A 144,179-nucleotide genomic window follows, 5' to 3' on the forward strand; every position below is an offset into this window, starting at 1 on the left:
CTTATATCATGCTGATTGTCTCCCAGTAAATAAGACATACAGGGAAGTTGCGATACCACTTAAAGTGACTATAATTGTATTCTGTTAGGTGCAAAGCCCTAGTAGCACGTTACAGATGTGCTCTGTGAATTCTCAATAGCTCATGCCCACAGACTGAGGAATAGCTGGTGCTTAAGCCATTCAGTTAATATAAGGAAAAACAGTAAGCACGAAAATCACTATCATGTCAAGTCTCATCAGGCTTACAAGTTTTGCCTTTTCCTTTCATTTCCTTGCTGACACTATTTGCTGACTCATTCCTCAATATCATAGCTCCATAACTTCAGTCTTCACCAACCAGAGAAGAAAGAAGACTAATTTAGCATCATAGCCTCTTCTACTGGAGGACAGTCCTGTGGCACAGCTAGGGACTTTTTGCCACTCATCATGAAGCCCTGTTCCCCCCTGCCCCCCCGAAACATTAACTACAGTTATACCTAGCAGACAACTGGAAGATGGAGAAGACTTTGAAACATGATCTTGAAATTATAGCATAATCTGTTTAATGGAATCTCTTTACAGGTATAACAGCAGAGCTACAAATGTTTGTGTTTTTCTTCACAAAGTACAAATAGATTCATGGGATAGTTTCTTGCTCAAGGTACCTTTCACAGCAATCTCTTGTAGTAGAATTCCATTTAATATAAAGTTAAAAAGCAAACAGCACTGTACACCCATTATTGTGTCTCCGGCTCTAAGCAATAATGATTCATGCTAAGCAGTCTTTCCTTAGAACAGGAAAATACAGTACTGAATCCAAACTCTTCTTATATCACTACTCAGATGCAAAGAAGTCAAGCAATCTTCTACCCACTTAAAAAATAAAGGACAGGATTATCTGACAGGAGTGCCTAGTTAGCATACCTTATAACAAGGAAAAATCCTAAACATTTTATAGATGAAGTCCATGTATTATCATTACTACTATAAGTCTCCACTAAAAGCTTTTTTCCTTTAGGGTGACAGATTACTCTGCTAAGCAGAGTTACTGATGCTACTTGTGACTGATTTACCCCACAACCAAGGGAGGCAATTTGACATTGCAGAGCTACAACCCTCCAGTGAAATCCATCCACAGCTTACAGGTTTTCTGACAGTTGCCACTACAAAATATATTTATTCCCAGATGCTTCAAAAAAAAAAAAAGTTACTGATATTAAGGTCCCTGCAACACTTTATTCACCTTAAAACTTTTTTAAAAAGCATATAATAATGAATGATTTGCAGTTGACATTACATCTGCTGCTACCTTTCCCTTTCTACACCAAAACAAATGCTTCCCATTGCAAAGTGGCTAGACAAACTTCAGGCATGTTAGCTGAGAAGACTAGGTCAGATGCCAGTCACACAGAGATCAAAACTACTAGACTCTAGAGCAGCAGAATTGAGCAACACACTAAAGTTGATTAAGAGACAAAGATGCAGCTGTACGTGGTTAGTTGACCCTTTCATCAGTAGACAGCGTATTTTGTAGTGTCCTTACTTGAAAGTCGGGGCAGACTGAATTTGCATAGGCTATTTAACTGAAAATTCATAAAACTAAACAGTTCTGTTTAGTCTTTTAACCTCTGTCAAAAAAGAGTGTATTCACCTACAGAGAGGAGAGAAAAAGGCTTCTGTGCATTATGTTAAATGAGCAGTACATTCAGCACATCAGTAATGTGATCTAAAAGCGATACCTACCTCTGCCAGTCATGTTTTCCTTCCTAATAAGCACTGCCCCAGATGATGCTTGCCCATGCGGTTGTGGTTCTGTACTGCGGTCTAATGAAACATTTCAGCTTTTAATATTCTGTACAGCGCACACTAAGACTAGGAGTCTGCCATCTGACAAAGCTCCTGAGAGCATATGCTGTGTTGCTGAGCAAGCTTCAGGAATGACTTGAGAAATGTTTTTCTTACCAAGTCTATGTTTCCCAGGATTGCAACTCCTCTGACAAAGGAAGTCGGAAGGCTGTGGCATAGTGCTGCAGATCACCACACTGCAGTGGAAATACAGCTACAAGGTAAAAATATTTGTAGTGTGTACAGGGAGTCTTATTTGGCAAATATTGGATACATGTACTGATTCCAAATGAGATGAAATGAATGATGAGTCACTAGTCTCTATTTATTACTCCTATAGTGTTAAGTCTTAAAGGAGGTGGCTAATAGCCTCCAGCAGCACCTGGCCAGCTAAGATCTTCTACAGTATTTGCTGCATGCACTACTCCAGGCTCATACATTGAGATCACTGCACAGGAAGCCAGAGATATCTCACCTGCTTTTGTAATTGAGTGGTGCCTTCTATAAAGGTGAACATTGTCACTTCAAATCTCTTCAGGTGCTGAGGAAATTTTACTCTGGTGCTGTAATTAACTTTGTGGAAGACTGTTCTGTGAGAGTCTTTGCTGTTTCCACACCTTTTTGGGAAAATTAAAAGAAAGTGTATTTAATCTAAATCTTTATCACTTTGACAAGGTCCTTCTGGAAGGAAGGAGGTGAAATGCTGAACTTTCCTTTTTTTGCTGAAGCCATGGTGGTAGATGATAGAGCCTCTCCCAGTAACAGTCCCTGTCTTTTCCCATGGTATTTAGTTGTAGTAATAGTTACTTTTAATTCTCTTATGAATATTAGCTAGAAGCTAGTATTTCTGCCAACCCCCGGTGACCTTCTAACACCAGAAGGCATAGCTAGTGTGCAGGCACCCTTGTGCCCTTCACAGCTTAATAACAAAAACAGATTCAGGACCAAAAATCCTTCCCAATTGACTTCTGTTCTTACTCTTTCCTTCCAACTAAAGCTAGAGGCTTTGTGCTCAGCAGTTACCAGACACAGGAGAAAAGCTCTCCTTACCCATTTATGAGGATTGGCCACTGTGGAAGACTATCCTGACTTTTTGAGTTTGTAGCCCAGCAGTCTTCCAGGTTTAGTTCCAGTCTTGGATCTGCAGGCTGCAGCAGTTCTACTTCAAAATATAGTGTTTCCTTCAGGTATTTTACCACAGGATATTCCAATTCTTGATAGAGGTCAGAATAAGACTCATCTAGAAGAAAACATTGATGGCAAAGTTTCCTTTTTACAGAGTAGGTATTGACCAGCTTTGAGTCACTCTGCTTTCCACCCCTATTTGCTCTATCACAGTGGCACAAAAAAATAGAGATGTCAACAAATAAGGCTATGATGGTAGAAAAATAAGAACTAGTAAGGAAAGCAAAGACTTGAACTGTATTTTTTGGCTCTGAAGATCTAGAGGGGAGAAACTTCCTTCTGTAAAACCTGCTAAGTCAGACTCATTCAAAACTGCTTTTAAAAAGATAAAGCAAAAGCATCAGGTCCACTCCAATCAGGGTGATGGTTTTGTTTAGACTTCAGTTAGAACTTTTTGCCAGCAGTGTTACCATTTTACAGCAGTAATGCATGTAGCTTTCTTCTGGCAGAAGTTATGGTTATTGTGGTTCGTGGTAATTTCTCCACTTGCCACACTTCAAGCACTGCCATCACTACACAGAAGTTGATGTGCTCATACCAAGCAGAAAAACCATGAGACTTGGTTGCACTTGGAATGATCCACTGTAGATACTCAACCATTTGTGTTGCATTCTGGAGGTACCACCTCTCTCAGAGGCCTTGAAGAGATTTTTCAGTACACACTGGTGATATTCAAAAGTTGCCTGGACATAGTCCTGGGCAACTTGCTCTAGGTCACCCTGTTTGTGCAGGGTAGTTGGACAAAATAACCTCCAGAGGTCCTTTTCAACGCCATCTATTCCAAAAATTCTGATCATGAAGTTACCTTTAAAAAGCTTCAATGAGAGGTCAAGAGAGCCAAACCCTGGCTTAATACTGGATGATGGGTTGTTCTTGGTTTCATAACGGACATCAACAGTCTGCTTGATTGTGTATAAGCATACAAACTTTAATCTGAGGGAAGAGGTTTAACATTAGATTTTAGAAACTGAAACAATTTGGACAGCCTCCCTCTAGGAAATGTCACTTACTTGTATACTGGTGAATCATTTCCAGGCCTGAAGTAGATTGCCTCATTCTCATATGTTATTGATGTGCTATTAAACTGAAGGATACATACTGTTACAAACAGGACAGTTACTTTAGAAGTGACTTAGGTTTTTAAAAAACATCCACATCCCTTCATTTGACTGGCAGATGGCTCTGAGCAGAGTACGCTTGGAAGTAGTGAGAAGTTACTGTCCTGCACCTACTGAACCAAAGCAAGCTACAGCTAACAGAGTCATTATCAAGAAGTAACTTATCAAGTAACAATATCTTGAATGATATAGCACCACAGAAAGAAGTGCACTGGACCACAAAAAAAGGAGTTCTGTTGATTATGTTAGCAGAATCATTGCCTAGCATTCAGAGAAGCAAGCTGCTTTTGGTGTGACTAGAATTTGAAAGTGATTTGATCTATTATTTTTCCCCCCCCTCCTATCTCAAGCCTCTCTATTTAAACAGTATGTGGCAGGAAGAGGAAACTCACTCTAATGCTGGTTTAAGTATTCACTAGTGATACAGAACCAGCTTCTATAATACATATGAGTATGCACTGACAACAAAAAAAATCATATTCCAGACTTACTAAACAATTCAGAAAATGTTAGACTACATGCTGGTTTCAGAAAACAAGCACATCTGTTTCTGAAAATTTCTTTCACTAATTAGGAAGGTGAAGTTTCAAAATTCAGCCCAGCAGAATTTGGTATCCTCAGAAAAGGACCTTAGGTCTGCCTCATATTGAAAATGACTACTTATGAGTTGTGACCTTTTGCAGCTTCTACTCAGCTCTGAGCTTCTGGCAGTCCTAGTACTAAACCTATCCCAATAAAGAGTAAACTTCATATCATTAAGTGCTCACCTTTCTTCTTGTTCCACATGTATTCACATTGAATTTGAAAGTTGCAGTCTTCTCTGTTACTAGGCTGGGCTTGCAGTTTCTGTCACTTAACACAAGGAGGCTGGTATCCAGGTCTGCAAGTCTTACCAGTTTTACTGCAGTAATAACCACAGTGCCATTGGGAAAACACTCTAAAAGAGAAAAAAAAACATTTTTCAGTACAAATCAGTTCTTCAGACTCCAGTTGTTCTGTTCTGTAGCTTAGTACAACTAAGGTGACAATTTAACTCACCTTTCTCCTCCTAGAATATTTCACTCTCTCCCAAAGATTTTTCTATGTCTGTTCTTATTTTGTCTATGACAAAGTGACATGCTTGGTGGATGAGGGAAAGGCTGTGGATGTGGTCTACCTTGACTTCAGTAAGGCTTTTGACACTGTTTCCCACAACATTCTCCTCAAGAAACTGGCTGCTCTTGGCTTGGACTGGTGTACACTTTATTGGGTTAGAAACTGGCTGGATAGCCGGGCCCAAAGAGTTGTGGTGAATGGAGTCAAATCCAGTTGGGGGCCAGTCACTAATGGCATCCCCCAGGGCTTGGTACTAGGACCAGTCCTCTTTAATATCTTCATCGATGATCTGGATGAGGGGATCAAGCACACCCTCAGTAAGTTTGCAGATGACACCAAGTTAGGTGCGTGTGTCGATCTGCTCAAGGGCAGGAAGGCTCTGCAGGAGGATCTGGATAGGCTGCACTGATGGGCTGAGGTCAACTGCATGAAGTTCAACAAGGCCAAGTGCCAGGTCCTGCACCTGGGGCGCAATAACCCCAAGCAGAGCTACATGCTGGGAGATGAGTGGTTGGAGAGCTGCCTGGAAGAGAAGGACTTGGAAGTATTGGTTGATAGTCGGCTGAATATGAGCCAGCAGTGTGCTCAGGTGGCCAAGAAGGCCAACAGCATCCTGGCTTGTCTAAGAAGCAGTGTGGCCATCAGGGCTAGGGAAGTGATTGTCCCCCTGTACTCAGCTCTGGTGAGGCCACACCTCGAGTACTGTGCTCAGTTCTGGGCCCCTCGCTACAAGAAGGACATCGAGGTGCTTGAGTGAGTCCAGAGAAGGGCGACGAAGCTGGTGAGGGGTCTGGAGAGCAAGTCTTATGAGGAGCGGCTGAGGGAGCTGCGCTTGTTCAGCCTGGAGAAGAGGAGGCTCAGGGGGGACCTTATTGCTCTCTACAGGTACCTTAAAGGAGGCTGTAGTGAGGTGGGGGTTGGTCTATTCTCCCACGTGCCTGGTGACAGGACGAGGGGGAATGGGCTTAAGTTGCGCCAGGGGAGTTTTAGGTTGGATATCAGGAAAAACTTCTTTACTGAGAGGGTTGTTAGACATTGGAATGGGCTGCCAAGGAAGTGGTGGAGTCACCATCCCTGGAGGTCTTTAAAAGACGTTTAGATGTTGAACTTAGCAATATGGTTTAGTGGAGGACTTGTTCGTGTTAGGTCAGAGGTTGGACTAGGTGATCTTGAGGTCTCTTCCAACCTAGACAATTCTGTGATTTCTAGCCAAGATATTCTGTACTTTCAATCCAGATGAGTAGGTTTTCAATGATTTATGACAACTGACACCCTATATGCCCATCTTCCCACCAAAGAAACAAGAAGCACTCAGGAAAACACCCTAAACAACCCAAAACCCCTTTCACGAAGTTTTATGCTTTTGGAAGTGTGAGGGAAGTATATTTTCTCTCCTCCTTCCCAAGCCTTGTACTAGAAAGGATTTTTCCCTACAGACCTTAAGTTGAGTTGTCTTGTAGCATATTACCCGGCAGAAAAATTGACAGGCAGATAGGGTATCACATTAGTGTAAGCTCTAGAAACATTTCAGACAGTGTGGGCTTATGTGACTTACACAACCCAAAGAGCATTAAAAGCTAAATATATCAGTGGCAGTGTACTTACGTATTAGCTCTGAGGGGGAAAATCTGCAGGAAACTGAGAAGTTCTTATTAGCCAAGGTGACTCCATCTTTCAAGGTTAAATGGAGTGAAGCCAATACTCCAGAAGTATGAATTTCCTAGAGAGGATTATCACAGGTTAAATGAAGACCCACTACTCTTATAGAAAAACTAAAGAACTAGGAGGAGGTTATCACAAGCCAGAGGTAATTGTCTTTGACCAAAACTAAACCCACAAGAGATTTTTCCTCTTAACCTAGAAACAGATGCAGAACTTCTTCAGTAGATTCACAATACAACACAAGTGTGATTGCCTGTGCAATTACCATTAATTGGTTCTTCAGCCTTTAAGTACTGCCAACATTAGCCAAGGGAAATAAGTGTTCTTTCAAGGAAAAAAAAGTCCTTCTTTAATCCTTTTAAATCTATCCAAAGGGAAACTATTTTGAAAGCTTCATTTTATCTACAAGGTCGTAGTATATCATGTTCATCTCATAGCTAGCACGTCTTTTAGTTGATACAGACTGGCATCCTTACCTCATAGTCCAGGAGGGAAGAAAGGAAAGGGACAGAGATGGCCAAGTGAGTACCATTATCACTCAGGCTGTAGTTGTACTTCTCTGCAGCCCCTGGTGTCAGGTGTCGGCCTGAGATGAAGGGCATCCAGTTCTGGTCCACATTCCCATGAGTGATGTGGAGATGGAGGCTGTTCTCATCACAAAACCCCCTTGCACTGGGCAGTACTGTAATACAGCTAAGGGTCAGACAACATGCTAGGTGCTGTCAGAGTTTAATAGCACTATTTAGTACTGACAGCATCGCTGGCTGAACTTCACCCAGTTAGCAGCTGAGTTCACAGCCAGGTAAATTGCAGCCAGATAAATACAGTTTTGCATAGATTTCACTAGCTTACCAGCATCTTTAACAGCAGACAGTGTAACGATGGGGACAGAGAAGGTCTCGCTTGTTGGATGAATGATGAACTCCAGTGTGACATTCAGTGTGTATGTTCTTATGTCATCTCTCAAATACTGAAATAAAACATTTTTAGAAATAAAAATTTACCGAGTGATATCATTTCTACACCATGGTATGCTGCACTTTCTTAGTACACACCTCTTTCTTAATGCTTTGGGCATCAAATGACACATGTATTACATAGGCTTTGCTTTGATTAGCATATTTAATCTCATATGTTTGATACCCATGCTGAACAGCCTCAGGTACTGTGACAGTTGCCCCCTCAACGGTCAAGTTCACAAGCTCCACATCCAGGAGGAACGTTCCCACTGTCACATTCATTATCCTTGCACTCAGATTTGAATCTGAAAAGGAACATACTAGCATCAATATCCTGTCAGTACCAAAACCTTCAGTAAACTCAGTGTTAGGATACTTACTGTTGGTTACAGTGAGTTCTACTAGTTCAAATGGTGTTTCTATTTCCTTGATGATGGTATGTTTGGTTAGTCCCCATTTGTTATCCTCCCACTGGTGTTCCAAGAACAGGTTGATGCAGTATCTTGTCCCATGCTGTCCACTGTTCACAGAAGTCTGGAATTTTATAACCAGCATCCTTTAACATAACATGATAAAGTATAAAGTAAAAACTGTCTCACAGCATTACAGGGTCAGATAGAGCTACAGTTCCAAACAATTGTCCTCCTCATCTCTGTGGCTCTGCTTTTATGCTGGGAAGGAAGTCTGAGAAAACAGCACCGGTGAGGAATCATGCACTCGTGTCATACTTACTGTATCACTATAATAGGCTCTATTTTTTAAGAGTTTATATTATCTCAGGATACTCAAGAGACTACCTTTTGAAGGTTGCCCCCCACCTCCTAGTTTCAAAACAACAGGGATTTTTTTTTTTTTTTTAAATCAGTGAAATGACTCCTTCTGCATTCTCCTTTTGAAGTTCAGCTATGATGTTTGCCTAGGACTGAGTTCATTCCAAGGGACTCAGTTTGAGGCATAGTCTCAAAGCATCCTGATATGTGGTCTTGAGGACAAATGGCATACATTCTCAATCTTAAACATTTTGTGGAAAATATGACAATCTATGCATGTGTTATAGTCCAGCTAAGACTGTCTTCAAGGAAGATGACATCAGGATTGAAAGGTAAACAAATCTGTGTTAATCTGAGCGAAGATAGAAATCATAGTTCTTTATGGGATTCTGTCCATCTCCATTTATCAGAAAAAAGTTTTCACAAAGTGATGTTTAAAAGAGCCCTTTGGTCAGGATTTTGGGATGTTTGATATACATTTTCTTCCCCTTCTCCCTCCCTTTCCCTTCTCTCCTCCTCCCCAACCTTTTCCCCTCCTTTGTAATGACCAGAATGAAAAATTATTTCTCCCCAGGAAAACAACACACACCACCACCACCCAGTTACAACAGAAAATAATTTACCTGCCATCCAATATAACCAACTAACCTTGTAATAGCCACCTTCTGCACCTATTGGTACCTTCATTGTAATCACATCAAAATCATTAGATAACACGTATTTTCTGGAAGCCATTTCTTCAACAGAGAGTTTGTGTAGATTCACACCAGCTTCAACAAGAATATCCTTAAAGCTAGTTGCTCCAGTACAGAGTGCTTGAATGTATTTTGGAACTGTCCAGATGATCATTTTGTTAGTATAATCCACACCATCTTAGGGACCAGATAGGAAAACTGTCAGCTCATTACAGTAGTTACCAGACATTCCCTACATTTAAACATTGGGGTGAGGTACCATATTCCTTACCTACAGGACATGCCACAGCAGTATCCACCATCAGGATCATCCACTGCTCTTTGTAAAATGTACTTGATCTCACTGCAGAAAAAGTAATTCCCTGAGCCTGCAGGAAGAGATCTGTTTAGACCTATATAATCTGACAACTTGTTGGGTTAGACTGAGTGTACCAACCTTTACCAGCTGAGTTTGTGCAGTATTATACGGTACTCGCAGCAGAATCCTGGTATCTGTGGTGTTGAGTCCATAGCCAGCACTCCAAGCATCACTCACAAGCAGAGCCCTTTTCTCTTCTGGTTGATGAAACACTGTTTGCCATATTGAGGCTTCTCCTGACTTAGCCTGCCCATAGAAATTCATTAACAGTTTAAACAAGCTGTTCAAAGTGACTTACTATGTTGGATGATTTATGTATTGAACTACACAGAAATTTTGTTTATTTATTGCAAATACTACTGTGATACTTCTCAAGCTTTGCCCTGCTCAGCCTCTCACACAGAGGAAGCTTTCCATATTGAAAGCAAACAGATATTGAACTAAAAAAAAAAAAATACACCCCTTTCTGTATTGAGATAAGTTATGGGGAAAGAGATTAACTGCAATGCTACACTAAAAATATGGGGCCCAAGAAAAAAAAAAAAAGGCATTCTGAAGTTCATTCTTAGGCCATGGGTTCTTAGAATTTTTGTTGTTTACCCTTTTGCCTGGGGAAGGCCTGATTTTGAGGTTGTCTGAGAAATACATCTCCACTTCTTCCTTGGAGATAAGGCTTACAGGCTGCCTGTATTTCTAATATATATTAAAACCTCTATTCTAAAACCACTTTGTAAAGAAGTTCTGCTCTTCCTACTTAAATGTAGTTTTTGAAAGGACAATTCATACTGTGTGGACATAGGATGGTTGTGTTGGAAGTAGCACTAGTTCTTATTAGGAAGAAAATCTGTAATTTTACCTCTGGAAAGGCAAGAGTCCAGTCTTCAGGCTCTTCTTGAATTAAGTCCTTTACAGTCTGTGGAACATCCCTCCTGACAGAAACCTGAACAAAAAAGCCACTTTTTCTTAGTGTTACCATCAACCCCCTTGTCTTGAACATCTCACAAGGTTTTTTTTTTTTTTTTTTTTTAAGTACTTTCAGGAAAGTAGGAGATTAAGAATGGAGACTGGCATCTCCCTAAGGGAAATCTTTCATTTCTCTCTTCAAGTCAAGAACTCATATTTTATGCCATAATAGTGTATTATCCATAGTCAACTTCATTGCAGTCTTTTTTTTAAAGCATTCTCTAGCTTCAGCATTTTCACTTCCAGTTAGTGTCAGGGCTTCATTCTTACACCCATGTCTGCTTCAAAGAGGAATTGTTCTTTTTCTCTCTACAGTTCTTCCCAGAAAGTTTAGTAGGTGTGCTTTCTGAAGGAAGCTTTATTTGTTATCTCAACGTTTGTTGAGATGCCATTCAACCTTAATCTTTTGAATATTATTTCACAACTCCACTGGCTATTAACACTATTCAGATATCTATAAAAAAACATAAATATATCACTAAGCTCAAGACGCTGCTGTAGCTTCACCAATAAGTCTTTCATAGTGTGATATTCAAACTCTGTTCCAATTCCCATTCCTAGCATTTAATCTGATTACAAAGATGAAGTCTTCTAGTGCTTACCTCCATGTAATTAGTTTCACATAGTAACTCTCTCAGACTCCATGGGCCATAATGACAACTTGCACTTTTTAGGTGAATTGAAGCATTTTTCATATCAGGGGTATGAGATGCTTTGACTTGTATAGTTACTGTGAATGTGTCTTTCTGCATGGACATGGGAAACATTTGTTAGACAGATTTTTCCTAGTAGGACATCAGCTATCCTTGTGACCTAACTTAAGAAATCCACCCATCAGTCTTTGGGCAGAGAAGCACCTCCATACTGAAATGTTATTGTTTTTTCCTTGCTTAACTAGCCTGTAAGAATCTATCTACATCACACACAAATGTTTCTTATTCTTATTCTGTAGAAGGCACTTGCACTTCTAGGACGCATATGTAATATGCTTCTTCATATGCTCATCTGTCCTATTCTGTAGGGCATTGAAGTGTCAATACCATGGTGTATTCTCAGATATCCGGAAACATTTGAAGAGAACTAAACATTCTGCTAGTAGATGTTCAAGATATTATGACCCCTCAGTTAATACCTGTCAATAATTTTTTAATCTTTTGTGTAAAGGTCATACACAGCATCAGTACTGTAAAACAAACAAACAAACAAAAAAACCTATATTAATTACACTTACCTCCAAGCGAGAATGGCAGCTTAGTGCAGAAGCACGAAACTCAATGTTATTCCAGCTGCTGTAAGTTACTGTATAGCCACACTGTGATGCCAGGGCCTCATCTAGCTCCCAAGCTATGCCAGATTGATCTATAGGAAATTAGTTAAGATTGGTATTAATAAGTATGACTCCTGCTCTGCAAACTCCCCCAGCAGTCTTCCCTTGTCTCTAGAGTTCAGCTGGCCCAGGTTCTTTTATGGCCCAGCTATATACCTTGAGGTCAAACTTGAGATAAAATTGCAAAGAGATAAAGCTATGCATCAAAATAAATAGAAAGATAAAGGTAAAGCTACAAACAGACTGGGACAGGAAACATAACAACGGAAAGGCTGAGATGATAAATGACCAATATGGGAAGATGTGAAATCCTGAAGGACTGGGGAGGAAGCCCCAGTAAGGACAGACCAGACACAGATCAGTGTCAAAGCTGTCATGGGTGATTAATGATAACAACTCACAACACAGGGGCTTTAGTTCTGGGACTGGCATAAACTCATGTTTCTCTTTAATGCCTGGCTGGCCAATGGAGACCCTTCAGGAGTCTTATCAGGATGATAAGCACACTAAAGCTTAGCTTGAATTTAAGCTACAAAATTATCATTGATTTTAAGCCCAAAATAATTGCTTTATACTTTCAAGCCATACATATCTCAATTGCAGAGTCTATTGATGTATGGGTGAAGGTTCTCAAACAGAAACATATATTAAGAAGGGTAAGACAAGTTTAATGTTCTAGGAAGATAGGTGCAGTACAACAAATCATATCTAGTCAGACAACCAACATCAAGAGTTAGTTCAAAACTGAGTTTGCATTTTTATATCTTTATATCTGATTATGTTTATTGAGCAAAGTTAACTCATTTCACCCTTCAAGGGCGCTCTGTGGTGTTTTTTCACTCAAACACACCACTCATTGATTATTAAGTCTGCAGTCAGAGGCCACAGATAATTTAACAATCCACTAGGCCCCTTAGTTATAAGCAAAAAAGTGGGAAATCATCTATGCAAAACCAGTAATGTAGCATCAGCTTCAGCTTTTGTGCTTTCCAAATAATATGTGTGGTTACTGGGGCATATTTTTACCAGGAGGGAAATCCACCAACATGTCTAACAACTACCATATCTTCCTACGTTGTGCATTTTAGTTTGAGTGCAAAGACAACCATGATTAGACTTGATAAAGCTAAGTTATAACTTAATAAAGCTAAATAATAGGTTAAACAGAAAAAGACATTTTTAAAGATAATAATAATAACGAGGTGCAACATACTTCCAACAGCTCTATACATGTCATGAGATCCAGGGAATTCTAGCATAGAAAGACCTCAAAAGATTTTCAAGACATCACCTTGTGCAATTTTGTCTCCAAGATCTTCTGTATCTACTTACCAACAGCAGAAAAAGATAAGTATTTGTCCTCAAAGTATTCCACCCTCAGTGTTATACGCAAAAAGTTCTCCAGGCACTCTGAACTCATGGGTCCTGTGTCAAAAAATCAGTAAGTAAAGAATTAACAGTAACATAAAGAGAAACCTGCAAATTCATATTCTGCCTTGTAAATAACAATGCCATAATATTTATACTTCAGAATCTCTTGTCAAGGGATGTTAGAGGGTGCAAATACATAATATAAACAAACAAAAAAAATCAAGAAGCACTTCCAAGAGAAAATGTAGTAGTGTAATGATTGTAACCATGCCTGGCCAGCCAACATTACTACCTGTAGCAACAGAAGCAGGATCGTGAAAGAGGTTCAAGAAGCCACTAAATTGGCTGGCCCAAGCTGAACATCTGTATTGGAATAGAGCAAAACAAGAAGAGCAAGAAAAAAAAAAAAAAGAAAGAAATCCTCCTCTAAACTATTGAAAGGAAATGGAAAAATGATAATAACAACAATAATAATAATGAAGAAAAAAGTTTGTGTGAAGACAGTTCACAGCAGCTTTACCTGGTCTCCCATGGGTCCATGTTTCAGAAATAAATATTCCTGTCACCAAGAACCTGTATGAGAAAACACGGATTAACAGTAACTCCTACTGTAACAACAGCTTGCTAACTGATTTTTTACACTAGAAGTTCTAGTCCAGATGTTTCAGCTACAGATCTAGATTTGGAAACTGAAAAATGAGAATTCCTTGGTTACCACCAGAATGTTAGGCACAGTAAAATAGAGGAGTTAACATATCTGATGCCTCTAGAAAGATAACAGCATTAATCACCATGAAATTCTCACCTCAGCACCAGACCCAGCTCCATTATGTATTTATTTGCCTGCACTGCTTTTCCCCTTAGAGCTACATAGAAACGCAAGCTTCCTTCATGAAGTTTCTATAAAAAACTAAAGCCTTTCTATCTTCTCAAAAATTTGGGTTATGGGGAAAGGCTGTCACCTTTATAGTGATGAAACCCATTTTCAGCTGTTTACCCTCCTAGCTACAAACTGATAATTCATGTCACCTGCTCATTTGTTTTACTGATTAAATCTGCACCTATCCACATACCATCAGCTCCTGACCAGCAGGTGGCTGTTGTGTAAAGGCAGTAGGATAAATGGTGCTGTTCTGGTAAAGCATGTGGCAGTTCATTGTTTCTGAGTTATCTCTGTTTCTCCATGTAGAGAAGTGTCTATGGTCTTCTCTGGAGAGCTGAAGTGTTTCACAGGCAGATGTGTGATCTGCAGCTTTAGAGCAAGTGGTGTAATAAGAAAGGAAGAAACCGTTGACATTTGAGGTAATTGATTACAACTAATGTTGAAGGTGATACATGCTGCAGACTGCTGGACATCTCAAACCAAGTGAAGAAGTGTCTGATTGGGTGGCCTGTGGGACTCTAGACCAGAAATGATCCTTATTGGTCATGGCCAGCCAATTTCATAGAATCATTAAAGTTGGAAAAGACCTTCAAGATCATCTTGTCTAATAATCACCCTACTACCAGTGTCACCCACTAAACATTTCAGGAAAACTTTCTCAAAAACTGTGGAAAAGTAAGAGATCTGCCCTGAATACAAGCAGATCAGAGATAAAGACCCTGCTTTTGCTGCTTGTTGAATGTAGAGAGGTTACTCTGTGGCCCTAGGTCCAGATCAGTGATGGATTCCCACCGTTATTAATATGGGTTAATACAATATACATTATTAACATGGGTTATGCAACCATGTGTGATGCATGTGACCATCATACTCATGGAGCTGATGAGCTGAGATGCTCATGGCTAGACTGTAGTCAGGTCACTTAGTGAGTGAAGGTGTTGGTGTGAGGTCTGTTTGCTTTTTCTGTAAATATTGAGCTGAGCATTGTTTGTATGTAGCTGTAGAAAAATTAATAGCACAAACAATAATAGATTCAATATTTTTTATTACTGTATATAACAAAGCATGCAAAAATTCAGTATTCCTTGTCTTGATCATCATTTAGTGCAATTGTCAGTTATTCTGTGCCAATAGATCCTTAACACCAGAGACAGAGTTCCACCTTGGCAATTCTCATTTCTTCCCTTTCATGGCCAAAACATTGTTTTGGTTTCCCTGTTTCTTTGAGCAATATTTCCACATTTTCTTTCTGTGTTTTCTAACAACTTTACCAGGAATAATGAATTTTCACTTTGTGTGTATTGGTGCATGTCATCACTGAGTGGTCAGATATTCAAGTCTCTCTGTTATATATTTCATGTTTAGACTCTTTATATTGGGGATCTTTTTTGGTCTAGGTTTATGTCTGTGACAATCTGGCTTTGCTCCTTCCTCTGCACACTCGAAGGCATATGAGAGTAGAGCTGAAGGAATTGTAGTTAACAACAATGTCCTGGAGAGGGAGCCTGACACCCTCCTATCGGGATGCTCTTGCCTGCTCTGCCAGCCAGCTGCACCTTTTCAACTTTTATTCAGTGTTTGTTCTTAAATCTAACAAATGTTACACCAAGGTCGTTTTAGGCAAACATATGCATTAATGATGAAGTTATTTATTACAGCTAACCTTACTGCGTCACTCTGGCATCTTTAAAAAATAATATATATATATATATATATATACACAAATACAAAAAGTAAAAACAAAGTTTACTATGTTCATAGATCCATTTTTTTTTTTTTTAACCAAGAAGCAAGTTTTATCCTCAGCTAGCTTGTTTTCCCATTATTTCCTTTTGAAATACCTTTATCTGTTAAATTTTCAACTTTACATTTTGTTGTTGTTGTTTCTGAAAAGCACCGTTATTTATATAGAATCCACTATTGATTGTAATAATAAATAGAACGATGGTCAGGAAGTCAGAGCTTCTGTATTGCATAGCACAGTGTATTTATTATTTCTGGATAGATGGCCATTAAAATTATGCCTACTTTCTCTGTGCAGTTATTATTCACATTACTACAACAAGGTTATTACACTTTTCCAGAACTTGATTTTAAGTACCTCTAGGGAAGCACCTGAGATTTCCTCTAGATTTGCATGGGCTCTACCTGACATTTAAACTAGATCTACGCTGTTGGCAAACCCATCACCTCAATTCTGTTAGGTATCCAGATTGCTTATGCTTTTCTACCCTAAATAGTCTCTGCCCATATTTCTCTTCAGCCTACCAATACTTACATGCATGTTGAGGTTATGGGGCAAAGCAGCATCCTGGTGGTGACTTGTTCAGTTTTTGCAGTTTGAGCAGGGTCATGGCAACTAACAACTACGTGCTGAAGAGGAAGGAGAATTACAGTGGTCCTGCTAAAACTCAGCCTTATCACAGCAGTACTGAAAGCATTACCCATTTAGTTTACCTGCATGGACACTGTCTGCATGTTTTCTTATTTTTCCACTTTTTACCAGGCAATTGTAGATTAATTCCTAGATACCTTAACTTTTCTGGCTTGTTTGTTTCTTTGTTTGAATTTCTTTTGTTATGTAGCATGTCTTGGACCATAATTATGACTCTGGGCAATAAAATAACACAAATTAATCCAAGGTTTATATAATTTATATATATTTATGTGCAAGAAGGACATCGAGGTGCTCGAGTGAGTCCAGAAAAGGGTGATGAAGCTGGTGAGGGGTCTGGAGAACAAGTTTGACGAAGAGCGGCTGAGGGAGCTGGGTTTGTTCAGCCTGGAGAAGAGGAGGCTCAGGGGTGACCTTATTGCTCTTTACAGATACCTTAAAGGAGGCTGTAGCGAGGTGGGGGTTGGTCTGTTCTCCCACGTGCCTGGTGACAGGATGAGGGGGAATGGACTAAAGTTGTGCCAGGGGAGTTTTAGGTTGGATATTAGGAAGAACTTCTTTACCAAAAAGGTTGTTAGGCATTGGAATGGGCTGCCCAGGGAAGTGGTTGAGTCACCATCCCTGGAGGTCTTTAAAAGACGTTTAGATGTTGAACTTAGCAATATGGTTTAGTGGAGGACTTGTTAGTTTTAGGTCAGAGGTTGGACTCAATGATCGTGAGGTCTCTTCCAACCTAGATGATTCTGTGATTCTGTGATTTATAGTCAAACCAAAGTTATCAACTGACTTAAGTAAAAAGCAAGAAGTTGTTTGTCTGTTACAGTTCTAATTTCTAAAGAATTTTGAAATCAATAAGACTTTACTCAAACTCTATGGCCAAAAATGCCAAGGATGACAAAATTTTCCTTCTGGACTTTTTATTTGCATTAGGGTAAGAAGAGGAAGAAATGATGTAGTATTTGACACACTTCCATGGCTAACAGTTGTGTGGATGTATGTGCTCTTTAATTTACTAGGATCATCATGTGTTCATATTTCCGTTTTTTTGTCTGGTAACTGATAGTTCTCCCACAACAAGTAGTAACTGAGTGGTAGGGTCAGATCATGTAGTGTCGTGACCATTGTATTAGGAAAAAAAGGAAGTCTGCACAATCTAGTACGGCTATATCTAAACATTAAAAACTATTTAGCATATTTTGAAGGCAAAACTGCATGAGAAATGAAATTCAAGTCACAGTGCTTCTCAGATTAAGTGATAGATAACTCATTGCTAATAGGAAGAATAAAACTGAGAGAGATTTTGCAGTCGCACCCTTGTAAAGTGACCCTTGTAAAATGCCCACTGGAAAATTAATTATTCATTTTCTTCACAGGGTTGCAATGCAGAATAATAGTTATTAAATGAACTATCCTATCTGTCTCACTCTATATCCTCCTTCTCCCGTGAATCTGTTCCTAGACAGTATGTTTATATGCTCAACTAATTCAAATATTTTCCATGAAAAATAAATAAATAAATAAATGGGAAGACAGAAAACACACACTTTATCTGTAAGCAATATCTACAAGAACAGACACATTAGGTAGAATGAAGCCATTAACTAGAACTCAGCAACTTAGTCTGGGCTGTCTCTGCTGCAAGATATGACTCCTCTGGGGATAAAAATGATTTCCTAAATAATCACTGACTTGATTTTCAGCTAGGTACAGTCCTGCTCTCGGAGTACAGTACAGCTAAGATCCCTGGAGAGTCAGAAAGCCATCTGTCTCAGAGATGGGTGGCATGGGTGGCTTCCCTGGGGCTCTCCCATATTTAAGGGCAGTAATTATTTTCATTTTAACTCACAGATAAAATTGCAACTCACAGATAAAATTGGGGACCAACAGGTTTAAGAGGACAAATGTCCTGAGCTAAAGTTTTTTTTAAGTCATGCTATGACAATTCTTTCTTCTCTGAATAGGGTACAGAAGGACACTTGAAGCAAGCCTCCCCACAAGGAGTGTCAACCATGAGCATACTGAGTTGTGAAGTACGTGGTGGTTTGCACACAGAGCACACACAAGGCCATGCTTCCACCCCACCTTCTTTCTGCTTGTGCTTTCTGTGTTATCTCCTTCAACGTGGTGTTTCAAGGGCAGTGGAAGCCCTCTTATGAACCAGGACCATAACCTATGGAGTTAGTTATGAGATTTCCTATAATTAGGAGTACCATTTTGAAAGTTTGGCTGCATCAACTTGGCTCAATAAAACTAAGACAAACTAAGACAAAGAGTTACACCAGGAAGTAATCTGGCCCTTAAAGTCCAGTTAGAATTTCAGAGTAGGAATTTATATGCAGTGGAGAACAATCTGTGGAAATATCTGGAACCAAATGCAAAGCAATTTAGATTACTGTGATAGTACAAAAGCGCTTTGTGTAGACAATTTAAGACATCTGCCCATGGTCCAGACATCTGTGTGCAATGAATACCATTTTTGAGCTAGCTCTTTATTTGTCATCCCATAATGTCCATTAATAATTGCTGCCCCTGTACAACCCTGTCTTTGTCTATATGTTGTTATATATGGGTACTTGATGTCTGTAATAAACAAGGAAAGAATTACTTGTTCTTAAATTGAAAATACAATCTGTGATCTAGTTCTGTTTCAAATATAAACAAGAGATTTTAGTCTTCAATCCCATTCTTTCCCTTTGTCTGTATTTGAAGTTGCTATTGTACATTTATATCCCTCAAAGTAATGGACACATAAAGTAGATACTGCCATGCAGATAGGTCACACAGATATAATCTTCTTGTATTTTTAGCTCATCTTTAGTTTCAGTGATGTTTCCTGTGATCCTGAAGAACCTGACCAGGCCTATGGTCAGAATCCATGCTTCTTCTCTTCCTACAGGCATACAGACCACTTTTCTTTGGCCACTTCAAACAGTTCTCTGGTTTTATAGTCACTACTTTACTCATTTGTAATCCTATATGTTCTGTTATTTATGTAAAGTGTACAATATCCTACAACATGTTTTATTTATCTGAAAGTAAGTCTTCAGTGTTATAAGGAAGAAGAAATTTTCTTTGGTGCAAGTCCATGCACCAGTCCAAATTAGAATATGTAGCAACAGAAATAGCAAGTGAAAATGTCATGTTATCTCCAGCAAATAAACAGATTTTTTCTGTCTGTTAAGTAATTCCATATTCCAATAGTCTTATTAGCAGTCCAAATGAAGTGATATAGAACCAAGAGAAGAATGATCTTTGCAGGCATCCTTATAACTAATTTGTAAATCTAATTGTAATTTATTTAAATACGGTTCTATACTTGTTTATTGACATCTCAATATTTTTGTGCTGTAGTCTTGAATGGATAATAACTTTTTTGTATTTGATTTCAGTGACCTATGGAGAAGGTTCTCCAAGCGTGGAGGAGGAAGTTCTCTGTGTTCCCAGCACATTGTAAACATTGAAGCTTATTTTTTTATTGTTATTGATTGGTTTATTTAGAAATTTGGAAATGTATTCAATTGCATCAGTGTTTATCTATTTTGCTCTGCAGGTAGAACTTCTTATTGCCTCTGGGGAAGAAGATAATTCAAATTCAGATGACACATCTCTATCCAGAACTGGCAGGCATCCAATGTTAAGTTAAAGGTCTCACAGCACTTTTCATAATGGTTTGGGGACAGCCCTGTTTTTTTGCCAGAAATAATGTCTTCTGTGGAAACAGATTCTAACCATAAAGAGTCCAGTGATCTTTACTTAGGACTATGAAAGATATGCAGATGGTCACCTGGTATATCCCCATTTTGTGTGATTAATTGTGAATAAATACCAATCAGTCTCTCATAGATTAGGAATGTCTACTTCAAATTTTCAAATGTTTTTGGAAGTCTCATAAAACATATGCATCTGTGTCTTCCATTCATAAAACAGGGTTAATAATGCTTCATAGAAGTGTTAGGCAAGATACAAAAAAAATTTTTAATTGCTCATACACTACAGAAGGTGGAAGATCATGGAAGATCACTTGTGCTTTACTGTAGCTGCATTATTTTAAATATAATCAGTCTGTATTTATATAGCCTTTGGTAACTGCAGGGAGAATTGGCCCTAGATTAAGTATTTTACAAAGAAGACAAACTTATGGCATAAGTAGATACTGCTAACATCTTTTTGGTGTTTCAGGACAAGATTAGTATCACATGTCCAATTGTCTTTGTATATGTTCTACTTGTAATTTCGTTCATTAGATTGTAGAATGTATGCAAAATCAGAAGTTCTTGTAGAGTTCAGGGGTTCTTTTAGTGTAGCTTAGTTAGAAAAGTTTTTTAACAGCTTTCAGATTAGGCTATGGTTTGACTATGTGTTGCTCACAGGGGCAACATTGCCTCTATGTCTTCCCAGCTTGGCTCTCATGCTCTGGGTGAACTTTAGTGTCTTCATGCTGCAAGGTGCTGCCTCCACAGGAGCATCATTTCAACTATTTATGGGATAATGTTATGGAATGAATAACTGCACCACCATTAGAAAGAAACATATATTTTTACAGTTCTTAATTAGTGCTGGCACAACCATACACAAGGAGAGGAAGTGGGCTGTTTTGACATGGGGGAGGGATCATGTATGGAGAAGACATATTGTTACTTTCAGCAGATTGTCAGACAATGCATTTCAGCACAATAGATGTTTTGACCACTTACTTCAGTTACTTCCAATTACTGCAGAGAGGCAGGTTCTGGCAGCCTTGAAGAGTAAAGAGTGTGGTTTACACCTTTCTCAAACTTAGGCAACGTGGGTGCAGTCAGAACGCTTATGTGAGATACTTATAAATTGTGATTTGAGCATGGCATGCAACTGTGAGAGGGGCCTGAAAATTATGGTTTAGATTTTTCATATCCTTGCATGTTCATAAAATAGCTATGTTACTGTGCCGAAATTGCAGGTCCATTTGCAAACCTAACTTTCTGATATTACCCAGCACAAGCAAGACTACCAAGAGAGTCCTGAGTTCTGACTCTTACAGCAGGTGAAAAGCGAGTGGAAGAGTTGTCAAATAGTGGCTTGACTTTTTTTTTGTTTGTTTGTTTGTTTTGTTACAGTGCAATTGCCATAACATAAGCAACATATGCTATTCCAGAATTTAGACATATTATAGACAGGACTACTATGGCTTGAGAATAAAACTGTGGTAAACTTAGTAATAAGTTTTTATTTTACGTAAGTTGAAGGGATTGTTATGTTCCAATGTTATTTTTAAATTAAAGAGCAGCACTCTAACATAGAAGCACTGTATAGAAGTACAGATGAAGCTCTTAAAACTATTTGTCAGCCTGATAATGCTACAGCTTAGTCCACAGGATGTCCCAGGACTGCTTTTAGAGCTCCTCCATGTAGTGAGTGAATCCTGTAAAGCAGTTTGCTTTAAAGTCCTTTGCAGTCTCTTTAAAGCACAGGACTGGAAATCAACAGTGATGTTAAGTTGATTTTCTTTTGAGAAAGCACTATGAGCTTTGAATGTCTTCGGCTCCTTAAGACAATGACTGTTGTTTTTTCCTCTTGCAAGGCAAAGAACAGTGGCTGGTGTTCAAGGAAGTATTAATAAAGTAATGGTTTCTGCTGCAACTACTTTAACTCATATATCTGGAAAAATCTGAGTGTTATAAGGATCATCCAGCAAATATACCTTTAGGGGTCAAAGATATCAGGTTTTGGTACTGTGTTAGAAATTTCACAATTCATCCAGATATGTATTTTACCAGGTCCTGTACATTTATTTCATTTGTACAAAGAGATGTTACAGTGCCATTAAACCTAAACTCACTGTGGATTTCATATATCTTTCCATTAAGCAATCAGGTTGCTCCACAGCTGATTTATAATTGGCCCATCTGTTTTTACTTTGGTAATCCCAGCTTCATCAGATGCACTGCTTGCATCTGTGTTCATCTAGTATTTCTACATTCAAACTGGACATATAAATAGATGTTTGTCTCTAAAGGAAGCAGGTCTTAAAGCATCAGACTCTAATCACTGTCAGAAAATAGAGATAGTATTAAAAGTTTTGATCAGGATAACTATTCACAGCTTCCTTTATGCAAATATTAAATGTTACTATTTTGATTTAGTTGATTTCCACATTTGCTTGCAGCAGTGTCCTGAAAATCTCAGGTCTGGGAAGAAGTTTATGAGTCCATAAATCCATGTACTTTCTCTCCCACTATAACAGGCAATCCTCTATACGATCATTTTCATGAAGTGATTAAAACCTACTCCAAAACAATCCCATTTTTGCTCATCAGACTCCCCAGTGAGAGAATGTTCCAGATCTTTATTTCTTATATGTTTGGGGATGTTCTAATTTTTATCCAGATTGTGTTCTTGAGCAGTTTATATTGATTTGTTCTTGTACCAGTACAGCTCTTGAACCTAAATTATTCCTATTTGTTGATTTTATTCCTCATTTTTAAAGAGAGAAAGCACTCTCACTGTTACTCTTCATTTTATAGAGTGAAGTATCTGAGTCTTTCTCATGCCATCTATTAGGCTTGACTTTCCACTCCTGTGAACATTCAAGTAACATCTATTCCAGTTTAACGTATTTTTATGTAATATGGGTTATCAGAGCTGAATACAGATGAGGTTTCACTGGAATATATATGGTGATACAAGTGCTTCTCTATTTCTACTGAAAATATTGTGGTTATTTTTTTATGACCATGTTCTGCTGATGGCTCATCATCATGCTGTGACCAATTATTATGATGATCTCTCTCTATTCTTACTACTGATAACTATGAGCAGGTGGATTCAACAAAAGACTTATCTCCTTGGTGCATCTGAATTGTTGGATGTGAAATGGCTCCCAACTTTAAGCAGCATAAAACTTTATCATGTTATGCCCTGTTAATACAACTATATGAAATAGAGTTTGCTTGCATCCAAAAAACTTCAGGAAAAGGCAGAAAAGCTCCACAAAAAGGTACATTCAGTGTGAAAAGTAAGCCAGTTACGTACTTTTAACCATCACCACAGCCTATGTCCTACTTAATAATTTATCTTGGTCATTGGACCTGAGATTAGTTCTAAGATGGGTTTTCAAAGATGTTAATGTTTTGGACTCAGACAGATTTTGGGGTAGAGATTCCCAAGTATAATAATGCAACAGAGAATATTGCTCTTTGACAAATAAAATAAAATTACAGAACAAACAAAAAAGTCTATGGCAAAGCTATGATTTACAGTTAACAGCAAAACAGGGTAAAATATTCTATTTCATCCACTCTCTTAATTCAGGGTCTACATTTTTATTAGTTTATAGATGTATTAATGAGGATGGTCATAAATTATTTCAAAAGCACAACAAACATCCTTTTCCAACATCGATGTTTCTTTTTGGTTGCATCATCACTGGAATGGGTTAGTGTCTCACCTTCAATAGACTGTGCCATTATTTTAGTCATGTCATTTTGGTCAGTACGTCCTCAATAACTGTTAAATCATAGAACAACAACAACAACAAAAACAATAAAATATCACGTAAATATCCCGTCTTAACCAAAGAGAGATTTTCATATACTTTAATAACACATTAAAACAATTTTAGCTTTTTAGCCTGCTAGGCTGAAGTTTTTCCTGCAGTCAATCAGATGAGACAAGCCTCCCTGAAAAGCAATTCCTCTGATCAAACATGTGTTTAAGATGCTTGGAATAAATCACTTGTCACTGACAAGAGAAGGTCCTAACTAATTAATTTGGACTGAAGACCTAAACTTTGGAGGCACGAACATGGATGAGCTTCATATCATTTTACTAAAATGCAGTATCTCCAGCATTGAAAGACTTGTGCATTGAACTTCTTTGGAATTTATACAATAACTGTGTCAATAGTCTGCATCTATAAATCCTTTAGATTAGAAACTTTCCAAATTGAGACAAAATTCTAAGCTTTTAGTGCTCTTTTTTTTTTTTTTTATTTTTTTATTTTTCCCAAACACATTAAATAAACACAGGATAGTAATGAAGAAGTAGTAGTTGTTGTAGTTGTTTCATACAATCCAAAGATTTTATTTGGCTGACCCAGACCCACAATAATTATACAGCTGCTTTCATTATTCATTAGAAGAACATGGTGGAATGCTTTCAGATGTAAATACCCTTACATCTCAATAATCTGAGCTATATGCCTATATAGCAATATTGATTCCTGGCCTTAAGTGTTGAAGAAAATCTTTGCAATTCTATCTTTCACCCACACAGCTGGTGACTGATGGCCAGACAGAGAAATGGACGTTTAAAGGACTTCAGAAGTGATCAGAAATGTGAAATAAGGACAAATCCCCAAAAGGTAAGAAAAGAAAGTTGAAATAGAAGAGAAAAACTATTATAGATTTGAAAAGAAATAGAAGAAAAAGTTTAAAATATCAGATAAGGAAACTGAAACACCACTATAACTTTCATATTGTTCCATTCATTTTAGTATTACCTCAGCTTCCAAACTCTGATTTTCAGTTTCTTCTCTCTATAGACCTGTCTGTATTATCCAATCTTTAGGAATTTTTTCCTTTGTACTTGATTGTATCACATCTACCAAAATGAAGTTATGTGCCTAGACTGAGACTCCTAAGGGACTGCCTGAGTAACACTGAATAACAATACAGTTGAAAACCAAGAAAGACAGCAAAGGAGAAATAAAGAAGGAAAGAGAAGAGAAAGAATATTGAAGAGAAAAGACCCCAATGTTCTTTTATTAATATAGAATCATAAAATAATTAAGGTTGGAAAAGATCTCCAAGATCATCTGGTCCAATTGTCCCTCTACAACCAATGTCACCCACTAAACCATGTCCCTATGCACCACTTTCAAACGTTCCTTAAACACCCCGAGAGACGAAGCTCATCACTTCCCTGGGTAACCTGGTTTGTTTCATCTTCCTAAGGAAAGACAAACAAACAAACAAACAAACAAAATCAATCAGAAACAGCAATTAAAAACAAAAACAAAAACAAAAAAAAAACAGAAACAACAATAAAATCCCAACCCCAAAAACAGCAACAAAAACAAACAGAAAATACCATCGCCACTGCCCAAATAAAACAACAACCCCCAAACCCTCTATAAACCTGTAGGAGAAATAAAAGATTGCATATGGTCCTTCACCATTCTTAACATGTGTTTCTCTTACTGGTAGATCCCATCTTCTTTTATCTCTATAGCTATTCTTTCACACTATTCCTTTAAGAAAGAAAAAATATTGTAAAGCCCAGTGAATTTCTTGTTAAGCAAAAAATCAGTTATGACAGGCAAGCCAGATTATATATCCAGTGTGTAATTTCTGTATTAGTAGCCTGTGTAATGATAGCTGCTGCATTCGACATTTCCACGTGAGTTGTCATTTATATATTGTACTGTCATGGTCCTACTTTTGACCTATTCTACTGGATGTCACGTTGTAATTTCAGATTAGGTTGAGTTAGGAACAGTACCAGCGACTTCCTATCTATCTCAGTGAATTCAGTAATTTGCAGTTCATCACCTTTTATTAAACAAGCTTCTGCATTAATATGTTTTCAGAATAAATGGAAGACATACTTTCTACAAATGCAAGATGCTCCATGCACACATACCTTTGACTTGTCTACCTAAGAAATGTGCCAAAACCCCAGTAACCAGTGAATAACTTGCATAGATGAATTTCTGCTTGATTGAAGGTCTGGGATTCTTCACATATTCCTAGAAACAATTACAGATGCTTTTAAATTCAAATACTAGCAGTGTTCTCCTCTGAGTTTACTAGCAAACTCAGCACTAAACAAACAAGCAAACAAACAAAAACTCACAAAAAAAAAAAAAAAAAAAAAAAAAAAAAAAAACAGTAAAAACTCTTGAGCTCCAAATTCTGCTTCTGCAGGAGATGTAACTTTTCATCCAGTCACAGTTTAACAAACCCTTTAAAATATCTTTTTGGAAATACTTTCTCATCTTGGAAATATGCAATTTAGTGGTTTGAAAGTTCTGTGTTGTACTGTATGAAGATACTTTCTCAAACTAAATAGGGAGGAACTCCACACATTTATGAAGAAAGTTTGTCTGCCTGAACTCAATAGCAAACATAATAAATACATACCAATTTACTTAATTCAAAGGATCATAGTCCCCAGACTGAAGCCACAAACACAAGTATAGAAATGCTCTTTTCCTAATCTACCTCTCACTTGTGACAATGTAAAAACATGATCTTATAGAAGTAGTTCCTCTGATTTTTGTGGGTGGGAGGACAAAAACTATGTGGAGTGGTGCAAACCACAAGTAAAACTGAACTGAAGGAAACAATTTGCATCCAGCCAGAAACCTGAAATCCTGCACTCAAAAACGTGTAAGTCAATGGGAAAGTGAAAAATTGTGATTCATAGGGGTTCTTCTGCCGCAAGTGACAATTTCCTGTGCTGACTGGTGTGGTGGCTGTGGCAAGTGCTGCAGGGTGTGGAAGAAACATCACAGTCCCTGTGATGTCCCCTTGGAGGCTGGAGCAGAGTGGGTGGGATTGTAGTGAGCAGAACAGATCAGATTCAGCTCTTGCTGACAGAGGAATTGCCATTGTAATTTATTTTTTTTTTCTCCCCAAGAAAGTACCTAAGGCAGAGTGACTCCTACTTTGTCCCACAGCTGTGCAGTTTAAATTATGAGCATTTGTGAAGGAAGAACATTGAGCCCATTTGCCTTTAATAGGGTCCCACTGGTGTAAGTGTTGACAGAATTTGGTTGAATGAAGGCAATTCAGGGAAGAAAACAAATAGGGGAAAAAATGGCCAGCCCCTAGGGATGGCAGAATTACATAAACACCACAAACCCCTGCACAACAGTGCTCAAGGCATTGCTGTTTCCAGTTCAGATTAGCCAGTGGCAGCCTGACTGTGAACGGGATCACTGCATGCTTTAGAGAGCCATAAAAAGGATGTAAGCCATTTTACAGGGGTCACAATTGCTTCCAGTGTGCAACCATATGTTTGCTAGTGCAAACTTTTCACTCCATTCCCCCTACTGGTGAAAGTCTTCTCATCTTAATAGGGATTTAAAACAACAGTTAACTTATTACCAGTACTTATTAAGTTAACTTAATAGTTAATAAGTTAAGTTAACTTATTACCAGTAGCTTTGAAGGAGTTAAAACTTGTAAAAACTAGCCTGGGCACTTTAGAATGATATGTTTCAGAATACAAATCTTTCTGTTTGACCTTTGGCTAGATTACAAGATAATGTGGGCCAGCTTTATATATGCCACTTATCCTAGCAGTCTTCATCGTACAATCCTTTTAAGCCAGAAAGCAACAATTAACCCCATTTTCCAATATTATAAACCTCTGCAGAGCAACAACGATGACAGTGTTAACAGCCTAGATTTCCCTCCGTCTCTTTTCCTCATTGCTAGCAGTTGAGTTCATGCCCACCACCACCATCAGCTGCCAATAAATTTAACTGCATCAGGAAACTAGAAATGACCTCTCTCCTTTTCCAGATGAGCAAGACAAACAAATTCCAGGGCATGTTTTCAAATGAAGATGTAGAAACCTGCCAAAAACCTCAAATCAGCCCTCTATGTAACAGCATGATCAGAGTTTAGGGGAGTTGTGGTTTAGTGGAAGCACATGAAAAAAATGCTCTGTAAGGGAAGATGCTCCTTCAGACAGATCAGTGCTCAAGCACTGTTTATGTGGAAATAAGCCATGATGCATCAAATACAAAAATAAATGTGATTCCTTAGTCTTGTGATGCTTCTTGATGCAGATGAAGAAGAGAAGACGTCTGGATCTGCAAAACACTGGGAGGAGAGAATTGACATTTCTAGATGTGCTGCCCCCAGGGGCTGGGCCTGTCATCCAGAAAAGAGCAGTGCAAGATCATGCTGATGTAAGGAGCTGCAACTTATGGCAATGCAGGTTCAGGCTTGGCAGGCTGGGTGAGATGCCAAGGCAGCACATTTCTGCCCTCTGTGGTGGGCAGACCAAAACCATGAGAGGTATCCAGTGGCTACAATGTTGGCTAAGGGCAGGGATCACCAGGACTGTAGACTTGAACAATGAGCCCACCACATCCCCCTTTACTATCACAGATCTCAGCAGGTGTTAGATGCCCCTGCAGCCCAGAGAGCAGCTGCTCCCCTTCCTGGGCAGTTTCCAGCATCTCACCTGTGATGACTCAGGTTTTGTAACCATCTGATGGGCTGCTGTGCTGCAGTATCATTTCCAAAGTCAGTGACAGTACTTCTGCACAATCTTTCAAATTTTATGCTAAGATCTCTAAATGATCCACTGAGATGACCTCATTTGCCTTCGAGAAGAATTCCATTCATATTCTTGTATTTGGATAGTTCTGAGAAAGTCACTCTGCACTCAGCCCCTTAATTTCTTGCAAACTTTCTGTAACTAAATGTCATTCTGTGCAGGTCATTGCTTTTGATCTTAATATACTGCTGGTGAATTAGGCTTTTCAAAAAAAAAAACAACAAAAAAACAACAACATATAGCAGAAATGCAGATTGCTGTGCATAGCACTGACGGGTTCATATAATTTCTGGGCAAGCCATATTCTGCTGTGATTAAAGCTTCTCTGATTAATGGAACAGGAAGATGATAAACAAGTTTTTATTAATGCAAATATATACCATGACATGGAAGAAAAAGAACCCTTTCTGCACAGCAATAGCAACTTAAGAGAACACCAGAAAACACAACCAGAGAAAAATACATTGTCTTAGGATCACCACTCTCCTCAGTTTTCACTGCTCAGTGCACTTGTAAGACTTCAAAATTATCACCAGGAACACAGTAACATGGTGAGTATTTATGTTCACTTGACAGCAAGAGGTTATTCTTGAACAACCTTGTTAAATTGAATTCTTTGGCTTAAAACATGTAATGAATTCTACAAAAAAAAGAAAAAAAAAAAAAAGGAAAAAAGAATGTTTGCCATAATCACATTATTTTGTGACTTTTCTTTTTTTTTTTTTTTTTAATTTTAAAGAGGGACTAATTTAAAAAAAAAAAAAAAAAAAACATATGGAGTTTTTTGTTTGTTTGTTTGTTTGTTTTTGTTTTCCCCCAAAAATCCTGAAATAGGTTATGGTAATGTTGATGTCTTCAAGGTTCTTTTTGATGAAAAGTTTGGAAAAGTTTATGAAAAGTACAGAAAGCGAAGGCACAATCTCCTCAATCCAAGGAACAATGGTGGGGTTGCCCAAATATTCTGTTGTGTATGGTCCGAGCAGGCCTGACTTCTTGTTACACTTTGGCTTTCACTAAGGCAGAAATGAGACCGAACACAGATTTGGGGATAGGACACCAAGAGAAACCCCTGCAGAACCTTGAGGCGAAGCCACCCATTCTCCCCTTGAGCACATTGGTGGCAGCAAATCGATAGCAGATCGATGCCGTTTGTGCTGTCGGGGTGCTGTCACCACCAGCGGTGCCCAAAAGCAGGAAGGTGGGAGCCCGCAGCCCATACTGGAGGGACTCCAGAGGCAGCCTCGGCGTTGTCCCCTTTGCCGTACTGGCTGCCCCTCTCCCCGCTCCTGGGCTGTGGGAGCGGGGGGCACTGCTCGGTGGGTGGCACGGGCAGGTCCCCACGCGTGCCTCAGGGACGGGACCCCACGGGTGCGGTGTGGCACACGGGGAAAAAGCAGGAGCTCTCTGGGAGAGGAGCAGGACCTCCACAGTGGTTTTCCGTGAGCACTCATGAGGGACCCCTGAGTGCAAAGCAGGACCCCCCGATCTCAGTGCGGGATCTCCCAGTCTCAATGCGGGACCCCTGGGGCGCTGTGCAGGACCCCCTGGTCTCAGTGTAGACCACCCAGCGTCAGTTCAGGACCCCCCGGCCTCAATTTATGTCCCCCGCTCTCAGTGCTGCCCCCCCCCACCCCGGGACCCCCGTAACCGGCAGCAGCGCGGCTCCAGCTGCCCCGCCGGGAAGGTGCCGGTCCCTTTGCGGCTCCGGGACGGGAACCGGGCTCCGGAGGGGGGGGGCTGGGGGGTTCCTGGGGCCGGGGTGGGGACTCGCCTGATCCCGCCCGCTGCCGCCTCCCTTCCCCTCCCACCGCCCGCTGCGCGGAGCCCGGCGGAGCCCGGCGGGGCAAGCAGAGGAGCCGGGCAGCTCCAGGTAGGCAGCATGGCACGGCTCCGCACTGCTCCGCACGGCACGGCACGGCACGGCACGGCACAGCATAGCATAGCATGGCATGGCATGGCATGGCTCAGATCAGTGCCGGAGGTGCGACGGGTTCTCCTTGTGCTTTGCGGGGCAAACAGCCGGGGGAGGAGAAGGAGGAGGAGGATGAGGAGGATGAGGAGGAGGGATGCTGCAGCTTGGTACTGGGGAGCCCCGGCTCCTCCGAAGTCGCTCGCGGAGCAATCCGTCCCCCCCAAAAGAAGCAGCCCCGGAGGTGGGGACCACTCTGGAGCCGCGGAGGGGACGAGGCGATGCCGGGGCGGCCGCGTGTTTCCTCGCCGACTTCTCCGCGGGTGCTTCCTAATGGCTTGCGAGGGAGCGGATCAATAGAGATGGCTCTGCGTCCCTTTCGCATTGCAGAGCTCTGCCTTGCCTTTTAAAAACACATTTAGATAAAAAAGTAAACTCGCTTGGAGAAGCCCTAAATCACTGCGGTAGCCACTGTGGGTACAGAAAGGCGAGAGAAGTGGCTTCTCACTGCGTGGCTGGTTTAAAGCAGACTTAGTAAGTTGGAGATAGTTTCCCTGGTTTTAGATCCAATGGAATTTTGAAGGGCCTTTCTCTTATAATAAAGACTTTTCTTACATGCTTCTGTAAGACAGTGAAAATCCTCACTGCTCATTTTCTGGCTTTTCTTGGCAGTGTGTGCTAGCCCTATGCCAATGCCATCTCTTTTTTTTTTTTTTTTTTGCCTGAACCAGACCACAACTGCTGGTTTTTCTGGGAGCTGGGCTCTGAAGCAGCACATCTGCTGGAGAAGGTAGACCTCAAGATCTGAGCAGCGGCAGTGTATTGATTCCATTAGCAGAATTTACAGATCTACTGTCAGATCCCTTTTAACACAGTCACTTTCCCAGAATTAAAGTTCTCCTCAGAGCATCTGTCGCAGGTCTAGGCCAATAGATGGCATAAGTTATTCAGACTAACATCCTAGGAGGATCAAGGAGGCAGGAGTACACTTTGTGCAGGAGCCAGGGTTTTTAGGGGGTGTATGCGAGTCGAATCCTGGGAGTCTATGATATCTTGAGAAGGTCTCATTTTCAGAGGCATGTCCTGAGTCATGCTTTCTTACTTTCCTCAGTTAGCATTTTCCAAAATCTTTCTCTGCTCAAAGCAGTTAGGGTTAAATCAGCCCCAGTTTTGGCAGGACTTGATTAATGTTGATGTCCTAGGTTTAAAGGGTAGCAGAAGTGGGCTATATACTGTGGGCTGTATTTGTTATTAGCTTAAACTTTGTGGGCTATATTTGTTATTCACTACTAGGTGGAAGTTGCCAATTGCAGTGATGTTGAGATCTGTAATCATTTGTGATGAGAATGTTTGTTGTTTGTTTGTTTGTTTTTTAAAAATAGAGAACTTCATCCCCTTCTTGTTGCCCTCTACTTTTCTAAATTCCACTAATAGAAGTAGTACTTGGGGCAATGGGAGACAATTGGTTAACGATGAAAAAACTTTGTGTATTCTGTATCCAAACTTTTGCTGAGACAGCACTGTGGATAGGCAAAGAGGATTTTATATTCTGAAATTGGGTAAATGATTTATATATAAGTAGGTAGCTAAATGATGATAAAAAAGCTTTAACTGACAATATTCATACCTAGCTTCTGTGTGGTGCTTGTTATCTGTCAATTTCAAAACACTTATTTTTTATAAAGAAACACTAACATTTTTTCCATTTTTTTTTTTTTTCAATTGCAGGAATTGAAAAAATCGGAAAGGTACAGAAATAATATCTAAATTTCCTGGTTCCTAACTTTTTCTGTTAGGCATTCTTTATACAGGCTGAAATGATTTGTTTATATTGATCTTAAAATAAGCAAAACCTATATGTTTTTATAGCAGAAGACATCAATGCTATTTTTGAAGAGACTTTACTCCTTGAACACAATATCTAAAGATCTGTGTCTTACCAGGCTTAGCACTAAGACAACCCACAAAAATGGCAGGAGCCCTTCAGCTCCCCATTTGTAAAAGCAAAAGGCAAAAGCACAAATAGAGGTTTTCAGTTGCACTGATGCAAACTCTGGTGTTATCCTTAGAGTTATTCCAAAGGCTGGTGGGGTTGGATATTTTCTTAAAACATCTTGTCCTTTGAACAAACAGAGAGGTTCTAAGTAAAGTATTTCTTTGCTCATCCTCTCTAGGACTTAGCAAATTCCCCAGGGCAAGAAGAATATAAGCACCTCAAACCTGAACAGATGATAAATCAGTATTAAGGCACTGATATCACCTTAGTTCTGGAACTACAGCTACAGGCAAAGTAAAACCTGCCATTAACTGTTAGTGCCAGGACTATGGGGCAGGCTCAGCCTTAATGCAAAGTGAAGTTCAGCAGCGACTGAACCAAGCTGTGGAGGCACCTTATACCCATATGGGGAATGGAGATGGCTGGGCTTTCCCCATTCAGCCTTGATGCATGTGCCAGGGGTGAGCACTTTTTTCTGGCGGAGCCCCCAGCGAAGCTGGTGTTGGACACGGTGCCTGCCTCTGTGCTGGGACAGCTGCCAAACACCGCTGCCACCGTTCCTGGGCTGCGCACTGCAAGCATCCTCCGTGCCAGCTGGGCATGCTGAGCTCTGCACACTCCAGGTAAAATAAATGCCAGTTAGCCAGGAGCATGCATGAAAGACAGATGCTCTGACACAAGCTAGGGTCAGAGTGAGCAGCAGAGTACAGCCTGTTGGGCAATGTCTTTCCCAACAGCCTGTCTGTCCTCTTTGTTACTCATGAACAGGTTGTGGCCAGGCTTGCTTATTGCCTTTTCTCCCGAAATCCCTCTCTGGCTGTGGCTAAGTCCATTTGTTTACAGTGCGCCTCCTGTCAAAAGGCTCTTGATTTAAAGAACTTGTTTACTTGCTACTGGGGCGCGTATATTAAAAAGACCTGCCCAAGGCTAATGACTAGAAACGAGGCTCAAGTCTCTAAACTCGCATCATTCTCTGCCTTGCAAATTTTCAGTTATGGGATGTCTGCCAAGGACACATAATAAAACAGTGCTCATGAATAAATGAAATGTATTCCACTAACCTGTGGATATTTGCTTCTTATCTTTCTTTTGCCCCATCTCTTTGTTCTTCTTTCTTGTTCTCCTTCCATTCTTTTCTGTTTAGTTTCTTTCTCCTTGTCTAGACTTTGCTTTCTCCTTTGTCATTTGTGGAATCATCCTTATTCTCTTCCTGTGTCGCCTCTTTATTTCCTGAGGGTGGAACACCCCCAGAAGGCCAGGCCTGTTTGATTGCCTCTGTCTGGTTCACTGCAGAGGGCCAAACCCTCAGCTGAGAGCAGCAGTCCTTGACCTGTTACAGTCAATGGTTCTGCACCAGATGATGCCAGGTGTTCAGCTGCTCCAAGCCATGACCCCAATTTGCTTCTCCACCATTTGTTCTTTTCCATCATTTCCCTCTGGGCTCTTTTATTTTTTCCATATTTTAATAACACTTCTGCCCTTTATACTCTATTTCCCATTTTATTTGAATCTGTTCTATTCTGTCTTGTCTTCCTATCATTCATAATATATCTAGAGTCCTAACAATAGTGTGTTAAACTGCTGTCATCTCTTATTTGTGGATAACTTGCTCTTTTTTTTTTTTCTGTATCTGATGCTTGAATTTATTATATTATATTTATTTTTATTTATTATTCTGCTCTACAAGGGATGCCTTTAAAATATGTATCTTGCTTGGAAAGGAAGATGGTGTTGACTGTGTTGGTCCTTAGTTTCTGAGAGAGCTCATTCTACACTCATCCTATTTTCAAAATAGATTTGTCTTCTGGAAAGATTAGCTTTTTACCTTAAATCCAATGTGGCCAATGTTCTTGTTCTGGAGCTTTCTTTGCTCTGGAATCAGGTCATTTGCAGTGTTACAGATAAAGCCTGAGACCTTGAACTTCATGCACTGCTCTGCAAGGAGCCAGGATAAATCTGAAGCAAGCATGATCATCTAAAGTGGGTAAGTTCTTAGTAACATTGGTGTAGAGGACTGGAAGTGGAAGGCTTCATTCAGTTTAATTTCTCTAAATTGTTTCCCTCACTGATATCTGTTCTGCCACATATTTCTGATTCAGCAGCAGCAAGAAATGAAATGTAGTTGTCCCCTCTTGCCCAGCAGATTGTGCTGGCAAGGTGTGTGTGCTCTGAAGATGCATCTACTTTGTTGGAGTCACATGTGCTCTGAAGAAGGTTGTCTTGGAGTAAAGACTAATAGATGACCCTTTTTTTTTTTTTATTTTTTTCCAGGTGGGGGATGGGGAGGGAACCAACTAACTGCACATGGAGAGAACAACGTGTGGCGGGTTTAAGGAGGACAGGTTACTTATCATCTGAGTTAGAAAGAATTTTGCTTCCCTATTCTTTCCTCCACTTTTGCACATTTTTGTCATTTGTTCATCAGTGTGGACAAGCAATTTAGATGCCAGCTGATATCTTAAGAACTGGTTAATTCTTCAATGTGCTTATTCATTCCAGCCCAGTGCTGTTCTAATGACAGGCTTGGGGCTCAACCTGTGCAGAGGGTTGCTGGTCTCTCTCCTCTTTCAGTTCTCATAAAAAGCAAAGCAAAGAGACTTTATAGATTTGGAGATGTTGAAGTAGAACATGTTGGCCTGCTGTGTGATGTTGAACGGGTCACCCCTCAAGTCTCAGGTTCTGCTTCCAAAGCACGGAGCTGAAGGCATCTGCCTCACAGCAGTTTAAAGTTAATAAAATGATACAAGATTTATGGACAAAAAAGTGTCTTCTATGTAACAGTGTTGTACAACTTTATATTAGCAATTTGCTGCCCCATATAGGGGGCATTTTATATTCCTCTGCATTTTATTTTTCTCTGAGCCTAACAAATTGATTGCTGATGTTGATGTAACTACAAGCAAGTTACCTGTGGGAGGCAGATAACCAACTCAGGAAAAATCTATGAACAGTTTTGATTTGCATGGAGGAGTTAAGACACAGCCTGGATAGTTTGCCAAAAATTGGAGGTGCTTCTGATAGCTTCATGCTGCTCCTTGCTTCTCTTCTACCTCCTCCCCTTGCGCTGAGAAGAGCTGAGGCTGTTTCCAGTGGTGTTAACTGCCATGCAGACTTCTGCACAGACATCTCCCTGATATAGGGGCAAAAAGTGCTGCAAAGGGAAAGAGGATTCTCACTTCTTACTTTAGTGGGAAAAGAATCAACCTCGTAGTTTGTGAGATGATAAATGTACAATATAAATTTAGTGTATGATTGCTGTCAGTCAGTATATCAGTATGTTTAAAGGGTAGTGGTGGGGAGGATGTCCCAAAGAAGACTTTTATTACAGTACTTTTTTTTTTTTTTAATTAAAATTCTTCACTTATCTGAATCCCTGTAAGTGCTGATTTAACTGGATTACAATTCCAAAGCTCCTTTGTAATTTTATGAACTCGGTTTATTGCCAATTGAAAGAAGAACAAATAGAGCCATAAGTTAGATTTTGATTTTGACAATAACCAACTCACTACTGCAGCCCAAATTTAAGTTAGTCCTTGGTGTTTTAGCCTTAGCTTGTGACAAGCATTGAATGATGGTTTCAGCATGACATTTTAGTAGCACCTTTTCCCTGAATAAACTGCAGAAAAGGATGCTGCCTTGTATATTCTTCTGAAGCTAAGAAACACTGTGTGCCTGCCTGTCCAGTGCAATGTTTGCACTGAAAAGGACAGCCAGTGTGGATCAATACTGCTCTTTTAATTCATCCGTGAAACCGGTAAAAGCTTGTGCTGTGGAAAAAGGATAACAAGGGTCCTCACTGGTATTTTGGCTCAATGCCTTTAGTCTGGAAACAGTAATGGCGTTTACGGTCTCATTGTTTGTAAGTTGTTCTTCTTAGGGACTTGCGCTTTTTTGTCTTACTGTTTTCTGTCTGTTATACCAGGCAATGAACAGTTTCCCCCCCTTACTTTTATTAATTTGTTAGAATGAGAAAAAGGTGCATAACTAAGGACGATCCAGTCCTTTGTGTCTCAGTAGTACATCTAATGCTCACGAGAAGTTTGTGGGATACATGGAAAACTGTGAATCTCATAAATGAGAAAAGCCTAATGTACAAGCACATGAGTCTCTGCTGGCTTCTCCAGCAGTTCCTGGCCCTAAACCTGTGACTTGGATCTCAGAGGCATTCAGACATTTTTCCCTCAGTGATAAATCCTAGTGATTACAGCTGATAGCAAGTGTTTTTGCATTCGCGTACAAAGTCTGAACGTTTAAGGGCTTCCCAGAGGCCTCTGGGGAACTGCTTGTCCTGATTTCAGCTGAAATAGAGTTAATTTTCTTCATAGTGTCTGCTGTGGTGTTATGTTTTGGATTTAGGAGAAAATTAATGTTGATAACATGCCACTGTTTTGGTTGTGGCTGAGCAATGCTCACATTAAGTCAAGGACTTTTCAGCTTCTCATACCACCCTGCGAGCAAATAGCCTGTGGGTGCACAAGAAGCTGGGAGGGGACACAAAGAGGCCAAAGGGATATTTCATGCCATAGGACATCATGATGAAAAATAAAACAGGGAGCTGAATTAAACTGTCTTTACTTCAGCCCGTGCATTTTTTTTTTTTTTTTTTTTTGATTCTCTCCCCCATCCCACTGTGGGGAAGTGAGTGAAGAGCTGTGTGGTGCTGAGCTGCCTGCCGGGTTACACCACAACACTGCTGCACAAATGAAGCAAGAGGCAAGAGTCTTCGCACCTCTTCATTCCCTGCAGAATGAGTTGTCCTTCGTCATCCTGCTGTGATGCACTGTTCAATGCTGGCTCTTTTCACTGAAACTTGTAGCCTTTCCCTCCTTGTATCATCATTCTGTTTCTCTCCAAGACTTTATTGAGCACATACTGAGGTACTTCATTTATTCCAGTGAATTGTAGATTAGCTCTGCTGCTAAGGTCAAATTTTTTTTTTTTTTTTTTCTTAAAGTGGTGTTTAGTGATACTTTGCTTTAAGCAGCAGCTTATAAAGGGATACTACCAACTGACAACAAATATGTACTGTACTTAAATTAGTTTATTCTGATGTACTGAATATGCTTAATTAAATCTAATTCCTGCTCTGAAGTTATTCCCTACTTCAAGGCTAAGGAAAGTCTCTGAAACATAACTTCTTTCAGCTCAGAATGAGACTTGCAAAGTTCTTAGCCCATGAAGCCTTGTGGCCATTGGTACTCATGATTGTGGGTAGTGAAGCAGGAACATAACAGTGCTCAATTTAACACCAAAAATTGCAGAAAAGAAAACACTGTCAGATTTATCTCCTTTTTGGTGGATAAGTAGTCAGGTTCTCAGGTGTCTCTCTGGACCCATTGGCAGCAGACTGCCTCCCTACTGTGTCTCTTTTGAAATACTTGGGGCTCTTTGTGGGAGTTTCTGAATCTGTCTAGCTGAAATTTACCCCAGGAAAAGCCTAAGAAATCCATTGCCCTGTTAATATGTACAGCAAAACCTTTGCTTTCCCTTTATGGGATTAAAATTTTACCTAGCCAACTGTCCTTATTTTTCCTCTCTGGACATTCATCTTAGGCATTACAAGACCATGTTTGTAGAGGTAGATTGGGAGAAGGATGGAGGGAAAGAGCTGTTTCCACCTTCTGAAATTCCTTCTAATTTGGTTTATTTTGATACTCCATTATCAAACTTTCTGTCATTGAAAGGCAATGGTAAAAATTACCCCTAAGTAACTTTAGAGGGCTTGACTTTGAGTCCTGGATTGAGTAAATGGCTGTCTTGTTATGGACTGTGCAAACACACTTATTAGTTTTGCCAGAATACGGTCCACTCATGTAACACCTCAGCCACCTCACAAGTTATGCCAATGTGAAGTATTATTTTGCCTCTGTAAATCCAGGTGTTAGCAGCTACTCAACACTTCCTGAAAAAAAGGGATGGTTAATAATACTGAACGGTGCTGAGATGAATTGCACTCATAGGTTAATGCTTATTCAGTGAAAAACTTATTTGCTGGCCGTTCTATTTTGCATAGAAGGACAATGCCTCAGCTATTTCTGTGAACATTCAATTGAACACTTGTGCAGTGAAGATACCTGCTTCACACCTTTTCTGGCAAATGTCCTTTCTTGCTAAATGCTTTGTGAGAACAGCCAAGTTGAAGTAATTGGGGAGGTTAGTGAGGCTGAGATGGCTAATACTACATTGGTATGCTGAAGGGATGCTGCTAAAAGGGATTTCAATGTCCTGGGAAAATTCCACCCAGGCTGCAACAACCCCATCCAACAGTACGGGCTATGGGACTGACTGAATGGAAAGCTGCTCTGAAGAGAAGAATGTGAGTGTCCTGCTAGACAACAAGACTCAGCAGTGTGCTCTTGCAGTGAAAGGATAGGATTTAAAAACAAGGCCGTAGCCAGCAGTTACATGTATTTCCCTCTGCTTGGCACTGTGAGAAAGTATCAGAAGTATCTGACTGTATCTGGACTATGTCTGGCCTTGGGCTCCCCATTACAAGAAGGATATTGACATACTGGAGTGAGTCCCACAGAGGGCCATCAAAATGGTCAGGGGATGGAGTACACAGCATACAGGGGGAGACTGACAGAGATGTGCTTGCTTATTCAACCTGGAGAAGAGAAGACTTGAGGCAACTTTACTGTGGCCAATATTTACCTGATGGGTGAGTACATAGGAGACAAAGATAAACTTTTCTCAGAGGTGTGCAGCAATGGGATGAGAGCCAGTGTACTCAAGTTGGAATGTAAGAGCTTCTGATTAGACATTAGGAAAATATTTTCATTATAAGAGGGGTCATACACTGGCCAGTTGCCCAGAGGGTTTGAGAATTCTCCATCCCTGCAAACATTCAAAATTCAATTGGCCCTGTGCAGCCTGCTGTAACTGGACCTGCTCTGATCATTGCATTGGACAAGATAGCCTCCAGAAGACCATTTAACCAGAAGACCAAACATATTAGTTTGCGATGCTACCTGGAAAGTCAAGGAGAGGAGTGGAACAAAGTGATGTCCAGTATCTGAGTGATGGGCATGTACCCAAAAGTCTGTGCACTGCAAGAAAATGAAGCCTAAGTATGGGTAAAATTTACAGACTGTTTCTGAATGGTATGTCCGCAGAGCTTGGTCTGTACCTAATGCTTATGTAACACCAAGCTACCCTCCTTCTGCCACTCTGAGATGGCACCCGATGGTTACAGCCAGCTGGCTTGGTCTGTAGTGTGCTACTCCCAGTGCAGGCTGGAAGTCTGGGCCCAAATCATTTGTTGCATCCAGAGGTTTCTATACTCAAAAAATATCTCTCTTGAAGGTATTGTCTCTGGCTGTCTCAACATACCTCCCCTTAGCATGTGGCCTCATGTCATGCATACGCACACATTCACACATTGTAAAAGTTACTTGAATGATTTGAAAACAATTGTCAGATCCAAGCAGACAGCAGAACTTACATCAGTGAGATCTGGAGCTTTGCTTCAGAGTTGTCTTGGGTCAAGAGATTTTATTTTATTTTATTTTATTTTATTTTATTTTATTTTATTTTATTTTATTTTATTTTATTTTATTTTCTGGACAACACAGTGACTCCTTTAGTGAAATACCTCAAACACAAAGGTTTTTACAGTTTTTCAGCTGCAGATTTCACCCAGAATTTCCACAATAACAATTGCTTGTGTTCCTGTTGCCTAAGAGACTGCAAGTATGTTGGAGAATTTCCCCTGGGTAAAGAAAACCTTTCTTTATCACTAAGATTAATAGATCTTCCTCAAAACATACAAAAATATAGATATATAAAAAAAAATGTCACTTTAGCTACTCAGGCTGCCAAGTAAAATTAGATATGTAGCAAAGGAAGAAAATGAATCATTAAGAAGATTTTGGAGATACCCTGTTTCTACTGTCTGTCCTCAGTGACTCCATTCCATTCCAAATCTACTCTGTTTACATATCCATGGGCTTGAACTGCAGCACAGGATGGTTAGTAGAAGTTAGGAAAACAACTTTGAGGGGACAAGGACATTCAAGCACTGGACTAGATCCCACAACCTCTCTGGGCAGTCTTTATCATGAGAGATTAAATAAACATCTGTCAAAATTTGTTTAGGAATAACTGATCCTGCCTTGAAGAAAGGGAGGGTTTGAATTAGCTAACTCTTCAGGATTCATTCCCAACTTAATTTCTGCGGTCACTGGTATATTACTAACACAACCATTTTATTTATAAATAATAATAAAAAAAAGTTAAGTGATTGAGATGCACCCATAATAATATTGTAGAGAGAGGATTTTTAAAGCAGTTTATCCCAAAGCTAGAGATTTACAGAATAAAACTAGCATGGATTCAAAAGATATGGGTAGCCAATTCAGTGGTTTAACACTGTGCCATCCATGGCTGAATTGTCCTTTTAGATATTTTGGTTCCATGTCCAAGTGCAAGTGAAGGTGTGATTATTAGCACAGGCAGGACTGATTTCAGATGTCTCATAAAAAGTTTTTCTGCTGTGATGTTCTACAGCAGAGTCCTGCATTTTATGTTCATAGGTGTCTCCTCCCAGCATAAGGTGGGAGAAACTTGCTTTTTGTGTGTACTGATTTGTCCTTGTTCAGAACAACCATTTCATCCAATCAAACTGAGTTTTGCGATTTGACTTTGTGTGCTTTAGAAATATTATCTTGCTTCTAAAAAAATAAATACTACTACTGCTAATACTACTGCTACTACTGAAAAAAAGAAAAAAAAAGAAAAAAAAAAAAGAAGAGCAAACAACCAATTATGAGGGGGAGAAAAAGAGAATCTTGGAGCAGAAAAGATCAGCAGTCCTGCAGCATCAGGAGTCTTCTGTGATATGAAGTGGAAGACAATTCCTCACACTCCAAAGTGAGGAAAAAAATAAATAATTTTCCTTTACAATTACAAAATCTAGGATGAACTAATGAATGGAAATTTTTGAATATCAGGTCAATCATCCTGGTAGTGAGTTAAATCTTATTTTTAACTCTGTTCCCTTTCCACAGGAGGTAAAAATGTTATGAATTTCACCAAACTCTTACTTCCTTTCCTTAACATGGAAAAGTTATAATGGTTAATTGTGGGTATAACTAGCCTCTGTGTGGAGGCTTGTGAACTATTCACACTCAGCTTGAAAACTCAGGAGAGTCGTAAGTAGTACATTGGCTTCTGTACTACAGAAAAAAAAGTATTATATCTAATAGTTTATCCCTGTTAGGCCTGGAGAGGTTATAGTGGCTGGATAGATTGTACAGTTTCTTATCTCTGTCAACATACCCTGCCAATGTATCTGCTGACTCCTGAAATTACACTGCACTATAAGTACAGGACTAATATTTAGATTTTCTTCTCCCCCTCTCCTTCTCTCCTTTTTTTTTTTTTTTTTTTTTTTTTTTTTATGAAGAAATATTTAAATACAACATACTTCAGGAAAAACGAATGCCCTGCTATCAGACTGCATTTGACTATGGGTTTTAGGCCCAGGTACGCAATCCTGTGTTTCCACTCCTTAGTTTGGTGTATGGCAACTATGGAGGAGATTGTGAAGTGAACACTGGAGTGAGGTGACTTGGGCTGCTGTTATTCATGTACAGCTGATCTGCTGTGTGACTTCAGGCATGCTGTTTTCCCTACCTGGGTATCTGCATCATCTTAGTTGCTTAGGCAATTAACCTTTATCTCATAACCTTAACCATATGTTTATGAGTAAAATAGAGTTTCACCTCTAAATAGACAATGATCAAATTGAGAATGAGGAATTATTTTTAAGAAATAGATGAATGTACCATTATTCTGTGCCATTTTTCCTTTGTGGAAAAGTGTCTGATACTGGGATCAAGTATCAGATGCTTTTGACTTCTAGTGGTAACACAAACTACCAGAACAAGTGTAGCAATAGGATCTATGTTCATTGTGCTTGTTGGAGAAATACAAGAACGGTAACAATGTAGGACTTGGTACAAAATAAAGTACAGAATATTGTTTTAAGGAAGAGAATCTATAGAAACTGTCCTTGTTGTAGAGGTCCTTTGACCTGCAAGTTAAACGTTCACTTCAAAAATTTTTTTTTTGAAATTGTACTTTTGATGGAAGCAGGGTGTCATTAAGTTGACTTGTCAAAGAAGATTATTGTCAAAAAGTTAACCTGGAGAGAAAGAATTTCTTTTACCATCAAACTATAACAGTGTTGACCTGGTTGTAATAATGCCTTGGGGATCTTTGTATCTTTTTTTTCTGTGAATTTCAGCAATTGGGACAATATGTCTCAAGGAAATGCTTAATGACTTCTGCTGTCTTGAAAACTGACAGGTGTCATAATGACAGCATTGCAACTGTGCTTGATTGCTGGGGTTTTACAGGTAGATTGTCAAGCAAATGTATGTCAATCTGTCAATTCCACTTAGTTAAAGTGGATAATGATCGTTTAATTTTATCTGAACAGACTATAAATTGCAGAGCCATTGGGAATGTTGCAAGGTGCCAGACTTGTTACCTGTCAAAATGTGTATTATTGCAAGGAACATTTCAGGTTCCCTCCCTCCCTCCCTCCCTTCCTTCCTTCCTTCCTTCCTTCCTTCCTTCCTTCCTTCCTTCCTTCCTTCCTTCCTTCCTTCCTTCCTTCCTTCCTTCCTTCCTTCCTTCCTTCCTTCCTTCCTTCCTCTCTTTCTCTCTTTCTCTCTTTCTCTCTTTCTCTCTTTCTCTCTTTCTCTCTTTCTCTCTTTCTCTCTTTCTCTCTTTCTATCATAAGATGACATTCTGATAACTGGGTGGTATTAGATTTTGCTCCCTATCTTTTATGTATATGAGAAAGCAATTCAGACCACAGACCATGGTCCCAAAGAAGCTTTTGTGATGTAGATGCTACAGCTGGTAGTTTTTCTTTGCCCCTTTCTTATTCCCACCCTTTGGCATATACTCTGTTCTTGCCAGCATCCTCATAGCAGAATTCCACTTTCTGAAAGGATTCATTTTACCTAATATTAACCATATGCAAGTTAGGGACCTTATGGGATGTGTCATGTAGGCTGCTTATCTAGTTAATTTAGAGAAGGACTTCTCTAACAGGTGATTCACCCCACCTGGAAATATGTGCCCAAGAAAAGTGGTATGAGCCATGTGCCTGAGGGGCTTACTCCTCTTACTTCTTGATTGTGTCCTTTCACTCTGAGTTATAATAGTTCTATTTCTTCCTTCATCAATGCAGTCTTTTGGGGCATGTGATATTTTAAAGAAAATGCATTTTGCTTTGAAGACTGATCTTCCACAAGTACAGATGTTTAAATAATTTTATATTTTATTGCCAGCAGTGTTTCTAACAGCTGATGTTGTTTCCAAATGACTATCATTTCTTTCAATTTTCCATATTATTGAAAAGATGTACAAGCATTTGGTGCTAGTTTAATTTCTGAAAGTCTGTTGACATCAACAGTATTGTACCAGGGATGATTTTGACCAAATAGGTTTATGTGGAGGTGACATCAGAACAAAATTTGACCTTGGAGGCTGAATCAATTTCAAGAGAAGTGTAGTTGCATGATTCTTTTATTCTCATAGCATTTTACTATATTATTCTGGATAAAGGATGTCACTGCTAATACAGCATTTAAAGTAAATAACAACTGAGCGAATAATTTAGCTAATGAACTTATCATCTTTGCCTCACAGGATATCCATAACCACAGAACAGTTTCAGATGGTCTTGCTATTTGTTCTAGATGACCTTTTTTTTTTTTTTCTTTTAGGTTAGCCTGTGCCACCACAGACTGCAAATGGTTTTGGAGTGAATTTGACAGCGTCAAATATTACAAAATAGGGCTGGTTACAGCTAGTATCATAATAAGAGAAGTTGCAACAAATAATATTACCTTGCATATTTTCAGGCTAATCATGTGCGCTCAGGTAGTAACAACTGCCTAGATGACAGGTAGTAACTTCAGTCATACTGACTGGATTTCTGTCCAAATCATTAAATGTGATTGATTAAGTAAATTATATATGCATTTAGCTGTTTGACTATGCTCAGTGAGCCAGAAAGCGTACACAATACTCTTAGGTGGTGCATTAGACAAGTATTTGCCCTATTTTGTGTGGTTCCAAATCCAAACACTTTCAAAACTGGTTAAAGTTTTGATTCTGAACTGAAGTAGTTAGGGTCATTCCATAGTTTTTAAAAGTAGCTAGATGTCTAAAGCTCCACATATGTAGCTAGGGTGGTTTCTCAGGAAATGAGCAGAAGTTAGAACTAATGTGGTCATTTGCATCATGAGGAGGAAAAATCTGATGCCTGGTGATAGCTGGGTGCCCAAACAAGACACCTGAGAGTGAATTTGCTTAATACACAGATTTTTGAACTGGGGAACTTTAAATGGAAATTATTATATTCTTTGGGGAAAAAAAAATAATACAAATCCTTGAGATCTTGAAGAATTTTCAGTTATAAAGATTTCCCTGTCCTTCCAAGCTCAGGTCAGTATTGTAACACTTTTGATTTCAGTGTGAACAGGACTAAGGACTTTTATATTTATAACCTTTCTACTTACAGAAAAACATCATGAAATGTAAGTGTTTCTTAATCTTGAGAGGCTTATGAAGTGCTGCGGTGTAACAAGCAGAAGGTGAGGCTATAGACAATTTAGCCATGAAATAAACTAGTAGAAAATCTGTAGGGACATGCTGTCTTCAAATATTTTAAGTAGCAAAGCACAGCATAGTCTATCCAACCATAAATCAGTTCAGCTTCCTTTCCATTGTGCCTGGATAATCACAGACAGATTTATGCTAACAAAAGCTGAAGCTGTCCCAATTTGGAACCAGTAGTTGAGGCGCTACCATAGTTAAATGTGCAACAAAAAGATGTCAAAAAAGATGTACTGTAGCTTGTGATGTAGGACCTCACTGAGTAGGGGGACTTTATATAGAGAATATGGGAGTGATAATTGAAAAAGAAAAACTTTCTCAACATATAACTTTTTGGTGTGGAGTTCATATCCTCACTAAAAATCTTTTAGAGGGATGTTCCAGAAGAGGATGGAAACCTCTTTTTGCCACGTTATACATCCATCGTGAAGGTCTCTCAAAGGGACTATATATACAAACTCTGTCTCTGTGGCTCTCCTTTTGTGAGCTTTAGGGATTTCACAGTATGCTAAAAGCCCAGAAATTTGCTATCTCCTTTCCAAGCCAGACAATGGGTCTGTGGCCTCACCAACAATGTACGACTGCAGAAGTGCTGGCTAAAACCCATCTCCAATTTGGACTGGGAAGAGTTGGATCCTGTTGTTTTGATTTTTATTCTAATGTTTATATCCTTTTCACACAGCTTTCCTTGTGACTGGCTTTTATTTGGCCCTCAAGCTTAACATTTGGAACTTCTATTGAATGTTTTTTTTGGCATCTCAGAAAATAATGTTGATTCTTGCAGTAAACATCTTTCTTTTGTGTTTTGTTTCATTTTCTATTCTATTCTATATGAGCTCTTATCCAGTAGCTCATCAAACAAACTGAATCAATTAAAGCAACCAAGTAACTAACATCTGCTATGTGTTTGCCGCCATTCTTATATTCTCTCCAGGGCAAGAAGTGTGTGCTTTGGAATAGTTAGCAGTCTATTATGGTATATGTGAATACTTGTTGTTTACAGAAGGCAAGATCAAAGAAGCTGATGGTACTTTAAGTTGAGAGTTGCAAAGTTTATGGAAGCTCTGTGTTAGGATGTTCATGATGCAGGCTTTGACACTCCAGGAAAGCATCATTTCAAGCTGAGCACAGTTTTACCGTTGAATAAAACAGTCCACTGTGTAAGTAAAGGGCTCCCTTGTGCTGAAGGAGAAGTTGTCATCTGTGGTCTTTGCCCAGGGGTTGGAGCCACTCGTTTAAATGCCACAAATTGTTCTGGTGGTGCCTGGCTCAATATCACGGAAATATTAGAATGAGTCCAGAGGAGAGCCACAAGGATGGTCAAAGGGCTGGAGCATCTCTCCTATGAGGACAGGCTTAGGGAGTTGGGGTTATTAATCCTGGAGAAGAGAAGACTCCAGGGAACATTACATCAGCCTTTCTGTACCTAAAGGGGGCCTACAGGAAAGCTGTGGAGGGACTCCTTTTCAGGGAGTGTAGAATAGGACAAAGCGTAATGGCTTTAAACTGAAAGAGGGTAGGTTTAGATTAGATACAAGGAGGAAATTCTTAACTCTGAAGGTGTTGAGGCACTGGAACAGATTGCTCAGAGAATCTGTGGATGCCCCATCCCTTGAAGTGTTCCTGATTTAGGCTGGACAGGGCTTTGAGCAACCCCATCTGGTGGGAGGTGTCTCCACCCATGGTAGGGGGGTTGGAATTAGATGATTTTTAGGGTCCCTTCCCACTCAAACCATTCCATGATTCTATGAATATCCTGGTCTATGTCTCAGGGATCAAGGTCACTGAAAGTAAAACAAGAAATTCTTCAGATCCTGAAGCTTCTCTTGACCTAGTTTTCTTGAAACTCTCCTGTGCATTCCTGGCTCTATCTAAAAGTCACTTAACAGTAGGATTATAGCAGGTTCCAGATGATGGCCTTCCTAAGCAGGATCCATTTCCTCTTTGTATCTTGCACAAATTATGAATACAGTGCCCTCAAAATAAAGCAGTAAATTGTTGCTCACCAAATTTATTATACAGTGTAATTACATGGATACCATTATGAGTATCATCTGCATAACCAATATGGGTTTATATTGCTGTCTCAACAATAAGTCTGTCTAGTGTTCAAAGGAATGCTGTGCACTAAAGTTCTTGTTTTGCTATTTCTAAGTAAAACATTTTCTTTTTGTCATAGTTTCCACCCACTCCCAATAATCTTAGATCTTGCCTGTTTTTTATAACATTAGCTTACATTTCTAGTGAATTGTTCATCTTAATGAGTTGTTGAAAATGAAGTAGAGTTTTACTCACTGAAATTAATCAATAAACAGAGTTAGTTTGATTTTGAATATACTTTGACCTCCAGTTGCTCCAGACTCCGAGAAGCGTTAGGCGGAATTTATGCTGTTGTAAAATCATGGCTTGCCTCTTGATCCTGAGTGAAGTGCATTACTGTTTATCGGCTGAGTCCTGCTGCCCTTCATCTGTGAGCAGAGATCAGTGCTTTTATTTTATGTCTTAATCATTTGTAAAAGCTGAGCCTTGGGAAATACTTTGAGCAATGGTGTTTTACAGTCATTCTGTTAGCTAGTAAATACCTGTCTTCTAACTACATCTTAAGGTGTAAAATCACCTCTATATACTCAGTTTATCATCCTGTAAAAAATGACCATTCTCTGTCATTCTTGTTTAGAAAGCAGTATTTCTCATACAGTTCCCTGCCCCTCCCCCCCCCCCCCCGCCCCCCCCCGCTCCCTTTTGTGTTTTAACAGAATGAGAACTTATCTTGATTGTATGGTAGTCTATGCACACAGTAAGATTAATGTTTCCAACTGGTTTGGATTTAAGATAAGTTGTTTAAAGGAGTTTGTAGTACTCTTTTCCATTTTCAAAAATAACATTTCTTTGACTACATAAATAAATCTCACTCTGGATACAAATATGTTTTTTCAAAATTAATTACCAGAGAATATATTTATCTGCACCATCTTCAGGGCCTAGTTGTTGAAGTCTTATAGATGTCAGTAATTACACACAAGAAGATAACTGAGATGTCCAGTAGCTTTGGTTTGAAAGAGTCTTCTGAACAAAAATTTGTAAATACATGCTTGTAGCATTACACTCTGTGTTCCTACTTGCACGAGGAACTACAGAAAAACAGAGCAAGGGATATACTGAAAAGAGAACAGTACTGAATAGATCTGTATTGATGTTTGTGGCTATCTTAAAACAAACAAATAAAAAAAGTAACAACAACAAAAAACACAACACCAAAGAAACAACTATAGAAAAACAACAACAAAATTGCATGTAGGGAGGTTAAAGGTAAAGAGAATGAGAAGTTCATGGCTCAGAATGTCCTTTGTAATGTTCCCCTAAACAGAGAAGTGGATCTGCAGTTAAACCCTGGGTGTCTTAACTTATTCACTAAAACACTGAGCTCCTGGTGGTCTATTTTCTCTGTTCTCTCTCTGGCTGGAATGCACCGGAGTGGCAAAAAGACAAGAGTAGTTCTTTCCTTCATGGCAGTTGCAGGGAGTTACTGTTCTAAATAACAGGTGTTCTGCACCACAGAGCAAATATATAATTGCATCTCACAGATACTACAGAATAGTCTTGGAGGGATTCAGCTTCTCGCTGATAGACTTTTCAAAGCAGTTTGGTGCTTTGCCTCCGAGCATGGATCTGTATCTCAATTTCCTTCTCCTCTCCTTGGCATTTAATAAGTTTGAACCCAGTTTTGTAGAGTTTTTCCCATTTCTGTCTTTTGCTACAGTCAACAAGTGACCAGGACAGCACTGTGCATGAAGGTTGACCCTACAGTGGAGCAGGATGGGACCTCCATTTAGGTCCCACTGCAGTAAAATGGTATTGGGAGTTCTGCAGTGGAGTGGATCCCTCCCTCTGAAGCAAGCAGCCTTGCAGGGGTATCACCCACTTGGGGTGATAGACTTGAAAATGAGCTGCAAAATGTCTCCATCTCCACAATGCATCCAGTTTAAAGTCAATCTGTTTTAAAAATATGAGGTCTGTTCTGCATTAGACAGATGTGCCGAAGAATTGTATGACAAGTTACCTGGGGTGATTGATGAAGCTGTAGCTGGCAGTAACCGAGATGCAGGCTTATCTCTGTTCACGTTATTCACAGTTGTTTCGTACCAAGAGGTCAGTTAGTTCATTTCAGTCAAGTCTTCCCTTCTCCACAAGACTCTGTGGATCTCATCTTTTATTTGGAGATACAGCAAGAAAACACTTGATATCTTTATGGATTGATGGAGTGGGGCTAGATGGCTCTGAGGAACTGGCCTATTAATACAAATGCCCAAGGCAGAATGAAAGCTGAATTCTTTTAGTTGACAATGAATAAAGATTGCAGATTTTTATTATTATTATTATTTATTTATTTTTTGCTTCTTACTTGTTCTGGTGCTGTGATGCAGGACTCACTCTTCAGGGCTGGTGTTCCAGCCATCTACAGTGACTCCTGTTTGAGAAAGTGTCTAGGTTTCTTCTACATAAATAAGTGCTGATGCTCCTGTCTCATGTTAATGTACAGCAGGGGCGTAACCATGTTGCACACACTGTGAACAGGGAAATAGATAGAACTCTAGTGACCTTCATTAACTGAGCCAGGAGACCTTGAGGTGCAGCAGAAAATATTCAAACTCTAACAGATCCAGACTCTGAATCAGCGTTGGTACTACCATAGGAGGCACTGAAAAATAGACAGGTATAGAAAATATTGTGTGTTCCTTGAGTAACTTGCCCATGCCATTAAAGAGCACTAGAACTATATACTTGTATATGTGAATCCACCCAGTAGCACTGGAGGATTACAATGCTCTCTTGCCACAATTAAAATTAATTAACTTCCCTATTAAATTGAAATCAATTAGCTTAGTATACATCAATTAATGTTTTAGTGTCAGAGATCAAAAAATTTTGCTCTCTGTATGATCAGAAGTGATATAATTTCATGAAAAGTGTAAGAACTGCCACTTTAGGCTTGAAGACAATGGTTTCTTAGAAGGAAAGCAAGAGCTAAATTATCCTGAAAAAAAAGAAATTAACTTATTGTCTGGTAACTGTATCTGCCTTTTTGAATTCAGTTGCAGCTGAATAATTTACAGAAAAATGTGGAAGCATTTAAATGTCCTTCTGTCTATCTGCAGGTATCCACAGTTACGTGCTAAGGCAAAATTTTTCTGGAAGTTCCATCTCTGGAAGCTTCTGTTTCCAGAAATGACAATTGAACACCAGCTTCTCAGCATTACCATAGTGATTGTATCCATGCTGTGGCAAAATAGGAAGAGCTTCTGGAACTGACCAAGGTCGTGAGAGGGTTGAGACACTCCAGGTGAGTAGGAAACCAGTGAGCCAAGTACCTTGAGGAGGGAGTGTAGATGTCCAAATATGGACTGGGCAAAATTCTAAAGTCAGGAACTGGAAAGCTTCAAATGCACATTTGATGTTTTCAAGAATACAGAACACTTTTCTGTAGATGACTCCAGAAAGAAATGAATTGGTATTACAATGGAAGTAATTGCAGTTCGCACTCATGCAGATAATGCCGAAAGTAGTGGATTATAAATTGCCAGTTCATATAAATCAATACAGCTCTCCGACACCATAATTGAGATACTTGCTCTTAAGCTTTGTCCTAAATGTTTTGATGGATTATCAAATTTTCTCTCTTTAAACCAAAGATTTCCAGCTTCATTGCAGTATCTATTAAGTATTAATTTCAATGTGATAGTAATACAGAGACTGATTTATCGATAAATTAGGCATTCTTCCTGCACACTAGAAAAATTAAGGGGAGCTAAAACAGAGTCTATAGTTCTCAAATTTTAGTAAAGCTGAGTTAAACTGTCAAATTAATTTAAACCTACTTCTGTGGACTTCTAAATAATGATAATCTTTTTTTTTTTTTTTTTTTTTTTTGTTACAACATTACACAGTAACTGGAGAAAAAAGAATGTGTCAGAAGAGCAAAACAGAATTAAGTGCTCTAATAATATTTTATGTTCTTTTTAGGTTCAATGTAATCTCATTGGGCACTAGCAGTGGAACTGTTCTGTTCAAAATGGTTTATGGTGAATTTTTCCGCAGACCCGGCAAAGATGCAGAACTTATCAATTTGAATGTTGGTGGCTTTAAGCAATCAGTGGATCAAAGCACTTTGCTCCGGTTTCCTCATACCAGACTTGGGAAACTTCTCAAATGCCATTCAGAAGAGGCTATTCTGGAACTATGTGATGATTATAGTGTTGCAGATAAGGAATATTACTTTGACAGGAACCCTTCCTTGTTCCGATATGTTCTGAATTTTTACTACACTGGGAAACTTCATGTCATGGAGGAGCTTTGTGTCTTTTCCTTCTGTCAGGAAATAGAATACTGGGGGATAAATGAGCTGTTTATTGATTCCTGCTGCAGCAATCGGTACCAGGAAAGGAAAGAAGAAGGTCCCGAGAAAGACTGGGATCAGAAAAGCAATGACAGAAGCATTGACTCCTCTAACGAAGAATCATCCATATTTGATAAGGAGTTGGAAAAGTTTGATAATCTGTGCTTTGGTGAAATAAGAAAGAAGATATGGGTCAGGATGGAAAATCCTGCATACTGCTTGTCTGCCAAGTTAATTGCGGTGTCCTCCCTAAGTGTTGTCCTGGCGTCAATTGTGGCAATGTGTATTCACAGCATGCCTGAGTTTCAAAGGCTGGATGCCAATGACAGGGAGATTGAAGACCCTGTGCTGGAAGCTGTGGAGATTGCGTGCATTATTTGGTTCACTGCTGAGCTAGTGATCAGGCTCATCACTGCCCCAAGTCAAAAGAAGTTCTGGAAGAAACCACTGAATATCATTGATTTTGTCTCTATTATCCCATTTTATGCCACCTTGGCTGTGGATACGAAGGAAGAAGAAAGTGAAGATATTGAAAACATGGGGAAAGTGGTTCAGATCCTGCGGTTAATGAGGATATTTCGCATCCTGAAACTGGCCAGGCATTCTGTAGGACTGAGGTCTTTAGGCGCTACTTTGAAACATAGCTACCAGGAAGTTGGACTTCTCCTTTTGTTTTTGTCTGTTGGGATTTCTATTTTTTCAGTTCTTGTCTACTCAGTGGAGAAGGATGACGACTCATCAGAACTGCACAGCATCCCCGTTTGCTGGTGGTGGGCAACCATCAGCATGACCACTGTTGGTTATGGGGACACTTACCCAGTCACGCTTGCTGGAAAGCTGCTTGGCACCCTATGCATTATCTGTGGGATATTAGTGGTAGCACTTCCAATCACCATTATTTTCAATAAGTTTTCTAAGTACTATCAAAAGCAAAAAGATATTGATCCAGACCAATGCAACAATGATCGCAAAGAGAAATGTAATGACCTACCTTATTTTAACATTAGGGATATTTATGCAAAAAAGATGCACTCATTCATTTCTAGCCTTTCTTCAGTAGGAATTGTAGTCAGTGACCAAGATTCAACAGATGCCTCCAGCATTCAAGATATGGAGGATGTTTATAACACAACATCTTTAGATAATGGTACAGGAAAATGAGTTGAATTATTTCTCCTTCCTTTATTTCTCTCTTCTGATCCTTGGTAAATGTGGACTTAGAAACTTCAGTGAATTTATTAAGAGCAGTTAATTCTCAGGGTACTTAACTCTCAGCCATATTTGGACATTCTTTGCTCTGAGGATGCCATACAGGCTTCATTGTTTATATGAGGCTTTAAAATATGCCTCATATGGTGGTTTAGCTTTTACACAACTAGCGATATGCATTTTGGGGAGAAAAAAAGAAAGGCAGGAAAACAGATTTAAACGTGAGATTGGAGTTTATTTTATTTTATTTTTTTATTTTTTCCTGTAGAAATCTGATAGCTTATATGTTCAGGCAGACATATATTGCAAACATATAAAAACTATGGCACATCAGTAAAGTCTTTACCTGCAAATACATCAGAAGAAAGAAGGAATTATGTACATGTAAAACTGTAAAACATTTATCTAATACTGGAGTTGGGAAGCAGCTTCCTAAGCTGGGACAGAAAATGTATTGGTACATACTGTTTTTACTCCATGGAAGCATAATATTTATGAATTTCTTTCCAAAAGCACAATACATTTTTAGTTTGTTAAAATAAATTAATCCCATTGTGCCTGTATTTTTCCCAGTGTTCCACATCCAGTATGGCCAAGCTCTGGCAGGTCCCAAAGGGTCTAAATCATGAGTCCTAGGATGAAGCATGTGGCCTAGGGCTGGAAAGGAGAGTATTGTACCTTTTTACCACCTTTTCTGTCATTGCAAACCTGAGCAATTCTGGTGCCTGGAGAGGATCCTGCTGTTATTAAGACCACCCTAGTGGCTTCCCCAGAGGCTTTGTTTTATGGGTACTGAAGCAAACATCTCTGGTGGTCTTTAGAAGTTATTGCTCCCTGCTGTCAGCTCTGCTTCCTTGCTGGAGGTTAGAAGAAAATGTGAGCAGCATCTCAACTGCACTGGTTCTCAGTCCAGGACTGTAATGCCAAGGAATGGAGATGCATGGACGTGCTCTCTTCTACCATATATTGACCATCTGAGAGGTAGAGTGTGCAATGCATGTGGGCATAAGTAAAACTGTTGCAGCTCATTTTTCTAAAGATTTTCTGTTGATGACAGCAGCCTTCCTGGCTTGTGCTATGGACTGGAGCAGCTCTCATTGCCTGACAGAGTGCTGCAGCACTGTGCATCCCTCTCTTCTCCAGGGTTTTCTTATGCAGCTAGCTAATCCTGCTCTGGTTCAAACTGTATCTTCTAGAGCTATTTAAAAGGGAAGCTGGCCCTTGAGCCTAGCAAGAAGAAGTGCTGGAGAAACTTGAGGGCATTATAGTAGTTAATAATATTTGTGAACATAGGGGTTTTTTAGGTTTTTGTTTTGATTATTTTTCTGGTGACTAAATTAGATGCTGGGCAATGGAGAATCCAAGCTACTGTGATATTGATATTTTGCTTAAAGAGAGGATTTTTTTTTTTTTTTTTTTTTTTGTAATTCCTATTGGGCTGAATCAGTTTCTACTCAGGCAGATCAAACTCAATAGGAGTTGACTTCAAGACTGAGTAAACCCAGATGGGAATCAATTACTCTGCAGAATAACCCAGAAGGCTGATTTTTCATGTGTGTGCCAGAATTTCTACTGCAAAGTACACTGAGTGAATAGCTGAAGTGCACTTGTACTTGCTGAGGCACAGAGCTCCAACCTCTTCCCAGGAGAATGAGAAAAAAAGAATGGGGTGGATCAACCTGTACCTTGGAGAGAGGTGTCCCTCAGGACTGTTGTGCACCAACATAGTATTGTGGGAATACTCTGAGCTTTGGAGAAACTTCAGAATTTGGTTTATTAGTTGCTGAGTATCATAAGTGTATGTGATGCTTCACAGATAATTTAGGTTAATTCTTCCCATTGTTAATGCAGGAAAACCAAAGGGAAAGTTAGCCTAGATGTGTTTTGTTCTTAGTGAACAATTAGTATTACAAAGATGCAATGATATAAAATGCTAAATATGTATGTGCATGTGAATGTAATAAGAACCAGCAGAATAACAGCATAAAAATTGCTCTGTCCAAAGTAACTCTCTTGGCAGTTTCCACATAAAGATAAATCACATTGCTGTTGAAGTTCAAAAGGAATGAAAAATATTGTAATGCAAGAAAAACGGCAAGAAATTTCTATTAAATCATTGAAAAAACACACGCTATTGAAAATCTCATTTTGTATATTAAACATTACCCAAAGATCACAGAAAAATTGTACTAAATGGTAATTTATCATAAAATTCATAAGTTCTTGATCGATCACATTAATCAATCTTAAAAATTTGACACTAAGTTACTCTTTTTTTTTTTTTTTTTTTTTAATGTGTAGATAAATCTTGCAACACAGTGAGGTATATCTTTTGGACCATATCAGAAGGTAGAGTACGTGTCCATGTGTTATGCCATGTGTTATTCTGGGATGAGACCAGAACTCTGTTCATATCAGTTGCATCTTTTTTTTTTTTTAAAAATTTTTTTTTTTTTTTTTTAAAAAAAAAGGCTTTGTTGTTATCTGTTTCCTTTGCTGGAATAAATCCAGCTCCTCAATTTGACATGACATGGAGCAGGATGTGAGCCCTGTTTCATGCCAAAAGTTCTGCCCTCAAAGCAGAACTTTGATCCTTTAACATGCAGCGGTACGGAAAAGTGACACAAGTCTTGAGTGCCAGCAAATAGCAGATGAGAGTAAATACAGAAATACTGCATACTCTTTCTGCTAGTGGTAGTTTTAGTAGAATTTACTGTTAAGAAGTGAGTGTAAGAGGAGATTTGTTTCTTATTTATTTCGTCTTCTTTCCTGGTCTAGAGTTATATAATATCAACACAGTATCAATGGAAGGCAGATTGTCTTTATTGCTATTTTATTCCTGTACCACATGCTTTTCTCTTTTAAAATGCTGCCTAAATTCTCTTCACTCATCTGCTCTGTTTCAGATACCAAAACACAGAAGAGGTTATGTTCAGATATGCATCCCATTTTGTATGGGAGCAATTTGCTTGTCTTTATACAAAACAGTTTTCTGGCACATTATTAGTTTCTTTGTCTTGATGGCAAGCACTTCCCTTTTGATATTCAGTATTTCCACAGTAGCAGTTGTGCTAGCAGAGTTCTCCCCCAGTGTGATGTAGGATGGGGTATCGCCCAGCTTGTCCCAGTTTACGCCCTGCCGGGAGCAGGCTTTGTCACTGTTGCCTTTTGGTGTGTGTCAGGAGACTTTAAAAAGCAAATGTAGAGGAACAAGAGGGAGGTCTTTCTGAGTCCAGAAGGGCATCTTTCATTTGCCTGGCTGGCAACAAACAGAGCTTAGCTGGGGTGAAATTAGTGAATAGTCTTGTTGTGCGTATGGACACTCTTATGGGCTGTGCTTTTTTGTGTAGGAAAAGTCAGTATGTGGTGCAAATCAGTGGCAAAGCATAAACATAAGCTAAATAAGTGATAGCACATCTGTGTTAGGCAAAGAAACAAAATATAACTTATCGGTTAGGTAGAAACTAGTGTCAAGCACTGTAATGCGAAATATTACCATTTAAAAGCAGAGCCTGGTCTGATTTCCATGCGAACAGGTTGCTGTCAGGGAATGCTGAAAGTGTCAGGCAGCTTTGACTGGTAAATGCAGCATACGGTCTCACCCAGGCTGGGATGCTGTGTATTAATGCATTTATTCATTTCCACACATCCCTAACAAGTTGAACAAGTGACAGAAAGCCGCTAAGCTATGGAGAGCTTCTCTGATATTTTTTGATTAGCTGACAGTATTTGTGAAGCTGCTAATACCTCTTCATCCAAAAAAGAACATTTCTGAAACAAAATCAAAATAACTGTGCTAGATGTGCAATTTGTGTCTGATAGCAGTAGCTCAGTTGCAGTCAGTAAATATTACTGTCTGGTGCTCTATAGCTGCAGTGCTGCTGCTTATATTTCTGAGATGTTTATGCTCTGTCAATCAAGAGGCAAGAGCAGATGTCAATAAACAATCTCAGCACTTTCTGCTGCACCATAATTGCAACATCTCTTCTAAGCACAGCAAAATGTCACAACTCACTGAGACTTTTATTTTTTTATTTTTATTTTTTAAATTTCTTCTGTGGTTGGAGTTAATTTTTCATGATGGGCCTATGGTCCAAACACGATCTAGCAGAAGGAAGAGCCATTGTGTGCCTATAGACAGGTTACAAGATGTTGACATTTATTTCCACTCTGGAAGTTGCTCTTCCACTGGCACAGCTAAGGAAGGACAAACAGCAGTAATTCATAGTTAAGGAGCAAAAGGCAGAGTTCCTTTAGGTGTAATAATTAGATTAAATAAAAATGTGACTGCTTCATTGGGAAATTATCTACATCTCATTTATTTTTAATGAATATATTGAAGGGGGTAGTCTTTGCTTGGGATATAGGAAGAAAAGCAAGTCAATGGCTCTCTCACCCAAACCCACGTCTGATTCCCCCAGATCTCATATCAGTGGGAAGGAAAGACTTTGCACCACCCCTAACGTGACCACGAACCTCCTGGCCAAGGAGTTTCCAAATTGAGGGCTGGTTGAGGAGGAAAACCCATTTCTGGCATCTGGCTGGAAAGAGCCTTTCTTGTTTCAGCCATGACAATTTGGTTTCATGAATGAGGAACTCTTAACCATTTCAGTATTTTGTTGATTAAAAGCAATATTATATGGTTTCCTGTAGTGATTTATTAAGGTAATCTTTCACTGTTTCTTCAAGACTTTCAAGTCAGAGCTCAAGAAGGCATTACAATGGTTTAATCTTTAGTTAGTCTCTACTATTTAATGACATATATACTGTCTAATTTTCCTATTTCATTATGATATTCAACAGTATTTCCACTCAAATCCTATTATAACTCACACACAAGTATTCTGGATATTGTTATGGTATAATTTGCTCTTATTGTCTTAGGATTTTTTATGAATCAGCACAGAGAGAAGGGCATCCTGGGCATTATTTATGTCCCCTAACTTCAGCTATTGTGTGGCTGATTGTCTGGACTCTCTCTGTCAACTGAGAAAAAACAGACCTCTTCAGGAAACAGCACATCCTATGTATACAAAGGTCCTGTCAGAAGATGGGACACACGTCCATTGGCTATGTAGCAAGCCTGTATGGTTTAGTTCGGTTAGATGCCTGGCCTTTAGGTAGATAAAGTTAGATGTGATGGGTGTGACACCACAAGGTGTAGGCACTTGACTATGGTGGTGCCATCCCCTGAACAACGTATATGTAGGAAGGGTCATGTCTCTGATGTAGGTCTTTGGACGTGGGTGACATGAAGACAGACACAGGAATTTATTCTGTTACGTTAATGTTGCTCAGTGATGGCTGCTGGGTAGGAATTAATTTGGCATAATATTGCTAAAAACAGCTTCCTGTACAAGAAAATCTGGACTTTCCCAAAAAGCCTTGCTAGCTGTCTGTTAAAGTCTGGAATAACCTGCAAGTTGAACTTCAGTTTCCTTTAGTAATTAAAAAATACACATAATAAAGTACCAGAGGGAGCAAAATAGTGTTGGCAGAGGCAGGCACAGTATGCTGACAGTACTTTTGTGACCCAAATTTGCATTATTTCTTGGCTTCCTGTAAGCTATATGAAATATTCTGACTGTGCCATGTGTTTTAAAGTCTGTCTCTGTACATTAATATAAATATTATAATGGAGCCAACTCCTGGTATTACAGCTGTGAAGCCAGAAAAAATATCCAAGCTTGGAGAAACTGCAAAAACATTGGCTACAACTGCAATATTAAGGTTGTACCTGCCTTAGTTGTGGGGAGGTCAAGGGACCAAACACAGGTGCTGGTACTTGGGTTTCCATTTCTCCCTTTGCACAGTTAGTACTGAGCTCTTCTTGGTAGTGCATAGAGGCTGAGGGACCTGTATGGCCTTGGGAACCACTCCAAAGTCCCTTCATGGGGCTACCATGCTTGTGGTCCTAGGAAGGAATGGGTATGCGTGAGAGTATAATGAGGTCTGTGTGGAATAAACAGGCTTTCAGGAGGTGGAATAATATCTTTGAATTTGATGTCCCCACACTCCTACACCCCTAGGAAGCTACCTGGGAGAGAAAGCAGATGCAAGGGAGAAGTTCAAGGTCCAGATATTTAGCTACAGCCATTTGGGGCCTACTCTGTGTTGTGTTGATCCATGTGCTTTTATGGAATCACAGGTAGAGATTTATATATAACCTTGAACCTGTTCCATTAGATGCAATAATATATTTTCTTCCCATAGGCTTTTTGTTGCAGGGTACAATGTGTCCTTTTCTCTAGGCCAGTTTCTAGCCGTGATGCTGCATCTGCCTTTCACGCTGACTGGAGGTTGGATGCTTCTGAAGTGTTACACATGCTATAAATTATCCTTGCAGCTTCTACCCCATTTCCCAGAAACCTCAAAACTGCAAGCATGAAAGAGTTCAATAAGTTTGTCTGTCCAGAATTACTTTTTGACAGAGTCAAATGTCATGCATTTCAGAGAAAGCAATCTTCTCTGCTCCTGAACTTTAGATTTTAGTGAAATTTAGGACTTTGGGATATTTTTTTTATCAATTATTTGAAGATCAACTTAGGACCTACAGCATGGAGATAGATAATTCTGGCATTTAATTCCAGGAGATGTAACCCCAAGTACACAAATATCCATTTCTTCCTCTCTTCTTCTCTCGTCTCCCTCTCTCTCCCTCCCTCCCTTCCTTCCTCTCTTTTTTTTTTTTTTTTTTTTTTTTTTAATGAGGTTTCAATATTCTGTGTTTAGACTGTGTATCTTTGGAAAAAAGTGTGGTGAATAACTGTACAAAGAGCCGGTGTAATGCTCAGAAGTGCACAGAGATTTTGTATGAAGCAGGAGGACGTTAGTGGCTGACAGCATAGCTTCACAAGCCTCCTGGGTGGAAGGAAAAACAGATTTTATTTATTTATTATTTTTCATTCTTTTTCTCTGAATAGTTCAGGAGGATATGGAGTAACAATCTTGCTGTGCTGTGGTGACTGAGAGTGTTGAATGAAATGATGGGTACATTGAAGTTAAGGCTGTTAAAAACCAACATGACTTTTTTGTAAACACCCCCCTCCCCTGGGTCAATCACTTTTTATGTTGTTCCAACTTTTTTTTGAACACAAAAGCATAACATAAAAAAGCACAGCAATATTTTTCCTTGCAGGGTTTTTTTTTAAAGACTAAATTAGCTGTAGTTATAGGTGTGGAAAGAGAAATGGCTGGTGGGCAGGATGTTGGGGTGCGTGGAATTTATTAGAATTTATTTTGCAATTCTGTTCTTTTGCCTTTGGCACCACACAATTTTATTTATTTTTTTATTTTTTTTATTTTGGTAGTAACTGAAAAATTAAAATAAATAATATATGAATATATTATTTTCTGGAGGTTTTGTTTGTTTGTTTGTTTACACAATTGAATCTGGAGTAGAAAATATCATCTATATTGTTACAGGTTTTGAGGATGAATTATAATCTCATCAGAAGCATTCCTAACCAACATATGGATTCACACAGAGGTATGGTATATATAATGCGTCTTAAGTCACAAAATGTAAGTTCAGTGAATGAAAGGTTAAGAGAAAGGATGAAACTAGTTCTGTCTAGTTGCAGCTTTTGGTACTATAATGTGCTTTTGGCTTTTAGACTGCCTCTGCAAATGGGAGACTAGTACTTTGAGTATTTTATGTATCTAGACACATACATACTGATCGGACAGCTGTCAAAGCATTATTGTGTGGGCTTTTAGAAGTCTGGCACCAAAGGTAACATCTCTTCATCTACTGTGCTGGCACTTGCCGAAGAGTTGCTGCGTTACAGGGGAGTGCGGTGCATGCAGAGTGATCTCATTAGGCAATGCAGTGAGAGCATGCAAGGAGCAATGTGGGTCCTTGCCAAGGGTGCTTTGAGCTGGAACGTCAATTTTTGTTGGCTTACTTTCACTGTAAATCTGTATGTGCACCACTTAATGTTTAAAATCATCCCAATATGATTTAGGGTATCCAGAAAGCGCTTTGAAAATCCAGTTTCCTTGAAAGGTAACACTGAAATGAGGGAGAAAAGGTGGCTCAAATACTTTTTTTTTTTTTTCCCCTGTTTTTTCTGCCCTAGTGTAGGAGTAATGTCAGAGCAGCAATGGGAATAGGATAAAAAAAATGTTGGTGAAAATTCAGTGTTAGGAGAGTCAGTTTAGGGCCACTGTGAGTCCATATGAAAATAAGTGTTGGAGGTATCTGTGGACTGGGGTAGGGAATATGCACACAGCAGGGATACTCCATGCAGCTTTTCTGTATGCTGTGCTTGGGGTGCTGGGTGGAAAGAAGATTATGTCTCTGCACCAGCAGTTTTCTTTTGCATTGCTGCACCACATTGACTGCAGCCTTCTATGCCCTATCCACAATGTTTTTCTCAATCTGATAGCATATTTTCCAAATCAGGGCAGAGGCAATGAGAGCAGATGGAGGGGTGTAATGGAGCAGGAGAAAGGGGGTGATGGCAAGAGTTGTGTCTATAGAGAGGACATACTGCAATGATGCTTTGTTGGAAAATGTTGTCCCCATGTCTTGAAGCTTTTCTTCTCCTCCACTCTTACAGGAAAAAAAAATATTCAATGGAATAGGACTGTGCTATATCATGACTTTTACTAAGTGCAGTTTCCCTTCTTGTGGTCATTTAAAACTGGATAAAGCACAGCAAAAGTAACCTGGAAATAAGTCTGTAGTGGGAATACAACAGCCTAGCTCACTGCATGGTCTCTCTTTCCCTTTCGACTCTGTACTTTATAGCCTAGGAGGGCTTTAGTAACACATACTCCCCTTTTAGGTATATGGCATGTGTTAGGATATATCGTCCATGCAATGTCCCCAGATATTCAGCAAGCTTAAAAAAAGGGTGAATGTAATTTTTGGATTGCCAAGATCCTGTTCTCCCTGTACATATAATTCCAGTATCCACTTACTTTGAAATGCCACTGACTTCATCATCACAAATGCAGTTCAGCACACAAATTATTTACAATAAACCTTACATGGGCTGATTCTTTTTTATTGGAGAAAAAGAGAATAAAAATATACGGCTGTTCATGTAGTGAAAAAAAAAAAAGCAGAAAAAGGTATCTGAAGAATAACTTTCATGGGCAGATATTTCCACAGTTATCAGAGCACGATCTTTGTTGGATTTAATCATCAACGAGAAACTATATATACATGACCATTAAAAAAAAAAGTAAGAAAAGAAAAATTGCTGACTTTTTCCTATCTCTGATTCCTTTCATGAAGATTGAGATACCTCTTTCTCTTGGCTAGTCAGATGATGAATCATTTGTTAATTAAGTGGTCAAAAAGTAGCTGAAAAAGGAATTTGGGACCTGATAAAGCTCAGAATGGAGGAAGCCATCACTGTGATCAATCCTTTCTGGTTCTGACACATTAATTAAGAGATATCTTTGGCAGGGTGATGGAAACTCAAGTGCTGGGAGAATTTACAGCAAAGCTTTTTGTTACTGTCATTGCTACAATACTGGAAGGAACAGGAGCCAATCCTGCTTCCATTGGGAAGCCCAAATTGCAGGTATATCAATATGAGTGGGCACAGATTGGGAGGGACAGACTGGGGCTTGCTCAGCTGTGTCACTGTCATGGTGGAGAGCTGTAGTTTTGGGTGACAGAGGATTGGGATCTTCCCTTGCAGCTCTCATCAATGTTTCATGTGATCCCATGCCAGCCATTCTGTCATCCAACACTTCTGGTTTCCATCATGTCTTTTGCCTCTCTTTTCAAACATTTAAATTGTGTAGGACGACAGTTGTCTCAATCTGTACAATCCTTCCCTAGGGCGAGCATGATGGTCAAAAATGGGGTGGTCTTGCAGAAGACCTCATGTTAGCGTGAAAATGGTGACTTCAGCTGTGGGGAAGTAGAAGAAGTTGAGGTCTTGCTGGAAAAACTGATTTTAGTTTTGGCCAAGCTCTTTAAAATGATCTGTCTTTAATGAAATGTCAAAGGAAAAAAAAAAGAATCATCCTCTGTTCTGTCCTGTCATAGTTATGTAAAATTTTTATATTTTATTAGAGTTAACAATAGATTTTTCTGTTTGGTTGCTGAACCAAATTGTCTAAAATGTCCATAATTTAAGATCCCTTGAACTTTTTTTATGTGGCTCAATGTTTCATTTGATTTTGAAGGGTTAATCCTTCTTGCATCTGATTAAATTTAGGCTGGTTTGAAATAGGAAAAAAAAAATGTTTCACAATGAAAAAAGTTTTTTTTTTTTTTTTTTTGAATATGTCGAAATGCAACATTTCAGCATCCTCAGAAAAAAGATGCTCTTAGAAAATTTCACAATGAAATGTACACTGTTCCAAAATCCTTCCTGCCTTTTTTGTTTTGTTTTTGTTTGGTTTGTTTGTTTTGTGGAAAATTCCACCAACTGTGGGCTGGATTCAGAAATAAAGTTGGTCTCCCTGTCACAGCCCTTTTCAATGAATTCTCTATTCACAAAAAAAGAAAAAAAAAAAAAGTTTTCATCCACTTTTAGCTGTATTCTTTGGAAAATGCTTATGTTCCTTGGAGAATTCAGAGCAAAAATCCATGTCATTTCCATCGTTGCTGTAGCCAATCTGTTGCCTTCTGTTGTGTGTGGCACTCAGCTTGTGATTGGTAAAGCAAAACAAATGGTCTAGTTTGCTTGAGTTGAAAAATAAAATGTAGTTGCAAGAAAATCATATCTTGAGAAAGAAAATGAGCCCATTTTAACAAATTTACAAGTGAGAGCTTCATTATCAAAGTATACTTAAAGCACAACAAACCAGCACATGAAAAGCCTGGTGGACCCCATCAATTTATGTGATTCCTTTGATGGGAATCTAACCGTGAAATCTGATCACAGAGAAAATTATTTGTTTTAAATAGTATTTAAAATTGTATTTACAAATGGATATTTATGTTCCTCTGGAATAATTGGTGGATGTGTTTCAAAAAGAGCTCTTTCCAGTAAACAAACTAGCATCAACCAGTAACTGCTTAGTGGCTGGTAAGCAGAAGTAGAGTACTAAAGTAGATAGAAGGGATCAAGAGAGAAATTGTTCTAATATTATTGTTTAATATTTATGCTTTTTAGTCTACAGGAGAGAATACTTGGACAGATATATCATTCTTAATATATGTGAAAGGCTTGCAAGAAGGAAAAGCTTTTTATTATTATTATTATTATTATTTAATTTATTTTTTTTCTCCTTTAGGCAGTAAGGGAGCTGAGTTCAAGCTGAGGAGAGTGAAGATGGAGGTTAGATGTTAGAAGTGGTTTGAGGATTCTTCCTGCTCCTTTATGACCCCTTACCCAGGCCCAGCTCCAGCTGGTCATTATCTCAGTGACACTGATATAAATCTTTGTAAAGATAAAACATATTTTTCAAATCAGCTGGGTTTAAAAAAAATAAAGCAATTATTTACTGAATCACCAAAATCTGAGTGGGTGGAAGGGAGCTGTGAGCCAATTTGAAACCCCCCTGAATTATTGTCTTCTTGACAGAGACCCAACCCTTTTTTTCCATGACTCCATAGTTGTGGTAACAACCCAACACTTCTGTAAGTTTGCTGGGGATGGGAGAATTCATTCCAATGAGGGCCCAGTTCAATGGTTTCAATAAGGAATCTATTGGGCTGGATACCTGTGTAACAAAAGTTTCTCTGGCTCAAGTATTGGGATATGAAGAGGAGAAAACAAAGTATGGGACCTAGCCTCACACATTTGAATTGCTGTTGTGACACTGTCTTGAGCTTAAGGGGAGAAGCTGATATCTTCTGTGGTGTCAACTAATATTTCCCATGCTCTCTGGCAGAAGTATAGGAAGGGTCTTCAGGGATGAGACCGGGAATATGTTTCAATAGAGACTGAAATATTTTTTTATGCAGTAAACGGATCTTTGGGAACATGATGGGGAGATGTTGCCAGTCTGTCATAAGCAAAATTCTAGGGCTACTCTCTGTTTCTGTCACATTTGCCTTCCTTTTTCTTGGTAGAGCTCATTTTAGTATGTATGTGAGTGTTGTGCAGATTTGATTTATCTTCCTAGCTTCCCTTGTAAGGAAGTGCTAATAATTCTATTTCATTTCTGATTTTAAAAGTCAAAGTGTAAAGCAGAAATGTTTAATCATCTGCTCTGTGATCAGCTTGATTTGTTATGTACACATTTGCATGTAGTAGTGAGAAAGTTTTTCTTGTATCTTGTGTATATGTTATTATATAGCTATTAACATTTTCACTATGTAAACAGAAGTGAGCTGAACTATAGAAAAGAAATCCAGGTCCTTATCTACACAAAGCATTTAACATGTCAGAAGCTACATATTTTTATAGCTCTAAATTAATTGTTTTCCCAAAAAAAGTTTCTTCCAAAGGAAATTTCAAAATCCCACCCTTCCATTGTGATTGGGAACAGTTTTTGGTTTCATTTCAATTTCCATAGCAACAGGAAATTTTGTTTTCTGACAGGCTTTGCATACAAAAAACCTGATTTCCCTGGCCTCTTTTGAATAAATCAGCACACATTTTTATCCCTGTTAGTATATTGAACCTCTTTCCTTAACCCTTTAACTCCGTTTAGTTCATTGAAACACTATCTGTTTCTCCTTTGACAAAACAAATTTTCCTTATTTTCTTAACTTTTCAAATATGATTTCATTTCAAGGTGGTGGAATATAATCTCCGCACTGTATCATTTTAAAGTCAGGACCTACCTTTCTTTGTTATGTTTTGTCTCCATTAATATCCTGTGTTTGACATGCTGATCAGCCAGTCCATGTATGCTTAAAGAATGCCTTATGAATAATATAATGGCTACACAATATTTAAACTTTGTACCAAGTCTCCTGTAATTTTGAACAAAATATTTCAATCAACTGCTGAATAGATGCCAGACTTCTACAGTTTCTAAAGCTTCATCATTCATGGAATGAACAATGAAATCTCATGGTATTTAACACTGGCCTCACATGTGCCACAAAATTATTTATTATAAATGCTCTAAAGTTTCAAGATACATAGTTTAAATTCAAGCAGCCTCATAAATTTGGTTGTGAAAGAATAAATGAAAGAAAGTCAGCCTTATTCCTTTGTGCCTTGCCTACCTTTTTAGCTCCTATCAGTATTGTTGAAAAATGGCATCTCTGTGTCCCAATAGCAAGTGTTTCACCTGTCAATCACAGTAAAAATATTGTTGAGCCACTCTCTGAGCCCAGCCTAGTTCTCTCTCTCTCAGCCTTGCCTTCAGCTGAGCTTGGCTATGCACATGACTCCTTAATTGGAGGGAATATACATGTATTTCTTATTAGTCCCCACAGCTTCCCCTGCTCTTTGACCCTTTGACACAAACCTAAATAAGGCAGCATTCACAGCAACTGTCTGTGCAGATCTTCAGTCCTTCCTCTCTTTGATTAAAAGAGAAAAGTAATGGCATCCCTGACATGTGAGAAAATGGTGGCATGATAAAGCCCTGGATGAATTAATGGGGCAGTTCAAACCTTTGAACTCTGCTTTACCATAACAGTTGGAGAACTCTACAAAGGAATCGAAAGAGATGATGTTCTGTGGAGCACAGCTTCTGAAGATAGCATCTTCAGAGGATGGCTGGTACCCTCAATAGGTGTTTCCAGCTGCCTCCTAACCTTTTAGAAAATGGTCTGCTGATAGAAGATAACTTTAATATCATTAAAGCATTAATAAGATTTAGCTTCCACAACATTTTATTTGATTCTATTTGGGCAGTGCAGTCTTTTTTATTGATAGATTTTTTTTTTCTATATTTATCCATGTCTTTGGTGTAGCTGCTTCTCATTATTTATAGATATTTATATCAGAAAGGCTTTGTTGATGCTGATACAATTGAGTTTTCCATTGATGTTGAGATCTGAGCTTAATTATGTCTCTGAATGCTCGTTTGCAAGTCGTAATAAAACTGATAAACTTTTTTTTTTTTTTTCCAGTCAGTGCAACATAGACAGCCTGTATTCATTGTTAGCATAGATATTTATATCTATATCTGACTTTTTTTTTTTTTTTTTTTTTTTTTTTTTTTTTCTTCCTGTTGTTAGATCTCATTGCTTTGCTTGCATGGATTATCCAAGAAAACTGTATAGGTTCTAAGTTGTGGGAAGATTTGATACTTATATCTTTATAAGTGCTGAGCAAACCTATCATGTTGCTCTGCTGATCTGAGAGTTGTTTATATTTTAAATAAATATATTTTGAGACTGTATCTATTTATGACTTTATCCCCCTGTGAATGGTTACTGCAGGTCATCTGTTGTTTCAGAAGTATTAGTTAATCATACAGGAAAAGGAGCACAAGTGAAACTTGATGATTTCTTCCTGTGGGAAAGTGAGCAATCATTTTTGTTCATTTTGAGATTCATAGATTAGCTCACTAGAAACTGTATTTTAACACATATGGCTTTGTAAACATTTGAAATAACATTTCTGAATTCTGAGGGCATAGAGAAACATTTATTTCCAGCACTTTCCCCAACTCAGCTAAAAGACCTGTCTCTCTAATATTCATTCAAGGATACTTTCAATATAAAATCAAATGCCAGCAATATATTTTTGCTGACATATTTAATTATCATTGCTGATATACTCAATGATTTGCTTCATTTTCATGTCATGACATATTGAAATAGGGGGTGTTCAAATAATTCTTAAAACCTAGAGTTTCTATTGTGTCCCAAACTGAATATGCATCCTTAAAAAATACTGTGGGCTTTAGAATAACTGAGAATAACTTGTATCAAATCATCTTTATTTCTTCTGAACCCTTCCATAAAATTATTGCTATGAGCATGCTAGAAATCTGCAGTTATGACTGCTGCAGAGGACAGAAAGATGTGCTTCTGTCTGCAACACGTCTATGGACCTCAAATGGATTTGGGCTGGAAGAAAGTCAAAATCCATGACCCAGTCTGAGTCATCTGCAAGAGCATGTGAGAGAGGTGAGAGGCTCTTCTCTGAGCCTGGGGAAAAGCTCTTTGTTCCTTGGAGGCTACCAGCAAACACAAGCATTTTTGTGGCTCCTGGTCAGAGGAAGCTGCAACATGACTTTGGCAAGCCCAGGAGAAAGCCTCTGCCAAACCCAGACTGTGAGGAGGGTGAGGTGCATGGGCAAGGAAGTGGAAGGAGCTGTTCAAGCACTTCTTTGTCTGGGAACCATCTATTTTGAATGACAGGTGTAACAAGTGATGACATCCTGAATTAATTTTCTCCATAGAACAGAATATTAATTTGTAAAAAATGTATGACCTGCAGCCTTTCTGGAATTCCACTTGCTTATTGCTATCTACAGTAGAACAGCTTTTTATTTATTTATTTATTTATTTTTTCTTCCTATTTTCTTTTCTTTTCACAAAGATCATCAGAGCTTTACAGAAGAAAGCAAGGTCCATCAAAGGAAAATATGGAGTGTAGTCACAGCTATGCTCAGTGGGGTTTAGTAATCCCTGTACCACAGGCCCCTCCAGTTCTTCTGTTTCTGGTCCTCATGGATGGGAGATGTTTGTAAACCTGTTTTTGGATACATCCCATGTTCAAGGTTATGTTCCTGCATCTTTCCTACACAGACAATTATATTAAAGTTAGTCCACAGGGCACTCTGGCTTTTTCAGGAGAGGTGAGTGATGGCTTACCTTCATTTTTTCTGGAAGACAGATCCACTATGTCTATATAGTATATGTCTATATGTCTCTCTTGTACTGAAAATTTTCTTGAACCCCTTCTACCCCCCACCCTACCCCTTATTTTTTATTTTTTTTCCTCCTGAGACAGTATGGGATAGCAGGACTCTATTCAGCATTAAAAAAACAAACAAACAAACAAACAAAAAAAAACTGTTAAAAGACTATTGTCTTTTACTTTGTTACTTTGTGACTGTTGGTTTTGACAAAATCATAGATTTCTGGTCAGCAAATTATTTCCATCCATCTGTAGCCCCAGAAACTTGCCTGGATCTTGGAAGTGCATCTGGTCCCAATTTCAAATTGAATTGCCTCATTTTTACTTGACGTGAGTGCGTGTGAACACTTAGCTCATAATTCCATTTCTATGCATCACAGTCCAAGAAGAAATCTCCCAACCAGTCCACTCCCAGCCCCAAAACAAATGTCAATATCTCCCTACTGTAGCTGTCTGTCTGTTGTAAGCTTTCCAAAGAGTATTTACAGTGTGGAAGAACTGTGCAGGGGAAGCACATGCCTCCTTCTGTGAGCTCCTATTTGTATGCAAAAGATTTTCATGGGATTACTGAAGATGAATTGCATTACTGATGTCAGTGAACCTCTCTTTTTGTCCAGTAACTGCCATTCTTTGCAGGGTCCTTTCAGCTGTGTAGATAATAGTAGGAGAATAAGAAGCTATATGACAAGAGTCAGCTACTTAGATCAGGCACACTTTTTCATTAATTAACTCTCATACTTGTGAGCTTCTCAGATGTTCCTAAATATGGTCAAACCAAGTTGCAGAGTAAACAGAGATTGGAAAATACCTGTATTTTACCTTTTGAACACCAGGGATGTTTATGGTAACAAAAAGCCTGGTAGTCTTTTTACATCACTGGTCTGAGTTCATTAGACAACATAGTTGCAGTCTAATTGGTTTCAATTAACTTTTGCCCTCCAAATACTGTGTGGAGAGCCACAGCTGAGCTCTCCTGGAGGTCAGAGTTAGATGGGACATGCAAAAAGCAGTTGGTTGCAGACATACACTAAACTGACTGATTGTTCTGTAGCAGTCAGTCTGAGCTGTGACAGGGTGGTGGCAGTGGAGGAATTGCTGACCTCTGAAGTCTTTGCATCCTGTCCTGGGCTTACCAGCATTTATCAGCCCTAGTAGTGGTTTTGTTTCATTTCAGCATAAAGCATTTGCTTTAAAATCTGCTTTGATGAGTATTATTGCTTGTAGGATGACAGAGAGTCTGAGTGCATTAACTGATAAACTGGCTTGGGAACGGCTTATTAGCATAAATATTAAATATGAGACTCAGCAGTGACTAATGGGTAATCCGTTTAACTCCTCTCTCTCTGACATACTTCTAGCCTATGACAAAAAGAGGTAGAATAAAAAGAGGATAAGTTAAGAGGCCTGGTGACTTTGGTGATTATAAGTGATTACAGTAATATGTGGTTTTTTTTCTTTTCTTGGGTATAGCTGATAATCACTGGCATGTCAATGCCAATGGCAGTGGCTTATCAATACAAGCAGCAAAATATATTGTTACTTGGGAATTTGAGGTTTAATTAGACAGATGTTTTAGTTTAACCACGTTTCATTTGATAAAATTTGCTCACAGAATAAACAGTTTTTCTGCTTCCTTACCTCTGCTCTTGCAAAAGGCAGTGGAGATTTGGTTTATATTAGCCTTAAATTCAATGCAATTTCTGCAAGAGATTTCAGGCAGTGTTTTTCTAGTCTATGAAAAAGCAACAAAATTATTATATGGAAAAATATTTGAAATGATTGGTAGCTTTTCATCTGAGACATCCAAGCTTTTTGTTAGAACTATTAAAATATTTTTAGAGAGACATGCAAGTTCTTGAAGCTGATTTCCTGCTTATCTGTCTAAACATGGAAGATGTCGTAAATCAGGTTATTAATAGCCTGATCCAAAGGGTCAGTGTGCGTCAGTAGATGAAAAATAGATAAGAAGTAACTTTTAAATTATTTGAAGATTGGCTGATATATCTCAAACTCATAATGAATCTCTGTGAATGGAACACAACCAATTTTTGTGTTTTCCTTTGGATTATTGAATAGGAGTAGGACTTGCAGAGATGGTAGTTAAAAATCTTGATCACTTTGAAGATAATGTTTTGCAAATGTTATATTGTCTTCTTTGGCCATAAAAGAGATTTTCTTAAGCAGTTTGATGTGCTAGTAGTCATAACTGTAGGATGTGATGATGTTTGTTTCTTGGTCCTGAATGAAGCAAGGCATTATAAAGCTAAAATGCAAAGCTTTTAGCTGTACTGTCAGCTGCTTGGAAAACATCTTCACTACAGTGGGCAGAAGTTGGACAAACTAACTAATTCATCTGGCTTCAAAACTGGATAGATTCTCCCAGAAGATGGCAGTGCACCTATGAGTAGTGTTCTGCCAGCTTTGCAAGCCATATCATTTCTAGCTGTTTTTTATATGTTGTGTGCAATAACAAATCCAAGTAATGAAAGATGTGTGTGGATACAAAGGACACTTTTGATGCTAAAATATGAACACAGGTGTTCCAGAAAGTCTGTATATCCTGCATAGATGGTAATGGACTGAACACTTCTGGATAGGTCAGTAAATTGTTTAGCATGCTGAAGCACCAACCAGCATACTGAAGATCCTCTTTCCCTTGGAGTCCTTCAGATAATCCCTATGTAAAACCCACAACCAGAGCTTTAAAATGTGTCTAGGTTCTAAAAGTGTCATTGTTTGCACAGGAACAGATCAATGTAGGATAGCAGTAGCTAAGAAATGGAGGAAATTACGATGTTTAACACTCTGGCTATGTTACTTCTTTGCTCCATTGTTTCTCAGTGAAAAATTCGTTTGTCCAGATAGGGATCAAAAATAGATGTTCAGAAAAAAAAAAAAAAAAAAAAACAACACAAAACAAAACACAAAAAATGACTACTTCTTTATTAATTCTAGTCTAAGAGTAATCAGTATTTGCTGTAAATATAGGGATATTTCCAGTTCAGTTTCTAAAGTTGTAATCTAAGTATGGATTTTCAGATGTGTAATCAAATGAGAACTACTTAACCTTTCAGAATTTCCTCCACCTCTTATCATTTTATTTATTTCTGAATTATCAGTAGAGAATGCTAATATCCCTTTTAAAAAAAATCCAATCCATTCTATAGTTACGATTTACAAATAAAAGTCACTAGCTCTTCTGCAGTGTTTGTTTTATGAACTGTTTGATATGCATATTTACATGTATGAACATGTGATGTAACTGAATGAAGAGGGGGAAGGAGTTTGTGCAGAAGGGAGGGAGAATAGAGGAGCTTTAGAAATATAGCAATTCTTACAGGAAAATTTTGGAACAAAAGGTTGCCATCCATGCTCTGTCTTACCCAGAATTACTACCGGTACCTAGAGAACATTTAAATATTTATTCTCTGCAGCTTAGTTTGAAAAAAGTTCTGTTATGGCTTATCTGTAACCAATTATTTAGTTTTCCAAACAGCGAAGATGCACTGGCAGTAAAAATAAATAAATAAATTAATTAAATAAATAAAGCTGTTTATTTAATGTAAAAAAGAGATTTAAAAACACACACACACACACACACACACACACACACACACCACGATTGTATGTTCTTGTTCTGCAGTCAAATATAATTACATATTCTTGTTCTCCTGCTTAGACACTGTACATTCTAATTTTACTAAACTAACAGGAGCTGCATCATTTCCTTTGCAAAAAAAAGCAAAACCAAAACCAAAACAAACAAACAAACAGTCAAAACACCTACAAAAACAAACAAGAAAGTAAAATGTTGTATTTGTTTTCACTTTCCTCCTCCAGTAAGTCATGGGAGCTGTGAAATTATGTTTTTAAATTGTAGATGTCTGCCCTCTGTTTGAAAGGTGTGTTTGTCTTCATCATAGAACAACCATCTTTAATTTCTTGGAGGACTCATCTATGATTGGATTTGACATGGCCATAAAGTCAGTCAGACAAAATCTTCCTTATTTCCTGAAGGGATAAAGCAGCACTTTCCTAATCAGATGGCCAACAAGCCTGTGCAACCCATCTTTAATGGAAACAATCACAATCCATAAGTTATATGAAGGGGACAGTGGTGACAGATTTGATCCTGTCTCTCATTCACCAGTAAAGCCTATTGCCAATTCCCATTTCACCACCCAATAACCACCCTTTCACTACAGAAAAGTATCCTTCCCCTTTGTCAGGAGAAGGCTTACATTAAACCCAGCACTTCCTCCCCACCAATCACTTTTTTAACATAATTCATCTGATGCCTGCACATCTCCCACTAGTCGTATAATTGACTAAGCTCTTGGGTCCTGTGCTCCATACTGTGCCTGTTGGCATTTGCTGCTGCCACTGTGTAACCTGGATATGCTGTGATATGTAAATGATACTGCTTGCTATTTTCTTGCTCCGTTTGTGTAAAATCTCAATAAAAGTGAAAATTAACAATAGTCAAACTGTGCAAATATCTTGGCTGACTATTCCACAATAAGGCAACCTACCTCAACACCAATAAAATTTTGACATTACTCTTTCTTTGTGTATTTTTTCTCTGTGTTTGTTAGTGAATTCTCTATCTTTAATCTCACATCTCGAGGTAAAACCAACCACATGACTTGGTCTAGCATAATATAGTCCTGTGTCAAATTCTGGGACCCTTACATTAACAAATGATATTTACATTACAGGCAAAAAGGCATTACTAAAAAGAAAGAAAGGATCACAATATGTGATTTATTATAGGGTCCGTGTCTGACAAAGTCTTTTTTTTTTTTTTTTTTTTTTTTTTGTGAATTGTATGTGAATTATAAATAAATCCACTGTGCCTTCAATAATTAAGCCATTAAAGTTATTTTCTATCATACGATACTGTGATTCAGGTGCTTAAGATACTGAAATTCATCTGATGTTTTCTTCTACTGGAGTTCTGTGTATTTTCAGGAAATTAATTTCATGGGACACACTTAAAATACATAAACTACATTGGACTCTTTCTGAAAACTCAGTAACAGCTTTGCTGTTAGACAGGAAGATTGGGGAAGCTGGTTGCAGTCTTTCTGTGATAATTGACTACAACTAATAATATAATGCTTACAGTGCTCCACTAGGAAGCAGGATAGCCAAGTCTGAACTACCCTTTATCCAGAGTGAGTTCAAACATGCAGCTTCCAGGACAGCCCTAATCTGAAATTCATCTCTCTTTTGTAGCTGTGTCCGTGGACAGAAAAAAAATAAAATAGGAATGCTTGGGACAGAAAGATCATGTAGCTGTCCTGCAGGCATTGTAGGTGATCAGCATTAGACTAGTTTGTGTTGATTTATCCGTGGTCCTCCTACAATCCCTGATGGTGCTGTAGCCTCACAGTCTGTTCATTTTCTGTCCCAATGCTGAGCATCCCATTTCCTTCAGTGTCCTGCAAACCAACCCTTATTACTGGTGAATTTCTGATATCAGATTGGGTAGCCTGAAGATCCTAGAAAGGAAACCAGATCTTTACAGAACTGAATTGCCCTTTTTAGCATAAAAGAGACTAATTGGAAAAAAAAAAAATAAAAAAAATCTGTACAATACGTGACTCCTAGACTCTTCTCAAGGATGTTTTGGGGCTGCACACATTTTGGCTGGTATCTGAAAACAGCTCACTGAAAACAGCTGCTCTATGAACATGGGTACAGATTTTGCTGACGGCTGGTTGCAGAAGTAAGAAGGTAGATAAGCCATCCCAGGTATTTTGAATACAGCCTCAGGCTGCAAGTATAGCAACATCATTAGCAATCAGAGGTTATGTTGTCTAGGTACTGTTTATAGAGGACCTCGTTATGCTTGGGAGCTCTCGCAACCCTTCTGTCATTACCCTTTTAATTCTTTTTTAATTGAAGGTGCAGACAAGCATCCATTGTACTATCTAACCTTGGAACATATTCACTTTTGTGAGTAGTTCTTACTAAATAGCGAACACACTTCTAGCAGACAGATGAATCTGAGCCTTTTCCTGCCAAGTCCTTGTCCCAGGCTGGCAGGATGAACATTTTCCACTAGGTACTGAGCTTTCCTCAGTGCAGTGCATGCATGATGAAGGGAAGAGGAGGCTCATATGTAGCTACAACATTGTTTGCATGAATTAGTGCCAAAAAAAAGGAGGGACACACACACACACTCTTCCATCCTGGTGTTCAGGTTACAAGGAGTTGAAAAGCTTCATTTCTTCCAAGAGCCTGGTGTTCCTAGCTCCTGAATAAAGTATGTAGACAACATGTCTGGCAAATTTTGAGCTGCCACTTCAGGTAATGAGTTACTGAGGAGATTTTTTGCATCTCCTAAAAACAGTATCTTGCAGGATGCTGGACATCATCTGTGATAGACAGCAAGGGATTCAGGCTGAAAGGACCTTCAAAAGTCCTGCAAAAATGAGATTTGAATAACAGATGAGTCTGAGTTCAAGCTTCTTGAAATGCAGCAATGTGAACCAGACACAAATTTTAAGTAGAGTTTAGGCTCCCTTGAGCCATGAGACTTGGAGATCTTGAGCTGAAATGTGTACACACCTAGACAGAGGACTAGGACTCATGTGTGGGCACAAGATATGTTCATGGAAAATGTATTGAATAGTTATGTCACAACATGGAGTTAGTATCAAGGGATATATTTATATGTGTATATATATATGTGCAGGGAGAAGATTAGGAGGATTATGGGAGAGTTTCTTTTTATTAATGGATAGCCCTAGATGGTATTTGGCAGCTGTTTGGACAACTTGTCTACTATGCATGTCTTCTGTTGTGGGGTATTCACAACAAAGTGCTAATAAGATTCTTTAATCAATGTCCTGAAATAACCATATAAAGCTGTCTTTTTTTTTTTTTTTTTTTTTTTTTCTTTTTCTTTCCATAGGCTACATTTTATGATTCACCCTATCCAAACATTTTTTTTTTTTTTTTTTTTAATTAACTACAGGCTGATCTCTATGCATTTATACACATCTCTCTAAGAACTGTTGAGTAAGATGCTCAGATAACGTAGGAATTCTGTGTAATTCTGTGAAGCTTTCTTGTGCTGAAGAATGAATCTTGCTGACAGTGGAAGATCTTAAGAATTATTATAGTCAGTGAAGTTCAAAGAATACTCAGCCCTATTGGAGGCTTTCAATACCCTTACATTTCTCAAGTATCACAGAGGGGATGCTGAACTTCCAACTGAAGTGACTGCAGTGCAATATTTTCGGATCTATGTAGCTCAGTCGTTTGAATGTTGTTTTAGTTTCTTAAGATCACTTTGGATTTCACGCTAAATTTTTAAGGTTATAAATACTTCTCAAGTCAAGATAATTTCTTATCTTTTCCAAGTGAATCACCTTCATGCTTGAATGAATTGAAGTTCAGTTACACAGCAGCATAAGGGAATATTGTATTGGTGATAGAGCATTTTTAGTCTGAATTTCTGTGTCAGGGCATACATTAAATGACTACTCTGACAAAGTACCAATCCTATCTCTGTAACCAAAAATGCTGAGTAATTTCTACAACTGAAAAGGAATACATTTCCATTTGTCTTCTTTGAGTTGAAATCCGAGAGTTTAAGAAAGACAGTATATAAGGGTATTCTAAGTGGGATATCCATCATAAAAACAATGATAATTTTTATGTATTGTAGTTTATTTTTTATTTGCTTATACATATGAACATACACATACATATATATGTGTACATGCACATATATTTATATTTAAAATTTATATATACATAAAATTTATACATATTTGTGCATGAGTACTAGTATGTTTAACTAATTTTCTTAGTACATGCACATAGGATAAGCTTCTACACTTAAGCACTCTTTTAATCATTCTCTAATTTCATGCAAATGAAATTGATAGCAGAGAGTTTTCAGAAATCCCTTGATTCAGTATGCAATGCAGAGCTCAGGTGGCTGTATATGTATGTATGACAGCCTTATTTCACAGTGTTCGTGAATGTGTTATTCATTATGTGTGTTATTCTTTGTGTGTAGTGGTAGCAATTATAGACACTGGAACAAAACCACTTTGCATTATACTGACAGTTTTTGTCAATTTACAGTATTTTACTGATACTCATTACCAGGAGATATTTGGGAAATGAGGAGTTAAAAAAGACACTTTTAAAATTTTTTCTCATAGTCTAAGAGGAGTTCTGCTGCAGAGACAGAACTGAATGTGTTGAGGGTCAGATTTCAATAGAGTTGTACAGATCTTCATTTTTTTCCAAGTCCCCCTGCCTCTCTCCCCGCCCCACATGGCTTTGTATACATTAATAAATGAAGTGAAAGACTCTTACATTTATCTGTGATGCCTCACTAGATTGTAATCTATATTTGCAAAATAGTATACCAATTGTGCAGAGCTGGTTTGATTAAAAATGATCAGAGAGAGATACATGACAACCTGAGACAAAAATCTGCATATAACTGGGCCTTTGGCACAATGTTTGCAAACCACATGTTTTGTCTCTTCTTCTTAGAGTCTTGGATCATACTTGGATCATTGGCTCTGAGCAATGTTCAAAGAATTTTGTATGTATCCAGAAGTATTATTATTCCATTCTTGGGAGACAAGAAAATGAGAGAGAGAGAAAGAAAGTATGTTCTTCTGCCATGGAAAATCCCACTGCATCCAGTTTCAAGAGGGAATCCTTAGACCCGGGGGGATTGCTGGTTAACTCTCATACAATATTTAAAATATTTCCTGGTTGTGACCTTAGGTAGCAGCTGGAATACAAGAACTTGATATTTTATGAGGTAAGTCAGATCAGATCTGGCTTTTTCCTAAGAAGTTACTTGGAACAAGTAACAGCAGAAGATAAGGAAGTGACTAAACAAAGTTTTCAGCAATACCAAGAATGGAGAAACTGCTTTTCCTTTCATTGTTTGGATGCTGCTGGTGTTCTTAGTGGTAGTCACAGGGAACCGCAGAAAAGGACAAACCAAGAATAAAGAATGTTGGTTGTCTGATAAAGCTGGTTTCTTTAAAAAAATCCTTAAGCTCAGACTGAACAGTTTCTTGCAGATGACATGTTTCTCCTGCTGTTGTGTGGTTTGATGCACTAGGCAGGTTACCCAGAAGTTATATATTGCATATTACTATCATGTTACCAAATATACTGTTGAAGAACAGTACATAGTAAGCAAGAAAGCAACACTATTGATGTGTTCAGTTGATATCTTTGTTATATGTAGAGGAAAATACCTCAACAATTCCTCTTTTTAAAGAGGAAAATACCTATTTCAGTAGTATCACAAAAGACACAACACAAAAAATGCTTCAAATTTGTGAGAACCACATTGTTCAGTTCATGTATGCATCTGTATTGGTCTTACATGGCAAGGTTTGTAGGGAGTTGGCGGAAGGAGGGAACATGTGGGTATGTTGAGGAGGAGTGCTACAGGGGTGGCCTCCATGAGCAGAGTCCAGCACCTGCCCCATGTCAGATCAGAGCCAGCTCCAGTCGACTCCAAACGGGACCTGATGTTGGTCAGAGCCGAAACTGGTAGTGAATGGTGGGCCTCTGGGAGAGCAGATTGAAAAAAAAAGGGGGGGGGGAGGGGAAGCTACATAACTCTAGCTGGGAGACAGGAGTGAGAAAATGTGAGAGACTCAGCGTGGCAGACCCCAAGGACAGTGCAGAAGGAGGGCAGGAGGTACTCCAAGCATGCAGCAGCAGTTCCCCTGCGGCCTGTGGAGAGGCCCCTGGTGGAGCAGGCTGTCCCCCTGTAGCCCATGGGTCCCACATGGAGCAGATCTCCGTGCTGCAGCCCATGGAGGAGCCCCCGGTGGAGCAGGGGGATGTGGCCTGGAGGAGGCTGCGGCCCATGGAGAGCCCCCCACAGGAGCAGGCCCCGGGCTGGAGCTGCAGCCTGTGGAGAGGGGCCCACGCAGGAGCAGGGGATCTGGGGGGAGCTGCCGCCCATGGGGGACCCGTGCTGGAGCAGTTTGCTCGTGGGGGACCCTGTGGTACGGAGCCATGTGGGAGCAGTTCTTGAAGAGCTGCCTGTTGGCAGCCCCCGCGGGCTCAGTTTGGGAAGGATGGCATCCCGTGGGAGGGACCCCACATGGAGCATGGGCAGAGAGTGACCGTGAAGGAGCAGCAGAGATGAAGAGTGTTTGCTTTAGCTTTCTCACCGCTCCATCCTGTTAGCAACAGGTAATAAATTACATTAATCTCCCTATGCTGTGTGTTTTACTTGTGATGGTAGTTAGTGAGTGATCTCCTTGTCCTTATCTGAACACACAAGTTTTTCTTTTTATGTCATATCTTCTCCCCTTGTTTTATCAAGGAGAGGGATTGAGAGCGTGGCTGCATGGTGCTTAGCCGTCCATCAGTGTGAAAACACCACAGCTTCATCCTGCACTGCTTGTATGCCAGAGACTCCAGATACCCCAATATTTTGAACAGCTTGCATTAGTTTTGAGATGAAAGTCATCTGATATATAACAGCCATGTCAGTAATTCTACTTGAGTGCATCTTGTTTAGTTAGCAAGCCGTTGGCTAACAGGAGGACTATAATCACAGGATGTATTGGGATGCAGTCATAGCCTTCTCCCATTAGCACTTTTTGGGAAAATGCTTTTTCAGTTTTACAGGATACGGTTCGCTTTGTAACACATTGTACTTCTGTTAGCACTATGCTTTTATTGACTTTTGGTGTTGGTACACACTCAGCTTACACAGCAACTGAAAAATATCTGAAACTGATTTCAATAAAGATGCTTTCAAAATTAGGTGTAGAAGTGTCTTAAATGTTACCTGTTTTGCCAGGCTGCCGAAAGGACAATAATATTTTCCTACCTTACTGTGGTCTCATGAGATGGAATTAATTAATTACAGCAAAAGATGCTGAGTTCCTCTGATTAAGAGTTCAGTATACAAGGAAGATAATTAGCTTTTATAAAGTGTTTCAAAATCCTAGGGTGATTCAGTGGTGGTATTTAGAAGAAAGTGTTTGCTGCATTCTCCAGATAGTGCCTCCTACTATATAGTTACTGCAAATCTTTATGCACATGCTTACTGTTAAGCATAAGCTGTTTCTTTCAAGTTAGTTGGACAATTTGTATTTGTGGGAAATAGAATTCCCTTTAGGTACTCTATAAATATCACCACTTTTTTTGTATATTTATAAAATAACGTATTTATTGGATTAAATTAATTCAATAATCCATTTGCTTTAAGAATGGATGTAAGTAATTACTTATATTTAAAAATGTTTTCAATTATCCTGATTATCACCTCCCATTTCCTCATGTGTGTATCAATTTTTAAATGAATATTTCTGCACAGGAAACCTAGGCTATTCCAAGACGTGAGCATTATTGATATTTATTTATATTACAAAAGATCCTGAAGAACCTAATCACAGATCCTAATCACAATACATTCTTTGCACTGAGCAACTAAAAAGCCAGAACAAATTACGTTCTGTGCTCAAGTGCTTTATAGGCAAGTTGAAAACAATAACAGTTCATCCCAACCTTATAGCCAGCAAGTGAAAAGAAGGAAATAGGCAGAAATTATGCAGGTGAATTGCTTGAGAGAAGCTTGAGAGACTAAAGGAATCAGTTCTGATACATGTCCTCAGTGACAAAGGAAAATTTGACTCTGACCCCAGTGCTGCAAAGACTTTATCTTTGAGTCTGAGGGGTGAGCTTAGCATATTCATACATTTACATACCACTTTAATTACCTGCTTCCACTTTCATAGCCTACAGTAATATAAAGAGACCTGAATAGCTTTGATTATAAAAGTAGCTAAGGAATTACTTTAGAAGGATAATAGCCTTATGAGATGTTAGATGCAAACAGCTATGTCATTTCTTCAAAATATTTTGAAATTATACATTGAAAGTGTCTGCCAGCATTCTGCTTTTTTTTTTTTCTGGACTTCTGGACTGTAAGTGTTTAAAATAAGATTTAACCCTTTTTGCATAGTAGTGACAAAAACCAATGCAGTACATTCAAATGTTGTTACTACTGTTTTGAAAGTGGCAATAAAATACATGAAAGCAGCTTGATTTTATTCCTAATTTCAAGGCATTAAAGTGAATATGATTCTTCACAGTACTTTTGGCAGAGATGTAGGTCCTTGTAGGCAAATGATAACCTTATGCACTAGAGCCCTTGGATATGTTGCAGATCTAAACATTTTGGTCACACAAGGTAAAGCTCATTTAAAAAAAAAAGTATTTGACAGCAAAATAATAAATAAATAAATAAATAAACAAACAAATCTGGAGGACATAATCTCAAATCAAAACCCAGTGAAGACAGGTTTTCATTCAGCAATCGGTAAATCCATTTTAACTTATTTGCATTTGTAGAGAGCATTAAAAGACTGGCATTCTAACAACACTCTCATTACTCAAGTTGTTTTCATTATGCAAAATTGTCTATTTCTTTGTGCTTATAGTCAGGAAGAAGTGCCAAATGAGTAGAATTCATAATCAAATAGGATCTAGAGAGAGTCCTATGTCTGATCATTATTTTATCATAAATATTATTTGCACACAAATATTGGATAAAACACATCTTCCAACTTCAGAGCATTGAATAAGACTAGGTTTAAAAGGGAAGAAGCATTTAATTTTACCTCTGGAATTTCCTTCCAAAACATATGGTTGTTCTTATGTTTATGAGGCAACCATAGAAGCACAGTGACATGCAACATATAATTTAGGATTTGGGGTAAAATATAAGGGACATTCATTTTTTGTTGTTTTAATATAGCTTTCTCTATTTTTAGAATGTTGGGGTGCCAGTGGAAAATAAAGAAATCCCAAATCTAGCTCCTGGCTGTAAAGAATGCTCGTCACATGATATTACACTTGGCATGCGAGCAAGTCAGAATACTGCAGAAACAACTGATAATCTTGTTGGTCTCTGACTTTTCAACTTTGCTTGCGTAGCTGACTGTTTATTCTGCTATTTATATCTCAAATGCCACTTGGAATATGCTCAAAATATGGCAGAAATTCACAGTAAAATAACTTAAATCAGATACACTGTCTTCCAGTCTTCCTTACTTAAAAAGGGGAAAGAATCTCAGAAGTAATATGACTTGGAGAAGCATACATCTTTATTTTCCCCACCCCAGAACACTTCAGTCTGGTTTTAGCCTCTCTAATGCCACTGGAGTGTCTGAAGAGAAAGCATTATGATCCCTACAGGCCAGGAATATTTTACATTGTTCCCAGAAGACAGTTAAAGTCTTGCAGTAGAACTACTTATGAAATTAAAAACTTTTTTTTTTTTTTTTTAACAAGAGAAATTTCTAAAGGTGTGGAAGAGGTTTTTCCTTCAGAGTATTATTATTACAGGCTGTTTTTCGCAAAGGAGATATTTTTTTTTTTTTCCAGACGTAGTACCTAAGCCTCATTTTAATTTCAAGACTTTTAATGAAAAATGGTAAAATCTAGTTTCTATGTAGGCTGTTTTTCTGTGGTCACCCAGCCAGAATGAGTTGTAGGAAACTGTTTTCAGATCATTTCAGCATATTGTTATCACTAAGGACAGAGATAATATTAAGGTGGTCTCTTGCAGAGAGATGCTACCTTTTCTTTCTTAGTGTTATCTAAACATTCCCAACATATACATTGTGGATTCTAAATATTGCATTTCTTTCAGTTGTCATTCCAATGCAATAATTAAGTGTATATACTTCCAATCAAACTTTAGGGACACACTTTAAGTAACACCATGCAAACATAAGTTTAGCATGAAATTATTTTTTACCGTCTATTCAAGTCAAGCATTATAATAATGAGTTGTTGCCTGGATATGTGCTTCTGGGTATCTGAACAACAAAACCGCTCCTCCCCATTTCTTCCTTTATTTTGGTCTTCTACATTCTTCCTTGTCCTTTTCTTTATTTCCTAGCCGCCTTTTAGGCTGAAAGGTAACTTCATTCTCAGTGTCCTATAAGGTCTTTAAGCTAATACTGATTTAATTTAACAGTAAGGGATGCAAGAAAACTACATCCAAATAAGTCTTCAATAGCACAAGAAAATCTTCCTGGTTTTCAGTAGCTGTTCTTAAAATCTCACCCATCAGCAAGGTACTAGTGTTGGCTATATACAACATGAAAAACTGAGACAGAGGAACATGGGATTACTGAAGCATATATACATGTCAAGTAAATTTTTAAAAGTAAAGTAGCTGGAATTTAGGATGTCCGTTGAGGAGAAAAAATCTTAAAACCAGTTCTATGGATGCCTTTTTATCATTGGTGAAACTGCAAGAGTGCCTAAAGTTCTGCCCTGCAAATTGTCCTGCCACTAACTCTCTTCCCAAATTGGGATCCTTTAATTCACTTTGCTACCTAGTTCAGTGAAATACTCAGTCTAAATGTATCCAAATGGTACACCTATGGTATATCTGTGGGAATGAGCACAACATCTACTAATTTGTGAGAGTAACTAATTAATTAACCAGAAAGAGAAGCAGAAATTACTTATTTGCAGTCCAGCTGGATCAGATGTTGGGGGTAATTCCCATGGGAAATTGGCAACACACCCCCATGCACTTTTTATCTTGTAGAAGTTCAAAACCATCTAACAGAGAATATCTGAATTAGGCGTGATCTTAGCATCTGATAGATTTTTTCCCCCTTTTTTCTTGAAGCTTTCTTGCTGTGCAGCAAAGAACTGGAGAGCCATTGGACAAAGCAGAAAATGTAAGGACCAGCACAAGTCTTTAATCTTGTTATCAGTAAACTTGCCTAAAAAGGGTGAGCTGTGGATTCTTTTTCTTGTCCCAGACAGTGTTTATGTATTAAATGTTAAACAGACAGTGAATAAAATAAACAAACATGCTTCTGAGCTGGGACTGGACCCTGGTACTTAATCTCCAGAACAGAGCTTTGCCACCTCTCCCTGACTGAGCTAACTGTAGGCATTTTTCTGCAGAAATTCATGACACAATCAAACAGAAATGATTTTAGATTGTTGTCCAAGACTCTTCTGGGAAATGGGTAGTTTGGTAACATCTCAGGCTGATAACTCTCCCCTGGTGTGTTACAAGGGAGTTGTGTGCCCAGTTCAAGGGCTGAACCTTGCTCACAGACAGCCAAGGATGTGTGCCCTCCAGGGTGCCAATACTGACATCTACATTTGGCTTCAAGTGCAGGCAGGGCTATTCTCTGGCATGGAGGCCAATGGTCAGCATAGAGCCAGCCTTATCACTTTTCAGTTCTGCTTTTCAGAATTCGCTGCGTTTAGCTAAACTGCCCATTGAGAATGGCCACTTGCCCACATTGGCTTTTGATGACTGTCCAGGAACCATCTGGGAGACTCTAGTGCCAGTTTGAGTCATTCTAACTGTTTAGGCCTGTTAAGTCAAGCTCTTGTGCTTGGAAACATTCTCTTGTGCTGTTTAATTCATTCTTGTAAACATAGCCAAATTGATCCATCAAAGTCAAGCAGGAAGCATCTTGCCCTTTTACTAATCTGTGTTTATTAATGCTAAGTGATAGCTGGGGCTCTTGCTGCAGGCAGTGGCCCTTGGTGGTCTCTAGGGGGATAGCTCTGCTATTCATGGATCATGTGTTGGATGCAGCAGCTGACAACTACTTGCAGCAGCTTGACAACAATTTGCAGTGAGGCAAGCCAGCACAGTTCAGCATGTGGCCTCTCAGGAGTTTCTTTAAAATCAAGAAAGAGGAAAACCTTTAAAAGAAGGATTTGAGGGGGGGGGGGGGGGAGGGACAGGGGGGGATTGGGGGGGGAAGGAGGCATCTGTTACTACAAGTTAACATGTAGTTAAGAAAACTACATGTATTGTTAACAACATTAAGGTAGAAGCCATCTCTTGAATTGGAAACTCTCGCTCTGTTCATTTGTTGCTTCATAAAGCTATTAAATGCTACTTTTGTTCTGCCTGGGTCCCTGATTGCCACAGCAAAGGTAATTTTTTTTTTTTTTTTTTTTTTTTTTTTTTTTTTTTTTCATAAAATCAGCATTGAACATCCTAACTTGCTTTTGTTTTCAGTTTTGAGTGGAAAGAATCTGCTTGGGTCTTCTTGGGCCCTCTACAAGTTCCAGATGCATGAAATCCATTTTAACATCATCTTAATGTGGGGGTTGGTATATTCTCCCATGTGCCCAGTGATAGGATGAAGGGGAATGGGCTAAAGTTGCACCAGGGGAGGTTTAGGTTAGATATTAGGAAAAAATTCTTTACTGAAAGGGTTGTTAGGCATTGGAATGGGCTGCCCAGGGAAGTGGTTGAATCAACATCCCTGTAGGTCTTTAAAAGATGTTTAGATGTAGAGCTTAGTGATATTGTTTAGTGGAGGACTTGTTAGTGTTAGGTCAGAGGTTGGACTAGGTGATCTTAGAGGTCCCTTCCAACCTAGATGATTCTGTAATTCTGTTAAATTAATTAATTATTGAGGTACTCTGAAATAGCTGGAAACACCATTTATAGGTTTGGATACTAAAATATGTTAACAAATCATTAGATGTCCTTTGACATAGTTGAAGCTTTTTGATGCAATACCACCCCAGAATATTAGGATATTTACTTACAATTCAAATATACACTTAAGCACTGACTTTTTAAGACTTTGGCCCCAGTGTGCCAATGAAGCAGTTCACCTATTCCATGGCAAGGCACAACTTTGTGTTATGGAGCAAAGGCATTGAGTCTGAAGTGGAAATTCACTCTTCATTGTTCTCAGTTGGATAGCACTGGATTAACAGCAGAACCTAATGAGTCATGTGCCAGTGCTCATGCACACTTGAGTTGAGAGCAAGGCAGGGCATTCTAGTCCAACACTGACTGTTGCCACCAGCCTCCTGTCAGTTCTCTAAATCAGGGCAATATCACTTCATTATTGCTTTTAATGAATATTGATGCTCCTTGAATCAGCTACGTGAGCTGGGCTTAGCTCACATGCTGCAGAATTGTCAGACGTTCTGAATGCAAATGAAACACAGATATTAAGTTTTCATGGAAAATCCTGGAGAAAATAAAACTCATACTATTTAGGCTATTTATTTGGATGTTATGTACAAGAAGAAAACTTCTGTCAAGGAATGAAAGTTATTAACTGCTTAGTGCATTTCTTTGCTTGTCAACCACCATCTTTTTCTGTTTAGAAGATTTATACAGCTTATGGGTAAACCTTATGGATCAGCTGGTTGACAGATGTGATGACGCAAATTCATAAATTCTTCCAAGTTACTAGAGTTACATTATTTACATATATTGAAGAGTATTTTTCAGGTTCACACTTTTTATTTTTGTCCATATTCTGTAGATTCCAAATACCAGCTAGTCTGCTCATTGGGATCTACTGAGCTGTTATTAACAGCAATAACATAAACTTTTGCACTTGCAAAAAGGAAAAATGATTTGTTAGCATTTTACATCTCCTTCAGGACCTATATTACCATGTCTCATCTTTGTGCCTCACTGCTAATTTTCATGAGAATTTCAAAAAAAAAAAAAAAGGTCATGATCTTGATGTTCTCTGCTATGAGTGAAGGGCTGGGATTAAAACAGGTTTGCATAAAGTTTTTCTCTATAGAAAACTGGAACACCTGCTTTCTCCCTTCCCCCCAGAATTCTTCCATTTCAAAAATGCCTTTTGACATAAATGTGCAGGACAAAATAAAAGTTTTTTAAGATAAAAAATATGGTTGCATGAATTTGAGCTATATGATGTATTTTTTTCTTGTAGCATTTTATTTACCCAAAAGGAGACCTTCTGAGAAGGTCCTTTGAATTACAAAATATTTACTGTTCCTTTTAGTTGTCTTGATTATTGATGTTCACAAATCTTTTGCTAAGTCTAAAAAATAGATAAAATATATGTTTTTAAGACCAAAGCCCTACATACCGATGACAAAGAGAAGGGATATACCTATTACTAAACCACATAAACTATATACTATACAAATATGCTATAAAATACTGCATATGTGCTAAAAATAGATATTAAAGCTTAACATGGACAGAAGACAACTCAGCATTATTGATATAGTGAAGAAAGCTATCTGAATCACATGTCTATAACTTCTTTCAAGTCCTTCAAGAAAGCAAATCTTTGGCTAATTTTTGTTGTTTGTTGTTTGCATCCTGTTGGTGTGCTTGCATTGGCCTTATTAACTTCTCATAGACATTTATCATGTATATGGCATACCACTTTTCTTTTGCATTGTGATTTCTAAACTATTTGTAGCACACATGATTTTTTTTTTTTTGAGGGGGGATATTTTTTCTAAGGATACAAAAGTTCTTACATATAGTACAAAATCTTCTTTCACATTTAACTTCAATGTTGCTGCCTAGATCACACAGATCGGGTGCTGAATTTCAAACTCAAATAGAGAACTATAAAGTTCACTTCCTATTATAAAACATATTTAAATTCAGAGATAGAGCTTGAATTTACTAGCTAGGGAAATTACAGCACAGCTATAAACTAATTCTCCTGTACAGTACTTCATAGCTTTGGAAAATCATATAAGATATCGAAGAAATTAGTAATTTCTGACATTCAGAACAGATCTCTCTTTGAAAGCTTTGTCATTTGGTATATATTGTTGTAGGCATATAAGGTGTTTGAAAAGTAGCTTGCAGGCAACAGGCCAATCTCTCCTGAGATAACCTGAGAGGAACAGTTGTCTAATTGGTGGATGAAGACTCTTCATATTTATTAGTGCCATCTTCAATTACATGTTCTCAAATTTGCATGTCAGTTTGTGTCATAAAGGAAACTGAATTAGTCTGAAAATAAAAGGATTTTTTTTTTCCACTTGTTAAATGTAATAATATAATTGTACATTAAAGGCAGTTTGTTGGTGGATAGCTCAAACATTTTTCTAACTTAAAATACATGAAAATAAAAGTATCTCAATAAACTTTTTGGCTAGTTTTAACTGCACCAATTTAGCTAAATTATTTTCAATTTGCACAGGAGGGATTCAAATATCAGCAAGTTCACTAATTGCAGAGAAATCCATTTGAAACAGGTATTGAAACATCAAAGAATATAGAGGACATAATAGTATTATGCACACTTTAAAAATATAAACCATGGGAAAATAGATTTATTTTCTTTAGTGAAAAGAATGTTCTTCACAGTTTCCCTGTCTGGAATAAAGTGCTTGCAAAGGAAACAATGACAGATTATTTTCCATGTCTCCTCTTGCTAGAAGAAAACATGAATTGGCTGTATTATCAGATTAAGATTTATGTTAGATATTAATAAACTTACTTATTTTTCTTACCCTTTCTATGAAGCTGTGGTAGAGCAGATACTTAGAAAAGTCATGTTACCCATTTTGCTCTATGTATTTAAGTGGCTGACAAAAATATGTGGGATCAGCAACCCATAGCACTGTAGTAAGTCTGCATGTTGAAAGATTTTTAATAGTAAAAAGACAAGGTGAGTTACAGGGCTAAGAGCAACTGCCCCTTAGATTTTGCTATATATATACAGAAGAAAACAGCAGATGAACTGACCAGTTGAGCCCTGTCCCACCAGGGTGTGTTTATGCTGGATGGAGTTTAGGAGTGAGTTTGGGATTAGAGTCAGGCAGAAAAAAGGATTAGTGGCTGAACCAAAGCAAGCAGAGGAGAAAACAATCTGTGAACTAGCATCCAAAAGTTTTGTGTCACCTTGAGCAAGCTACAGCAGATTTTACAAGCCAGTTAGGCAATGAACCAGCAAATGGGACCCTGTTGGGATTTTCAAAAGCACTTAGACACAAAGTATCTAATTTTTCATCTGAAATTAGAGTCTGAGGTGCTTTAAAAATCTCACTCAGGGCTACGCGTGTCTACAGTCACAGTGATACCTTGAAATTATGGCCTCACTGCAGCCCACTTTCCATCTCTAAAACTGAAATAATAGCAATAACAACAGTATCATTCTCTTGCAGGGTGGCCCTGAGAGTAATTTTGTTGGAAAAAAAAAAAAAAAAAAAAAGACGTTGGGATTCTCAGGTACTGTGAAAAGAAAACTACAGAAGTAGCAGAAACGTCACTCTCTCCTTGCTGGTGTTCAGGTTCATGTATGGGCTCCAAAGTTTCCAAAGTTCAGCTTCACTCCAAGCAAACAGTGGAGGCAGCTGTGGGATATGGTTGGGAAGGATGACCCTGCTATCACTTCACAGGTAGCCCCACCATGTGAATAGGAGAGTGCCTGTTTGTGTTTCTTTCCCGCCTTAGTGAAGGATTATTTTCTCCTTCTGTTGCTTTCAGCAGGATTAAGTTAATAAAAGAATTGCGTTGAAAAAAGCATGGCCAGCAAGTAAAGGGAGGTGATTCTCTCTCTCTAATCTGCTCTTGTGAGACCCCACTTGGAGCACTGTGTTCAGCTCTGGGGAATCCAGTACAAGAAGGACATGGACATACTAGAACAAGTCCAGAGGAGGGCCACAAAGATGATCAAGGGGTTGAAACACCTTTCCTACAAAGACAGGCTGAGGGAGTTGGGGTTTCTAAGTCTAGAGTAGAGAAGGCTCCAGGGAGACCTTACAGCGGCCTTTCTGTAACTAAGGGGGGTCTACAGGAAAGCTGGGGAGGGACTCTCTGTCAAGGGGTGTAGTGGTAGGACAAGGAATAATGGCTTCGAACAGAAAGAGGGTAGGTTTAGATTAGATATAAGGAGGGAATTCTTTACTGTGAGATTGGTGAGGCACTGGCACAGGTTGCCCAGAGAAGCTGTGGATGCCCCATCCCTGGAAGTGTTCAAGGTCAGGTTGGATGGGGCTTTGGGCAACCTGGTCTAGGTGGAGGTGTCCCTGCCCATGACAGGGGAGTTGGAATTAGATGATCTTTAAGGTTCAGTCTAAACCAAACCATTCTACATTTCTATGGCTTTATGAAAAATAAAAAGGTATTTCAGCAACAAGACTAAATAGCCATGGCTACAGTAGGTTCCAACATATTTAAAGCTGAATCTGACACATAGTTTTTGCTGTGATCTCTGGTTTTGCTCTGCTCTGAACTGAGATGGGATTTAGCTTCACGATAACATACTTGGCTTCTGGTGTTTGCATTGTATGTAGGTTAGCATTGTATGTAGGTTCTTGCATGTATGCTGGCGTTGAGTAGTGAGTAGAGACCCAGCCATTACTGTCATTGGAACCTGGATGTTTGTTAAACTCATCCTAAATAAGAAAGTTGCCTGGAATCAGGCACCTACGGCCTTCTGAGGTGTCTTTGGGCTTCCAAAACATCTGCTAAGGTATGGCGGAAATAATGAGACACTGGAATAGGTTGCCCAGATAAGCTGTGGATGCCCCATCCCTGGAGGTGTTCAAGGCCAGGTTGGATGGGGCCCTGGGAAACCTGATCTAGTGGGTAGCATCCCTGCCTATAGCAGGGAGGGGCTGGAACTAGATGATTTTGAAGGTCCCTTCCATTCCAAACCATTCTATGATTCTAGGAAATACACAGGATTTATTGGAGGTTGCATGCCCTGGATCCCCTGGTAGTGCATACTGAGCTATGTTTACCTATGTTCACCCTTATTTTTGGTCAGATGAACATATTCACAGTGGCTGTACTGGGAACCTAAGTGTCTCTTGTCATGAGAAAAATTTTTCTCTGTGGAGACTAATATCTAACAAATGTTAGTTCTGCATGGAAGTCCAGATATGATCTAGTAGAAGATACTATATCCCACTGCAAAATGGGACTGTCTTATCTAATTATATTTCAGTTATATAATTACATCATGTTTTCAGATACAACACTTACTATACTGATCCACAGTTTGGAGCACTATTTAATAAAAGTATAGCCTTCTCAAAAGACGTCTCTCAGCTTATGCAAGAACATTTTATTTTAGTTTGTTTTGGCTTCTTTCCCTGCCTGTCAGGAGGTAAAATGTGTAGCAATCCTTTCCTATGCTAAGACTCTCCAGTGTCCCCCTGGTCAGCACTAGGTGCATCTTCTTCATTCCCTGCATGTTATCAGCTCACTTCTAGCCTGATAGCACAGTTGAAGTTAGGTTGAAAAATTGAATGTATTTACTGGTTAAGATTTTGCAAACCTGTGACCTTTATTGTGACTTCTGCTTCTTACAAAAGCAGTTAAAATGCCAGATATTTATGCTTAGAAGAAAGCAATAATCAATTTATGGCAACTATTAATACATTCATTTTTTTTATAAACATTATTTTCTCTGCTGATTTAATGTGATTTCCAGGGACAGGAAAAAGTAGACACTTTAACTGAAGTAGCTGTCATACAGTACTATTTAGTGGGTCATAGAGTACTGCTCTTAATTTTCTCCTTCCTGACAGAAATATCTGAAATCTCCACCAAATGTACTCTTTCTTGCTCCCTGCTTATACTCATATATCAAAGACAAGACAGGCCATTTTGGTCTATTCCCACAGAACTGTAGGGAAATATTTTGGTGCTTAACAGACTCTCTCACTCTGAGCATCCCTTATTCCCCATACTTTGGCCTCTTTTAGTTTCCATAAACATTCCTCTCAGGCTGCAAAAGAAGCAGTCAGCCTGCTTTGGATGTGTACACAACTATTAGAAGCCTGTCCCAGAAAGATGTTCAGAAAGATAATCTCTTGTTTGACCCTTTTGGCTTGCATTTACGCCCTAGCAATTGTTATAACTTCAGATACTTTATTAGTGATTCAGAGAGTACAGGTTTTTCTTCAGTACTTTTTCTCTGTTGTTGTTTCTCTCTCTCTCTTTTTTTTTTTTTTTCCTCCAGGCATAATGCAAAGTCATTCTCAAATAGTCAACCTTGTTCCTACTGCTAATGAAAGACATATATACCAAACTGACATACTTGGTGGCAGTTGCTGGTTGATTAATTTGTTTGCTCTAAAACAAGATTATTTTGTTTACATTGAATTTTGGTATCTCAACATTCCCGGGGGGGGGGGGGGAGATGGGGGTGAAGAAAAGGAAGGAAGGAGTAGGAAGGAAACGGTGGCAGTAAATCACATGGGGTCACTTGCAGTCTCAAATCTTTGGTGCAGTGAGCCACCAACACTTGATCCTGGTGCAGGGAAAGAAGGGTGCTCCATGGACCATGGGAACATGCAGAAAGTATCATGGAATAGCTTGGGTTGGAAGGGATCTTAAACACCATCTAGTTCCAGCCCCCTACTATAGGCAGGGATGCCTCCCACTGGATCAGGTTGCTCAGGGCCCCATCTAACCTGGCCTTGAACACCTCCAGGGATGGGGCATCCACAGCTTCTCTGGGCAACCTGCTCCTGTGCCTCACTACCCTCTGAGTGAAGAATTTCCTCCTAAGATCTCATCTCCCCTCTTTTAGTTTAAAACTATTCCCCCTTTCCTATTATTATCTGCCTATGCAAAAAGTTGCTATCTTTTTTTTTTTTTTTTTTTTTTTTTTTTCTACGCCCTTTAAGCATTGAATGCCCTTTAAGAATTGAAAAGCTGCAATGAGGTCTCTCTGGAGCTTTCTCTTCTTCAGGTTGAACATCCCCAGCTCTGTCAGATGTTCTTTATAGGTGAGGAATGTAAGTATGATCCTACAGTCCAGTGATGCAGGTGAAAGCAAGTGACAGGTGCATGTATTCTGTGCCAAACTGGTTGGGAACTCTAGCAAGAAATGTAGGTCAGGGTTTCTGGTGACAGGCACAGTTTGTGTACTGGGAACTATGTGCATGCATACTCTGGAGGTGTTTCTCCATGTGCTGCTTGCCACATGGCAGAAGATTGCTCTTTGACAAAGCACACCTGCATGAAGGACTGGTACATAATGGTTGCCTCCCTGCACACATCCTAGGTTCACAGAGAGGTTCAAGCAGCCTGCAGAAACTTTAGGTGAAAACTTTAGACTGAAGATATGGAGGAGGGCATGTTTGAGGGCTGGAAAGCAAGGGCTATTTTAGACTGTGTTACAAATACCTTTTACCTTTCTCCTTAGTGGAGTCCTAGAGCTTTAATTAAACACTAATATTTTACTTTTATAACAGATACTGTTTTTTGTTTGTTTGTTTGTTTGTTTGTTTTTTAATAAGCATTTGTGCCAGAGGCAGGGCTGTCATCAGAACACAAGAAGTACACTGTATGTTGAGTTGATGGTGGGGAGAAATGACACAGTCAGGGTTTTTCAGGGCAAATATCAACTTAGAAATGGAAGTATTGTTGGATTTTTAGTGTCCCTGCAGAATAGATAACATCACAACTTCCTTCAAAGTTCTCTACAGAGAGACCCACTCAGTAAAATTACATTGCATCCAGCTTGTGTGAACTCATTTGTGTTTATCTATATCTTTTCTGGAATTTAAATTTGCCAAGACCTTTATTAGGCACTGCAGTTACAGAACCCTTTTCCTTATGTGCTCTGTCTGCAGACCTTGAAAAAGGCAATGAGATCTACAATCTGCTTAATATGAAAGAGAAAAGATCATTTAAATAACAAGGCTAGTAGATGAAAAATGTGGCTTTTAACACCATCAGTCACTTTTCTGAGTGTCTGAGTGAACTATGCCATCCTGATCCATTCAGTGCATTCTAAAGCATCTAGCTTGTACCTACATGAACACTAAATCCACCTATTTTAGAGAGGATAGACTGAAATAAATTCCAGTTGAATGACCTGATTTGAAATCTGTTTCTAAAAGGAGAAAAATAAGACTGTGTATTTCTTATAAATGTTTGGAAAATATTAACTGAAACAAAACAAAAACAACAAAAAAAAGCCCAATGTAGTGATTCTATAACATTAACTGCTATTGCTGATCTTACAGCATGAAAGACACACCTTCCACACATTTCCTGTGTGGAAGGGATGCTATACAGAAGGCTCTTGACAGGCTCAAGAGGTGGGCCCATATAAACGTCAAGAAGTTCAACAAGGACAAGCGCACCTGGATCAAATCAATCTCAAGCACAAATACAGGCTGGGCAGAAAATAAATTGAGATCAGCCTTGAGAAGGGTTTGGTGTGGGATGCTGGCTGATGAGAAGCTCAACATGATGCTGCAGTGTGAGCTTGCAGCACAGAAGGCTAACTATACACTAGGCTGCATCTAAAGAAGCATGGGCAGAAGGTAAAGGAAGATGACTCTCCCTCTCTAATCTGCTCTTGTGAGACCCCACCTGGAGCACTGCATTCAGCTCTGGGGCCCCCAGCACAGGAAAGACATGGGTATATTAGAATGAGCTCAGAGGAGGCCCACAAAGATGATCAGAGGGCTGGAGCACCTCTCCTATGTAGAAAGGCTGAGGGAGTTGGAGTTGTTCAGCCTGGAGAAGAAGTTATAGCGGCCCTTCTGTACCTAAAGAGGGCATACAAGAAAGACAGGGAAGGATTTTTTTACTAGGTAACAGAGTGATAGGACAGGGGTTAAGTTTTAAACCGAAAGAATGCATGTTTAGAACAGATATAAGGAGGGAATTCTTTACTGTGAGGGTGGTGAGGCATTGGCACAGGTTGCCCAGAGAAGCTGTGGATGCTCCATCCCTGGAAGCGTTCAAGGCCAAGTTGGATGGGGCTTTGAGCAACCTGCTCTGGTGGGAGGTGTTCCTGCCCATGTCAGGGGAGTTGGAATTAGATGATCTTTAATGTTCGGTCTAAACCAAGCTATTCTATGACTCTATGATCTTTATAGAACTGATTCACATATCTCCAAATTATGGCTATAGCATTTGAAATACAGGATGACATGTCTATTAGACAAGGGGTTCATAGCATGTAAAACAGTTATATTTAAGTTAAGTGTTCAGTCTAGCCTGTGTGTGTACATCCACAAGGTAAGTAGCAAAGTACATCAACAAGCACAAGAGAGTTGGGAAGGTGTGGGTAGTCCTTTGGAGTTTCTGAGGTCCATATAGTAACTTTAGAGAGAATCTGATGATTGGATTTGGCTAGATCTCTAAATTTGGGTAGCTAAGGTAGAAGGAATCCCATTCAAATACTGCTCATCCTTCTGCAACAGTGGAGATGAACTGTCATTTCAACAGTGGAAATATATATAGAGTAAGTCTTAGGCTAAAGACAGGGTAAAAAGGTACATTATATATGGTTTAGTGGGGACTGTTAGCGTTAGGTCAGAGGTTGGACTTGATGATCTTGAGGTCTCTTCCAACCTAGAAATTCTGTGATTATCCTGTGGCTCAGCTTTAACTCTAAAGCTAGGGCTTATGTCCAGACTACAGATAACACTGAGCTTTGGTATCCTATGGGGCATTAAAACCAGTGTTGGCTTTACTTTCATATCTTAAACTTATTTTGGTTAGTGAACTCTGGCACCTCTCAGAACCCTGACCAGGAGTTCTCAGGTATTTTGTTCCTCAGGAGCTAGGACAGTTTTTTCTAGAGCAACTGCTAGTTTTAGATCTTTCAGGAATCCTGAACTGCGTTATGTAGCACAATTGATCCAGCAAGTTTTAGAAAGTATTTATCTCAGAAGGCAGACAAATGGCATGGAAATAGTAGAGAATTTTGACCTAATTTCAGTAGGCTTCACTTATTCTGTTGAAAAGAAGACAAGGATTGTGACACAGAGTAACAGAATGACACAGAATATAACTTTTAGTCAGTATTATTGGTGAGTATTATTGGTTTATAATCTTTGGTAAACAAGCTTACTGAAGGAGAAACTGCACATCTAATGACTATCTTCACAGAAGTGAGTGAAAACAAACCTAAGACGTTCTTGTACTTTGAGAAGGCTATACTGTAGCCTGCAGGAAAAGGGGTGCAGACAATTAAACCATACCCATGAAAAATCAGGAGACAGGGGATGATATAAAATTCTAAATGAAATGCACGTCTTTAAAGTGATAACTAGTTTATGATGAGAGATTTCACCACTATCTTTTTATAGCTTTAAAATATTAAAATGGAATGAGAGTAGGAAGGGCAAAAGTATTTTAAACATAAACCTATTGATTATAAACCTAAATGCAAAGGTATTGTGCAGTCAGTTCAGAGGCAGACAAGGATACAGAACATAGAGCTCTTTAAAGTGATTGCTTTTGATCTAAGCACTTAACAAGAAATAAAAGAACTTAAGGGTGGTTTCAGTTGTTCAGGATGATTTTATAATGCTGATTGGGGGGGGGAAAAAAAAGCACAAAGTACCTTTTCTTCTGAATGAAGCATGAATGAAATAAGAGACAGCATCTGAACTAATTGTTACAGGATTTTTTTTAGTTAAGGATAGTCCCCCAGACTCCCCTTCTTTTTCTTTCAGAGCCAGTTCCTAGGTCTTGTTTGGACTGTGATTTTAATTCGTCTTTATTTCTCTTTAGTCTTTGCTGCATCAGACTGGGAAGTATTTTGACTTGTGTGGACTCTGCTCCTCTTTGGTCCACAAGCTTATGTATAGAGACCTTTTCTCTTTCCAATAAAACCAAACTGGTAAACTGTAATCTCCTCTGTACAGGCAGGAGCACAGAAGAGTACTATTTTCACTAGTCTGCAATAGAACCCATTTTTGTGAACCCATTGTGCTACTATAAGCTTTGTATATGACTCACTTTATATTATTGGAGTTGCTGACTCCTACTGCCTAGGGGTTGTGTATATATATATTTAATTATTGTTATTTATTCCCCCTAGAAGGGCATCATTCACAACCAGTGTAAAAAAATGAAAATATGAAACTTTATTGACTGATGGATGAATGATAGATTTTTCAAGTGTAGAGGAAAGCTTTCTATTTCATTGTTAAACAACATGAATTTCCAGACGTACAATATAGTAAATCTAGAATGTGACAAGTAGAATTTAACCATGCGTTCAGAGGCAAACACATGATTGAATGCTCTGCTAAATCAGAACTCAAGATGTTTGTAGATGCTGTGCTTGAAGGAAAGGAATAGACTATTTGTATTCTAAATGTTTGTACAGTTTGAAAAGTGTTATTGCATTAGCTCTGTCAGCATGACTTACCTTACTGGCTGGTCTTTTCTGTATTGCTTTTGCTGCTGTTTCTAGTTTGTTCATGCCCTAAAAGAACTTACTTAAAGAGTAAATCTTACAGTAATTTTATGCCAAGATTAGGTTTTATGCACTTGCTTTAGTTTCAAGCAATTTCTAGGAAACTATTAGACTTCTCTTTTTTTTTTTTTTTTTAAACTTACCTGATTAACATCCATTTGATCCATCCAGGATCCTATAGGCTATTATTACTGAAGTGAGACAAAATACCAGAAGTAGACTGTGATACACGAAAACTGTAAAAACAATAAGTGAAATTCAAGTTGGTGCTGCAAGCCTTTGTAGAGAAATTGCAGTTCTTACCGCAAGCAATGGTATGAGCTCTACTGACACAGCCAAAAAGTCGGGTAAATGTGCTTTGTTGTATTTCCATCAGCTCTGGTCCCTAGCTTTGCAGCCTGGTACCGTCCCAACTGTCTGTGAGGATGAGACAAGAGTGTCACCATCCATCAGTGTGTCTTGATTTGTTCTGTAAAGAACTGGTTGGTGTTTCTAGTAAGTCTCTTGTTCTGATCAGGGTTCTGGAGATGTTGAAATTCTAGTTGCTTGGAGAGCTCCATAACTGAACTGACTCTTCTTTTCCAACCCTAATGATTCTGACTCAGTCAGGCCCAGTTGTGGATGCACTAAATCACATAAGGGCCTAAAGTGCACCCTGTTTACCTTGAGCTCCTGCCATTTAACTAATACTGAGATGGTCCAAGCTGGCTCAGACATATCTAGCTCTACAGGCTTCATTCATGGCATCATATGTCACCAGTGTGTCTAGGCTTGAAGATCTAGAATAATAAGTGAGTTATTGCTATTAGCTTCTTTGTCTTCATAGCCACCGATCTATAGTTTCACCCCTATTGATGCCAATGTCAGTTATTCCTAACTGTGACAGAAACATAAAATCTAAGAGATGCTCCCTGTTTCTAGCACTAAGTTGAACCCTCTGCACTATTTAGTTCTGCAGTATTGATTTTTATGGTGTTCTTTAAATTATGCCAGTCATTCTTGATGTCTTATGGGAATATACTTATATTCTAATAAAGTAACTTAGAAGTATTTGTTTTCTTTCCTTTTAGAAGTTTTCCAATAAAAGAAACAGCTAACTAAAATTCATTACTTGATTCTTCAACAATTAGTGTAAAATTAGACACGAGAGATAATTTCTTGAACATAATTTACAGTTCATAAGCAAATAAATTTTGTAGATATATCTTTGCAAAACAAACAAAAACCCCACAAGGCTTTAATCAGCTGAAATGCTGTTTCATTTTTATGAAAAACAAATGTCTCAAGCACTGATCTTTTACAGACTGTTATATATCAGTTATCTGTATAGAGAAAATGAGTCTGGAAAAAAAAAAGAGCTTATACATGCTGCTTCCTGCTTAGACAACTTGTCATTGAAAGATAGTTCATTTAGAAAGCTGAGTGTTTTCCCAAAAGGAAAATGATAGGAAAGAATGCCCTTCACAAATTTTCAGGGAACACCAAATTACATCCACAATGTAAATTTTGTACATGCAGGGCCAACATCTTGTTTGTCCATAGGAATGCTGGAAATAGGTGAAGACTCTGTTTATGGTTTCTCTGGTGGTCTGGGTTGGTTACCTTGTTAAAAGTGTTTTATCTTCTTAAAAGTAGATCAAAGAAGCAAAAAAAATCCTGTTCAAAGCATGCAGCAACAGCAACTTCTTCACTTCACTCCTCAATAACAACAGCTGCACGTGCAGGCTCCAAGTCAAAATGAATGCTAACCTGGGACCTATGAATCACAGATCTTAGGTTTTTCAACTTGCACTTTAACAACCTGCTCTTTCTATTTTAAAACATCCTCTCTGTATGAGTGCTTTGTGGGTTCAGCCATTGTGGTAGTTTTACTGAGTGGAGCAGCTGAGCTCCACCACTCCTGGTCTCTCAATCCCCCTCAAAGGAAAAAGGAGAGAAAATACAATGAAAAGGGCTCAAGGGTTGTGGTAAGAATAGGGATATCACTCAACAATTATCATCACAAGTGAAACATAATCAGAATAAGGAGATTAATGTAATGTATTACCCATTACCAACAAGCAAGAACAATGAGAAACTGAAAACAAACTAAAACCACCTTAACCCTATCCACCCTTTTCTACCTCCTCTATGGAACGGCACAGGGGAAAGGGCAATGGGGGTTGTGGTCAGTCCCTGACACTTTGTCTCCGCGACTCCTTCATGGTCACTCTCTGCCCCTGCTCTATGTGGGGTCCCTCCCACGGGATGCTATCCTTCCCGAACTGAGTCTGCAGGGGCTGCCAACAGGCAGCAGCTCTTCAAGAACTGCTCCCACATGGCTCCGTACCATGGGGTCGATCCCCCACGAGCAAACTGCTCCAGCACGGGTCCCCCATGGGTGGCAGCTCCCCCCGGAGCCCCTGCTCCTGCATGGGCTCCTCTCCACGGGCTGCAGCTCTGGCCCGGGGCCTGCTCCTGTTGGGGCTCTCCATGGGCCGCAGCCTCCTCCAGGCCACATCCACCTGCTCCACCGGGGGCTCCTCCATGGGCTGCAGCGTGGAGATCTGCTCCATGTGGGACCCATGGGTGCAGGGGGACAGCCTGCTCCACCAGGGGCCTCTCCACAGGCCACAGGGGAACTGCTGCTGTGTGCCTGGAGCACCTCCTGCCCTCCTTCTGCACTGACTTTGGAGTCTGCTGTGCTGGGTCTCACTCCTTGCTCTTTCAGCTGTTGTTCAGTAGTTTTATTTCCTTTCTTAAATCTCCTCTTCCACAGGCACAATCAATCTTGCTTACTGGTTTGGCTGTGGCCAGTTGCATGTCCCTTTTGGAGCTGTCTGGAGCTGACTCTGATCTGACATGGGTTAGCTGCTGGGCTCTGCTCACAGAGCCACCCCTGCAGCCTCCCACTACCAAAATATTGCCCCATAAACTCAATACAACCATTTCTATTTATTCTTTCAAAAATTGTTTCTTTCTCTATGTAAAATTTTCCCTTTCAACAAGGAGTACATAACGGCATTCAGACAAATCAAGCTTTTTCTTATTATTTCTCTTTGATCAAACGCTAGTTACAATGCAAATACTTTAAGTCTTGTTTCCATCTTTGTAGTCAGAACATTCTTAAAAACAGTTCCAGCTTCAGGGAAACAAGCTCATTTCTGTTTATGCTTTATCTTGACTCTCAAATGAAAGATAAACAAAGTAATAGCTTGCTTAGGAAGAAATTGAAACCCATGTAATAACCAGCAATATTCATATTCCACGAGATAATTCACAGTCTTATATCAAAGATAAATATTTGCTCATGTCATCTTTGATAAGACTAGGAGATAAAATGCCAATAAGCTCCAAACTATTTTGTAATCAAATACCAATCTCAAGTAATTTAATAATTAGGTTTCAAATGAGCCTGTATTTGAATCAGTTATTTCACTCTAGGCTCTGCAACCATGCTGGTAATTGTGCTTTATTTTAACATAAAAGAAGGGCTGTCAGAAAACAAGTTCTTTCTTATTTTGCTGCCCACTCAAAAATCCAACCTCTCTTCTATGAATGGTGATGCTTGCAGAGATTACCAGATTTGAGGGACTCTGTTGAACAATAGGCTTTAGCACTGCAGTAGTTAAACCTGCTCTTGTCAGATAGCACTGGATCTTCCCTCATGGCCACATTGTTACAGCCTGAACATGAAAATAGAGAGCCCAGGAGAAACCAAACTCACCCAATGCACAGCCCAGCACCATCCCTGCTCCCCACTCTGTTGTGCAGAAGGAAACTACTTTTATGGGTGGCCACTGGTCTTTTACATCAGTTGTGAGTTGTTTTTCTTTTTTTTTTTTTTTTCCCTCCCCCCCTCCAAATATTAAATATTCTGCCAGAAAATCTTTTATTTGTTTTTTTTTTTTTTTCAAGAAAGATTCATCTTTCCATCAAGTAAGTTAGAAATGGCCATCCTCCAGCTGTTTCATTTTTGATCAGCACTTTCATTCAAATTGATGTTGCCTTCTTCCCTTTGGTTCTGGTGATGTGGAGGAAGGTGATTGCTATTATATAATACTTAGTCAGTTCACATCTACCTGCAGGATTCCCAGACCTAAGCTCACAGTGGTAACACAGTCAGCAGAATGGGTAAGACTTTTTGGCTGCAGATGAACAATGTACCATGTTCAGTGAGGCCACCAGGCCCTCTTTCCCATTCTGCACTCCAAGTACTATAGTGTGAACAAAATCATTATTATTCTCTCTCTAATAGAAGTATTGATCAGGTTTATTCCAAGTGCTTTTGCTAGACTCCTGCCTTCAGTCTGTTTCAATGCCTGAATTGCAGGTGTCTAGGCTCTGAAATGAGGCATATTTTTAACACATTTCCTGTGTGTCCAGCAGTTTCCTGAGCTAATTCTGAAGCAAAGTGAAGGGGAGTTACATCCAAGCTCTCATTGATCCATAGCACTTTCCAGAGAGACCTACAATATCACAGCACTCTGCAAATGAGATTTATCCAATGTAGATCTTCTGTTGTCCTGTATCTCATGCACATTTCAGAAGTATAAGCCATAGTTTGAATAGTGGCCACTGAATCATGAGATTTTTTTCTTGGAAAAATATGTCTAATCTCTCTCTCTCTTTTTTTTTTTTTTTTTTTTTTTTTTTTTTTTTTTTTTTTTTTTTGTCGATTATCTTCCTGTTATTTTGCTTTATTCTAAAAGACTGGTAAATGTTGAAAATTGATAGCAGTGTGTTAGTATTAACCCTGCAATAATATACTTTAGAATAAAGATATTATGGCTTACTGGAGAAAATAAAACAAAACTTTCATCTAGTTACTCTTGTACCTAACAAAACAGCCAGAATTCTTGGAGAATTACTGTTTCTAATAACTACATGTAATATTTCTCTTTTGCATCACACATCTTAAAATTGCATTAGGACTAATTTGTTTTTGTTAATAGAAACCCTATAATGTGTACTTTATAATGTGTTCTCTATATAAAATTTCAGTCCATAATGATTAGAAACTTTAAAAACAAATAAATCTAATCCCATTTAAGTAGAAAACATATCTTGAAATCATCCATGTATTTCTAGATCAGGAAAATGTCAGGCTTGCTGAGCTGAGCATTGTACAGGAAGATTTACTGGATGTTAATTTAAAATCAGAAGTTGAGATCACAAAGCAAGAATTTCTAAATATTCATTATGTCCCTCTAAATTGCACTCCTTCCATCATGGTTACACAGTTTATTAAATATTCATAAAACAGAGCACCAAAAAAATTCTAATTGCAAATAAGTGCAATTGATGTAGATTGCATTATTTATGATTCCATTTGTTAAACTGAGACAATAGAAATTGATGAAAGACATTAAGTGGACCAAAATTTAAGGTAAATTTAGCATAGAATATTTTTTTTCTGTATATTTTTGATGGATAGAACTTCTTGTCGTTTACAATAAATGTCAAAAAGACTGATTATTTCTGTCTGTCTTAATGAAATCATTATTTCTATATGAAATAATGACATTGCCAATACACAATAATTTATGATTAATTGTTATTAAGTTTTAAGTGTCACCAGGAAAAAAAAAAAGTTAATAAGTGTCTTTCCAGTCTCTAGGGAGAAGTTCTCAACATCAGACAACAAAGAGTTTATCACACTGAGAAGCAGCACCTCAGCATCTGCAACTACTCTGCATGCTGGGAAGAGAGGAAACATCCTCTTTTCTGTGTTACAGGTCAGATGCACGAGTGACCTCCAACTAACTATGACTTAATATAATGTGTTAATAATGATGCAGGGAAAAAAATACTCACTTCACTCAGTAAACCAAACAATGATCAAAAGGTTTTACTGATGTATTAACAACACCTAATTAACTGCCAATCAGTGAACCATATGCTAAAGATTGACTTCAACAACACAACAGTAAAATCACAACACTAGACACTTACAAAATGTTAATAAACACCTACAGCTTTTGAAATTTCCCACTATAACAATTTTTAAGTATACTTTAATGACACACATGTCCTCCCACAGGCCAGGTGGATTTCAGGCACATGCACCAATCTGGGGGAGTTGTACCCCTCTCCCACAGGAGATAAGGGTTCACCCCTGATGCACAGGGGAAAAACCCCTCTGAGGTGGCACCCAGTTGCTGTTCAGTCAGCTGATGGTGCCTTCCTCTTTAACATGGGCAAGCAACTTCTCAGAAAGATTTGTGTGCTTTGCTATGACCTGCTGCCTACACTCAGTCTCATATCCCAACAGCTGTGTTATACAAGCCATTTTGCCAAGGTTGGACTATGTGACATTCCCCTTAAGACACACAGAAGAAAATAATCAGGTGACATGACATGACACCTGAAATCAAGCTGTGAGAAGTATCTTCTTCTTTTTCCTCCCAGCTGTATACTCCCACACTTCCATTCGTAAAGCTAACAGAGCGGTGAGCCATAACCATCTATGTGATGAACCCAGGCAATGCAAAGAGCCTTGGCTTCCTCTGCAGCTAGCAAAAACACACAAATAACTCCAAATATCTTGGACCCTTAATATTGGTAGGATGAATGACACTCTGAAGGTGTCTTTCTATCTTTTGAGATTGCGGAGAGAGCTCAGAGGAGTTGTTAAGACTTTCAAGTGTCCAATTTTTAGATGGTTGGAGTTAGATGAGATGGACCCTGACCTTCAGATAGCTAGAATAAACCTTGCCTAAAATAAGGAGGAATAAATTTAAGACAAACTTACCAATACTCATTACAGCAAGAAAATGTAGCACCACAAACCATTATAGTTAAACCATCTATTGGTATTTATTTATTTATGTATTTGGGAGTATGATATAAATCACTAGCTGCATTTTCTAGCAAACATTTGTAGCTTTAACTATTTCAATAGCTTCTTTATTCCTTTGCTATGTTAAAAATATTAATGGGGCATTGGGGAGGTAGAGGACATTAATAAAGGAATTTCCTTTCCTTCAGCAAGTGCTGGATTTCTTCCGCTGGGTTGAGCATGGCATGGCCATGACCCAGCTGTCAGTATGAGCTACGCTGTGGACTACAAGATTTCTCCAGAACCCATGTTTTGAGCATTTCTCCTCTTGCCACCCCTATGACCTTGGAATTGAATTCCTTACTAAAGCTCTGCACTTGAACAGGAAAATTCACAATTGTTTCAGTAAACTCTATTATTAGTGCCAATGGGTGATTAAATACCCATTCTTGTGCACTCTGAATTTTACTTTCATGTTTATCCTCATCTAGTTCTGAGTTTCCTGGATAGTGTACAGTATACTCCTACCTATTTAATGCAAGACTAAGACTGTGACTTCAAGTTTCCTGTTCCAGCCAAGAGCATGTAAATGTGCCATTAAAATGAATCACACACTATTTCTTCTTCTTTTGTTACCCTTGAATTCCCATGACTAAAAAGTTTAAGAGTTTCTAATTAAGAAACATAATATACTCACTGATACTAATGAGGAGTGTTGCTGAGGGCTGCTACAGAGGGTAACACTTGAACTGGGACTCTAAAAGATATTAATTTGTTCCATTTTATGAAGATTGTATATTTATATCATGCAGTTTTGTACTGACTGGTGGAATTCCTAGAGAAACTGTTGAGATTATCATACAAATCCTGAGTGCTGCATGTCCTCACACTCAGTGATAGGTTCTGGACAGACTACTCCAGTTCATACTGGATGTAATAGGACATGGGCTGACCTTTGTCTTTCATGTGGGTACAGCTGTGACATGACCAGAAACTATCATGATGCTACTGAAACTCCTTACAAGTGGGGAAAGGTTGGGTTGCAAAGGTGAACAGAAGCTACATTACACGTCTAGGAGAGTCTGTGGTACAGGGACAGAACTGAAAAGACTGCAGGATACGTAAAGGCTGAGGAATCTAATCTAATCTAGATCCTGACATGTCGAAATCCCATTATGGCCATGTAGATACTTAGAGAAATGGCAGCTGAGAATACTTTACTTAGATCTTCAGTTTAATCATCTCTTCTGGTTTCTGTAGCACGGTTATAAAAAGCTGCTAGTGGGAGTCACTTATCCGTGGAGGCACAGCCCTTCCCTTGTGACAGTAAACAGTCAGAATATTCAGAGCAGGGGACATTCTTTGGTTAAACTCTGGATGATGGTACAGGACAAGTTTGGCTTAAAAGGTATATCCAGTATACATGTAAAAAAGGGATTCAGTAGTGGTCCAGTATTAAAAGATATATCCAGACCCTTTATTCCATATGGATTCCAGGTGAAAATTCTGGATGTTATTATCTCAACTTTAAAAGTTTATAATGTATTACAGAAAGAGTTATAACTTTTTATATTGAATTAGGACTTTTCAATTTTACTTATTTATTTATTTTTACTCTCAGGGAACTCACAATTCCTTTTTAAATCACTGCACCATATTTTTAAATAATGTAATTTTATCTATTTATTTATTTATTTTTAAGACAGCTCTAAGTTAACTAAGTCATAGAAGTGAATCCAATAGCCATCCCTATCTTGGATAGAACAACACTAAATCAGATTGAATATCAAACACAGATGAGAGTTTCTCTAATGGACAGCTGAATCCTAGGGAAGGTAAATGTTTTCATTTCAGATAAGTGAATGCCAGCATGTATTTGTAACTGTATATGTCAGAGAATTATTGACCCTCAGAGTGCCACAAAGAACCTGTTTAATCAAGCACAGCTAAGTTTAGTTTGTCATCATCAAGTACTCAGGTGGAAATTTGGTGTACTTAAACAGAGTCATGATTGTTCTCCAATGTATCTCCAATGCAATCAAAATATTAGAAATACATGGGGTCCTCCTTGTTATGTTGTTTGTTTGTTTGTTTGTTTTTTGTTTTTGTCTGACAAGGGATCTCCTTTTTTCCTACCACAACTGTTAAGTGAAATATATAGTGTAATTTGTTAAAGAGAAATCTATAGTACTCTGAAGCACATCCCACAACCCTAGCCAAAAGTTTCAAAGGTAATTCCACCTGCTTAATACTGTTTTCTTTTTTCATTTTTATTTTTTTACCCCAACTGTCCTCAAAGGCTTCTGAAATTTAAAAATGGCACATAAGCAATATAGTTCAAAAATCTTATTGTGCTCTCCCTAAATCATCAGCTTTCCTGCAAAAGTTTATCCGAAAGTGCCACTGAAAACAAACAAAAAATGACAACAACAAAACACAACAACAACAACAACAACAACAAAGAAAATAGAAATTTTCCCGTGGAGAAAAAGAATATATTACAATAGAAGTAATCCCTGAAGTTTGGGAAACATTTGACTTTACTGTGATGAATCCATGGTTTAATGTAAGAAATATTGTTTGGAGCTTTTATAAGACAATATATGTGTATTATGTGTATATGTGATATATATGGGCCCCGATATACATGTATTGCCCATTGCCTTCTGTCTCTACTCTGTAGAGTGTTTTGATTGTGAATGAAATTGAGTTTTAGTTTTAACCTGGACTGATGGGTAAAAAGCACATTGGAAGCTGTACTTGTTTAAATATAAATGTAGAGAATAAACACCATTGTTGTGGTGCTGACCACTGTTGTGTTGAAAAATCTTTCCAGCAGTCATCCTAAGAATTTCTCTGGTTGCTATCTGCTTCCTAATTATTTATTTTATTTTTAATTAATTAATTAATTAATTTGTATAGCAGCATAAATGGCACAGTTTTATTAGCACTTCTGCAATGCTTGATATTCAAATGAAGAAGATATTTTAACCAAGCAGAATTTACCTCATTTACTCTGAGTTGGTACGTCCTTACCTTAAGTACCATGCACAATTTTGGGCACCACAATGTAAGAAAGAAATGTATTAGAGAGTGTCCAAAGAAGGGCTGCAAAGATGGTGAAGAGTCTAGAAGGCAAGGTGTATGAAGAGCAGCTGAAAGACACGTAGATTGTTCAGCCCAGAAAAGAGGAGCCTGAGGGGAGGCCTCATGGTGTCCTGTAGCTCCCTCATGAGGGGAGCAGAGGTGGAGGCACTGAGCTCTGCTCTCCGGGGACAGTGACAGAACCCGAGGGGATGGCATGGAGCTGGGACAGGGGAGGGTCAGGCTGGGTGTTGGGAAAAGGTTATTCACCAAGAGGGTGTTCAGGCACTGGAACAGGCTCCCCAAGGAAGTGGTCAAGTCACTGAGCCTCTTGGATTTCAAGAAGCCTTTGGGCAACGCTCTCAGACATAGGGTCTGATTTGTGGGTAGTCCTGTGTGGATCCAGGAGTTAGACTCAATGATCCTTGTGGGTCCCTGTCAACTCAGGGTATTCTATGATTCTATTCCCTTCGACCATTTGCCCCATCCTGGGTGGAACATATACATTATGTTTCCTTCTCTTCAAAGGATTATAATTTTTATGGATATCTGAGTGATAATAACTTTAACCAAGTAGTTGAAGCTAATTTTATTCGCATTTCTCTTTGGCTGTATCTATTCTAGCAAAATAACAACAGCAGGGCCTATTTTTGGCACGTAAGAGAACTGGCAGTTTGACCACGTATACATAATTAAGCTCTTCTAGCCTCAAGGGCATAGAGCTCCATCCAGCCTACCTCTTGGGAATATTTCCTGATGAATGCAAGCTTCCAAACTACTTTCCACAATTATATGGGGTAGAGTTTCTTGATGTAGGCCTAATATGTGACAAGATTACTCCAGCAATTTCATAATACAGATTACTGGGTTCCAGCAACTGGACTTGCTGCCCGTGACATTTTATTTACTACTACATACACCATAAAATATACCACTTAAGTCCAGATCTTCAAGGTTGGTAGACAACTCTCTCCCAGATTCCATAGGAAATGCAGCACTTAAAATACATACACATGTGACTTTTCTGGAAATACAAGTGGAAGACAGGCTTTGCAAGAGTAACACAGTGTATTGTAGTGTTATCCTAAATGACTGTCCTTGCTTAAGTAAAACGTTTAAAAATCGTATTATTATTATTATTATTATTATTATTATTATTATTATTATTATTATTGTTGTTGTTAATAATAATAATAATAATAATAATAATAATAATAATAATAATTCCTTGCTGAAAGTTGACACTGAATTATAGACCCATTAGTAACAGAAAGTCTGATGGGTTACTGTAGCATGATGTGAACTCTTTGTGGGTCTCAAGACCAGCCTCTTAAGGCCACTTCTTTCCCCCTCTAGTATGCTGTGGGAAGGGTTATGTGACTCAATTGCACTTTTTTTTTTTTTTTTCTTTTTCTGGTACTGTTCCTTTGCAAGGGTCAGTTTGTGAAGCCACTACAGAAATTATGGGAAACTGTATTGTGGCTTGATCACACAGTCTTTAAAGGATAGTAGTAGCTAAAGTAAATTTTTTTTCATTACTTTTTTTCCACACAGGAAATACAAATTTCAAGAGGAAAGCAGGAGAGGCCAGGTAAAAGGGGGAGCACTTATAGTTCTCTCTGTGTATAAGTGAGAATGAATATCTAGAATTTCCTCTTTAATCTGTCACACACCAATATACATGTATTGTACCTTAAAAGAGCTGCCAAAACAGATATTGCACGGGATAATTCTGTTTTACTCAGATCAGGCAGCAATTGGACTTTTCTATGGGAACAGCCACCAGAGCTGGTTCGATTATCACGATCGTTGCTATAAGGGTTGTTATTATTAATATTCTGGGAACATAGTAGACTGAAAAATAATGTGTTATAGTATTTGAAATACAACTGAAACAAATATTTCCAAAATAAGCTGCCTGAACTACTTTTCTCCATCTTTCAGAGAGCAGCCAGGAAGACAAATTCTGAATTCTCTAAGTTGCCAAAGAAGAGCCCTTCTGCTAACATGTGGACTAGATGAGGAACTGCTCTGCTTGCTACCTTGTCATAGCAGAAGGTCATTAATCTACAAAATCTTTTAACAGACAACAAAACACTCTATATCATACCTATTTCATTTTTGACTGGGAAGCTGTATAGGGGGGCTGGTGTTGTGGGAGGGCAATTTTTTATTTATTTTATTATTTTATTATCTTATTATTTTATTATTTTATTATCTTATTATTTTATTATTTTATATTTTATATTTTATTATTTTATTTTTATGGCTCCTTTTATTTCTGTCTTGATAAGCAGAAATATTCCACAGTCATGGATTTTTTTTTTAATTATTTTTTTTTAGATGAACTTCTCACTTGCCTTCTGAGTAGACTTCAAGGAAAATTATATAAACTTTCAGTGACAGTGAAAGTCTATGGCTGTCATTTTGATTCATACTGTAGCTAAAAATATAACAATAGAGCTGGAAAAACACATTCAAATAGACCGTTTTGGTGAGAAAAAGCAACTTTTCAAAATCTAAAGTTATCATGGAAACATGTTCATTTTGTTCAAATGTAAAAAGGGAAAAATACTTTAAAAATATGAAGGAGATTATTTAAACTTTAAAAGAGTTTCCATTCAAAATTAAAACCACTAAAATGTGAACCAATTTTTCCTGGATCTGAACAATTCATTTCTTTTTACCATGATGAATATTTTATATGTATATCACACTTTTAAATTAAATTTTAATGTACATTAAACTTATGCTTTTGCTGTGATGTAGAATAAAAGGTAACTTTGGAGATTTCTGTGGAGTCAGTTTTTTGAAGTCTGAGCCTCTGCAGAGTTTGGTGCTGTACAGCCCTGTGCCTGATGAGCTCAGGCTGTGCAAAACCTCTTCCCCCTGGAGAATGTACAGCTGGTATTACTGATGGGGATAAATGTTTTTTAGCATGAATAAGGATTACCCAGGCTTAGCCCTTTGTGTATTCCCCACTCCAGGTCAATTGAATTAAAATAAAACTTCCAGATCTTTTCTACATGACAGAATTTCATGAGGAGTGTGTACATAAACAGTTTTCCACAGGGATGATTGAAGAGTTATAATTAGAAGAAAATCTGACTACTGCTGGCAGTTCCCTGGGCACACTGAAGAATCCTCTGTGACTCCCGGCTGCTGGATGCTTATTGTATTTTAAAGTATGGCTGAGATTCCTTAAAGGTGATCTGAAATGGTGAAGAAACAAATTCCAAGAATTTTAATGTCATCTTCAGAGTGTTCCCAGGATTTAGAAAAATGTACAGAATGCTATCTAAATACTGCTATTATTTATTTTTTTTCTTCTTCTTGTAATATAAATCCTCCTCAGCAGCTTAATTTATATATTATTATTATTTTTTAATTTATTTTTTCAAAATCAATATATTAATAAATAAATGGCAGGAGCCTTGTCCTCTTCAAAGGACTGGAAATGACAGTGCTTATATATAATATATATAAATATAATACATATTTAGTGAGTGGGCCAACAGTTAATTGCATTCAGCTGATGTTAATGAGTTGGTAAAAGGAACCAGGCATGACTTCTATAGACAATCAGATCTTACCTGGTAAGCCTATGCAATCAGATGAAGTGTTATACTGCATTTTTTGGGCCTTCATGAAAGACTCAGAGGCTGTGTTCAAAATGGAGGCTTAACCTTGACTAATAGCATATTTGCGTGTACATCTGCAGAGAATTAATGTGTTCTGGTGAATTCTACACCATTAGAGCACAAAGACTTTATGCTATGATTCCTCCTCTGCAGTAGACAGTCCTTACTGACATTACAGAGAATGTTTCTGACTAGATGGACGCTGGCCTGATTCAGCACACAGATCATGTATTCACAATCCCCTTATGATGGCCAAAGTCACCTAACAAATGGGCTAGTTTGGTCAATGTTCACACAGTTGTTAAATCTGATAAAATAAAATGAAAAAGAATAGGTGGCAGAGGCTGGAGAAGACATTGACCTTATCATGAGCAGCCTGCAGAAAGTCTGATCAAGCATGTCTCAGAGCTGGGTCTACAAGTACTATGTCAGGGCAGTCTGTAGGAAACATTGCTTGTTACACCAGATATTTCTGATTGTCTCACAAATATGGCGAGACTTTTTTAAACATTTACATTATCATCATCTACAAGATTTAATTTGTTTGACAGATATGTACTAAGCAAAACTTTTCTATCTGACACTAAAACTACAAAATTTAATTAATTTCACCCCAAATGGAAAAATACTGATGCTCAGGTTGAAAAACAAACAAACAAACAAAAAAAACCACAACCAAACAAAAAAAAACAACACTATGAATAGCTAAGTTTTTCTACTTGCTGAGGGTGTAGGATGTTGTTGTTGTTGTTTGTTTGTTTGCTTGCTTGTTGTTGTTTTCTACAAAGATTTGATTTATTCTATGACCCTACATGCAGGGATATTCATTGTTCAAATATGAAGGAAATGTCACTGCAAGTGATGACTCTGCACCCTGCCTAGTTTGTTAATACCTTTTTCATTCCCTGTAGTATATGTGCCATTTCTTTCAACAACCTGCTATAAAAAAACTTCTTCCATCTGACTAAGTGCTTGAGGGAGTCTGAAAAGAGGATGTTTGTTTTACCCAAACTGATGTTTTAGAAGCTGAGAAGCCAAATCACACCTTCAACTGCATATTGAGAGTTCAAGCCAGCACGCATCCTACAGTGTAAATTGGCTCTCTTGAGCATTCCAAAGAGCCCCTTTCATCTCATAAGGTAGAAAGGGTGGAATGCTATACTAATCTGGCATAAATTAAATATTTTTATAATCAGGAATAGAAGCAGCATAACTATACTTTATAGTGCACACAGTTTATTTGCACAGAAAAAATACCATTTTTTTTTCTGTTTGAAACTATATGCATAGAAATGAAGCTTCACAGTCATGAAGTCACAGAGATGATGAACATTAAAATGATGTTACATGATATTCTAGCTCTTCTAAACAAACAAACAAAAAAAACCAACATAATTCCCACTTTCAGTTGTTAGTCTTAATAAAAGCAGTGGAAAAACAAAAGAAGGCATAAGGCTGGGAGATCAGGGGTTGGTTATGAAAGGAGCTCGTAGGGCTGACATACTGCTTCTGAATTTCAAGGACCATTAACTAGCTATCAAATATACCATGGTGCTTGCCTTGACATCTGGCTTTTCAAATCTGTCTCTAATGACTAGGCAAATTAAAATTAAATTCTGCAGCTACTGACAAGTGCTTTTTGTTAAAGGATAACTATTCAGAATATTTGTCATAACAGTTAAAGTAAAAAAGTTTGTGTTTTCTTGACCTATTACTCTACCCACTTACAACTTTAATATTAAAGAGTTGATACTGCAATTATAATTCACCATGCCAATTAGAATTTATTTATTTTTCCTGTCTGAATTCAAAGGGTCCTTTGTACGGACGTGAGTAAGTCCTAGCAGAGACTTACAGTCCTGCTAGGACTGCTGCATGATCTAGTCATACAGAATCTCTTCCTGGTTTTCATTAGTAATAAAGTTTGAAAAAAAAAAATCTGAAAAGTATAGAGCAATTAGTAAATAATCTTTCACCAAATACATAAAGAAACAAAGGAAGGGATGGGCAGTCCTGATTATTAGAATGCTTATATGTAAAATGATGAGCTTCATCTTTTAAGATGCAGACAGCTTCACAGCAGCTAGCCTTAGTTTCAGTAAATTATGGAACTAAAATTTCTAAATAGTAATTAAATGTGGTGTCTAGTTTAGGTATTTAACACGAGCATAAATTCATAGTATGGAAAAGGGAGAAAAGCACACTCCTTTGAAAACCTCAAATGAGATCCTATCTTCCTACCTTAAATTTAATCACACAATCTGATTTAATATTTAATATTTCATTGGTGCAATCTTGGCCTCTGAAGTCAATATCCAGTGACAAACATGCATACAAAATTTGGTTAGATAGCTAGTTGGGCATTAATAGCAAGAGTCACATTCTTTGTTACTGGATACTGGCACAATCTAGAATACCTTCAGCCTGATATATTAGACTCAGGTAAGTTTGCTAAAGGCAATAAGCATGAATTCAGAAGGAGGGCATATCTGAACCTGAAGAAGTTGAATATGGTCAGAGCATGATATATTTCCCTCAGCTAATAATTTTTGAAAATTAGCACTTGATAAACAGAGGATGTGCATATATTTCCTCTGTAGCTGTGTCATTAGTGAACATTAAAGGTGGCTGAATCACTTTAGAAGATTATATTTTTACATTTTCATCAAGAGATACTGGTAGATAACAACATAGCACTGTAAGAGCACTTTGTTGTGTTCTACTTTATATATACATATATATACACATATATATCTTGTTTCATAGAACACTTCCTCTAGTGATGGATTTTGCAGTGGAGCATAACTACCGTGCATTATTTTGTTATTCCATAGAAGATTTCATATCTAAATTACATAAGTTACTATTTCTCTGGCATTCTAATTGCATGGTCCACTAGGCTCCAATATCCTGCAGCACAGAGCATTAGACAGCACGACAAAATATAAGTATCTTCAGCTTCACAATGTAAAACTAACAATACAGTCAGTAAAGTGTATTAAACACTGCTGTCCCTATGAGGGGATGAATGTGAGGTTTTACTGTGGACCGTAAAATTTCTATGTGCTTGGTATCACAGAATGTGTCTTTTTATATGGCAGACCCTTTCTGTGGTTTAATGTATTAAGAATAATGACATTTTATTATGCAACTGCAGCACCTTTTATTCTTTTGGCGGACCTAGGCCCTTCACATGAATATTGCACTAAAGACAAGCACAGAATATTGCATCATTCATTTCTTGCTTATGGCAAAGTAATTACCTTCAGTTGAATGCAGATTGCATTACATCTGACTACATCTGACAGTTTCCAAGTATCAATTGCATATCTATAGCAAGGACTTTATTTTTTCCCTTCCCTTCCCTTCCCTTCCCTTCCCTTCCCTTCCCTTCCCTTCCCTTCCCTTCCCTTCCCTTCCCTTCCCTTCCCTTCCCTTCCCTTCCCTTCCCTTCCCTCCCCTTCCCTCCCCTTCCCTTCCCTTCCCTCCCCTTCCCTTCCCTCCCCTTCCCTTCCCTCCCCTCCAATCCCCTCCCCTCCCCTCCCCTCCCCTCCCCTCCCCTCCCCTCCCCTCCCCTCCCCTCCCCTCCCCTCCCCTCCCCTCCCCTCCCCTCCCCTCCCCTTCCCTTCCTTTCCCTTCCCATCCCTTCCCTTCCCTTCCCTTCCCTTCCCTTCCCTTCCCTTCCCTTCCCTTCCCTTCCCTTCCCTTCCCTTCCCTTCCCTTCCCTTCCCTTCCCTTCCCTTCCCTTCCCTTCCCTTCCCTTCCCTTCCCTTCCCTTCCCTTCCCTTCCCTTCCCTTCCCTTCTTTTTCCAAGGTTCATTCTATTCTCATCCTCTGTCAAATTTTCCACATGCCAGACATATTTCTACATAACTGGCTACATGATAATTTGTTCAATTTTCAATTATATTTCTTTTATCTGTATTCAGAAGTGGCTAAATCTAGACTATGCAGATACTCTCAATAAAGGATGTATAAGTAAGAATCTATGCAAGTATCAAAAGAGAGATGGAAAAATTATCTCCTGAATATCACCTTGAAGGACTGCTGAATATCTTCCATTGGCATGAGCTCACAGGCACATGGAAAATACTTTATCGTTTCCTCTGTGCTGAAGTGTGTACATGCTTAGGCCTATGGTAGATTACAGATTTATATAATCTCGTTTTCATTGTCTTCATTTAAGTATGAGAGGTTGTGTTTAGTTTCACTGCATTTCCACCTGGTAAGATTCTAGAGAAAGCGTTACCATGAGACAATGAAAATGCATGTACTGACAGAGGAAGAGGTCAGGCAGCCTCTGTTGTTGCTGCTAGGTCATGTTGACTTTAAGGGACCACAAAATTATGTCCTTGGATTTCGGTGACTACTGCAAGGAACTCTATGTATGAAAGATATTGGATTCAGAAAAGCTTTCCAGTTCAGAACAGTGTTTGCTTAAGCTTGAGGATGTTTGTAGATCTTCTAAAATCACATACATGTATGCTTTTAAGAGGATGTGTGTTGTTAAATCTATAAGGTCCTACTGAAAATTTCCCTTCTTGATGAAATTTTCAATTAAATAAATATATATGTTTAAACAGTCTTCTGAAGAAAAAAAAATAAGGAGAGAGGGAGAAAAATAAAGAATCATACAGAAATGTAGCGTGCATCAATTTGCTGAAGACTTTCATGAGTTTGGAGTCCTGGGACTGCATTTTTTTTTTTTTTTCCTGAAGGAGCTGATTTCCGTTGTCATCTGTTCTCATAATGATCTGCAAGAAATGAGAGATGCAATTAGCCAAGCACAGGGAAAATCAAATTGCCATAATCAGAAGCAAATCCTGAATGCTGCAATCGTTCCAGATAACAATCAAAATGAACATGAAGGGCAGAAACAAAAGAAGCTCCAGTGTTAAAAAGCAGCAGTAAACTAATTTAGCTGAAGTTATCAGTTACTGACTGCAGTCATGCCAAAGAGAAATGCAGTCTTTTTACCTCTGATTTCTCTGATATTCTGTTTGTCACTGATTATGAAGAAGAACTGTAAGATGAATACCTCCTGAGTAGAAATAAATTTCTGATTAGCTTAAGTGAATTCTGTTTGAGCTTTAAGATTGTATTACTTAGAAATTTCAATTGTAGTAAGAATGTATGGCATTCACTGTTCAAAGCAGGATGAACATAAGCTTTGTTTTATCAGTTGCATTGATTGGTGTCCAAGGGCAGGTGAGACACTGGAGAAAGGTTACTAATTTCAGTAAGGCAAGTGAAAGGTGAAAATGTTCTGTTCAGGCAGTGTCAAGGCAGAGGTCTGTCTTGATGGGACATGGAAGTTCCTCTGCAAATCCAGAACTAAAGATGTCACACCATAGCTTCTCTGCTTCCAAAGAAGGAAGGACACTTCTCAGCAGAAAGGAAATCAGTTAAGAAGTATGCCTTATTCTCTTTGGTATAATATGTAGACATACTTGGACTATGGAAACCAACAGCTCTTACATTCTGTTCAGCATTTCAGTATTTTCAGGACATTGCCAGAAACATCTACACAATGTAGTTAGGCATAGGACTTTGCCAGTGCATAGCTGAGATAGCCAATAAATGCACCTTTCTACCACATGAACCCTAAAAATTGCTGTGAAAACTCAAAGTTTCCTTTCCGGTAAGAAGCTCTTCAGAATCTCTTAAATTGAAATCCCCAGAGCAGCACCCCCATTGCCTTCTTGGTCTGCTACTATAGTATCTTCAGAGTAAATGCAGCCCACAGAACCAGCTAGTTTAGCCTGCTAGCACCTGCCAGTATCTCCTAGAAGCTGGAAAACTTGACTTAAAAATCATTGCTGTGAAGAGGATGAAGCAGACATTCAGCTTGGTTTTCCCACTTCCTAATTTATGTGAAGTATCATCACAAAGTATTGAGCCTTCTGGGATGTTTCTTCACTAATCTCTGCTTTTCTGTTTTCTTTGTGCTTTGCTAGTCTATCAGCTCAGAAGACACTGTTTGACCCCAAGGCTGTGTAATCTTTCTTTTCCATCTTGACTGTATCTGGTTGTCCTGCAGGAAAGGGAAGGTCATGCCAACAGGGGTACATGGGTTCAGCAGCTCAGGTGGTCTCTTTGAATGTGAGAGTCCTGGACCAAATAGCTTCAGTGTCCAGAACTTGATTCAGTTCAAAATGAAGCAAGCCTTTAAAGCAACCTAGCTGATGATTTCTGCAAGAAAAAAACTTGCTTCATTAAACCATATGTAATAATCAGAAAGAATTTTTAAAAATACTTATTTTCTCTGCCATTTCCTTCGTCTCCTTCCTTCCTTCCTTCCTTCCTTCCTTCCTTCCTTCCTTCCTTCCTTCCTTCCTTCCTTCCTTCCTTCCTTCCTTCCTTCCTTCCTTCCTTCCTTCCTTCCTTCCTTCCTTCCTTCCTTCCCATATTTCCCTCTTCCCTCAAGAAGATTATGGTAGGGTTTTAGACACATAAAGAAACTTTATTATCATCATCTATCACATTCTTTATAATATCTATTAAAACCTTTTAAAAAATAAAAATCTATGATTGAAGTGGAATTTATCTAGGAAACTGTATCCACCTTTAATTTAATTTTCAGTAAAATAAGTCTTCCATGTCCACTAGTAATGTGTGAGTTAATTGTCTTCACTCCTAAAATATCATGCCTGAACCTACCCAGCCTCAGGTAGGTTTCAGCCTTCAGCAGGTTTTGTTAGGTCATTTTGGGAAGGGAGGCTGCTCAGTAAGCATCTCTGCTTCCTTCCATAGAATTTTTACATGTCAAAGTTGTTAGATTTTGCATTAATCATGTATATAAATAACTCTTTCTTGAACATTCTCAGATTTCTCAACTTCCTGCTTAACTTGCAGGTGTAAGATGTAAAGCAAGTATTTTCATTACAGCTGTGCCAGTCTCTAAAACAGGGGGATGCTCTGCTTGCTACTTCCACTTCATATTTTCCTGCTTTTACTTGCAAGACTGTATTAGATCTTGTGTTCTCATCACTGGCAAAGGGTTAAGGTTCACCCAATCCTTACAGTTAGCGAAATTTAATTATAGATGCTGTCACCTACAACCTTATACTTGCCTCTTTTGAAAACTGACTGTGAAACAGTCAACCTGCCTTTTATATTATTTACTTCTCTCTCCATCTCACAGACCTTATCAGCAGTTATTTTGATTTATTCTAGGCTACTGATGAAAATATGTAATCAGCTTAGGTCAAGATGCACTCCTCATGGGAAAGCACTAGAAATGTATCTAGTTATGTTTAATTTGATTTACAATTACACAGTGAAAAACACCTGCTAACTAAATTGCAAAATGTATAATATAGATTTTATATAACTTTATTTTTAAATACTAAATACTGTATGGTAACAAAACCTTCTTTGCTGGTTAAAAACAATTAGATTTTTTTTTTTCTTTTTGAATCTTTATTTAAGAAATTTACTACTCTAAGAAAGTCACTGCCATCAGGCTTGCTGCCAAAGGGCCCTAGAGAGACTCTTTTGTTCTCCTATCAATATTAGTGAAGGACTATTTTAGGTATGCTAATAACCCTATCGATGTAAACTGCTGACTATAATCTATCTAAAGACAGTTTTTGCCTGCCTGTTTTATAAGCACTAAAAACTTAATAATTAAACTAGAAAGGAACTGAATTGTATCTTCCTAATAACCAGATTGTAGGTAACCAACTCTTGGAATGCATTTCACCAACCTGAGCTTTGTGTGTGGTGACGAGAGAGACCGCGGCATCTCTGAGTGTCCAAGAGTCCAAATCCAGATATCCAAAATATGATATTTTTTGTAATTTCATGACATAATAATATGTTCTTCTTCCCCTAGATTTGTCAGTATACAATATCCATTATTAAACTCTGTCCAGAAAAAAGGTGTATGCCACTTTTGCTTCACTCTGCCTTCTTTCATCTCTCCCTCTCCCTCCCTCCAACCCTTCCTTCTTCTCCAACATGTCTCTATCAGAATTCCTTTACTTGAATCAACACAGGTAAAGGAAAAATCAGTACCTCACATTACAAGTAATGAGAGTCATTGATTTAGTTATATGATTTATAAACCAAGCCAAAAACTAAGCAGAAAAAATCCTGACATGGTGACACAGGTGAGTGTGTAACTCACTGAGAAAGAGAATATGCTGATTGCCTGGAAGTTCCCCAGAAGGTCACACAACTCAGGATTTATTAATTTCTTTATTTTTTCCTCCTAATTTCCTTGTCTTCCTTTCTGTTACATAAGGCTAAGGTCAATCTATCCCAGAAAAGATGCTATGATTGTCAGAACATGCTAAAGTCATGTGGATCCAGTGATCAAATCCACGATTATAGAAATAAACTTGTCTCATTAAGAAATTTTATTTAGACAAGATAGGTTTTTGTGGGATTCCAAGTTTAACACAAAGAGAAGATTAACAACCCTATACAGTATTTAAGACTATGTAATAGAAATACAGTACAGTGCTAGTGGTACATGTATTACACAGTGGCTTCTCTGAATCTATACAGAGTGAGATTCTTGTTTTGACTAGATAAAATTTATTTAATTGATCTGAATAAATCCCTTGAACTCTGACTACTATCAATAGTGAGAGACACACTTCCAGAGACTCTGACCTACCAGAGATCTGTTTTAGGATATGATAAATCATTACCAGAATGTACACATTTATTTCTGTTGAATAGAGAGGGACTGCAGATGACTAATTTAAATTTTTAACTTCGGGTGCTAAAATCAGGTGAGAGTAAAAGCCAACAAAAATCTGTTTTGTATTCTCTCTCATATAACTGTTGTTAAATTTTTAACTTCTGAGTAATTCTGGTAAAATACTAGACAGTTTCTTAATACCAGGAATAATAATATTATTTTCTGTAAAACTTTTAAAAAATAATAACTCTAATCATCTTGTTTTCTTTTAATTAAATTTTGCTGGCTTACATTAAAAAAACAGATACATAAGAAGTGTGGTTTTCTTTATAAAAGTCAATGGAAATTTTTTAGCATCATATGTTCATCTACGTACTCTCAAACCAAATTGCCATTTCCCTTTCAATTTGCTAAATGCTAAAGAAAAACTTGTTTGTTTCCAGTTTTGGTTTATTGCCAATATCATTCTTAAAAACAATCACAGCACTTTCCATTCTCCAGTCCTCCCTGATAACAGCAGATTTAAACAAGGGTATGTTTTTATTATCTTGGAATTTTCTGAACTCTTGTCATCTGTTTTTCAAACCTTGCAACTCTTAATCAATTTGTCTGTTAGCTTGTTCTCTGACATTGTTTGTACGTTACTTGTACAGGTCTAAGGAGTATATCTTACCAATACAACCTGAGACTAAATTTGGCATAAAGAAATTTCACTGCTTCTTTATAATTACTTCTGTTGAGCAGGCATCATAAGAGAGGCAAAGTGGGGCCAAGCTTAATTTAAAAGTTATTCACATGTAAAATGTACATATATACATACACACACACACAGAGTGGTGGTCTCTAAGCCTGGTCTGCAAGCTGAATGTTAACACTATGAACAACTTTTTAAATTTATAACACCTTTGTGAAACGATCAGTTTATCTTTTATTAAGAGTCAACAACACATGTGCATTAGGAATTTTAAAATTCCTGTAAACAGCAATTTATACCACTATGTAAGCACATGATGTGCTCACATTATAAATAATACACACAATCCAGTTATCCAGTCTCAGAAAAGCTATAGTGTAACCAGAAAAAAAAAAGTACAGAAGACCATAAAGATGAATAAAAGCATAGACTGAGATTGGAAAAAAGGTATTTAAGGCAGTCAGCCATAATGATATGATATAAAAAAGCCTTTTAAAATTCTATAGATCTTGAATGTCATGGAGAAAACTAACAAAGGCTTAGTAGATTCAGCTGAAATAAGGCAGCGATGGGTACGCAAAGTGTAACTGGCCATAACTGTGAGTCTACCACAACTATAAAAATAATTACTCCTGCAGTGATATTTGGCTCAACTTTGAGCTTCAAGCTGTCTTGGATGAGATCAAGAACAAGTCTCTGCACCTTCAGTCTTGCAAAACTGAATATACATTAGATTCTTGATTTTTAACATATTTTCATGTGTTTAGTTCCTTCCTTCCTTCCTTCCTTCCTTCCTTCCTTCCTTCCTTCCTTCCTTCCTTCCTTCCCTCCTTCCTTCCTCCCTTCCTTCCTCCCTTTCTCTTCTCCTCGCCTCGCCTCGCCTCGCCTCGCCTCGCCTCACCTCGCCTCGCCTCGCCTCCCCTCCCCTCCCCTCGCCTCCCCTCCCCTCCCCTCGCCTCCCCTCCCCTCGCCTCCCCTCCCCTCCCCTCCCCTCCCCTCCCCTCCCCTCCCCTCCTCTCCTCTCCTCTCCTCTCCTCTCCTCTCCTCTCCTCTCCTCTCCTCTCCTCTCCTCTCCTCTCCTCTCCTCTCCTCTCCTCTCCTCTCCTCTCCTCTCCTCTCCTCTCCTCTCCTCTCCTCTCCTCTCCTCTCCTCTCCTCTCCTCTCCTCTCCTCTCCTCTTCTCTTCTTTTTTTCTTTTCTTTTCTTTTCTTTTCTTTTCTTTTCTTTTCTTTTCTTTTCTTTTCTTTTCTTTTCTTTTCTTTTCTTTTCTTTTCTTTTCTTTTCTTTTCTTTTCTTTTCTTTTCTTTTCTTTTCTTTTCTTTTCTTTTCTTTTCTTTTCTTTTCTTTTCTTTTCTTTTCTTTTTCTTTTCCTTTTCTTTTCTTTTCTTTATGAAAATATTTCAGAAAATATTAAATTATTGAAATCAAAACTACAAACAAGAAAGAATCACTTTTAACAACAAGTTTTTTTCATTATTCTGTTCCCCTGTTGTATAAGTAGTGTATGTGCAGTAGCCAAAGAGCCTGAGGTTAATACCAGGAATTCCACTGTGTTAAACTATTAACATGGGCACCAACAGGCCTGTGGTCCATGTGAACTAGCAGTCTCCCAGACAAACATAGGTTTGTGGAACTGTTTAGGTTGGAAGAGGCCTTTATCAATTTACTGCTCAAAGCAGATTGCTCCATGCCTTGTACTTGGCTCATCTTCCTGTATGGCCTTGAGATTAGGATGGTCTGAGGGTAAGGTAGTCAGTTCAGACAACTTCTTGAGCAGGTAAAAGAGTTTAATGATATAAGTAATACATAAGATATGAGAGGGCTGGAGCTGGAACACCTTGCCTGCGAAGAAAGGCTGAGAGAGCTGGGGATGTTCAGCCTGAGGAAGAGAAAGCTCCAGGGAGAACTCATTGCAGCTTTTCAATACTTAAGAGGGGTTTAGAAAAAAGATGGAGAGCAACTTTTTGCTTGGGCAGATAATGATATGACAAGGGAGAAAGGTTTTAAACTAAAAGAGGAGAGATAAAGTTTAGAAGTTAGGAGGAAATTCTTCATTCAGAAGGTGATGAGGCACTGGAACAGGTTGCCCAGAGAAGCTGTGGATGCCGTATTCCCTGAAGGCATTCAGGGCCAGATTGGACAAGGCCCTGGGCAACCTGATCTAGTGGGTGGCATGGTGGTGGTTGGGGAAGGGGGGGGAGGCAGAGAAGGGGAGGGGGTGGGTTGAACTAGATCTTTAAGTTTCCTTCCAACCCAAGCCATTCTATAAGTACAAACCATTCATGCCAGGATGTTTCAAAGCCAGAAGACAGTCCCTAAAATACATAATTTACAATGTCTCTTTATCGACTATTTTTTTTTTTAAAATCTTCAGTAAAGAAAAATGTACACATTCAAAAGATATCTCACCTGTTTCAGACACATCCTACCTTGCCTTGCCTTGCTTTCTCCCTGTGATAACAAATGGATTTGATCCGAGTGCCATGAAAGAATAAATTCAGTGGTGAAGCAGCCTTTTCAGGACAAGTAATTTTTCTTGATATCTGTGTTCATGTTTTCATTGAGCATTGGCACGTTGCTAATAGTTAGGAATAGTATACCAGGAAGCTCTTCCTGAAAAGCGTACATCAGAAGATCTCTGTTAGGTTCTATCTAACAACACATTGAGAGGATAGTTCATTAACCAAAATCTTGCTATCTTCCGTACATGTCAGACTGCACATTTTACAACCTTTAGTGTCCAAGGACATACTCATGATATAAAGACTGTTCCAAGAGCTGATTTTCACAATGTAACATTTTTCATCGTAGGATATTAACAGTAAAATAACACTGCTTTCTCTTTCAACTACACTTAAAATTTTCTTCTTTTACAGTCTATTTCTCTTTCAGCAAGATGCCTTTACTTCAGAAATATGAGAGAGGAAAAAAGCTTATAAATTGGCATATTATCCAAAGATAAAATTGTCTCTTTGCACAACTGATCAAGAAGCATGCTATGAATACATTGTTCTCTTCTTACTGAATTATAAAAAAGAAATCACGTTTCTTTCAATATTGGAAAACATACCATAAAAATAAATCAAGTACATACAGCACATCCCCAAAGGGAAGTTCTTCAGAAGAGTATCATCAAAAGTTTGCATCAACAAATGCAACAAGACAATAATATTAAAATTGTCAGCATAGATAATATATTTTACTGACATGTTGATAATACTGATATTATTATAGGTACGTAATAAAAGGGAACAAAACTGGCAAATACTGTTATTTCCTTAAGCCTAGGTATACAGAGCATAAAGGGATCTAAAAGCTGTAACAATCAAACTGCATTCAATCAAACTGAGTTCAAATATTTGGTCATCTGTTTATTTTAAAATTCCACAACACTGACAAACATTCATGAGATACTGCAAATGAATGCATTAATTCTTTGTCAATTCATATTTGTAAGTCAGTCATTCATCCCTTTTCACACTGTGCTAAATTGAATTGTGTGGGTTTACCATAGGATTTTATGGAAGCTGGAAATGTAACACTCTGCAGAAAGATTGAACGAACTCACAGAGGAGAAAAACAAACAAACTCAAACTTGGTGTCACCTCCAGTTCAGGAAACCCCTAAATTGTCAGTTGAAGTATTGGGTTTATGTGCCAAGCTTTTGGTAGTGGTGAGGCTGCTGGGACAAACTGTGAGCAGAGCCCAGCAGCTGTCCCATGCCAGATCAGAGCCAGCTCCAAACAGCTCCAAAGGAACCTGCCGATGCCCAGAGCAGAGCCAGGGAGCGATAAATGCTGGTTGGCTGGGAGAGCAGATTTAAGAAAGGGGAAAACAAACAAACAAACAAAAACTGCTGCACAACAGCATCTGGGAGAGGAGTGAGAAAATGTGAGACTCAGCACCGCAGCCCCCAAGGTCAGTGCAGAAGGAGGGCAGGAGGTGCTCCAGGCACACAGCAGCAATTCCCCTGCAGCCTGTGGAGAGGCCCCTGGTGGAGCAGGCTGTCCCCCTGCAGCCCATGGGTCCCACATGGAACAGATCTCCACGCTGCAGCCCTGGTGGAGCAGGTGGATGTGGCCTGGAAGAGGCTGCGGCCCATGGAGAGCCCCCACAGGAGCAGGCCCCAGGCCGGAGCTGCAGCCCGTGGAGAGGAGCCCATGTGGGAGCAGGGAGTCTGGGGGGAGCTGCCGCCCATGGGGAACCCGTGCTGGAGCAGTTTGCTCGTGGGGGGATTGACCCCATTGTACGGAGCTGTGCGGGGGCAGTTCTTGAAGAGCTGCTGCCTGTGGGCAGCCCCTGTAGGCTCCATTTGGGAAAGATGTCATCCCATGGGAGGGGCCTCACATGGAGCAGGGGCAGAGAGTGACCGTGAAGGCGCAGTGGAGAAAAAGTGTCAGAGACTGAATGCAACCCATTCCCCTGCACTGCTCGGTGGAGGAGGTAGGAGAACGTGGATGGGGGTTAGGGTGTTTGTAGTTTACTTTTCATTTCTCACTATTCTACTCTGTTAGTGGTAGGTAATAAATTACATTAATCTCCCTATGCTGAGTCTATTTTGCCCATAACATTAATTAGTGAGTGATCTCCCTGTCCATATCTCAACTCATGAGCTTTTCCTTCACCATATTTTCTCCCCTCTTCCTTTCAAGAAAGGGGAGTTGGGTGCTTCGTCACCTACCACTGTTAAACCAAAACAGATGTTAGAAGCTGGAAAGTAAATATTGAAGGAAGAATTACTCTATATTCTTACTCTAATATAGTCTATTACACTGTCTAGGCATCCCTAAATTTTTGATGTACAAGGATTCTATTGGATGTACCTTCAATGTTGATTTCCAGAGTGGTTTTGTGTTCTTATGTTACCTATGCCAAGGTAATATTGTCACATTCAATATTGTTGGGAAATTATCCCAAGAAAGAAGACCAATGAAACTGCAGTAGTTAATTTCATGTTGATTTGATGGCATGTTTTTTTTCAGTATCTATCAGGTTAAAAGCACACTGGTAATGAGTTGTTACCTCAAGAATTTATCTAGAATCCATGTTGTCTAGGAGTTATGGAAGTCTGGGTCATATCTTCACATGGGCTAATTGTTACTGTAAAATCTGAAGCCAGCAGTGAAATTGGGCCCAACATAACCCGTATTTTTGAGCTTCCAAGTTTAGACTCATGATTTTTAATATTTATCCTGTCCCTGAAAGCACAATCTTTCTATGAATGCTGGAAGATTTCATTGCATTGTAGCAACATCTATACCAGCTGGTAAAGCAAACAGTATCAGGACTTGCATGGTGTGGCCGGATTTGGGTTACAAAACATTTAGACTGAATTCAGACTATCTATGGCAATTATCCTGGCCCATGCTAACCTATACCTGTTCCCAAGCATCACTTGGAGGAAAATGGGTGGCCCTGGTCAGAAGGACACTGAGGCCCATCCAACAACACAGCAGTGCCAGGAGCTAGCTCCAGTGTTTATTTCTGTACTCTTGCCATTTAATGAAATTCTACAGATGTGTTTCATGGGCATCTGCAGGTCTGCTACATCTGGTAAGGTCTGGAATTTGAAATATGGTGCTACCACTGAAGTATATGGATTCATTCTTAGACAGTGCATTAAGAACTACTTTGAAACCAAAGTTGATATGAAAAATATAGATTACATGTTAACATTTTTATATGCCTTCTGGGCAGGAACGATCACGTACCAATCTTTTTTTTTTTTTTTTTTTTTTTGAGTTGCAGTTAAGCAGTTCCTAACTATCAATTATAATAAAGACAGAAGAAGATGAGATAGATAATTGAATATGCATTATTACAGAGATTGAACTATACTGTGGTTGCTACAATGGGCTGACTCTGTAGGTTAAATTGCTTGATAGCATTTTACAGCTAATGATTAATGATAGTAGCTTTTTACAGGATTTCATTCGTGGAAGCATTAGGGGTTGTTATGTTTTAGCAATACTCAGAGTTGTTCCTGCAATGCAATGGCTGAGAAATTTTACAGGAAATATCTAAATAATTTCCTTTGTTCAGTACTACTAGTGCACAGTAATTGTTCTGTGAGTGGTTCCACGTATTCTGCAATTCTCAATTTGCCATTTTTTTCTTGGAGAAATTGATTCCAAACTATAATTTATTTAACTGCTTGTGCTTTTATGCATTTAATGATTATTTATTTATTTATTTATTTATTTTTAATTTAACAAGCAATTTATAGTTTTACATTTGTTTCTTACCTGCAAAAGAGAATGCCCACTAAAGGACAGAGGAACAATCAGGGTTCATCCTTGTGTGTTGGCATTGCAGCTATGAGTAAGCAGGTCTGCTGCTAGGCAGCCTCACTAAGGGAGGGATAGAGAACTCTAAGCTCAAGTGGAAGCTGTTCTTAAAGGTTAAGGGAAGCAGAGGATGATTGACATTAAAACATCCTCATGGCTATGGCTGGCTCAGACTCAGGAATAAAACATCGACATCAGTCTTATACAAATTTTTCAAATATACTTCCTTAGGAAGGTTATATTATAAAAGCTTCAAATCAACATGTTTTAACAACATTTTTTTTTGAATTTTAAAGACAAGAAAGACAAGTGTCACTCCTAATGTACATAACTGAACAAATTCTATGATATTAAAAATGCAGAATCATATAAAACATTTAAGAAGATACCTACAAAATGACTCTAGATTGTGCAGTAACTGACAATAAGCTCCACTGAAACAAAGTAAAAGGTGAGGCCCAAAAATGCATTACTGGGGAGAAAGAAAATTAAAAAACGTCTGTGCAAGCTAAGGATGCTTCTATATCAAACACTTGATTAACTTACGTCAAAGAATAGTCTTCACTGAGTACAGCTTTTTTAGGGGATGTAAAATTTCCACAGTGATCACAAATGAGCCATGAGTTGTTTTTTACTTTGAACAGCTGCATCTTCCCCTCCAGATTGATCTATCTTGTTGGATAGGATCACATAATTATTTAACAGCATGGCTGGAAAAGAAATATGAACAGACTGTTGGTGCTTTTTATATACTAGAAGAAGATATGGTTATCTTGGCAAGAGTTCCTTACATACGCTTTATGTGTTATTAAATACAGCATGTTTTCAGATCTGTCAATGCTACAGTCTCCACTACAATGAGCAGAACCTGGTACAAAGTAGTAGATGAATATATTATAATATAGTACTTTGCGTTGCTCAGTACTGCACTCTGTGCAGTGGCTGTACCTAGTGTAGTTGACACATCTGAACTAGTTTTACTCTGTAAGCACCGGTAATAACAATAAAAATGAAATTATGTTAATTTAGTATAGCTCAGAAACCAGAATCAGTATTCAGGGTCCCCTGTAACATAGTACACTGTTGAATGCTTTTTGTTATTCTCAGTCAAGATGGTTAGGGTAAATCTAACACAGTTATCAAGTTCTTCTGTAGATAAAGTTCTCTAAGACATGACTATCTCTCTCGACGGTTAGCAGTTCTGGGTATATGGGGGAAGATAATTACAGCTATCTTCCATTTCTATATGAATAAATATTAAAAAAAATCCTCTTCCTTTATGACAAGTTGCAGAAAGTATTATGTTGAAATTTGGGATCTGAGTACAGCAAAGGTACTGTCCTAAGGCAACTGGTAATTTTCTAATGGTCATCATTGCATTTTTGTTATTAGCAGGTGCTAAGTACTTGCTAAACTGAACTTCCCAAGTCTGCAAATATTCCTCAGTTTGTTTCCTAAGAGCTGACTTAACATTTTCTCTAATATCCAGTCGTTTAGCCCTACAGGATGTTTGCTGAGCAGCAGCAAAAATCATGTTCAGTACATTCATGCTCTGCATAATAAGTTTGCCTATTCACTGCAGAATAATAATATTCGGGTTGTGCATCTCAGTATTTTCTAGAAAAGGAAGCAATGAACTGAAAGTCTGGTAATCAAGGAGGAACTGAAGATGCATTCATCTGCTGCCAGTGGAACAGTGATTATGATTAGGGTGGGATATCTCCACTGCAGTAGCAACCACAGCCTGTAATCAAGACCGGGACATTTTAAAGCTAAATATTAATATATATGCATATCTACACACACACATGTATACTTTTTGTTTTTCCCCTAAAAAAAAAAAAACAAGTATAATGTTCTCCATTGGCCAATATCATTGAAGACCTTATTGATCATCACTATTTGAGGTGATTTTTTTTTTTTCTCCGTTGCTAAAATCAGATGTTGAAATCAAAATAGGATTCTGACCCACTGTTAAAAATTCTCTCCAGACCTCTGGCTCTTTGGCTGCAGTCTTCTCCTCTTAAGAACTATATTGCCTGGGGGTAGCTTTGAGGACAGTCCTTTCCATCCGGAACTTCTGCCTCTTACTGGGGCTGCATGGGAAACCTATAGGCTCTCCCCATTCTCAGTCAAATACTTTTGGCAGTACATCTCTGACCTCACCTTGGGCAAAACTGGATATTTTTTCTATATAACGAAGTAGGAAATCTATTTTCTAATGTCCTAGGTGTTTGAAATGCAGCAACTATGGTAGACAAACAAAGAAAAATACTGTTTCTGATATCCTAAATGTCTGAAGACTATTGATAGTTGCCATTGATCCCACATGGCTAAAAGGACACTGCCATTTTATAAAAAGACATAGTCATTTATGTATTTTACATCAATAACTTGCTTGGCTCTATAAGGTAAAACAGTTCTTAGAAACCTGCAGAATTTCTCTTTATTCCAGTGATTTCAGTGGATATTGCTTTTTGATAGCAAGGAATGGATAAGTACCCTGGGGAGGGAAGTTCAGAAAAATAAACTGAGTTAGTGTTTTGAATTTGAATATGCAATACCAGAATTTAAAATGAAGCATAAAAGGTTTAGAGACCAGACAGGGATGACATTAGAAGGCCACGAGAGATAGAGAAGAAAGTCATTGCACGAAGTGGGAGGTCAAAAGAACAGAGAAGATGGTTCTTAGTAGAAAAGGCTGTAATCGATATTAAGGGAACAGCTGAAAAACTGCTACCATTCTTCATTACATCAAATAAAGGAACACAAAACTAAGAACGATAGAGTTCCAGAACTTCTATTCTATTATTCATAACTATTTTAAAAAATACATATATTGTGGCTGCATCTTACTCACAAACACTGATTCGTACATTTTAAAAACAAGAAATTATACCTGAACAATAGTTATTCTAGTCTAGACAAGTCTTAGTGATAAAAAGGCAAAACTATATTATATGAAAGGCCCTAAAACCAGATGATTATTCCAGGAAAATATGATGCAAGTATTAAACACAAATGTTTTCACTAGATGATTTTTACAGTACCTTGCTTACAAATGATTACAATGGTAATCATTTGAAACGTGAAATTAATTGGCAAGTTTATTTGAAATGAAATCGAAGTGGTTTCATTTTCAGCTTTGATCCCATCTCAATTTTTTTTTATGTCAGATTTTTAATGAAAATGTATTTGTTTAATTGAGTTTGGTTCACACTGATTTTTCCAGCTACTCTGTTGCTATTATTTAGTGCATGTTTTATCAATGTGCCAAGTATTGTACAATTACAAAACTATGCAAATGTAAAAATGTACATAATTATTACTACAAAGGCCTCTTTCCTTTAGATGTTTCAAATAAAAGTACAGTGATTTTTTATTTTTATTTTTTTTTCCCTTGAGGGATGCAATCAATATTTAACATTTAAACCCTGACATACTGCAAAATGGGGATCAATATTATCATTATCTTAGATGAAGTCCTAGAGTTCTGTTATACTGAAAATTATGTTAAAATGGAATTGATATCACTTTTAATATAGAAAGACATAAATGTCTATTGTATCTATCACATATATTCGTCTATTAAGTGAAATGCAGTGGTGCTGATTATCCAGCAAGCATCCCTTTGCTCTTTATCTTTGAAAGCACAGATCTTCCCCTGCTTATAACATTGCCATTTATATGTTTACTAAATAAGCACAACTGAAAGAGCCTTACAAGTAAATTGAAGTCATAGGCCTTTTTACACATGTGTAAATAAAGTTTGAAGCAGTGAACGCTGCCATCACTATTTATGTAATACGAGTACATGCAGGGATAACTGTCAATATATCAAGTAGATGTACAAAAGGGGACAATGAACATTCATCTCTGCCTGCTGCTTAGTTATATATTAGAGAAGGACCAAAGCAATCTTTTAGGCTTAGGGAGACCTTAGAACAAGATTTGAACATACAGCTGACGTGAAAGAAGTGTGGGTCAAAAAATGTAGCTTTAAGCTGTTTGCTTTGTGAAACCAGGCCTGCTCTGCATTTCAAGTACAGCTAGACCAACACAAAATGTAACTTTAGTCAGTGATTTTGCTGAGCCAGAATAAGAATCAGGGCCCTGCTGTGCCAGGGACTAGCTCATAACAAAAGCACTGCCCTCATTGCAGAGTTTGCAGTTTGAGCCTTGGGAAGTGCAGGAAAGCATTGCTATGACAAAAGGCAACAAGAAGAACATGATGTATAGCATGAGAAATGACAGTTACCATACACCAGGCAAACAATTTTTAATGGGGTTAAGGATTAAAAGGAGCTTTTGGGAAGGATCTAAAGCAGCAGGAACAGGCTGAGAAACACAGGGCCTTTGACCTTTGCCCTGCTACCTTGGTTTGACTTATATTGCAGATCTCCATAGGTAGACACATTCCTATACCAGGGGGCAAGTCGCTTACCCTTCCTAGTAGCAATTGACTATTTCAGTAAACTTTCATTTCTATTCCATGTACCTCCTGCATCCATGATGTTTGCAAAGTAACAGCCAGCACATGAAGTAAATTGATAATTGCTGCTCAGCACAGAATAAAGAGAGACATAAAACAGTTAATTTGAAATAATGTTTTTGCTTATAGAAGCCTTGAAATATAACCTTGGTCTCAAAAGCAAAGAGGTTTGTAATATCCTTGTACAGGAAAGGTCCTGATATGTGTTTTTTATAGATTTGAGTACAATAGGCTCAGAATCTTGACAGGCGTTTTGCACGTCAGTATGAAAGCAAGAATTTGTACTTGGACTCTAACCACAAAAACATAACAAACTTTTCCTTGACTGATATATAAAGCAGCTCTTGACTGCTGAAGTTGCAGAGACAATGCATTACGAGCTGAAAATGGACTGACAGATTTATACAAGAAGTTCCTACTGTTTTGTATGCTTTAATCTTAGTGTTGGGTATTGCTCAGCTACTTAAACACACCCCTTCATCTCTCCTCCTCTGAAAATCTGGAAGAATCCTCTTCTTTCTGTTTCCCAATAGCCCAAAGGTCAGAACACTTGTTCATACAAACCCTCTGCTGTCTCAGGGGGTCTGAAGCCATATTTTATCTTAGGACAGAAGCAGTAAGTTTCACGTGAATTTACAGAAATGGATGCTCTCACTCTCCCAGGGACAGCATTTTACATACCATAAGTCAGCAAGTGCTCCCTGGAGCCAGGCTGCACTATTGCATTCTTTGCCCCAGATGGGATCTTTGCTATCAAGCTCTCAGAAACTACAGCTTACATCTTTTGCAAAATGTGAAAACCCTCCAGAGGAATTATGAGTGCAGAAAGCAATCCTCCAACATAACTTCTGTGAATTTTTTATGTCATGCTTTGACCAAGAAGTGTACATTAAAAGCTGGGGATATTGCCTCTGATAAAATCACTGAGCCACAACTTGCTGGAAGGTGGGAGAGCACGATGGTGAAGTTACACCATCTAATTGACCTGTCTTTCATATGTCTTGTTAAACATTGGTGGCCATGCTCAGAGACATGATCTTCAACTTGAGGAACAGTGGATCTTTTAAATCTTTATATTCAGTGTCACATAAAATTGCTTTTGTTGAAATAAATATTATTCAAAGCTGTATATGAAAATTTGGCCCACATTAGAGCAACAGCATTAGTCAATATATAATCTTAATGGGCCTAGTACTTTTAGAGCAAGAAAATATAGCTAATTGATATGTATACACATGGAACTGCCCACCCTGTCCTTTCTGTTGATGAATATCTCTGTTAGAGATAAAAAATAATAATAATAAAAAAAAATACTGCAATATCATTTTGGTAGTTTCTTCTGTTAGGCTGGTTTCTGACAGTTGGGGCTAGATAAATGAAAATCTCATATAATTAGTACAATGCATGTGCAAAGCATCTCTAAAGCATTGTATTCAGTGAGTACAACATAATCTGGACGCGTGGGACCTATATTTTGTTTAGTTGCATGTATATACATATATATACATGCATATTTGTTTAATTGCACATATATTCATGCTTCTAGGCATGTATATTCTATTCTAGAATAGCATGCTTCTAGGAAGCATGAACTGCCAGGAACTAAATGAACAGGATCATTTGCGCAGGCAGAATAAGTCTGTGGTGTGGGATACACCTGAGACACTGCCACTGGACATCTTCAAGTTTTGGCTACCACTAGCTTTTAAATAAGATATGGTTGTTTACCTGGATGAGTGATGAAGGTGGTATGAAAGCGATGAAGCAATAATATATCTCTACCTGTTGGCCACTAGTTTGTGTTATGGAGCTAATGTGGGGGATATGTTTGCTCTTCAAGTTCGTTCCAGGTAGTGATCTGAAGATTGAAGTTAACAAAACCAAAGATAATTAGACACTTGTGATTAACTTTGCCTAACTACATCTCTTACAGGTAAGCATGAATCTAAGCTCTCTGCTTAGTTGAGAACATGAATACCAATAGAGGAAAATGTATTCTTTCATAAGAGAATTTTCTTATGCAGCTAAAATAAAGAAAGTATTTCAATTTTTGTCCACTGAAGAAAATAAAAAGGCTAGACAACTCCTAAGATTAAACGCATACATTCCCAGATGCTAGTGATGAGTGAGATGAATTTATTGTTAAGTAGAAAATAGTTTTGGTTAGCAGTTTTAATGGAGGCCCATACTTTCCACAATGATATATTCTGCACAGCATGAATCTGGACTATAAATACTAATAACATCCCATTAAGAATGGAAATTCTTGCCCACAATGCTTTGACATGAATTGCCTCTTTAACTCTGTACAAAAAGAGCATTTTCTGTTTTGAAAATTTGCTCTGACACTTCACTAGGATTTTGCAACTGAACTGAACTGAACAAGCTGATAGTTTGCATTCTGTGGCACAATCTGTAGGTTTTATGTGAACTTTGGTAGCATTTTAGGTAATTAAGGTATTTTTCTGGTAGTATTTTGTAAAAGTGAGTGTTTCATTGGTTTTACTGGTGTTTTATTTTGATTTCTCTGTGGTATAAAAAAGGTTAAAAAAAATCACCCCCAAAAGTGCTAAAAAAGTGAAGCCATTTACATTGAGCTCTCCTTAAAGATTATTTTTTGTTAAATTTTATGAGAACCATAAGCAAACACCAGTACAAATTTTACACTGTTTCTGAAATGAAGCTGTATGAAGGCTAAATCACGTCTGGTATTTATACTCTTGCTATGGAGGTTACATTTAAGTTTGGTAAAATGTAACTACTCATTGTATACTGCACTATGTTGTTCACATACATCACAACACCTCCATCTCTGCTGTGAGTTACAGCATATGTCACAGGGTGAGGCTGGCTGACAGTGCATTAATATGTGACAGTGCATTTATATGCCAGAACACGCAGCTGGACTCGGAGGAAGGCAGCCAGCTGCCTGAAGTCCTATAGTGCTTGTATGACAGCACATTACTGCAATTAGGAGGTGTAGAATACAAAACATTCAGGTTGCATATGCATGAAGCATATGCACACTCTTCCTAATGCTTGTTGGCCTTCCTCTGGAAAATGGTGCATTGGTGCATGTACAAACTAGCCCTTTATGGATGAACAAAATAGCTAAATCAGCTGGAAAAGAAATACCTGGTCTTGTACTGTTTGTATAACTAAGCTAATTTTTGGTAAAGAAAATCAGATGTGCCTTCAGTACACTGGATTATGAATTGAGCAGATGAGCTTTTTCCTAGCAGTTAGTGAGTACAAATGCATTCTCTGTTTATTTGCACTTCATGGTGTTATATTTCATTTATAAAGGCATTGTTTCTTCTTCAGTTTTATTTTTCTGGAAGCAATAGTAAATGCAAAATAATTACCTATTTAATGGTGTCACGGTGCTAAGTAGTTTGCTATTGTCTAATGTCATTATTATAACAACAAATACCGTATACAGACACATTAAATTACTGAGAACAACTTTGTGACAAAATAGAATAATTTATTCAGTCAGGTTTCTCCTTGCCTATGGCTTTCATTGTCAGGCTGTGGTGTGGATTTGTGGGGAACAGAACTCCACGTGGGCCATTAACATGGACCGAAGAATTTATTCTTTCTACAAAAATTGGATGGTTACTCTTTTTCTGCCCTTTTTTCAGAACTTGACAGTCAATGTTATTACTTCATAGAAACATTAGCCTGTCTGTTTGTATTCAATTTTTTATTTATCAGCATAGAGCACCCTTCTGTGCTATATCCCATGTCCCCATCTTGTGTTTGAAAGTATTTTTGGATTAAAATGTTTGCTTATTCAAGAGAGTCTGGCTTGCAGAGAGTCCTTAACAATCCCATATTAAAAGTGACAAATACCAGTAACTAATAATCGTGACCACACTCTCCAGATATGGTAAAAACAAAAACAAAAACAAAAAGCATAAGCAAGGCAATACAAAGTACACCTTTGTGCAATAGGACAGCTTAGGCCTCAATGATGTCTCCATTTGAGTTCATGACTTTGTGGGTCATTAATGCAGTTGGAAAGAGTTGCTGCAGTTGAAAATTTGACAGAAGCATCTTCACCTCTGTTTACTGCATAGAATTAAATCTCCAGTGGCATGTACTGGCACAGGTCCAGCACTAGGACTGAAGTGGACCAAGTGGCCTAAGCTGAGACTCTGAGGCTTTTTATTTTCTTTGCTTTGTTTACATAACACACTCTTAGAAAACTCATGACACTTTGTTTACTAGCAGGTCAGCAACTGAGACTAATGTACTATGCAGTCTAAAAAAGGATAAAAATTATCTGCACTGGCTGCTTTGTAGCTGTGCTTCTCTGGATATTTTGGCTGTTTAATTCTACTTAAAAAAATCTTGAAAGCTTAACCCATATTAGTGACAACAATCTGCAACATTTCAGTTTCAGAGACAAAGTCAAGCTTTGGTTCAAATATGAAAAAAAAAAACCTCATAAATTATACCTCCCTAAGGAAAAAAAAAATCCTTTCCATCACAGAGATAAAAAGTGAATTAAGAGTCTTTGACAATTTGTATATCACATTTTGAGCTGATGCAGGCCGAGTTATTGACCTCTGAAAAATGGAGTTCGTAATGGAAATACTGACAGACTATAAACTACAGCTATGCTACTGGGGAGAGGAAGGAAGGAGAATTCTGTAATTACTAGTACATAAAAATTGTTCTACTAGTACTGTGATGGATCAAAACCAGTCAAATCAAAAAGAAACAAGTCATTCCAAAAGCTAAAGCTACAGCCAAGTTTGTGGATACCATAAAAGGCACCTTTTTAGCTTTGCTTTGTTCCCTTTCTTGTCACACCTTTATGTCTTCTCTGAAATGCTTAAGTGGAGTGCAGAAGACTGCAGATTTCTAAAGTGGTTAAGGTTCATAGAAAGTTCTGTTTGGCTCCCCTAAAATTGAATGGCACTACAACGCAGAGAGGAAAAGACTAATGCTGCACATAGGAAAGAAAATAGCAATAGGAATGAGTGGAGAAAAGAATGATTGGTAGAGGGTGAAAAAAAAAAAGCATTGGGAGAATAAGTTTGTGGAGAAAACAATGGAGGTGATTGAGAAGTTCAGAATAGTGGTGTGATGGAGGTGAACTACAGAGAGTTGGGTGTATTTGCAGGGGACAAAAGATGGAGCAGTTTCATAAGTGACAGTTTGGATTGTTATTTCCCACCATGTTCTATGAATAAATAAGGACCCTAAGAGAAGGGATAGACCACTTCAACCCAGAACTGCCACCATGAGGAAAACTTTGTTTCCTATGACTGACGAGACTTGTTTTCCTGTTGAAATCCATAATCTAAACTTACCCCAGTATAGGAAAAAATGTGATGTTTTGTAAACCCTAAAAGCACTAAGATTATGTGTCCATTACATAGCATACTTGATTATTGTGAGTGGGATGCATCTTAAGAGTAGTCATGCAAACGTTGAAAAATGATTGGATCGACAAATTACTGCTCAGTATGAAAAGACATTTTGTAAATAATTTTTCATTATTTACTGAAGCTCTTGATCCTAGGCTTGAGAATAACAGCAAAAGATCCAAGCTCTGAGTTAAAAAAGTCATTTGACTTTTTGTTTTGTTTTATTTTATTTTTTTGTTTTGTTTTGTTTTATTTTAGTCATTCATTGGATTTTTAAGCACAAGGCAGTCTTCCCAAGACAAAAAAAGTAATTTCCAGACAAAAAATATTTTGAATCCCAATGGTGATTATTAGGAAAAAAAAAGTAGAGGGGGGAGGAATTGTATGTGTACTTCTGTTTTCTTAGGCAAACAATAAAAGCAGAAATATAGAATAAATGATATATAAAAATAACGATATATATATATAGTATAAATAAACACTGTAATGGATTACTTCAAGGGTATTGAATCTGTATATTTTGCAATAAAGTTTTGGTCTGCTGACTTCATAAAACTGTAACTGTAGCACCTCTAAAAATTCCCATTTTGAATGCAAAGAATCCACCTGAAGAAGTCTTTAACCATCAGTCCACTGCAGTATAAAACGTACCCTCTGAAGAGACCAGTTAATACCTGCCCTGTCCTTGCACTTTCCCATACACTTCCATTGCTTGGCTAAGAGATTACAAAAATAAGTGTTTTCATGTTGTGATGTTGATGATCTTGATGGTCTTCAGAGAACCTTTTTTTTTTTTTTTTTTGACTCTTGCCTACAAGAAGCATATTGTTTTCTCTATTGCATGGGTTTAGATATTTTTGCAAAAAGTATTAAATAAAAAAGAACAAAATAACAAGCAGTAATCAAAATAGCAGTAATAGCAGTCACAAGAGGAAGCAGAAGACATGAGTAGATTCACATGTAATTTTTAGCACTGAATATTGGCTTTATGCAAGCTTCCATCCATCCAAAATTTAGCTGTAAATTCTCCTGAGAAAAAGTCTCTAAAGAAGCAAGGGAAATTATGGAGAGGAGAAAGAAAAAGACCAGATGACAAGGCAAACACAATGTAAGGTTAAAAAGGTGAACAAAACAGGCAGCTTGAAGAATCTTTCTGCAGAACAAAATGTAAACTAAAAGAAAACTGAACCTGAGGTCAAAACATTTTGTTCTACAAGACTTAAGGTTAATTAAAGACCTGTCAGTTTAAATATCTATGTTTTAAGAGGACAGTGTTGACAAAAGAAACAAGATCTTTTAGTACCAAGAGTCCTTGAATATGAGACATAGATTTAGACTAGCCAGACATCTGCTACCGGTCTTCTCCTTTCACAACTGTCTACATGTATTGGGTACCTGCTTTATTAGTCTTAAACTTTTCTCTGTACCTAAAACTGGGTGCTATGCACACTTCTTACCTAAAGAGGGAAGTCACCTGCCTAAATTCCACTACATTCTAGAGTTTGGTGGAAAGAGACCCACAACCTGTGTCCCCAGAGAGTCCTGGTCTGGTAACCACACCTGTAGTAAAAATGCACACATCATTGTTTTGTTTCCAAAATGCTGGTCCAATAGCAGAATAACCTGGTTATTCACTCCACAGGTGGTATGTCTCCAGCTGAATCTAGGTCTCTCACTTCTAGTAAGATATTTGAGAAGGGGACAATCCTGAAGATAGTGACAAGTTTCTAAAAATATAAATGTAATGTTTTCTGAATGTTAAGACCAGTAAGATTATGTATCCATAACATAGCATAGCTGTATTCCTACCACTGATTTGGAAGCCCATTCAGGCTTATTTGAGACACATTTTTCCTGTTGGGAAGTCCGTGGTAGTTCCTTGCTCAGTGTGTTCCCTGCAGCTGCACGGAGCCACTGACTCTCAGAAGGCTCCAGCTGCAAATTAGCGTCACGTCCAGTTTAGACCCAATTTGAGATTAATTTAGGAGCTTTAAGGATTGTTATCAGAACTGTGAAGTTTGATAAACGTGTATCAGGCCATTTGAAGTCTATGCTATAGTATGGTATTACTTCTTTGTCTTTTATTGAAGGTGACAAGTCTTCTAATCTAGGTGCATCTTTGAAATGCCAAAAGTTTGAAACAATGAATAAGGCCCCTTGATTACCTGTACAGTAAAAACATAAAGAGCTTCCTAAGGTCTTAACATACAATGATATACATCTCAACAGTCATTAAGAGGTCTTAACAAATGTTCAGGTTTATCTCTATTTACCATTAGAAAGTTATAGTACATTACATAAGGTTGAGTAACAATGAGAAGGACTCGAAGAAAAATTGCATTGGATGAAACACAAAGCCTTGTGTGAGATGGATTTTTACTCCTAGGCAAAGTTTCTGCAGAAAACTCTTACCAATAAGAAACTAATAAATGAGCACAATATAAATGCCTATAGTTTCCTAAAATGTAAATATCAGTCTTTCTAGTGAGTGGAATTTTGTTTTCTTTCATAAACACAAAGATTGGATAATATATGACAGAAAGTCAAATTCAGCAGTGGAACAATAGTAATAAGCCTGGGAAAGAGCAATTACATTAGATCTGACAACATGAGTAAGAGTCACAGACTTTTGGGGGAGATATAAAATGTGTTATTTCTTACTCTGGATTCTTCTCTCTCAAACATAATACTTTGCTGGAAGTTGGGTGAATCTCAAAGGACGGATTTCTTCCATGTTAGAAGAAGACTATTTTTTCTTGATTATCAAAGAATTAATATTTGAGTAGTAGCCCAAATATTAGTAGTGAAAATGAGCTCCTTAGCTGCATTCAGCTGTGAAATATCAGTGTGCTATCAATGCCAAATTGCAAACACCAAAACACTGGAAATTTGGAATCTCCATCATGGAAACAGATATTGAATTACAGTTTTACTTTAAAAAATAAATTAATGAACAGTTTTGAGTCAGTTCTAATGCAGAATGGAACAAATGTTCTAACCTTGAAAGTTGTTGCAAATAAAACTGTCCTCTATCTGACAGCTCTTTTCAACATCCAGAAAGAATCTCAACATCCAATCAGGCAGCTGTAGAAAACCCAGATGTTCAAAACCAGTCAGCATATGCTTATGTTATTGCTTCATAGGAGGGATTCTGTCTTCTGAACTCATTCTATTAGAATATTTATTTTGAGAAGTTCACTTAGTCTTGCAAAGTCAACAAAGTTGATATAAGGTTGGAGAATAACAAAAAATTGTCATTAAAGCACAATTTATTTTTGAAAAGAGGTGTTTAAAATTATATTTATCCTTGTATAATGGCTTTGGGTTTGATGATAATTCTGACAGAAACAAACAAACAAAAAAAAAAAAACAAACATTCAAAATCATAAAATCATTAAATCATTAAACATTCAAAGTCATTACCTTTCGGAACTTAATGCTCATCTTTTATATCAATTGAACATCATTTTATGTTGTATCAGTAGTACCTATGAACAATACTAGTAAAAAGAGAATTAAATGAAAGTGTTGGATTTGTAGGACTCTATAAAGGAAACTGAATGGTGCATTAATTGCTCAGTAGGAAGTGTGCAGGGTAAAATAAATGCTTTAGGGAGGTTGTGGGAGTTGAAATTTCTAAATGTAGTTGAAATAAAAATAAAATGAAATTAATGGGCTAAATTAGGTGATATTAAAGCTTTTATTTAGTGTTAACTAAATGGAATCCAAATTTCTGTTCTCTAAAAATACAGTATTTGGGATAAGAAATGTACAGTTTTAACTAAGTCCTCCTATACAAAATAGGAAAGGAATACTTAAGAGAGTTTATTTATTTATTTATTTATTTTTATTCTGTGGGATTTCTTTTCATTTTTAAAGTGTATTTTAAATTACTGTTATTAACGTTCATCATAACTCTGATTTGTAAAAATAGGGATTTGGTATGCAAAAATGGATAAAGTAAGACATCAGAATATCTTCTACTTTTTCAACTTTGCCATTCAAATTATAAAAAAAAAAAAACACTAGAATTAAGCTTGTCTTATAAAACATAACATTTCTTATTAAACGTAACAATTTTGAGAGTTAATTTATATTTTAGTGAAATCAGTTCTTGAGTACAAATTTCCATATGTGCTTATTGGTGGATTTCAGCAGAAGAAATGGTACTTTGTGGATGACAGAAGGGATATAGAAGAATGTTTTATGGCTTATCTTTGTAGGTATTTATAAGGAGAATAGAAAGGGGGACAGAAAAACAGAGTATGCTTATTACTAACAAATGTTTCCTGGCATTGTCAAGGATTACAGTACAATAGGAGTATATCTGGAGAGACATGGTGCTGGTAAACGGATATGTGTATTTGGGTTTTCTTCAGACTAGCTCCCTCTCTGGTTACCTGTATTGAATGTCCATTCATGTCTAAAGTAGTCTTGATATATTTCTCATTTTTTGGTCTGGTTTAATCTGAAGGAAATCCAACTTGTATCCTTTGAAACCTCTCTGAGTAAACTGGGAGGATGGAGAAATTTTTTTCAAAAATGCATTCATGATCTGAACAAAATGATGCTAGCACAGTGCCAGTGCTGCACACCTATCTCCTTGACCATGCATGCAGCAGGCTGCAGGGAGCAGAGGTGATGCTTGGGACTGGGAGGTCAGTTCCCCCACACTGTTTATGGCTATTGCTGTTGTGCATGAGGGCTGATATGGACACTGCTGACAATCTCCTTCTAGCTCTAGTTAGATGTTAGATTCATGCATGAGGGTGGTGATATTTATTCAACAAAGAAAAGAAAAAAGGATTTCTGCCCCCAAACAAACTCATTTCATTTACTGTGTTCAGTGCTGATACAACATTTATCTACAGAAGAGCCATATGGTGTCCTATGGTGAGACTTCCTTCCCTGTCCATTACAACCACCCTGCTTTGGCAGCAAAGACAGAAAGGAAATTTCCCATTTAATTCTTTATTTGTGGTTTCCACGCAACAGTCGCTGTTAATTATGGGACAGGGTATCTATCATAAACACAACCAGATTGCTGAAGAAAGTAGGCTTGGGATATCCCTGTGTTTGGCAATATTAGTTTAAGCTTTCTGACTTCTAGGGACCCATTAAAGGTTGGAGTAATTCAGAGCAGCCCCAAGACAGCAATACATGAGGCCTACTTTGTCTGGTAACTTGTTCCTTCTTTTCATTGACTCTTTTAGGTGCTTTGGCTGAGGTTTATAAATCTTTTAGTTTGGCTGAAGCAATTGCTTCTGCAACTGTGTGTTTGGGAGGCTTCAAAAAGTGGCACTGTCAGTAGTGCATGTGGAAATTTGAGAATGAAATTCATCACAACATACAACGTTGGCTTGGACTTTGGTTTCGCAAGTGAAAATCTTACTAAGATTTGCTTCTGGCAATTTATGATACTGTGAGCAAAAAAAATAAAAATAAAAATAAAAATAAAAAAATACTAGCTCATCCCTGGTTTTATTTCTCTGTGTTTGCTTTGATTTTATAAAGGCCCACTAAAGGACTCATGCAAGAAAATCTAATTATACTCAAGAGTGAAGGAATTTCAGGCAATCCATCAAAAACCTCATTCCCTTTTCCCACCCCAACAGTAATTCTTTACTATAATGATTACAGTTCTCTCTAGTACCTTCAAAACATTCCTCACTGGAAATGCCTGGTGAAAAAATGATTTTTGTAGCATGTCCTGAAGAACAGTGCATCCACAGCACTTGATTTCACGGACAGAAGCAAATTCTAAGGCTGTGGTATTTCTACAAGGAAACTTCTGCCATATACAACAAAGCTGTTCTACAAATGTTTCTGCTGACATCAGCTTCTCATATGCCTCAGTTTTTCAAATATCCAGTGAGAAGTTATGATGGGAAAGCACAGTTTTGTCTGTATTACAGATAATAAATTGGCTTGTTGCTTAACTCATTATTTTCAGAAGGTTTCTTGCAGAGACCTAGTAATCATCCCACCTAGAATGTGGTTATGAGTAAATTGGCTTTGATGTGCGCTGTAAAAAAAAAAAGAAAAAAAAAAAGAAAAAGAAAAAAAAAAGACATTTTCAACTCTTAACATTGCAGAAAATGCATGAAAATTTAAGAAATGTTGAATGATGAGAAGTCATTTTCTAATGGTAATAACTATATCTGCACCTGGAAAATATCATTTATTTTACCTTTGAAATGAATCCAATAAAAAAAATAAAAAAATTATATTTGCACTCAATAATATTTTCTACCTACAATATATTTCACCTAGTTACTGAGAAGGTACTTCTTCATATACATCCCTTGTGAGATGAAGCAGAACTAATCAATCGAGTATAATAACAAAAGGGACAGATTTATCAGTTCATTTTATTCAGCTGGAATGATTTGTGACTAGGACAGAAAAGTTTAAAATGGGAAAAAAAAAAAAAAAAGCTTATTATGGCTATGTTCTGAACTAGACTAGAGGTATAAAAGCTTCTGCCAATAAGTCAAACTGAGGCATCCAATTCATTGCACATGAATTTAGACCTTGTTTTATTAGAAATATATTACTAGGACTTACTTTCTTGCTGGAATCAACAGCAATGGTATTTCCTCTGGAGAGTTCCTCAAGCTGTACACCTTGCTGTGCTATCTGGGTGATGATTCCACTCTTAAGAAATCCATGAGAATCTTGCCATTGATGTTAGTGAGTTTACATCACCTCCTTAAATCAGAGCTGAGTGCAGCAGCCTACTGCTGAGGCTCAAAATGAATTCAGTGCACATAAAACCAGCAGATCATGCCAAAGTCACTCTTGGACCATGTTACAACTTCAGCAGGATAGAAAAATCTGAATGCGGCTGGCTGCTTCAAGACTTGCAATTCAGGGGCAGAGTGATATCGAGAGTTCAATCTCTTCTTGTAAAGTGATAGATTATGCTTCCTGATTCTGTGAGCAAAGGTGACATGGTCAGATCATATATTGACTGTTCTGGACCCCAAGACAGGGTGACTGCACGCAAATTACCTCTAGGTAAGTTTTTGGTCTCTGCCAATTCCAAAGTTGAACCTCGGGGTGATTTGGGAGACTTTTCGTATCAAAAATATTCAGGAACGCTCTGTCAGTGTTAAAATGCAATGGTCAAATTGCTGCTCTTACACCTCTGCCCTGTCTCTGTTTATGAATGGAGATGCACTCAAAAAGCCTTAGGAGCTTTCCATAGGGGTAGCTGTATGCAAACTCTAGGTCTGAAAGCCTCCATGGAAAGCAGCATACCATGTCAGGTAAGAGCAGGCACTGTCAGTAGCAGCATGGACACATCACTGAATTAATGCAGCCATGCTGCTTCCAGACCTGGCTAACCTTCCTGGTCTGGAACATATCACAGAATCACAGAATCACAGAATCACAGAGTTTCAAGGTTGGAAGAGACCTCAAGATCATCGAGTCCAACCTCTGACCTAACACTAACAAGTCCTCTACCAAACCGTATCACTAAGCTCTACATCTAAACGCCTTTTAAAGACCTCCAGGGATGGTGACTCCACTACTTCCCTGGGCAGCCTGTTCCAATGGCTAACAACCCTTTCTGTAAAGAAGTACTTCCTAAGATCCAACCTAAAACTCCCCTGGCACGACTTTAGCCTATTCCCCCTCATCCTGTCACCAGGCACGTGGGAGAACAGACACATGGGCAAAGAAAGCTCAGCATCAGCCATTCTGGCTCACCTGTAGGTATATCCCTAGAGTGAAAAAAAGCAAGTGGAAAATGTTTGTCTGTGATGTTATTAGGTGTGGAGATATTTATATCTAAACTAAGAGCACACACAGCTGAGCACAGATGTCAGCTTAATGCAGAGCTGAGAACTAGGAGAAGGATGTGAAATGTGGGCAGAGACTAATTCTCCACCTAAGTTCTAACACGGTGTTACCAAATCCTTACAAGGATGGTTATTATCAAAAGCAGAAGTCACTTTAAACAATAGAACTGCATTTAAATTTCATTAAAGGTGAAGAAATGAGGGATGTAGAACTTCTAGAGAGGGTCCAGCGTAAAGCGACAAATATGATAAAGTGATTGGAGCATCTGACCTATGAGAAAAGACTTAGCGAGCTGGGCCTGTTTAGCCTAGAGAAGAGGAGACTGAGAGGGGATCTTACCAATCTCTATAAATACCTGAGTGGACAATGTAAAGTAGATGGGGCCAAACTCCTCTCAGTGGTGGCCAGTGATAGGACAAGGGGCAATGGGTATAAATTGAACCACAGGAGGTTTCATTACCAAATGAGGAAGAACTTCTTCACAGTTCAGGTGACAGCACTGGAACAGGCTGCCCAGAAAGGTTGTGGAGTCTTCTTCTTTGGAGATATTCAAACCCCTTCTGAATGAGATCCTATGTAACAAGCTCTAGGTGAACCTGCTTAAGCAGGGGGGTTGGACTAGATGACCTCTGGAGGTCCCTTCCAACCTCAACCATTCTGTGATTCTGTGAAGTTATATCAAATTTAATTCCAT

The 144,179-nt window shown here is 38.3% G+C and overlaps 2 protein-coding genes and 1 long non-coding RNA gene across 8 annotated transcripts; 1 reads left to right on the plus strand and 2 right to left on the minus strand.

Annotated features, from left to right (window-relative positions):
• Window positions 1-519: 519 nt before the first annotated feature.
• On the minus strand, window positions 520-14,271 carry LOC101802605 (zona pellucida sperm-binding protein 2). Of its 4 annotated transcripts, none has more exons than XM_072036464.1 (22): window positions 14,133-14,271; window positions 13,848-13,900; window positions 13,289-13,381; window positions 11,861-11,988; window positions 11,232-11,375; window positions 10,523-10,606; window positions 9,751-9,912; window positions 9,580-9,676; window positions 9,262-9,485; window positions 8,224-8,377; window positions 7,940-8,148; window positions 7,737-7,854; window positions 7,361-7,566; window positions 6,828-6,942; window positions 4,895-5,064; window positions 4,020-4,093; window positions 3,815-3,942; window positions 2,875-3,064; window positions 2,300-2,441; window positions 1,942-2,038; window positions 1,723-1,803; window positions 520-1,655 (listed from the first exon to the last, which is right to left on the minus strand). In XM_072036464.1, exons 1-22 carry the CDS (start codon window positions 14,153-14,155, stop codon window positions 1,627-1,629), a joined length of 2,721 nt encoding a protein of 906 aa, XP_071892565.1. In that variant the 5' UTR covers window positions 14,156-14,271; the 3' UTR covers window positions 520-1,626. The 4 variants fall into 4 exon arrangements, with proteins under 4 accessions (XP_071892565.1, XP_012950820.2, XP_012950819.2 ...); XM_013095366.5 differs by having other exon boundaries at window positions 520-1,630; window positions 9,745-9,912; XM_013095365.5 differs by having other exon boundaries at window positions 9,745-9,912.
• A 10,111-nt stretch (window positions 14,272-24,382) lies between these two features.
• LOC140002257 (uncharacterized) lies at window positions 24,383-34,099 on the minus strand. The gene is made up of 3 exons (XR_011808583.1): window positions 33,845-34,099; window positions 26,224-26,329; window positions 24,383-25,530 (listed from the first exon to the last, which is right to left on the minus strand). It is a non-coding gene; the product is annotated as an uncharacterized lncRNA (long non-coding RNA).
• Window positions 30,611-73,204, plus strand: KCNS3 (potassium voltage-gated channel modifier subfamily S member 3). Of its 3 annotated transcripts, none has more exons than XM_027455269.3 (4): window positions 30,691-30,748; window positions 32,516-32,535; window positions 50,579-50,763; window positions 51,444-73,204. In XM_027455269.3, exon 4 carries the CDS (start codon window positions 51,493-51,495, stop codon window positions 52,975-52,977), a length of 1,485 nt encoding a protein of 494 aa, XP_027311070.1. In that variant the 5' UTR covers window positions 30,691-30,748; window positions 32,516-32,535; window positions 50,579-50,763; window positions 51,444-51,492; the 3' UTR covers window positions 52,978-73,204. The 3 variants fall into 3 exon arrangements, with proteins under 3 accessions (XP_027311071.1, XP_027311070.1, XP_071892567.1); XM_072036466.1 differs by lacking the exon at window positions 30,691-30,748 and adding an exon at window positions 31,524-31,577; XM_027455270.3 differs by lacking the exon at window positions 32,516-32,535 and having other exon boundaries at window positions 30,611-30,748.
• The last annotated feature ends 70,975 nt before the right edge of the window (window positions 73,205-144,179 follow it).

The sequence above is a fragment of the Anas platyrhynchos genome, chromosome 3 (assembly GCF_047663525.1).
Source record: "Anas platyrhynchos isolate ZD024472 breed Pekin duck chromosome 3, IASCAAS_PekinDuck_T2T, whole genome shotgun sequence".
Taxonomy (NCBI): Eukaryota; Metazoa; Chordata; class Aves; order Anseriformes; family Anatidae; genus Anas; species Anas platyrhynchos.

Excerpts from the sequence above, each read along its gene's own strand:
- LOC101802605 (XM_013095365.5), bottom strand. The coding sequence starts at position 14,155 with ATGGAGCTGGGTCTGGTGCTGAG. Across the intron at positions 3,943-4,019 it reads AATGATTCACCAGTATACAA|ATTAAAGTTTGTATGCTTAT; the intron begins GTAAGTGACATT and ends CTCTTCCCTCAG. Across the intron at positions 3,065-3,814 it reads CTCATTGAAGCTTTTTAAAG|ATGAGTCTTATTCTGACCTC; the intron begins GTAACTTCATGA and ends GTTTTCTTCTAG.
- KCNS3 (XM_027455270.3), top strand. The coding sequence starts at position 51,493 with ATGGTTTATGGTGAATTTTTCCGCAGACCCGGCAAAGATGCAGAACTT.